Here is a 144,179-nt window from a genome sequence, read left to right as displayed (position 1 = left end):
TAAAAATCCCAGTGGTATTTTTTGCAAAGATAGAAAAAAATCCATCCTGCAATTCATATGGGATTTCAAAGGACCTCAAATACCCAAAACAATCCTGAAAAAGAAGAGCAAAGTCAGAAGTCTTCCACTTCTAATTTCAAAACCTATTACGAGGCTACAGAAATCAATACAATGTGGCACTCGCATAATGACAGACATGAAATACATGGAGAGCCCCTAAACGAACCTTTACATATCTGATCAATAATTTCTGTCAAGAATGCCAAGACTATTCAATGGAGAAAACAATCTTTCAATAAATTGTATTGGACAGAGCAGGGAGGAAGAGCAGGAAGAAAAGATTAACATTAAACAGAGACATGAGATGGGAGGGAAAGGGAGAGAAAAGGGAAATTGCATGGAAATGGAGGGAGACCCTCATTGTTATACAAAATTACATATAAGAGGTTGTGAGGGGAATGTGAAAATAAACAAGGAGCTAAATGAATTACAGTAGATGGGGTAGAGAGAAAAGATGGGAGGGGAGGGGAGGGGGGATAGTAGAGGATAGGAAAGGTAGCAGAATACAACAGTTACTAGTAGGGCATTATGTAAAAATGTGGATGTGTAACCGATGTGATTCTGCAATCTGTATTTGGGGTAAAAATGGGAGTTCATAACCCACTTGAATCTAATGTATGAAATATGATATGTCAAGATCTTTGTAATGTTTTGAACAACCAATAAAAAAATAATAAAAAAAAAATAAATTGTATTGGGAAAACTAAATAGACACATGCAAAAGAATTAAGTTGGATTTTTACCTTGTACCATATTCAAAATGGATCAAAGCGCTAAATGTAAGACCTAAAATTCTTAGAAGAACGCATAGAGGTAAAAGTTCATTATCTTGGACTTGGCAATGATCCTTAAGGTAAGACAAAAAGTAAATAAGAAAAAAAGTAAAAAATAGATAACTGGTGTTAGACCACATCACAAAGAAAAGACCACTGACTCCAACTGAAATCAAATTAAAGCAAGCTTATAATTTTGACCAGCCAGGCTGCCTCTCCCAACAAAAACTGTGGAAACAAAAGACAGCCTCACAGCTCTTTCAGAGCGCAGCTTTATAGCCCAGAAAGTTACACAAAGGAGGGATTGAGAACTTACAGATAACAAAATTTTGACAAGCACAACACAAAGGCAAGAAGTAGATCTCAGCACGGAATTTATGAGGCACCATTAGAGTTTCAGAGAGGGTCCTTATCTGGCCAGAGAAAGCCAGAATTTGGGCCACTAAAGTTTCAGAGGGGGTTGTTATCTGGTCAGGGAAAGCCAGGCATGGGTGAGTTCAAGGCATGGGTAGGCATTCTAAGCAAGTTTAGAAATCACAGTAATTTATAGTAAAGCCGAAATTAGCTTTTCATGCCTTTGTGGCGAGATGGCTCCCAATCTTAAGAGGGAATTAAGCTGGGTTTATCACTGGATTACATAAACATTTAAAAAACTGTCCAAACATATGAAAAGATGCTCAACATTATCAGTCATTAGGGAAAAACAAATCAAAACCATGAGATAACTCACACCCATGCAAAAAAAAAAATAGCAATAATGAATGAGTATGGGGAAATATTGGAACCCTTGTGCAAGGTTGGTACTGGTAGGCAATATGCTACTTATTGAGTGTGTGGGAGACCTTGCCTTTTGGTTTTGTTTCCCCCATCCAGTTTCTCTCCACTGAAGTTAAGTTTCCGTCTCTGGAGAAGAACATCACCTAACCCCGCACTCCTCCCCCTCCTCTCTGAAGGGTGCCAAGCCAAAGGGTGCCAAAGTCAAAAATTTTCTCAACCAATCCCTGCGGGACACAGTGTCCACTCACGCGTTCCTGAGTCACCCTGCCAATCAGCACCTCTTCCTGTGTCACCCTGCCGTGTGGCCAAAGCAACCCTTCTTAAGCTGAAGGTTCCAGGCTCACACTGCTGCTGCTGCTCTCTCTCTCCTTTCTTCCCCTTCAGGCAGCCCCCCAATAAAATCTCTTGGTTGAATTTCAGTCACTCATCTTTTACCACTGAGTTACATTCCCAGCCCTTCTCATATTTTATTTTGAGACCTGATCTCAAAGTTGCCCGGGCTGGCCTTCCACTTGCAATCTTCCTGCCTCAGCCTCCCAAGTTGCCAGTGTTAACAGCCATGCACCATTGTGCCTGGCTAGAATTTCAGTTCTGTAAGATGAAAATTCTAGAGATCTGTTGAACAATAATTTTAAATTTTTGAATATATTTAACACTTTTGAACTGTATACTTAAAAGTGGTTTAGCTGGTAAATGTGTATATTCTTTATTGCTTGTAGAATTTTTTAAATAGTAGTATATTAAGCAAATGATTTTTTATGTAAAACTTGACTGCTTTGCTTAATAAAATAATAGAGGGTACTTAGTTCTCTTTCCCTTTTTGCAAGATGGCGAGTGAAATGGCTGAGAAGAAACCCAAGAAAGGGAAGCCCCACTGCAGCTGAAACCCTGTCCTGGTTGGAGGAATTGGCAGATACTCCTGATCTGCTATTTATTCCCAAAAGGCCATGTACAAAAGAAAGTACTTCACTGCTAAATCCAAGGTTGAGAAGAAGGAGGAGAAGGTCCTTGCTACTGTTACAAAACTAACCCGAGGTGACAAGAACGGTGGTATCAGAGTGGTTAAGTTGTTGAGCCACGACAAACAAACAAACCAATCTTCAGTCGGCATGTGAGAAAACTGCAAGCCAGCATCACTCCTGGACCATCCTGATCATCTTACCAGGCGCTGCACAGGCAAGAAAGTAGTGTTCCTAAAGCGGCTGAGCAGTGGCTTGCTACTTGTGATGGGACATCTTTCTCAATTGAGTTCCTCTGCGTTGAACACAACAGAAATTTGTTATTACCATCTCCACAGAGACTGATAATAGCAACGTGAAAATCCCAAAACATCAACTTCCAGAAGAAGTTGCAGAAGCCCAGACACCAGGAAGGTGACGACAACTTTGACACTGAGAAAGAGAATATGAGATTACAGAGCAGCATAAGGTTGATCAGAACGCTGTAGACTCACAAATTTAACCCCAAATCAAAGGGCTACATGTGATCCATTTGCTCTAACAAATGGAATGTATTCTCACAAATTGGTGTTCTAAATTTCTTTCCAAGAACCTAATTAAATAACCAATATCTTAAAAAAAAAAAAAAAAAAAAGGAAGAAAAAGATAATAGGCACGTACCTGTAATCCCAGAGACTCAAGAGGCTAAGGCAGGAGGAATAATATTCTTGACTTACTATAAATATCATTATTTACAGAACCATTAAAAAAGTGGGAGTATTAAAGTCAGGTTTAAAATCAGTTACTACTCGTAGATAGAACATAAATTACAAAACTTGGAGAGAAACATGTTTTGAAATCATTTCTTAGAGTTCATAGTAAGAATTTCTTAGCTTTGGGGCTGGGTTTGTGTCTAGTGGTAGAGGGCTTGGCACCACATAAAAATAAATAAATTAATTAAAGGTATTGTGTCCATCTGCAACTTAAAAAAATAAATGGAATCATGTGATCTTAAAAAAAATAATTTCTTAGGTTTAATTCTAAAATTAAAAATTATTTAGCTGGGAGAAGTGACAGAGTGTAATCCCAGCAACTCAGGAGGCTGACTCAAGAGGACTGCAAGTTTAAGGCCAGCCTCTGAAAACTCAGTGAGGCCCTAAGCAATTTAGTGAGACCCTGACTCAAAATAAAAAATAAAATGGACCAGAAATACAGCTCAGTGGTAAAGCACTTCTGGGTTCAACCCCCCAGTACCAATAAATAAATACCTATTTTAATAATTAAATTAAGATACTATCTTTCAGTATCTTTCTCTCAAGTGAACAGTGGAATTTTCCACATGCTATGGGATATGGGGTATCACAGTAGATTGAATGCAGAGACATTTATAAAAATTCAGTGGTCTTCTAAGACTGACGTTAAACTGGTAAAATTATAACACAATATCACTCCTTCACAAAATGTTGTTTTATTTTATTTTTTTAATATTTATTTTTTTAGGTGTAGATGGACACAACACAATACCTTTATTTTATGTGGTGCTGAGGATGGAACCTGGGTCCTGCCCATGCTAGGCGAGCGCTCTACCGCTGAGCCATAATCCCAGCTCCCAAATTGTTGTTTTAAAAAGTGACTTTTCTTAAAATATCTTAACTTGTAATAGGTTTAAGAAAAATTTTTAATTTCTTAAAACTTGTAATGGAATAAGAAATTCTTCTTTTTTAAAGTCATATACCACATGTTTCCTTTTTTTTTTTTAAAGTTTTCCATTATTTTAAATGAATAAATATATGGGGGCTGGGGTTGTGGTTCAGTGGTAGAATGTTTGCCTCACATGAGTGAGGCACTGAGTTCCTCAGCACCACATAAATAAATAAAATAAAGGTATTGTGTCCATCTATAACAAAAAATTTTTAAATAATTTTTTTAAAAAATATTTTTCTAATTTCTTAGTTTTTATTTTTTAGACAGTATATATCAATAAGTATAATTTACATAAATCCTTTGCATCATCAATAAGGTTTAGGGATTTTAATTGTTTTTTTTTAATATTTTTAGTTGTAGATAGACACAATACCTTTATTTTATTTATTTATTTATTTATTTATTTGGGTACTGGGGATTGAACTCAGGGGCACTCAACCACTGAGCCACATTTTGTATTTTGTATTTTATTTAGAGACAGGGTCTCACTAAGTTGCTAAGCTCCTCATCATTGCTGAGGCTCAAGATCCTCAGCAAGATCCTCCTATCTCAACCTCCAGAGTTGCTGGGATAACAGGTATAGGCCACCACACCTGGCTTTATTTTATTTATTAATTTTTATTTGGTGCTAAGGATTGAACCCAGTGCTTCCCATGTGCTAGGCAAGTGTTGTACTGCTGAGCCATAACTCCAATAAATTAATTAAAGGTATTTATGCTTTATTTTTAATGTTCAGAATATTTAGGAGAGTATAACTTTAATTTTGTTTTGCATTGTTTGGGTTTTTGTTTTCGTTACTTTTGGTAGTGGGAATTGAACACAGGTGCACTCTTTTTTATTTTATTTATTTATTTATTTTTAAATATTTTTGTAATTGTAGATGGACATGATACCTTTATTTAATTTATGTATTTTTATGTGGTGCTGAGGATAAAACTCAGGTCTTCACATATGCAAGGCATGTGCTCCACCACTGAGCCACAACCTCAGCCCCCTTTTTTATTTTGAGACAGATCTCAAAGGCATAGGGCTTCACTGAGTTGCAGAGGCTGGCCTCAAACTTGCAATCCTCCTACCTCAGCCTCCTGAGTTACTGGGATTATAGGCCTGTGCCACCATTCCCAGCTAACCAGCTAACTAATTTTTAATGTTAGAGTTAGTTATGAGATAGTAAGAAAAAGAGCATGGTATTGACACCAAAACAGATATGAAGACTAATGGTACAGAATAGAAGACACAGAGACAAACACACATAAATACAGTTATCTCATGCTAGACAAAGGTGCCAAAAACATTCACTGGAGAAAAGATAGCCTATTCAACAAATGGTGCTGGGAAAATTGGAAATCCACATGTTACAAAATGAAATTAAACCCCTATGTCTCACCCTGCACAAAAATCAACTCAAAGTGGATTTAAAAACTTAGGCACTAGAACAGAGATCCTGAGCCTAATAGTAGAAAATGCAGGCCCAAATCTTTACCATGTTGGCATAGGAACTGACTTCCTTTTAGGCAACTATTAGCAATTTTCTGATACTTCCCCTTTTTCTCTCATTTTTTTTTTTTTTTAAATTCTTTATCCTTTGCAGTTCTTCCTGGGAGAGTGGATCTTCTGGATATGGCTTTCTATGCACAGGACACAGCCCCCTTTCATCAGCATAAATCTGATGCCCCAGGACTGGCCAATCTGGTTTCAAAAAGCTGCCTCCCTGCGTTAAGACACCCTGAACAAGAGTTGGGAAAACTCCTCATCCAACCTGAAGGCTTCCAGGAGGAAGCTATTTGTAGTCTGAGAGAGACTATCTTATCAGTTAGTTGGAGCCTTTGATCAGTCATTTTTTAAGATATAAGGAGTAGTCAGATCCACAGGCACACGCCGGAAATCCCAGTGATTTAGGAGACTGAGGCAGGAAGATCTTAAATTGGTGGGCAACTTGGTAAGACTCTCTCTTAAATTAAGAATCAGAAGGGCTGGTGATGTAGCTCAGTGATAGTGGGTCCCTGGATTCAATCCCTAGTACCATAAATAAATAGTTCCAAAACAAAAACTTTGAAAACCCCCTCAGTTGAAGGTTTGTGGTTTGAAAGAGTGTCCTGACACATTTGGTCTAGTGGGAAGGAGAGATGCAATTTGCCAATAGTCCATGGGGGTTTTTGTAGTTGTAATTGTTCTTCAAATATGAAAGTCATAGGCTGGGGATATAGCTCAGTTAGTTGGTAGAGTGCTTGCCTTGCATGCACAAGGCCCTGGGTTCAATCCCCAGCGCCACACCACACACACACACAAAAATACATGAAGTCATGGTCTGGCTTGGTCAGGTTGACTTCATTTCCCGAGAAACCAGTCATACCTTTTGCGTTCTGGCTTCCACCTCATGAGGTAATTGTTGTTCCCCTCATACATGACACTATCCCTGCCTCCTCCTGTGAGGATTTGCATTCTGTTTTTCCCCAATAAAAGCTCCAGCCCCCCTCTTATCAAAGACTTCCCCAACCAGTTCTTCTGACTCCGTCCCTACATATTTACTTAAAAGGAATAGTCATATTTGAAGCAAAACCATGGTCTTCCTGTAATCTTAAAAATAATTCTTTCTTCAAAGTTCTAAATTCTAAATCTGGAAGCTAAGTACTGCAAATTTCAAGTTTAATGAAAGTAAATAATTATGACCAATAGAATGTAACTGAATTAAATAATTCTATCTGCTTTATATACAAACACTTCTATCAATTTATGTAAATAATCCCTATGAATTTTGCAAACATTCAGGCTTCAATTTCAAGCATTCAATATGTGCAAAATAATGTTCAATACATTCATCAAATATCTTGCTGTTCAATATTTTTTTGTTAATTTAACATAGGTTCCCCTAATGGTTCAAACACAAGAGGTAGCCATGGTATTCAAGGTTATTTACTGTTTTGTTATGTTTTGGTTAGGGAAGAGGGGCAGCTCATTATGCAAATTTGACAGAACACAATAGAAATTTGCAAAATATGTCTTGTTTCTAAGTGGCCATGTGGGTTCAACAGTACTCTCCTGGACAACACAGATGAAAACAAATAACTAAAAGAAAATGTTGCAGTCTGCAGGTAGCTTGATAAAGAATGGCTACCTTGGGCAAGGGCTGTAACTCAGTGGCAGAGTGCTTGCCTAGCACATGTGTGGCATTGGGTTCGATCCTTAGTACCACATAGAACAACTAAATAAAACAAAGGCATTCTATTCATCTGCAACAACAAAAACAAATTTAAAAATTAAAAAAAAAAAAAGAATGCCTACCTTCCTTTTGGTGGAAATGATATGCCAAGAAATTTTGTAGACCCTTGGAATGAGCACAAATCTCACTTGCAAAAGCAAATCACCAGCTCCCTCTGCTGTTTGTTAGTTCTGTTTGAACTTGGAGAAACAACAGTAGTACTTTCTGAGCTAAAACATTGTGTATAATTCATCATATATTATTTACCAGATTAGACACAGGCTAGCAGTTGATGTCAGCATGTTCTTTTTAATGTATGTATATATGCATGTATTATGTATTTTTTGGTGGTATTAGGGATTGAAATCATGGACTCTCTACCAGACAGACTTTCTGAGCTAAACATTGCGTACAATTCAGCATATATTATCTACTAGATTACACAGACAGGGTCTCACTAAATTGCTAAGGCTGTCCTAGAACATCCTTCCACTTCAGCCTCCCCAATCATGGGGATCACAGGCATGTGACACTACACCCAACTAATGTCTGCATATTCTATTTGTATATTCCAAATTGAAGAAAATCAAACCACCAAATGCATTTGCATAAAGTAGTTCCACCTTTAGTATCTGTTTGTGTTTCAGATATGATCATGTAACCTGTTATGAGAAAGAAAGAATGCTAGAAAATTTTATCTATTTACATTTATTTAGTACAATCTTCAAAGGCTCAGAAGAGAAGCATGCAAAAAAATCCACTAAAGACTCTCAGATAATCATTGGAAACGAAATGTATTGAAGATCAGGAACCAAACCCCATTTAGAGAGTTCTAAAGACTTTGTGAATCCCCACTTATAGAAACAATAGCCTGAATAGAAAGTTCTGCTCTGATCACACAGCCACCTGTCAAGATGGTGCTACAGAAAGATAAGAAGCCTAAGAGAACAACTTGGAAGTTGAATTTGGACCTTTTTCATCCTGTAGAAGATGGGATTTTTTTTGATTCTGGAAAGTTTGAACAGTTTCTGAGGAAGAAGGTTAAAGTCAGCGGGAAAACTGGAAATCTCAGAAATGTTGTTTACATTGAATGCTTCAAGAATAAAATCAGTTGTTTCTGAGAAACATTCTCTAAAAGGTATTTGAAATATCGTACCAAGAAATACATTAAGAAGAATAATCTTCATGATTGGCTTTGTTTGGTTGTATGTGACAACGAGACTTAAGAATTTCGATATTTCCAGATTAGTCCAGATGAAGAAGGATCAGAGTCTGAGGACTAACTGGTCTCCCATTTTAGGGCTTTGCTTTTTAATAAAACAAATGAAGTATTCATGAGAAAGAAACATCTAAAAAAGGGACTACCAGTAAATAAAAAAATTGTTCTCAAAAGAAAAAGAAAATTTCCCAGCTGTCCACGGAGATCAACACCATGAGGCTTCCTCTAAGTTTAATTAAAAGTCTTATCAATTCTTGAAGTTCAAAATTCTGAAACACACACACACACACACACACACACACACAATTTAATTAGGGAGAAAATCTGAAGTCATATTCTAGGTAACACATTTATTTTATTTCTCTAGTCTGAGAGTATTTCTTATCCCACATATTAAAGCCTTCTTGACTCTGGAGTGTAGATTCTAACTTATTTCTCCTTAGTAAAAATAAATAATTTAAAAATTACCCATAGATCTAGCTATAAAGCACATTATTATTAGTTTATAGATGGTTCTTTTGCTAAAATTTATATACCCTAGTATATCATAATACTTTTTTTCTTTTTTCTTACTAGTACACAAAGACACAGACTTAATTTGAAAAACTTTTATTTGGAAAAAGAAATCCATTATATTTTTATAAAATAATTTTTGGATAAAGGAACGAGACAGAGCTTATCTACGAAAAAGCATTCTCAATGGAAAAATCTTTCTTGAAAGTCTAGACTACAGTTAATATGAGGTTGTTAGGGCTATAGTTTAGTTATCTGTACTAATCAGTAATATAATAAAGGAAGCTATTACTTGAAAAATTTACATTCTTTTGACATCTTAAAAATATGATTTTTGCAAGTTTAAACCAGCCTCAGCAATTTAGCGAGGTTCTAAGCAACTTAGTGAGATGCTGTCTCAAAATAAAAAAATAAAAAAGGGCTGGGGATGTGGCTCAATGGTTCAATCCCCAGTACTAAAACAAACAAACAAGTAAGGTTTTGAGGAGGATATTTTATTTTTATCTTTAGATCTCAATTCCTCACATAAACAGGAGCTGTTGAGTTCATTTGCTCACTTTTTCAACTCAGATGGGTTGAGACTTACTGAATCTACTTAATTTATGCCTTTCAAATTCACCTGAGATCTTGAATAAGATCTCCACATAGAGGAATAAAGAACAGTCAGAAAAGACAAATTGTAAACATCACTAAGACTTAGATAAGAAAATGTCATACAACATTGGTTTCTTCCTGATACTTTGAAAAAAAATCATTTATTATTAAAAAAATGCATTCAGTGATTTCTGAAGCACTTGCAGACTTTGTCAAATGACTAAACCTTTTGAGGTTTCTCTAATGAGGTAGGACAATTCTTCTCTTTTTATCTTTCTCAAATAATCATTTTTATCCAGAAGTGATGAGGAAGAAGCTTGATTTTCTGTCTCTGAAAATTAGACTTATAATTTTTTTAAATGGAAAATTTGAAATTTAGAGAAGACACAAGTTAGCACAAAATTTAGCCTTTCTCTGATTTCATACTTCAAAAGCATTAATTCATTAATTTTTAAAGAAACTTTAGAAAATATTGACAATTAAAAATCCTTTAAAATGTTCACATTGGGGCTGGGATTGTGGCTCAGCGATAGAGCGCTCGCTTCGCACGGGTGGGACCCGTGTTCGATCCTCAGCACCACATAAAAATAAAGGCATTGTGTTGGGTCCATCTACACCTAAAAAATAAATATTTTTTAAAAATGTTCACATTGAAGGAAAGTGATGGAAGAATAAATAACAGATTAATAAATGTAAAAAATTCTTGATTTCACTAATATGCAAACAACTGATTTTTTTTTCTATTAAATTGAAATGTTGGAGCTGGATTGTGGCTCAGTGGTAGAGTGCTCACTTAGCATGCACAAGGCACAGGATTTGATCCTCAGCACCACATAAATGTAAAATAAAGATATTGTGTCCACCTAAAACTTAAGAATAAATATTTTTTAAAAATTAAAATGTTTTTACAAAATATTTTTTAGTTGTCAATGGACCTTTTTTTATTTTATTTATTATATGTGGTGCTGAGAATTGAACCCAGTACCTTGTGCATGCTAGGCAAGTGTAAGCTCTTCCACTGAGCTGCAACCCCAGCCCAAATTGAAATGTTTTTAAAGATAATATCCAAACTCTGCACAAAGGTAATATAGAGCAGGTTGAAAAACTCAGATTCTGTGAATTTATACTTAAATATACAATATAAGGTTCTTAACATTTTTTGACCAGAGTTTTGGGTTTCAGCTGCAATTCTGAAAAATAAAAAGAAAGAAAACCTGCATGAAACATTTTGTCATATATGTTTATTCAGAATATAGAAACGAAATATCTAATACAGAAAAAGATTAGTGTGCAAGGATGTGTATTGTGATGCTATTTATAAGGAATATTTATATATCCAATTACTTAAAATAGGAAATAATCCACATTTTCAATATTAAGTAAACAGGGAAATTGTGTTCTATCATTATAATTGGAATATTACAGAACCATTCAAAGCCATAGTTTTATTGAGTTTTAGTGACTGAGAAAACAATTACCATAGGTGCCTCTTCATTGTGATTTCAAAGGGTTCTAAGTTTTTTCCAGTGAATTTTTTTTCTTGCTGCTGGAGATCAAATGCAGGGCCTTGCACATGCTAAACACACGTCTTACCACTAAGCTATACTCCACCCCTTATAGTGAAAATTTCTATTGCTAGTTTCAATACTAGGCGCAAGTAGGAAATAATAGGGCCTTCGCAACAGTGGTTGATAGGCGAGGGCAGGTGAGCCTGATTCTGTCATGGAGCAGCACTGAGACAGTCTAAAAAAAGTGTAAAAGCACTTTGGAGGAATATCAACAAACTGTGTTGTTCTGAGTGCTTGCTCAGGCTAACAAATGAAGCTAATATAATAGTTCTCAAAATTTTTGATCTCAAGATCCTTTATATTCTTCAAGGTTATTGAGGACCACAGAGAATTTTGAGTGTGTATATGAAGGGTGGAAAATGGGATTATATAGTCACTTCTCTGCATCTGAGGCTTCTACACCCTTGGTTTCAACCAACCACAGGAGGAAATTAACTGGGAAAAAAATTGTCTGTACTGAACATATGCAGACTGTTTTCATGTCATTATTCCTTAAACAATACATTACATGACATTTATATTGTATTAAGGTTTTTTCCTTTCTTTCTTTTTTTTCCCTGGTACTGGGAATTGAACTCAAAGTTACTTTACCATGGAGCAACAACCCCTTCCCCCTTTATTTTTTATTTTGAGACAGAATTTTGCTAAGTTACCCAGACTGTCCTCAAACTTGTGATCCTTCTGCCTCAGCTTCCTGAGTAGCTGTGGTTACAGGTGCAAACTATTGCACCCTGCTCTGTATTGGGCATTTTAAATCATCTGATTTAAAGTATATGGGAAGGGGGCTGGAGGTGTGGCTCAATGGTAGAGCACTTGCCTCATGTGTGTGAGACACTGGGTTTGATTCTAAGCACCACATATAAATAAATGAATAAAATAAAGGTCCATCAACATCTAAAAAATATTTTTTAAAATACTTAAAAAATAAATAAATAAAGTATATGGGAGGATGTGGGTAGCTTCTATGTAATACTATGTCATTAATATAAAGTATTTGAATATCAGAGGATGTTGGTATCTGTAGGAGAGCCCTAGATTCAATCCCTGGCTGATACTAAGGGATGACTGCATTTATCAATGTTCTTCATACTAGAAATTAAAACTGAGAAATTTAGAGAATATGCATTAATTGAAAAATAGCAATTATAAAGCCATTAGATGTTAACACAAGTAATGGTTATTGGCAGCCAAGCAAGTGAATTGCCTAGAACCTGGCTGGCAGAATTCAGTCATTTTAGCACATAAGAAACAAGCAAATGATGGGCTGGGGTTGTAGCTCAGTGGCAGAGTGCTTACCTAGCACGTGTGAGGCACTGGGTTTGATCCTTAGCATCACATAAAATAAACAAATAAAATAAGAACATATAGTTTTTTAAATTGTTTATTCTAATTTGTTATATATAACAGCAGAATACATTACAATTCATATTATACACATAGAGCACAATTTTTCATATTTCTGGTGGTATACAAAGTATATTCACACCATTCATGTCTTCATACATGTACTTAGGGTAATGATGTCCATCTCATTCTATCATCTTTTTTATACCCCTTACCCCCTCTCTTCCCCTCCCTCCCCTTTGCCCTATCTAGAGTTCATCTATTCCTCCCATGCCGCACCCCCTCCCAACCCCACTATGAATCAGCCTCCTTATCTCAAAGAAAACATTCGGCATTTGGTTTTTTGGGATTGGCTAACTTCACTTAGCATTATATTCTCCAACTCCATCCATTTACCTGCAAATGCCATGATTTTATTCTCTTTTATTGCTGAGTAATATTCCATTGTGTATATATACCACATTTTCTTTATCCATTCATCTACTGAAGGGCATCTAGGTTGGTTCCACAGTTTAGCTATTATGAATTGTGCTGCAATAAAGATTGATGTGGCTGTGTCCCTAGAGTATGCTGTTTTTAAGCCCTTAAAAAGACCAAGGAGTGGAATAGGTGGGTCAAATGGTGGTTCCATTCCAAGTTTTCCAAGGAATCTCCATACTGCTTTCCATATTGGCCGCACCATTTTGCAGTCCCCCAGCAATGTATGAGTGTGTTTTTTTCTCTACATCCTTGACAACACTTATTGTTTGTATTCTTAATAGCTGCCATTATGACTGGAATGAGATAAAATCTTAAAATAGTTTTGACTTACATTTCTCTAATACCTAGATATATTTGTTGATTGTATAACACCTTCTGAGAAATGTCTGTTCAGTTCCTTGGCCCATTTATTGTTTGGGTTATTTGTTTTTTTGGTGTTTAGCTTTTTTAGTTCTTTATATATCCTAGAAATTAGTGCTCTATCTGATGTGCAAGTGGTAAAAATTTGCTCCCAAGCTGTAGGCTCTCTGTTCACTTCATTGATTGTTTCTTTTGCTGATAAGAAGTTTTTTAGTTTGAATTCATTCAATTTATTAATTCTTATGCTATAGGAGTCTTATTAAGAAAGTAGGGGGCCTAATCCGATATGGTGGAGATTTGGGCCTACTTTTTTATATGAATCTATACTAGAAGACCCCAAAAATTCCACCAGTAAACTTCTAGAACTAGTGAATGAATGCAGCAAAGTAGTAGGATACAAAATCAACACCCATAAATCAAACACATTTCTGTATATCAGTGACAAATCCTCTGAAGAGGAAATGAGGAAAACTACCCCATTTACAATAGCCTCAGGAAAAAAATAGAATACTTGGAAATCAACCTAACAAAAGAGGTGAAAGACCTTTACAATGAGGTGAAAGACCTTTACAACTATAGAACACAAAAGAAAGAAATTAAAGAAGACCTTAGAAGATGGAAAGATCTCCCTTGTTCTTGGATAGGCAGAATTAATTTTGTCAAAATGACCATATTACCAAAAGCATTATACAGATTTAATGCAATTCCAAGCAAAATCCCAATGACATTCCTCATAGAAATAGAAAAAGCAGTCATGAAATTCATCTAGAAAAATAAAAGATCCAGATAGCTAAAGCAATCCTTAGTAAGAAAAGTGAAGCAGGTGGGCTGAGGCTGTAGCTCAGTGGTACAGTGCCTGCCTTGCACAGGTGAAGCACCACATACAAATAAATAAATAAGGATGTTGTGTCCATCTACATCTAAAAAAAAAAAAAAAAAAAAGTGAAGCAGCTGACATTGCTATACCAGAACTTAAACTACACTACAGAACAATAGTAACAAAAACAACATGGTATTGGCACCAAAATAGACTGCTAGATCAATGGTACAGAATAGAGGACATAGAGACTAACCCACATAATTACTGTTATCATATATTAGACAAAGGTACCAAAAACATACATTGGAGAAAAGATAGCCTCTTCAACAAATGGTAGGAAAAATGAAAATCCATATGCAACAAAATGAAATTAAACCCCTATCTCTCACCATGCACAAAACTCAACTCAAAGTGATCAAGGAACTAGGAATTAAACCAGAGACCCTGTGTCTAATAGAAGAAAAAGTAGTCAGGAAGCAGAGAGAGGGCAAGGAGCCATATAAATCCCAAGGTATACCCCAGTGACCTAAATCCTCCAGCCACAGACACACCCCACTTGCCTACAGTTACCACCCAGTAATCCATTCAGTTTTTAATCCATAAAGTGAATTAACCCATTGATTAGGTTTCAGCTCTCATAATCTATTCATTTCACCTCTGAACATTCCTGCATTGAATATGAGATTTTGAATGGACAACTTATATCCAAATCATAACAAAAATAACCATCTTTTCCACAACAAAACAAAACTTGTGGGAATAGTGGCATTATAAAAATTTTTGCAAAGCTCTTGAATATCTATTTGGTTTAATGGCAGACAGTGGGATTCTTACTTTTGCTTCTGCATGCATTCTCTTGTGATGTATTGTTTTGGTTGAAGCAATAGAGAAAGTCCAGCCTCCCTCAGGTATGTAGATAGAAAACAGAAGCTGGTGGATATCCTGAACTCCACAGACCACACTTTGAGACTTGTTACTCTAGTTTTAAATTACAAGTTTTGCAATCATATAAACAATTCTGTAGCAGAAACTAGTATGGTAAGCTCTTAACAGAGACCAGAACTAAATCTGTTTGGAAAAGGGTTTCTCACAAGTCATTGTAAATCACATGACTCTTTTTTTTGGTACTGGGGATTGAATCCAGTGGGGCTTAACCACTGAGCCACATCCCCAGCCCCTTTTTATATTTTATTTAGAGACAGGGTCTCACTAAATTGCTTAGGGCATCGCTAAATTGCTGAGGCTGGCTTTGAACTCGTGATCCTCCTGCCACAGCCTCCAGGCGTGTGCCAACATTTTTTTTTATTACTTTGAAAATGACTGGGGAGATTAGTCAAATGGTGGTTCTAAGCACCACATATAAATAAATGAATAAAATAAAGAAAGAAAGACAGTAGAAATGAATTGGACATAACTTTCTTATGTTCATATATGAATACATGACCAGTATAACCCCACATCATGTACAACCACAAAAATGAAAGTTATGCTCCATGTATATATGATATGTCAAAATACACTCTACTGTCATGTATATCTAAAAAGAACAAATTAAAATAAAAGAAGAAGAAAAAAGAAAAGAAAATTACTTCAGCTCTGTAGCCGGTTGGTTCCTTTTTCAAACCACCTAGAGGTTTTTTGCCTCATTGTACAGCTATAGTCTGTGCAGCTCTGGCCACCAGGGGGCTCCCACTAACAACTTTTTCTGGAAGAATCCAATTCAGATAATTTGTCCTTTGAAAAATTGGCTGCCCAAGTCACCAGGGCTAAATTTCTTTGATTGGTTCAACTTGAAATCAGTCAGTTAAATAAATGGAGAATTAAGTCAAGTAAAAGAGAAGTTAAAAAAAAAAAAGAGAGAGAACAGCTGTTTTTTTAAGGTGGAAGGCTGTTTTTAAAAATCTCTTCTAAACAATTTAATGACACCCTGTCTTAAAATAAAAAATAAAAAAGGCTGGGATGTAGCTCAGTGGTAAAGCACACCTGGATTCAATCTTCAGTTAAAAAAAAAAAATCCCCAAAGGGTCATTCTGGATATTAGAAGAAGTACTATTTGGCACAAAACTATTTTACCAGCTAGTGCGACTTTCTCTTATATTTAACTGGCATGCTTAAATTGGGTATACTATCTCCACTAACATGATTCTCTCCCAAAGCAAGACATCATACTTGGAAACCACATGGGATAAGAAGAGAAGTAGTAAGGAATGAGCCATTCTACCCTGAAAGATGAGAGACCTGTTTTTCATTCTAGCACATTCTCATCTGACACTGGAGAGTGACTTAATCTCAGAGCCATTCCACCTAAAAACTTAGGGCTAATAATACCTCATCTGTTTAGAAGCTTCATTCTCAGTCTGATTGTTTCTCGAGTTCCTCCCTAGATTTGAGATGTATAAATCTATGATTCAATTTGAACCTGGTAGAGTTCTTCAGTTGCATGGACAGAAACCAACTTTGGCTAATGTGTCCCAATTTGTTTAGTAAGACTTGAAAAATGTTCTTATGACCTGAACCCTATATCTCTCCCAGGTGATCCAGTTGCATTTTCTACTTCTCTATCATACTTGCTACTTGCTTTTTTTTTGTACCAGGGATCGAACCCAGGAGTGCTTAACCACTGAGCCACATTTCTAGCTGTTTTTTTGTTTTTCATTTATTTATTTTTATGTGGTGCTGAGGATTGAACCCAGGTCTCACACGTGCAAGGCGATTGCTCTACCACAGAGCCACAACCCCAGCCCTTGTTTTTTTGTTTTTAGATAGGATTGCTTAGGGCCTTGCTAAGTTGTTGAAGCTGTCTTTGAACTTGTGATCCTTCTGCCTCAGCCTCCTGTGCCCAGCCTCCCTCATAGTTTTGACACTACTACATTATAATTTCCTCAGTGTTTTTCCCAACACATAGTGCAGTATCTGGCACATAGTAAGTACATAAAAAAATATTGGTTGATGGAGGAAGAAGAGAAGACATCTCTCTTTAGATAGTGTCAATCATATAGTAAGGGTTCATTAAACATTTGTAAAACTGAACTGAGAACACTGACACCCTTAACAGGATAGTTAATACTCAATAAAAAAGGTACAGATACTAGTAGGATTTTGATACAGGGGTGATTGATATAGGGATTTGCCTATATCACAGAACTAATAAATGACAGACCTGAGCTCTGATTCACAATTTTGATATCTCTCATAATAATTTTGTTTAGAAAGGGGAAATGCTTTCTTCCTTCTTTCCCTAGGCACTAACCAGCATAAGGAGACTCTCATGACACACAGCTAAGCACATATTGCTACCTTGAGTTTAATGCTCCAGAGATGTAGAGACACTTGGAAAGACTGAAAAAGGATGCCTAATAAGTGTATTCTAACAAGATCAGAGAAACCAAGGAGAGGAGACATATGCTAGCACAGTGAACAGATGCTGCCTGATTTGAAGAGACAAGAACATAAACACATAGAAGCATTCTTTGCATGACTGTACAGCACGCATGCCTTGGGAGAGTGTACCCCACCCTCATACATCTCCTGCAGGGACTCTATGGTCTGCAGCTCTGAATGGGACCTGGGCATATACCTGGCAACTAAGACCATCAAAACCCTCTTCTGTTAGAGGTCAGCAGAAATGGTGACAGGGATGCAGAGATAGCTGAACTCCCTCTGCCAAAGGCTTCTGATGACAACTTCCCAGAAGCCAGTGACCTGGACCACACTCCTACACAGTGCCAGGCTGCCCAGGCCTGCATTCTCAGGCTCAGGAACCCTCATTCCTTCCTTCCTTCCTTCCTTCTTTCCTTCTTTCCTTCCTTCCTTCTTCCTTCCCTCACTTCCTTTCTTGATTTCTTTCTTCTCTGCATAACATAAACTTCACCATCTTAACTGTGGAGAGCAGTGACTTCAATCATGGTTCTTTGACTGCCTGATGGCTGTGTTGCACTGGGAATTTCCTGTGCAAGGATGCAGGTCAAGATGACCAGTTGCTATGGTGACACCCAGCCTGAGGAGGCTCTATGCAAAGACGCAGAGCTGTATCAGTCTGCATCTTGAGCTCAGGCACCAACTCCCAGGATAGAGAATTCTGAGCATAACAAGATAACCCTAATATCTTGCCAGTCCTGCGTCCTTCAGATTGCTTGCTTTGCTGAAACTTTCCCACAAATAATGTTTTGATAACGAAACCTAGGTAATAAATGTACTGTACCAAATATGAGTCATCATTATTCCTCCATCAGAGGGTAATGTCCCATCTAGCCCCAGCTTTCTCCTCTCTCTCTCTCTCTCTGTTTATCTTTTCTCAATCCCCCATCACCCCCCTCACCAGTTTTTCTGAATTAATGGTTGTGGCTGAGAGATGGGGCCACAGCACTTAACAATTCCTTATTTTTAAGGCTGAATAATATGTGATTGTATGGATAGAGCACATATTCTTTATCCATTCATCTGCTGATGGACACTTTGGGTTATTTCCACCTTTTGGCTATTCTGAACAAAGCTTCTGTGAACAAAAGGTTATTTATTGTGAAGAAGAATGTATTCTCTTTTCAGAACAAAAATTTTGACTGGCACACAGGACTCTGAAGATTTGAGTTCAGAGCACAAGGTGACATGTTTTAGTTTTGGGAGGCAAGTCTCCCAGTCTTTAGTTTCCTCAACTGTAAAATGAAATGCTGATATTTACTAGCTTTTAAATCTTTAGTAAATATTACATAATATCATGGATATAAAAGTATTTTAAGCTGAAAAGCCTCATCCAGTCCACATGGTTATGGATTTTGTGACCAGCCATTGTGATCAATGGAAAGTGTGATCTGTGATGGTCATTCATGGTAAAGGCAGATGTAGAGATGTTTTGTGCAACAAAAACTGATCAACAGTTATTATCAGATTAATAGCTGAAAGTAGTTTTTTTTAACGTAGTTGAGATCTATTTTAAATATTTTTTTTTTAAAAATTTTTATTGTTGGTTGTTCAAAACATTACGTAGTTCTTGATATATTATATTTCATACTTTGATTCAAGTGGGTTATGAACTCCCATTTTTACCCCGTATACAGATTGCAGAATCACATCAGTTACACATCCATTGATTTACATATTGTCATACTACTGTCTGTTGTATTCTGCTGCCTTTCCTATCCTCTACTATCCCCCCTCCCCTCCCCTCCCCTCTTCTCTCTCTACCCCCTCTACTGTAATTCATTTCTCCCCCTTGTATTTTTTTTTCCCTTTCCCCTCACTTCCTCTTGTATGTAATTTTGTATAACCCTGAGGGTCTCCTTCCATTTCCATGCAATTTCCCTTCTCTCTCCCTTTCCCTCCCACCTCTCATCCCTGTTTAATGTTAATCATCTTCTCATGCTCTTTGTCCCTACTTAGTCACTCTCCTTATATCAAAGAAGACATTTGGCATTTGTTTTTTAGGGATTGGCTAGCTTCACTTAGCATAATCTGCTCTAATGCCATCCATTTCCCTGCAAATTCTATGATTTTGTCATTTTTTAATGCAGAGTAATACTCCATTGTGTATAAATGCCACATTTTTTTTTATCCATTCATCTATTGAAGGGCATCTAGGTTGGTTCCACAGTCTTGCTATTGTGAATTGTGCTGCTATTGAAAGTAGTTTTTATGCTTTCTTTCTTTTTCTCAGTTTTTCTGTTTTCTGTAGACATGTAAGGTAATTTTGTAATAGTGGTTATTTTATGCCCTATTTTATATTTATAGCCCTTGCTGTTCTGCCACTGCAATTTATTTTTTAAAGAACACGTTTCTTTCTCTTCCTCTCTCCCTGTGCCTCTCTCACCTCTCCCCCTCTTTAATCTCAGGGGAAACAGGATTACCTTTCTTCTCCATTCTAGTCAGAGTTATCTGTCCTCAAGCACTCACCCACCATAGGAATGAAGTCATTCTGACTTTGGGGATGGCACCAGAAGATCTCAGGAATAAGTGATCTCCAGATTAACAAGTGAATTACTACTCCAACGGAGAATATGTGGAATGTAGACTTTGAACTACCTCTTTAAAAAACCTGTGTTTCAGAGGTTGGGGATACAGCTCAGTTGGTAGAGTGCTTGCCTTGTACCCACAAGGCCTTGGGTTCAATCCCTAGCAATAAACAAACAAACAAACCTCTGTTCCTAAAAAGCAGAATCATAGCCTTTTAGGAGTCCCCTGTGTTTCTCTTTTGGTAGCAAAGCAATAAAACTTCTTTTTCCTTTTTCTCAAGAGTATGTCCTTGTTATTGGATTGGCAATGGGGACAATGACCAAGCTTTTGCTAACACTTTATTAAATAATTAAAAAAAAAATCACTTCTCTAGGCCAGGCGCAGTGATGCATGTAATCCCAGAGGCTCAGGAGGCTGAGGCAGGAGGATAGCAAGTTCAAAGCCAGCCTCAGCAATTTAGTGGGCACTAAGCAACTCAATGAAATACTCTCTCTAAATAAAATAGAAAAATAAAATAAAATAAAAATTACTTCTCAGATATATTCCAATGAAACTGCTTTAGACCTTATCTCATGTTCTCATGTCTTGAATTGTAGCTCTCATATATGCCCTTCCTAAATTGTATGCATGTGTTAAACATCAGTTTAAAATGGAGTTATGGAATCTTTTTGTTTTCTTATGGTAGAAAGCATATAAAAGTTTCCATCTTAACCATTATTAAGTGAACAATTCAGTCACGTTAATTATATTCACACTGTTGTGTGACAGTCCACCAGAGGGGTTCCCAGAGAGGGGGACCTTGACTTGTTATGAGCAGAGGTGTGGGGGTTGTGTTTTATTTCTCAGCTCTGTGTTTTGTTTTGTTAGTGCCAGGGATTGAACCCAGGACCTCTTAACCACTGAACCACATCCCCAGCCCTTCTTAGTTAATATTTTGAGACAGGGTTTTGCTAAGTTGCTGAAGCTGACCTTGAACTTGTTATCCTCCTGCCTCAACCTCCCCAGCTGCTTGGATTACAGGCATGCACCACTGTGCCCAGATAGCTCTGTGTTCTTGCAGGAGAAAATCCAGACAAGACATAAAAGGTTGTAAAAGTATAGCAAACAAAGCACTCGCAAGAGGGAGAGAGTAGATCGGGCCTCTAAGAGGAGAGAGAGCTAGCATCCTCTTGTTCCAGTTTTATTGGGGGTCTTAGGAAAATTTCTAGAAAGTTATTTATTCAATAGATCTTTTATTTTATTTATTTATATGCAGTGCTGAGGATCGAGCCCAGGGCCTCATACAATCAGCCTCATACATACCACTGAGCCACAACTCCAACCCCACTTCTCAACTTTTGACTGACAGTAAACTGCATCAGATTTTTAAAGTCCCTACCATGCATGATTTTACCCACCTGTTCCCAAGTGGGAGGGAAAAACTTTATTAATATAATATTAAAGTGATATATAAAGATATAAAGACAACTCTTGGCCCCTAATGACCAGCTTAAATTAAAACTTTATTTTTTTTTTTTTTTTTTTTATAGATTTATGATCCTGGGCTTTGATAAAGGTCATGAATGTTCCCCCTTAAGGGGCAACTTTGTGTTCTTATCAGCAGGGAGGAGTCTTACTATCAAGAGCCTCAAGCAAGAAAATTCTACAGATAACAAGTTGTTTGACTAGGAATGTTACATATTCTATTGACTAAAGGCAGAGTAGGGCCAGAGTGGCCTGAGGTAAGTTGATTTTTAAAAGAAAGCACATGGTAGAGCAGCTCCTAGGCGCAGGCTATAGGATCATCCCCTTAACTCAGGTTCCTACCTCTCATATCTATCTGCTACCTATCAGATGCAGAACAAATGAGGTCCTTGGTATATGTATCACAAAAGATCTTAGCACACACCAGATACACATTTAGGAAAGCAGATACACATTCAAGGGAGAATGCTGGCTCTCTTGAGAGTGATCAGCTTTTGGGGTAGAGCAAGGAATATACATTTAAGGGAGAATATGAGCCATCTCCAGAGGGAAAAACAGACCCCTTGGTATGGCACGGTAATCTTTACAGAAGGATAGGGGCTGAACCAGAGGTGGAGTCAGAGAGGAGTTACACAATTTTGTGACACTTCTTCTAGTATTGCACATTGTCTTGCATCATGTTACTTTTTGCAGGCAAGGATGTGGGCCAAGGGCTCAGGTCAAGGACATGGGCTAAAAACATGGGCTGGGTTGCTCTGGAATTGCTTGTTTTGCATTTCAAAGGTTTCAGCTCTTGGGCTCCTGTTTTTGAGATTCAGTGTATCTTTCTTTTTTTATATCCCCAAATTCCTATCTCACAACCAATTGTTAGAAGGCTTTTCATTTTACAAAACTGAAACTCTGTATCCATTAAACAATTCCCCTTTCTCCCCTAGTCCCAGCTCCCAGTAGACAGTCTGAAACCAATATGTTTCTTTGTTTTGAAAGAAGGCTATCTACTACTTTCTGTCTCTAATTCTGTCTTTGATTCTGACTACTCTAAATACCTCATATAAATGGTATTTGCGCCTGAGCACAGTGGGCTCTCCTCTTGGTAAGTGCAAACCAACAACCACACCAGGAAATAAAACAGTGAAGAAAAGAGACTATTGGGGATAATGTCCAAAGTATTCTCTTCCTGAACACAGGAAGCAAGGGAGTTCTAGTAGGGAGATTGAAGCATATTCACACTGTAGAGACCTGTCATTGCATATAGAGGCAGCTATATGCCTAAGCATGTGCATGTTGAGATCAGGTTTCTTCATATATCACAGATCACATGCTTTTTTGTTTTTTGTTACTGGGGATTGAACCCAGGGGTATGTAACCACTGACCCACATCCCCAGCCCTTTTTTATATTTTATTTAGAGACAGGACCCCGCTGAGTTGCTTAGGGCCTCACTAAGTTGCTGAGCCTGGCTTTGAACTCCCAATCCTCCTGCCTCAGCCTCCCCAGCCACAGGGATTACAGGCGTGTACCACTACACCAGGCTATCATGTTTTATAATGGTGGACAGAACCACTCCTGAAGTGGAGGATTTAGCATTATAATGAAATTATAATGAACAAAGTTAACTCTGTGAAACCCAGAAGAGGAACTGGATGGCTTTAGCTGATTTAAACCTGTTCCTTGTGGCCTTTTTTGGAGAGCCTTGTCTAAAACAACAACAGCAACAAAGCAGCTTGAATGGATATTAACAGTTGTCAGGGGAGGCGGCAGCTTCTTCCCCAGCAAGCACATGTGCTTGACCCTAAAAGTTCCTGCCTAACAGCTAACAGTATTTGTCTTTTTTGGGGGGTGGGGGGGGGTGGGGACTGGCTTATTTTCACTTTACCTCCATGCTAGTATGAGGTAAAGTTTAAAAAGAAGGTTTTTTCCCAAGGAAAACAAAGGAATGGTCTTAGCTTATAAACAAAACTATCTTTAAAATTCAGACAGACCTGCAAACCAAAGGCCAGCAATGAGCTTCTCTAGCGTGTGAAACCCCAGGAAGACAGGACCAGAGGCTGGCCAGGAGGCCTATTTGGGTCCATTTCCCATGGCTCTCAGTTGCTGTAGTGAGTTCAGAGGCTCTTCTCTCCATCTGTAGGAAGTGCCTGGAAGGTCTTGAGTCCTGGGACAAAGAGAGCCTGGCCTTTGTTCCTAGGTACAAGGAAGAAACACAATTATGACCTTTGTACTGAGATTCTTTGGGCACCTCTTCATTAAGGGTTATTATTATGTATAGCATTGTGTTAGGCATTGGATGGTAGGAAAAGCACAGAGAAACAAAGAAATCTGTAACACACAGGCCCACATCCAATGGAGCTTATGGAAGAATACATTTATTTATTTATTTATTTAAAATTACAAGAGCCCATTCTGTGCTAGGTACTGGGGCATCTATGGGGAGTGAGACACATTCACTTTAACAAAAGTTACTAAACAGAAAATTTAGTTTGACACGGATCTTGGATCTAATATAGCTAAAAAGCTTCTAGAAGAAAACATGAGAATTTCTTCAAGATCTTGGAGTGGGAAAGGATTCCTTAAATAGAATACAAAAAGAACTAACCACAAAAGATAAAATAAATTGGATTTCATTAAAATTAAAACCTCTGTTCTTTAAAAAAGACATCATTAAGAAAATTGGGGCAGGGACTGTGGCTCAGTCCTAGTGTACTTGTCTAGGATGTGTGAGCTCCAGTATCACAAAAGGAAGTAAGGAAGGAAGGAAGGAAGGAAGGAAGGAATGAATGAATGAATTGGATGAACACAATCACATGTTTATAAATGTAGCACCGCAAGTTCTTCATCTTAGACATGAACTCATTAATTCCCATTATAGAAGGCGAGAGTGTAACTCTTTTTAAACCCTCTGCTCTCACTACTCCTGCTTGATCCTGCATCCTAATACAGTATTGTCATAATTTTAATGAAATCAATATTCCAATATTTCATTATTATGACTATGTAGATATCATTCCCAAATGAACCAAATCGTAGTAAATGATAATTCCTTTTACTTTTCTACACAGTGGTGATGGTTTCAATATCAGGTACCCCCAAAAGGTCATATGTGAGACAATGCAAGAAAGTTTAGAGGTGAAATGAAAGTTTAGAGGTGTTATGAAAGCCAAAACTCAATCAGTGAATTAATCGCCTGACAGGTATTAACTGAGTGGTAACCATAGAGAAGTAGGGTATGGCTGGAGGAAGTGGGTGGTTGGAGCCATGCCTTTGGGGTTTATATTTTATCCCTGGTGAGTGGAGTCTTTGTCTCTCTCCTGCTTTCTGATCTTCGTATCCTGAGTTGTTTTCCTCTGCTACATACTTCAGCTATGATGTTCTGCCTCACCTTGAGCCCTGAGGAATAGAGTCCACTATCTATGGACTGAGACCTCTATAACTATAAGCTCCCAAATAAACCTTTTCTCCTAAAATTGTTCTTGTCAGGTCCTTTGGGCACATAAGTGAAAAAGCTGACTAAAAAGCAGCCTTTAGTGTTCTCTAGAATTCATAATTGTCTTGTGTTTTCCATTTGCCTAATTTTCAATGTACTTATCCCAAATCCACTCCAACATCTTCTTTGATCATCTCTCCTAGCGCTTCTGATACATCCCATGCAAATGGCTTGCTCTCTACAAGAAGTGTATGGCTGTCATCCCAGATGGCTTTAACATCCTTTCTTTTGTTGACTATAATTTCTCAGACCCCATTTCTTCTTCTAGGTTGGTTTAAGGTCTGGCTTTGTGGAGCACATCTTCCAATAGCATTCTGAAAAAGAACATATAGAAGAAAATGTTTTTAATTGTTGGATGTCTGAAAATGTCCTTCATACTTAATTAAGAACTTTTCTGTGTATATACAGAAACAATTATCCTTACACAATTTGCAGGTTTTGTTCCATTGTTTTCTAGTGTCTAGAACTATGTTTAAGTACAAAGCCGTTCTGAAGCTGGGTGCAGTGACCCATGCTTGTAATCCCAGCCATTTGGAGGCTGAGGCAGGAAGATCTCAAGTTCAAAGCCAGCCTCAGTGACTTGGTGAGTTCCTAAGCAACTTAGCAAAACCCTGTCTCAAAATTAAAAATTAAAAAAAAAAAAAAGACTGGGGATGTGGTTCAGTAGTTAAGGGGACTTTGGTTCAATCCCTGGTATTTAGAAAAAAGTCATTCTAATCCTTGATTCTTTGTATGTCAACTGTTTTGTCTTTCTGGAAACATGTAGGATTTTCTTTTTTTTAATTTAAGATATTCTGAAATTTTGTGATGATGTGCATTTGTATGTGTTTCTTTTTAGCCAGTATACTGAGGCATTTTAGGCCCCTTTTAGTTTAGAAACATGCCCGTTAACTTTGGGATATTTTCCTGAATTATTGAATTTATGATTTTCTTAATTCCACTTGAATTTTTTTTGCTTTTTATGAAACTTCTCCAGTGCAGACAGTAGACATGGACTTATCTTCTGATTTTCCCTTTCTTCATTTTTGGTACATTTGTGTGTATATGTGTGTGTATGTGTGTGTGTGTGTATAAGAGTTCCTTAATTTTATTTTCTAAATTTCTATTAATTTTTTCATTTTTATGTTATCATTGTTTATTTAATTTCAAAAGGTTCTCTTGTTCTCTGAATATTATTATTATATTATCATTATTATTAATATAATAATATTATTTAAAAATATTATTATTATATTATATTAAAGATATAACAATATCTTTATTTTTTAATTTTTATGTGGTGCTGAGGATGGAACCCAGTGCCTCATGCATGCCAGATGAGTGTTCTACCTCTGAGCCACAACACCAGCTCTTTGAATATTATTTTTAAAAATAGTATCCTGCTTTTGTTTTGAGGTTGTAACATCTACTGTTTTTTATTTACATTTTTATAAAATAATTTTAATGTATATAAATCTGGGTATAGTATAGCTTTGGACAGTATTCTATAATCTCAATTTTTCAACAGTTGACTCTGTGCAACTATAACAAACAAAAAGAGATCACTTGTCTCTTGATAATAACTAAAATGAGATTTTAAACATAATAGAAGAGTGATAATTCATACCTCAACATTACTATTTAGACTAGCTGTAGATACTCTACAATGCATTATAACACTTAAGCACTATTTATTAGGCAAAAAGGAAAAAAAATTACAGTGAAACCTAAAATGTTTCCTCGTTGTTTAGTTTCCAACCCAAGTAAATTTTTAAAAAAATCATTATGAATGAGAAAGATAATGAAATAAAACAAGATCATTTGCCAAATGTTAAACAGTTGCACCTTTTTTTTTTTACTCACTTATTTTTTATGTGGTGCTGAGGATCGAAACCAGGGTCCCGTGCATGCGGGGGCGAGCACTCTACTGCTGAGCCACAACCCCAGCCCAGGTGGGCCCTTTTCAATACTACAGTTAAGTCAGGGCAAATGTCATTCTTAGGTAATTATCTTGAAGTCATATTTTCAGTATACTTCAGGAATACTATTAAATATTTTATCACAAGAAAAATTATGAGCCCATTACCTTGAGAAGGGAATTTAACAGGTGTGATATGATAAGAAGCAATGATGAATTATGAGATTCTTATTTTTGAGCTACTGGGAACTGAGTCCATAAGTGCTTTACCACTGAGCTATATCTCCCCTCTCCTTTTGTTGAGACAGAGTCTTGCTAAGTTGCCCAGGCTGACCTCAAACTTGTGATCCTCCTGCCTCAGACTTCTGAATAAGATAATTTTTTTATGTGAAATAACTGATATTGTAAATGTGCAGATTTACTGTGTAACAACTACTCTTGTCATTTTGAAAATATCATTGATAATTTGTTGAAGCTTTCTTCTCCTTCCATAGTCTCCTTCATTCAGGGTGCATTTTTTTAAAAATATTGTTTTTAGTTGTAGTTGGACACAATACCTTTATTTTATTTATTTATTTTTATGTGGTGCTGAGGATTGAACCCAGGGCCTCGCACATGCTAGGCGAGTGCTCTACTGCTGAGCCACAACCTCAACCCCTGGGGTGTATTTTTTATTTGTTTGTCTCTCTGTGGCTTTTTTTTGTCAGCATAATTCATATTAGAAGCTTCCTTTAGGTTCATATTAGTTCTCAGAGATTTATATCTTAGTTCATTTCTGTTATTGTAACTGAATACCAAAAACTGGATAATTTTTAAGGAAAAAGATGTTTATTTGATGTGTGATTTTGAAGGCTGGGAAGTTCAAGATCAGGCAGCATCTGATGAGGTCCTCCTCTGGAGTCCTGAGGTGACATGTAACATCATATAGAAAGAGTATCTTAGCTTAGGTGTCTCCTAATCTTAGAAAGCCACAGTGTCATTAGATTATAAAGCTGAGCTAATTTCTATCATCAAAGTATCCAATAAGACCAACTTAGAGGAAGAAAAGTTTATTTTGGCTCATAGTTTCAGAGATTGAGTCCATGGTCAGCTGACTCCATCGCTCTGGTCCTGAGGTAAGGTAGAACATCATGGTACCAGGGCAAAGCAGAGTAGCACTGCCCTGCTCATGGCAGCCAGCAAGCAGAGAGAGCAAAGGAAGAGGCTGCAGGGAAGATGTGTCCTTTCAGGGCCCATCCTCAGTAACCCACCTCCTCCATTTATGGTCTACCTGCCTACAGTTACCACCTAGTTAATCCATTCAAACTAGTATGGACTGATTCAGATATAGCTCTCATAATCTGACCATTTCACCTCTGAATATTCCTGCATTAATTCAGAGCTTTTGGGGAATACCTGCTATCATAACCATATCAAAAGCCATTAGATTCTAAAGATACAATGCCATGAGATTAGAGTCCTACCCTTATGACTTCATTTAATCTTCATTACTTACCAAAGTTTTCCCCCCAAATACCATAGTCAATTAAGTTCTTACCCTCTTAATATCTCACAATAGAGATTGAATTTTCTTTCTTTTTTTCTTTTTTTTTTTTTTTTTTCAGAGTGGAAAGTAGAAGTTTATTAAAGGACAGCAGAAAAGACTTTTCCCGGAGGAAGAAGGGGACCCAAGAGATGGAATCCTAGAGATTGAATTTTCATGAGTTTGTTTGGGTGAGGACATTCAAACCATAGCATTTTTCTTCTGAGAGCTGGATATTCAATGCCACCTGGATGTTCCAATGTGTGGCTGAAGCTTCAGCGTAAGGCAATCTTGCAGGGCCCTATGGTTGAAGGATCTTGATATCAATATTTTCAAGTCTTTCCTTATAGGAACATCTGGAATCATAGGCTACAGAGAAGACCATTGATCTTCTGCCCAGAGGATGAAGGTCTTGTTGCTAGGAGCTAGGTTGGGGGAGAGGGGTATGAATTGAATATGCATATATCCACTTGATTCCATTCTGGACAGTCCTGTAGTTCTGCCTAAACCTCTGGGTAGTAACTGCAGCTGTGTGTAGTAACCCTCCAGTTCATCATCGTCAGACAATACCTTTCCTTTCATTTTTCCCACTGGAGGCAGTAACTTGTTTGACAAAAGCTGGGAGATGACCTGGGTATCAGACTTGTTTTAGTCAGCTTTTTCAGCTGTTTCTCTGTTGTAACTAAAAGACCTTACAATTTTAGGGGAGAAAAAGTTTATTTGGGGGTTCACAATTTCAGATGTTTCGGCAGGCTCCATTCCTTGGGGTTCAAGGTGAGGCAGGACATCAGTGGCCTAAAAGTCTGGTAAGGGAAGCAGCTCACATGATGGTCAGGTAGTATAGAGATCTCCACTTGCCAGATACAAATATACCCAAGGCCACGCTCCCAGTGCCCCACCTCCTCCAGCCACAATCCACCTGCCTTCAGTTACTGCTCCATCCCATCAGGTGATTAATTCCCTGATTGGGTTAAGGCTCTTGTAACCCAATCATTTCTTTTCTAAAACTTCTTGCATCGTGTTTTGGGGACACCTCATATCTAAACCATAACTAGACTGTTAGCTAATCCTCCTCATTGTAGCAATCTTTTCACTTATGCCAGGTACTAGGTACTGCCATTTTCTGAGCCTTTCAAGGATTTTATGGAATAAACTGGGATGGTTCTTAACTTTTTTTGATGTCTGCTTAGGACTCATAATTCTTGAGTTCAACCATCTATGTTCAAACTCCTATAATTGTGTTGCTTTTGGGGCTGGGGCTGGGGCTCAGTGGTAGTGCACTTGCCTGGCATGTGTGAGGCACTGGGTGTTTCTCAGCACCACATATAAATAAATAAATAAATAATAAGATCTATCAACAACTAAAAAAAAAAAAGTTTCTCTTTAAGAAAAAATGGTGTTGCTGGCTAGGGTTGTGGCTCACTGATAGAGCGCTCACCTAGCACATGCGAGGCCCTGGGTTTGATTCTCAGCAACTATAAAAATAAATTTTAAAAAAATAAAGGTATTGTGTCCAACTATAACTAAAAAATAAAATATTAAAAGAAAAATTGTGTTGCTATTGTCTTTTCTCCAATTCTGTGTTTATATCATTTTTTTAAAATCTCTTTTCAGAAATCCCTGTTTTTGGTTCAGTATATAGGAGCTAAACAGTCACCACTCCATTCTAATAACAAGTAAAAAACTGGACAAAATTAAAAAATTAACAAGTCTTTTTAGGTTTAGAATAGTAGTGAGGTCACTGGGTGTAGTGGTATACACTTGTAATCCCAATGGCTCAGGAGACTGAGACAGAAGGATTGCAAGTTCAAAGCCAGCCTCAGCAACTTAGTGAGGCTATAAGCAACTTGGAGAGACCCTGTCTCAAAATAAAAAATAAAAGGGGCAGTGTTGGGGCTGTGGTTCAGTGGTAGAGCGCTTGCCTAGCATGTGTGAGGCACTGGGTTTGAACCTTACACTACATAAATAAATAAAATGAAGGTATTGTGTACATCTACAACTAAAAAATAATGTATTTTAAATTTTTTTTAAATGTTTAAAAAATAAATAAAAGAGGCTTGGAATGTGGCTCAGTGGGTAACCACCCCTGGGTTCAAACCCTGTACAAAAAAAAAAAGTGAGGTTACTTCCCAGGAAAGGAAATAGTGCTGGGCTGTAACTTTAAAAAAATGATGTATGCAAACATGAAAAAATGTTCAACATCTCTAGCAATTAGAGAAATGCAAATCAAAACTACTCTAAGATTTCATCTCACTCCAGTCAGAATGGCAACTATTAAGAATACAAACAACATAAGTGTTGGAGAGGATGTGGGAAAAAAGGCACATTCATACATTGCCCTCAATATGGAAAGCAGTATGGAGATCCTTGGAAAACTTGGAATGGAACCACCATTTGACCCAGCTATCTCACTTCTCGGTTTATACCCAAAGGACTTAAAAACAACATACTACAGGGACACAGCCATATTAATATTTATAGCAGCACAATTCACAATAGCTAAATTGTTGAACCAACTTAGATGTCCTTCAATATATGAATGCATAGGGAAACTTTGGTATGTATACACAATCGGACATTACTCAGCATTAAAAGAGAATAAAATCATGACATTTGCAGGTAAATGGATGGAGTTAGAGAAGATAATGCTAAGGGAAGTAAGCCAATTCCAAAAAACCAAAGGCCATGTTTTCTTTGATATAAGGATGCTGACTCAAAATGGTGATGGGGCAGGGGGAGCATGGGAGGAATGGAGGAACTTTAGATAGGGAGGGGAAGGGAGAGGTCAAGGGGGTAGAAATGATAGTGGAATGAGATGGACATCATTACCCTAAGTACATGTATGAAGACAAGAATGGTATAAAAATACTTTGTGTACAATCAGTGACTTGAAAAATTGTGCTCTATATGTGTAATATGAAATGAATTGCATTCTGCCATTGTGTATAACCAATTAGAATAAATAAACAATTTAATAAAAAATGGTGTACACTTACTATATTTATAAAATGAAGAATTTTAAACACAAAAGATAGTATCCCCAGCACCACCATCAAAAAAAAAAAAAAAAAAAAAGATAGTACCAATCACTTAAGCAGTGATCTTTAAACTTGTTATGCTAGCAGAATGTCTTTTTTTTTTTTTAACCTAACAAAAAGTAGAAAAAATAAGAACAGGTGCTCTGATACTACAGGTGAGTCTCACCTCACCCACTGCTGAGACACTTCTTGGAAAACAGCTCTATACTCAGAGACTAGTGTAAAACCACCAATTCAGACTCCCTCTGCCCCATTAGAACTAATATACCTGGCATAAATTCTAACTTAACCAAAGTTACAGAAGTTAGACTTAGAATCAAGGCCCAGGACTCAGAATTTAAAGAGTACAGAGGCATAAATGTAAAACAAAGAACAAGACAAAGTTGATCTCATTGGTGCTGGGGTCAGGGGAAAGTGAAAATGAGTTGAGACTTTGATAGGAACTCAGAGAGATCAGGAGCAAGGGAGGAAGAGGGGACATTAAGAGGTTACTCCAAGAGTGGCAAGTAGATTTTATCTCAGGTGCTTAGTTTGATCAATTAATAAGACCTGCTCTGAGAGCTGAGCTGGATTTTGAGGCTAACTCTGGGTTTGGCCAAGTGTGCCTTGATTGATGGGTGCTGTCTTTAGGAGAGGGTGGGCATACCATATGTATGTTATTTTTATTATATATGGTTAAGCTATCATGATTTATGCTAAAGTTTGGATGTTTGTTCCCTCTTTTTTTGATAGGCTGCCTAGTCTGGTCTTGAATTTCCAGGTTCAAGTCCTCCCACCTCGGCCTTCTGAATGCTAGGCCTAGAGGCTTATGCTACCATGCCCAGTTCTGAAGGTTAATTGACATTGTAACAATATTAAGAAATGGGCCTTTGAGAGGTGATTAGTCTATGAGAGCCCTGCCCATGTTGGTGGGATTAATGTACTTATTAAAAGGTGAGTCTGGCCGCTTTTTCCTGTTTTCTACCTTCTACAACATGATAATGCAGCAAGAAGGTCCTCATTATATGCTGGCACCTTGATCTTGGCTGTCCCAGACTCCAGAACTGTGAGAAAATAAATTTCATTTAAAATTACCCAGCATATGGTATTTTGTTATAGCAACACAAACCAGAAAACACTTTTAGATACATTAGTTGCCAGCTCAAAGAGTCATCAGAAAATTGGTGATTGTTGGAGGTACCAAGTAGTTCGAGCAACAAAACAGAAAAGGAATAAAGCACAGATGCAACTGAGCCTGACAGTGTTGAATGCACCCTACATCTTCAGACCACCCTGCTCCCTGGGGAATAGTGTGTACTATTGCCCAGGTGTCACAATCCTTGCTTGCACTAGTCTCCAGATTCAGCAAGATGTTTGTCAATGCAAAGATCGATCCTCTCAAAATGGTAGCCATCAACTGTATGTAGCTTCTGCACTATGAAATGTGGCTGGTATGACTAAGAATTTTAATTAAAGTTAAAATTGAAGTCAAAACCCAATTTTACTTCCAGGAAGATGGGGTAGATGTAATTTTCCTTATTCCTTCCACTAAGAACAACTAAAATTCATATAAACACAAGACACTAAGAAGTGGGGAGAAGAAGGCAAACCAGCTAGGAACTTCTGTACCTGAGGAATGACACGGGGATGAGTTTTCTGTTTGCCTTTTTATACCAGGCTTGGATGTGAAGAAGTTAGCAACCCAGAAATGCCAACAGCATAGACAAAGAGTCCCAACAAAAGTCTTCTCCCTCTAGTCAAAGGACAAGGAAAGGGAGAGAGATAATAGCTACACTATTCCAGTCAACCCGTGCTTGCAAAGACTGAATGGGAAGCCTTCAATTCCTTGAAGGCCCCGACATTCCTGCCAGAGTGATGTCAGAGCATTCCAAAGTAGGAAGCTGGGATTTACAACCTCATTGACTATTAATGCTTTACCTCTGGAAGGTCTAAGTAGAAAATAATGTGAGGAGCCTGGATTTTGATATCTGTCCAGCAGTAATGGGGTGTTGCTCTCATTTCCTGCTAGGCCAGTGTCAGAGGAGGCCAAGTGGAGAGTCCAGACTTTGCTTACCATTGTCAAGTGGTGATTAGGACATGCCCCTGTGGTGGACACAACATGGATTCCAGGCACTCCCATCCCTGTTCAGTAGTAACAAGAGGCCTTTCTGAGGACCCTAACTGTCAAAGAGAATGAGTCATCTCCTTCTCCTTCTCCTCCTCCTCCTCCTCCTCCTCCTCCTCCTCCTCTTCCTTCTTCTTCTTCTTTTTCTGAGTGGAATCTTCCACCTTCTCAGGCAATATTGAGGTCACCTGCCTACCTTTTCCTTACAAAGCAATGTCACTGCAAGCCAGCTAAAACAGAAGATCCTTGCCAGGTGTGGTGGCTCATACCCATAATCCTAGCTACTGGAGCAGGGGGATGAAGCCAGAGGATTGCAAGTTTAAGGCCAGTCTGGACAACTTAGTAAGAGTCTGTCTCAAAATAAAATGTAAAAAGAGCTGATGTAGCTCAGTGGCAGAGCACTTGCCTAGCATGTGCAAGACCCTGGGTTCAAACCCTAGTACCGCAAAAGACAAAACAAAAACAGAAGATCGAAAGTCTCAAAATACAAAAATGTATTAATTTCCATCAATAATCAGTCATCATACCAGGAAGAGCTCAAAACTGAGTGGAAAATATCAGTGGATGACCACACTAAGATGACAGAGATGTTAGAATTACATAGATTTTAACAGTGGTCATCATAACAAGGCTTCAGAGCACAATACAAATACTCTAGGAACAAAGGGAAACAGAAAACCTCAGCAAAGAAACAGACACTGTAAAGAAAAAAAATAAAATTTCTAAATGGAAATTTTAGAATTAAAAACCATAGTAACTAAAATGAAAAGCTCAATGGATAGGCTCAAGAAAGTGAGAGCAAAGAATCAGTGAACTAGGGGCTGGGGTTGTGGCTCAGCGGTACAGTGCTTGCCTCGCACGTGTGAGGCCCTAGGTTCAAACCTCAGCACCACATTAAAAAAAATAAATAAAAAAGTGAAATAAAGGTGTTGTGTCCAACTACAACTAAAAAAAAAAAAAAAAGAATCAGTGAATTGTAAAATAGAACAATAGAAATTTGGGGCTGGGGATATAGCTCAGACAGTAGAGTACTTGCTTCGCATGCACACACAAGGCCCTGGGTTCAATCCCCAGCACCACCAAAAAAAAAAAAAAAAACAAAACAAAGCAAAACAAAACAAAAAACCCAGAAATTTCTCAAATTGGAAAAGAGAAAGAAAGGAAAAAGAACTGAATCTCAAGTATTATAACAGAAGCTCTATATTGTGCTATTGGAGTTCTAAGATGAAAGTGGAAAGGCAGGGGTCATGGGGATAAAAATGCTATGAATAAAATAATAGTTGAAAACTTTTCAAATTGGGCAAGAGAATGAACCTACAGATTCAAGAAGCTGAGCTGAGTGAACCACACATGGGATAAATACAAAGAAGTCCAAAGTACACAATCAAATTTCTGAAAAGTAATCCAAGAAAAAAAAATCATGAAAACTGCCAGAGAAAAGCAATACTTTATCTATCTTTAGAGGAAAAATAATTAGAACAATAGATTCTCTTCCAAAGACAAAATGAAGTGGCTTGATATTTTTCAAGTGCTGAAACAGAGAGGAAAGAAAGAAAAAAAAGAAAAAAAGAAGAAAGAAACCTTAACCTAGAATCCTATAGCCAGTGGAAATACTTTTCAGGAAGGGAGAGAAAATGAACTCATTCTTGGATGAAGGAAAACAAAATTTGTCAACAGTAGACCTAACTTAAAACAATGATTAAAGGACATTCTCTAAAAATGAAAGAAAAGGAGAAATGAAAAACCATCACCACAACAAAGACCCCTAGAACATCAGGAAGAGAGAATACAGTAAGCAAAAATATTAATAAAAGCAATAGACTTTTCTTGTTCCTAAAGTATGTCGAATGGTTGAAACAAACATATAATGCCATTTGATGTGAATTGGAAACAGAACCATGTTGCCATTCAGGGTAGTTTTCTATCTTAAGTAATAGGCCATGAGTATTTCACCCCAATTGCAATAGATTTTTATTTCTAAGGTGAATAGATTTATTTCCCCCAGTATCTTTGGCTTCTAGTTTTGGAAATGGAAAATTTTACTAAGGAAAATATTCATTTTTTTCCTTCCTTCTTTCCTTCCTTCTAATGGGGACAGAACCAAGGAGTACACTACCATTGAACTACATCCCTAGTCCATTATTTATTGTTTCTTTTCAAGACAAGTTTTCCCTAAGTTGTTGATGCTGGCCCTGAACTTGCAACCCTTTAGTCTTAGCCTCCCTAGTAACTGGGATTATAGTCATGCACTACTATGACCCATGACAAAAGCTTCTTTACTGATGAAACAACATACAGTAGTTAATACTAGCACAGTACTACTTATAAATATGCACTTAATAGGAAAAAAAAAAAAAAAAAAAACACTTTTGGGACAGGTTTCACTATGTAGTGTTGCCCAGGCTGACTTCCAACTGGTGATCCTATCTTTTGTCTCCCTAGTAGACATGCACCACTGTGCCTGGCTAATCGTTTTTATTATGCTGAATTTTGCTAGTAGAAATAATTGTTAGTTGATGAGACTATATTATATAATGCACGTGTTAACAGCTAGTCATTCCTCAATGTATATGTACTTCAAAATATTATATAGCAACTGGTAAATATATACAATTCTTTGTGTGAATGTAAAAAAAAAGTACTGAGGCTTTAAATTGGGTTTACAAATCATAGCTGGAAAAAGTAAAAATATGCAACTTGAGTTGGGGGTGTAGCTGAGTGGTACAGCACTTGCCTAGCATGCACAAGGTCCCCTGGGTTCCATCCCCAGCACCTGCAGAGCAGGAGAAGCAAAATGATTTAGATCACAGAAGATTTGGAGGAAGCTTACCATACTGGCTAATGTTTTTGACTTTACAACTTGCATTTAGATTTGACAAGAAACACATAGCATGAAAGTGTGAAGGAAACTGAAAGGAATGCAATAAGCTATTTCTTCTCTCCATGGACTCCAGTCACACCCAAGCATGACCACAAATATGCAGAAGCCAAACCTGGCTATGCCTCTGTGCTGCCATGAGCAGAAGCTTCCTTTCCTATGGAATCTGGCAGAAATGCTGCAGGTCTGTCTCTGTAATTTATTATCTGGCTGTGAGCCCAATTAGTTCACTTTAATCGAAAGAGAAGATGAAGAGGATGGAAATCTTTTTTTTTTTTTTTTTTTTTTTTTATACTGGGGATCGAATCCAGGGGCACTTAACCACTGATCATATTCTATGTTCCCCATCCCTGCACTTTTTTTTTTTTTTTTGAGACAGGGTCTTATTTTTTTTTTTTTTATTTTAATTTTTTATTGTTGGCTGTTCAAAACATTACATAGTTCTTGATATATCATATTTCACAATTTGATTCAAGTGGGTTATGAGCTCCCATTTTTACCCCATATACAGATTGCAGAATCACATCAGTTACACATCCATTGATTTACATATTGCCATACTAGTGTCTGTTGTATTCTGCTGTCTTTCCTATCCTCTACTATCCCCCCTCCCCTCCCCTCCCCTCCCCTCCCCTCTTCTCTCTCTGCCCCCTTTACTGACATTCGTTTGTCCCCCTTGTATTATTTTTCCCCTTCCCCTCACTTCCTCTTGTATGTACTTTTGTATACCTCTGAGGGTCTCCTTCCATTTCCATGCATTTTCCCTTCTCTCTCCCTTTCCCTCCCACCTCTCATCCCTGTTTAATGTTAATCTTCTTCTCATGCTCTTCGACCCTACTCTGTTCTTAGCTACTCTCCTTATATCAAAGAAGACATTTGACATTTGTTTTTTAGGGATTGGCTAGCTTCACTTAGCATAATCTGCTCTAATGCCATCCATTTCCCTGTAAATTCTATGATTTTGTCATTTTTTAATGCAGAGTAATACTCCATTGTGTATAAATGCCACATTTTTTTTATCCATTCATCCATTGAAGGGCATCTAGGTTGGTTCCACAGTCTAGCTATTGTGAATTGTGCTGCTATGAACATTGATGTAGCAGTGTCCCTGTAGCATGCTCTTTTTAGGTCTTTAGGGAATAGACCGAGAAGGGGAATAGCTGGGTCAAATGGTGGCTCCATTCCCAGCTTTCCAAGAAATCTCCATACTGCTTTCCAAATTGGCTGCACCAATTTGCAGTCCCACCAGCAATGTACAAGTGTACCCTTTTCCCCACATCCTCGCCAGCACTTGTTGTTGTTTGACTTCATAATGGCTGCCAATCTAACTGGAGTGAGATGGTATCTTAGGGTGGTTTTGATTTGCATTTCTCTGACTGCTAGAGATGGTGAGCATTTTTTCATGTACTTGTTGATTGACTGTATGTCCTCCTCTGAGAAGTGTCTGTTCAGGTCCTTGGCCCATTTGTTGATTGGGTTGTTTGTTCTCTTATTGTCTAATTTTTTGAGCTCTTTGTATACTCTGGATATTAGGGCTCTATCTGAGGTGTGAGGAGTAAAGATTTGTTCCCAGGATGTAGGCTCTCTATTTACCTCTCTTATTGTATCTTTTGCTGAGAAAAAACTTTTTAGTTTGAGTAAGTCCCATTTGTTGATTCTAGTTATTAACTTTTGTGCTATGGGTGTCCTATTGAGGAATTTGGAGCCCGACCCCACTGACTGTAGATCGTAGCCAACTTTTTCTTCTATCAGACGGCGCGTCTCTGATTTGATATCAAGCTCCTTGATCCATTTTGAATTCACTTTTGTGCATGGCGAGAGAAAGGGATTCAGTTTCATTTTGTTGCATATGGATTTCCAGTTTTCCCAGCACCATTTGTTGAAGATGCTATCCTTCCTCCATTGCATGCTTTTAGACCCTTTATCAAATATAAGATAGTTGTAGTTTTGTGGATTGGTTTCTGTGTCCTCTATTCTGTACCATTGGTCCACCCGCCTGTTTTGGTACCAGTACCATGCTGTTTTTGTTACTATTGCTCTGTAATATAGTTTGAAGTCTGGTATCGCTATACCGCCTGATTCACACTTCCTGCTTAGCATTGTTTTTGCTATTCTGGGTCTTTTATTTTTCCATATGAATTTCATGATTGCTTTCTCTATTTCTACAAGAAATGCCGTTGGGATTTTGATTGGCATTGCATTAAACCTATAGAGAACTTTTGGTAATATCGCCATTTTGATGATGTTAGTTCTGCCTATCCATGAACAGGGTATATTTTTCCATCTTCTAAGATCTTCTTCTATTTCTCTCTTTAGGGTTCTGTAGTTTTCATTGTATAAGTCTTTCACCTCTTTTGTTAGGTTGATTCCCAAGTATTTTATTTTTTTTTGAAGATATTGTGAATGGAGTGGTTGTCCTCATTTCCATTTCAGAGGATTTGTCGCTGATATACAGGAATGCCTTTGATTTATGCGTGTTGATTTTATATCCTGCCACTTTGCTGAATTCATTTATTAGCTCTAATAGTTTCTTTGTAGACCCTTTTGGGTCTGCTAGGTATAGAATCATGTCATCTGCAAATAGTGATAATTTAAGTTCTTCTTTTCCTATTTTGATGCCTTTAATTTCTTTCGTCTGTCTAATTGCTCTGGCCAGTGTTTCGAGAACTATGTTGAACAGAAGTGGTGAGAGAGGGCATCCCTGTCTTGTTCCAGATTTTAGAGGGAATGCCTTCAATTTTTCTCCATTCAGAATGATGCTAGCCTGAGGCTTAGCATAGATTGCTTTTACAATATTGAGGTATGTTCCTGTTATCCCTAGTTTTTCTAGAGTTTTGAACATAAAGGGATGCTGTACTTTGTCGAATGCTTTTTCCGCATCTATCGAGATGATCATATGGTTCTTATTTTTAAGTCTATTGATGTGGTGAATAACATTTATTGATTTCCTTATATTGAACCAGCCTTGCATCCCAGGGATGAATCCTACTTGATCATGGTGCACAATTTTTTTGATGTGCCTTTGTATCCGAGTGGCCAGAATTTTATTGAGGATTTTTGCATCTAGGTTCATTAGAGATATTGGTCTGTAGTTTTCTTTCTTTGAAGTGTCTTTGTCTGGTTTAGGTATCAGGGTGATGTTGGCCTCGTAGAATGAATTTGGGAGTTCTCCCTCTTTTTCTATTTCCCGAAGTAGCTTGAAAAGTATTGGTATTAGTTCCTCTTTAAAGGTTTTGTAAAACTCTGCTGTATACCCATCCGGTCCTGGGCTTTTCTTAGTTGGTAGTCTTTTGATAGTTTCTTCTATTTCCTCAATTGATATTGGTCTGTTTAGGTTGTCTATATCCTCCTGACTCAATCTGGGCAGATCATATGACTTAAGAAATTTATCTATGCCTTCACTATCTTCTAATTTATTGGAGTATAAGGATTCAAAATAATTTTTGATTATCTTCTGTATTTCTGAAGTGTCTGTTGTGATATTGCCTCTTTCATCCCGTATGTTAGTGATTTGAGTTCTCTCTCTTCTTCTCTTCGCTAGCATGGCTAAGGGTCTGTCGATTTTGTTTATTTTTTCAAAGAACCAACTTTTAGTTTTGTCAATTTTTTCAATTGTTTCTTTTGTTTCGATTTCATTGATTTCAGCTCTGATTTTAATTATTTCTTGCCTTCTACTTCTTTTGCTGTTGTTTTGCTCTTCTTTTTCTAGGATTTTGAGATGAAGTATGAGATCATTTATTTGTTGGTTTTTTCTTTTTTTAAGGAATGAACTCCAAGCAATGAATTTTCCTCTTAGAACTGCTTTCAATGTGTCCCATAGATTCCGATATGTTGTGTCTGTGTTTTCATTAATCTCTAAGAATTTTTTAATTTCCTCCTTGATGTCTTCTATAACCCATTGATCATTCAGTAACCTATTGTTCATTCTCCAAGTGATATATTCTTTTTCCTTCCTTCTTTTATCGTTGATTTTCAGTTCCATTCCATTATGATCAGATAGGATGCATGGTATTATCTCTACTCCTTTGTATTGTCTAAGAGTTTCCCTGTGACATAATATATGATCTATTTTTGAGAAGGATCCATGTGCTGCTGAGAAAAAAGTGTAACTGTTTGATGTTGGGTGGTATATTCTATATATGTCAATTAAATCTAGGTTATTAATTGTGTTATTGAGTTCTATAGTTTCCTTATTCAACTTTTGTTTGGAAGATCTGTCCAGTGGTGAGAGAGGTGTGTTGAAGTCTCCCATGATTATTGTATGGTGGTCTATTAGACTCTTGAACTTGAGAAGAGTTTGTTTGATGAACATAGCTGCACCATTGTTTGGGGCATATATATTTATGATTGTTATGTCTTGTTGGTGTATGGTTCCCTTGAGCAGTATGTAGTGTCCCTCTTTATCCCTTTTGATTAACTTTGGCTTAAAATCTATTTTATTTGATATGAGTATGGATACTCCTGCTTGTTTCCGAAGTCCATATGAGTGATATGATTTTTCCCAACCTTTCACCTTCAGCCTATGTATGTCTTTTCCTATCAAATGCGTCTCCTGTAGGCAGCATATTGTTGGGTCTTGTTTTGTGATCCATTCTACTAGCCTGTGTCTCTTAATTGGTGAGTTTAAGCCATTAACATTTAGGGTTATTATTGAGATATGGGTTGTTCTTCCAGCCATATTTGTTTATTTATGTTACTAAACATGGTTTGTTTTCCACTTTGATTATTTTCCCCCCTTTAGTGTCCTACCTCCCACTGTTGGTTTTCATTGTTATTTTCCATTTCCTCTTCCTGTAATGTTTTGCCAAGGATGTTTTGAAGAGATGGTTTTCTAGCTGCAAATTCTTTTAACTTTTGTTTATCGTGGAAGGTTTTAATTTCATCTTCCATCCTGAAGCTTAATTTCGCTGGAAACACAATTCTTGGTTGGAACCCATTTTCTTTCAGTGTTTGAAATATGTTATTCCAGGATCTTCTAGCTTTCATAGTCTGTGTTGAAAGATCAGCTGTTATCCTGATTGGCTTACCCCTAAATGTGATCTGCTTCCTTTCTCTTGTAGCTTTTAAAATTCTCTCCTTGTTCTGTATGTTGGGCATCTTCATTATAATGTGTCTAGGTGTGGGTCTCTTATGATTTTGCACATTCGGCGTCCTGTAGGCTTCTAGGATTTGGGGTTCTGTCTCATTCTTCAAATCTGGGAAGTTTTCTCGAATTATTTCATTGAATAGATTGCTCATTCCTTTGGTTTGAAACTCTGTTCCTTCCTGTATCCCAATGACTCTTAAATTTGGTCTCTTGATGTTATCCCATATTTCTTGGATGTTCTGCTCATGGTTTCTTAACAGTCTTGCTGAGCTGTCTATGTTCTTTTCAAGTTGATATACTTTATCTTCATTGTCTGATGTTCTGTCTTCTAAGTGTTCTACTCTGCTGGTAGTATTCTCAATTGAGTTTTTAAGTTGGCTTATTGCTTCCTGCATTTCTAGGATTTCTGTTTGTTTGTTTTTTATAACCTCTATTTCCCTGTATAGTTGATCTTTTGCTTCTTGGATTTGTTTATGTAATTCATTGTTGAAGTGATCTTTCATTGTCTGATTTTGCTGTCTGATGTCTTCCTTGAGACTCCAGATCATCTGAAGCATGTATATCCTGAATTCTTTATCTGACATTCCATCAGCTGCAGCTATTACCTCTTCTAAAGTTGAGTTGACCTGCAATGCTTGTGGTCCTTTCTTTCCTTGTCTCTTCATACTGTTCGCGTTCCTTTCTTCTTGGTGAAACTGTTGTGCTATTGAATTTTCCCCCTATATATTTATATTGGTCTTGTATAGTTGCAAAGTCTCCCTCGCAGGCACGGGCGGCGGCTCTGCCCCTCCGCCAATTGGGGCAATGTGCCTACCACGCCGGCAGGCCGCTGGGCCTGCTCTGCCAGTCGGTAGCAGGTCCGCCGTCCTTGCAGGCGCGGGCGGCGGCTCTGTCCCTCTGCGGGCCGCTAGGCTTGTTCTGTCGGTGGTCGCAGTTCTGCCTACTTAGCAGGCGCAGGCAGCGGCACTGCCCCTCTGCAGGCCTCTGGGGCTGTACTGCCAGTGGGTCGCAGGTCCGCCTACTTTGCAGGCGTGGGGGGGGGGCGCGGCTCTACCCTTCCTCAGGCCACTGGGCCTGTTCTGTCTCTCGGTTGCAGGTCTGACCTGTTCTGATGGTGGTCTCAGTTCCGACTACCTTGCAGGCGCGGGGGGGAGGGGGCGGCTCTGCCTCCCAGCAGGCCGCTGCTCCTCTTCTGCCGGTGGGTCGCAGGCCCGCCTACCTTGCAGGAGTGATTGGAAGCTCTGTCCCGCCGCGGGCCACTGGGCCTTTTCTGTCGGTGGTCACCCTTCCCCTACCTGGCAGGCGAGGGGGGTGGGGGGCGGCTCTGCCCCTCAGCAGGCCGCTGGGCCTGCTCTGTGTTTGGTCCCAGTTCCCTCTACTATGCCGGCGCAGGGGGAGGGGGCGGCTCAGCCTCTCAGCAGGCGGCTGCTCCTCTTCTGCCGGTGGGTCGCAGGCCCGCCTACCTTGCAGGAGTGATTGGAAGCTCTGTCCCGCCGCGGGCCACTGGGCCTTTTCTGTCTGTGGTCACCCTTCCCGTACCTGGCAGGCGAGGGGGGTGGGGGGCGGCTCTGCCCCTCAGCAGGCCGCTGGGCCTGCTCTGTGTTTGGTCCCAGTTCCCTCTACTATGCCGGCGCAGGGGGAGGGGGTGGCTCAGCCTCTCAGCAGGCGGCTGCTCCTCTTCTGCCAGTGGGTCGCAGGCCCGCCTACCTTGCAGGAGTGATTGGAAGCTCTGTCCCGCCCTGGGCCACTGGGCCTTTTCTGTCGGTGGTCACCCTTCCCCTACCTGGCAGGCGAGGGGGGTGGGGGGCGGCTCTGCCCCTCAGCAGGCCGCTGGGCCTGCTCTGTCTTTGGTCCCAGTTCCCTCTACTATGCCGGCGCAGGGGGAGGGGGCGGCTCAACCTCTCAGCAGGCGACTGCTCCTCTTCTGCTGGTGGGTCGCAGGCCCGCCTACCTTGCAGGAGTGATTGGAAGCTCTGTCCCGCCCTGGGCCACTGGGCCTTTTCTGTCGGTGGTCACCCTTCCCCTACCTGGCAGGCGAGGGGGGTGGGGGGCGGCTCTGCCCCTCAGCAGGCCGCTGGGCCTGCTCTCGAGACAGGGTCTTATTAAGTTGCTTAGGGCCTCATTAAGTTGTTGAGGCTGGCCTTGAGCTTGTGATCCTCCTGTTGCACCCCCTGAGTCCCTGGGATTGCAGGCAGCGTGCCACCAAGCCTGGCAGGGAATAGAAATCTTTTGGGATTCTCCAAAGTAAGCATTGAACATCAACACTCAAATCATAAAATTAGGATTATTACTTTTAGGGATATTTAGATGGACGTTAAGCATATAGAAAGACGCTCATGTTTTTTTCCAAATAAGAGAAACATCAAGTAAAATTACACCAAGATTTTTTTTTTTTAAAAAAAGTCAATGGGTAAAGATCAAAAAGGTTGATACTACATTGTGTGGTTGGTAAACTGTAGGCAAATGATCCCAAGTATTTAATTCTATTGGGAGTATACATTGGCACAATACCTATTGTCAGGTCTGAGATTTTATTTTTACTCTTAATTCTTCCATAGATGCTGGGATAAGATAAGAGACTCCTGGATCAGAGACAAAGCACTTTCTCATAGCACAGCAGGTAGCATGAACATTCACATGTTTGTCAGTTCCTCTTGCCCTCAAATGGACAAGACCCACTGTGTTAGACCCAGATGGATCCAAACTTCTTTGTCCTGAAGAACACCTTCTTCTTTCAAGCTGCTCACTGCAAACTAAACCATGATAAATGGCCCAGGTAGAAGACCAGGTCCTGCTTTCTTGGCTTATGCAATTAGGTGTGCAGAAGGCTATAGAGTATTTTCTCCCAATATCAGTGTGGGACAGTTTGGCAATAAAAATTGCAAATAAACCTAATTTTTGACCTAGCACTTCCACTTCTAGGTGGACACATAAGTTTATTTTATTTTTATGTAGTGCTAAGGATCGAACCCAGTACCTCACGCATGTTAGGTGAGTACTCTTCCTCTGAGCCACAACCCCAGCCCTTACAATTCCACATCTAGGAGTCTGTCCTATATATTTACTTTCCCATATATAAAATGACAATAAGGGCTGCGATTGTGGCTCATTGGTAGAGTGCTTGCCTAGCATGCATGAGGTACATAGGGTTTGATCACGTAAAATAAAAACTCAACAAACAAAATAAAGGTATTGTGTCCATCTACAACTAAAAATATTTAAAAAAAATAAAATGACAATAAGAGGTTATTTATTCTAACACTGCAATAGATCAGAAGTGACTGAATGCTTACCAATATGAGACTGCTTTGATTACAACAGCATCTCAATGGAATACTATGCAGGAATAATAAAAAATGAAGAGGGCTGGGATGTAGCTCCGCGGGACTGTTTGCCCTGAGTCAGTAACACTGCAAAAAAAGTTTCCATGCTGAAATAGTTGCCAAGACACATTGTACATTGTCAAGTGAAAAAAGTTGCAAAAAAAAAAAAAAAAAGTATAACAGTTTCATATTTCTGTAGGTAGCAATAAAGAACACATACACTTTTTCTTATACTGTGTACTATGTAAGATTTCATTTCTCTCAGAATGCACAACAAACTACTATCATTTGTTGTAAGAAGATGAATGACAGCAAATTTTTCTGTACATTCATTTAGATATTTTTGATACCGGGGATTGAATGCAGGGGTGCTTTACCATTTAGCTATTCCCAGTCCCTTTTATTTATTTTATTTTTTTTGAGGCAGGGTCTTGCTAAGTTGCTGTGGCTGGCTTCAAATTTGCAATCCTCCTTATTCAGCCTCCCGAGTTGCTGGGATTACAAGTGAGGGCATATATCTTGATTTTTAAACCATGACTATACCCATTTGAAAGGCTAGCACAAACAAATCAATCTTTTCCAAATTTTTTCATACTATAGTTCATACTATTTTTTCATACTATTGTCAGGTCTGAGATTTTACACTCATCCTTAGTTTAATTGTATCATGATGCAGAGGAATTAGCTCCTATTCATGATTTATTTTATCATCTACAAAAATATATATTTGATATTCCACTTATGCCACTCAAAACCCTAAAAAGAGGTACATTTTACCCCCATTTTATAGAACAGAACGTGGTCACAGATCCAGGATCATAGATCCTGGTTTGGTCTTTGTGTCTGACTGAAAATCCATTTTTTTTCCATATTCCAGGCCCTTTCTGAGACAGAGCCTTGTCTGGGAGACAGCTTTCCATATTCTCTCATGACAGTGACTCTATCAGTAGTTTTTAAACCTGGCTGTATGGGAATCACAAGTGTGTGTATATGTTTTGTGGGGAGTTATAAAACGCTGATAAAGACAAGATCTTACAAATTCCAATAAAATTTGACACCAACTAAGGCATTTGGACTCAAAATTTTAATAATAAATTGTGCCAGTAGAAGCTTTTCAAAGGCAAATGATATATCAATAAATAATAGTTAAATTGAGTTCCTGAGAAAGAACCTACCACATGAAAGTATGTCAGAGCGCTGTAAATAACAACATGGCATTACTATAAAATAGAGAAAATACTGTAAGTCATGATACAAGCACAGCAGACTTCAGAATATGCCATTCATACAAATGTAAACCAGTACACAGGAATCGTTTTTTTTAGACATTGATAAACTTATATAAGTGTTGTTGCTAGATATATACTAAATAATGGATACATTACACTAAGAACTTCAAGGAAAAAATATGTGGAATAATATAATGAAAAATATGATGCATCAGTTCTTTTAAAAAGCAAAAAAGAATTGAACTTTTTACTCAAATATAAATCACTTTAAATAGGAACCATACTAATTTGAAATAAGGAATATTTTGTGTTTATCTATATAGTTATATATACACCTATACATCTAAGAAAATATGTATGGCTTAATTGTTTTTTTATTCCAATGTTACTTTGAAGAATTTTTGTTTTTTTACAAAAGAATACATTTAGAAAAATGTTTAAATGATTTAAACAATACATTTGTGTAAATAAACTGTTTAAACCAAGCTTTGATACTTCAAAGCACACTAAAAAAAATGTGGAAAGAACCATAAGATTGTTCAATTTCATCTCAGCTGTCTAAAAACAGGAGGACTAATGTTCATTTAAGCTTTCAGTGTGGGCTGTTGGTGAAAAAGTTAAGTTGTAGGGTAGCTACTGGATTCCACATGCCAGCTATACCAAGAATGAAAAGAGCAAGAAATAGACACAGATCTATGATTAACTTAAAATGTTTTGGTATAGCTGAATTAATCCCTTTTGATGTATATAAGTTTAGTACATGACAAATGTTTATGTTTACTCCCCAAAGAATCCAATCATACCCAAGACAACACACAAACAAAAATCACTTCTCAGTTACACATCTGCATTTCTTTAACAAAACAATAAGGGATACAATCATAAGGAAGAATTCACCCACACAATACATTATCAGCACATTGTCTAAAATACCTCATTTAAAAACACTCAGTAAAAACATATTCACAGGACCTGCTGTGAATGGCAAGATACGGTAATTTTATAATAGAAAAACCCTGCTCATGCAGTACTTTCCACACGCCAGACACCTGAAATCACACCCATATCACTTTGCTCACACTTTCTATTATACTATAATATGCAAAAAGCAAAAAAAATTATAATAAAAGCAGCTTTTAACATTATATCACAATTTTGAAATGTGGGAAAAAATACAAAACAAAAACCATTATGTGGATAAAACAGTCTCCGTGACATCTGAGCAGAGCTTTATCTTTTTTTTTTTTTTCAAACATTATTGCACAGAGATTTCTTATCACATGTTCTTCAGTTTTTTATGTCTTTTCCTAAATGTGAATAAGTGCTATGGATAAAATACAAATGTAGAAAATAACAGCAGCATGATTTGTCGAAGTTAATCCCTATAATTTAGTAAGAAAAATTGGATATCAACAAAATAAGTGCTCTTTCTAAACTGTACTAAACTGTTAAAAATCTTATTTTAATGCAGTGAAGGCCCTCAAAGCCAATCCCAAGACCTGTTGAACCTTCCTGACACCCATCAAACAGAATCTAGAAACGAAGATCTGCTAGACTTCAGTCTCTCTCTCTCTCTTTTTTTTTTTTTTTCAGTTTCTTGTTGGTTTGGGGTTTTCTTGGTGAAGACCAGAATTTCAAGTGATTAATCAATAGACTTATTGCAAACAAAGTCACCCTGCACTTCCCATCTGCCTGTTCAGGAACCTGCTGTGGCTCCCGGGCTCTGAAGACACGAGCTGTGGGCACCTGGTCACAGCCTACACATACACTGGCTGGCAGCTTTCGCTCTGGTCCACCAGATCAGAAGTTTCTAAATCTGCATTCTCAGACTTCGAAGCTTCTGCTCCTGAAGGCTTTGGGCATCTAAAGGGGTAGCCATTGTCATCAAAGAACCTCCGGAAGGTGAATTCGTAAAACGCATGCTCAGGGTGCTTGTTATTGGGGGAGGTGAGAGTGTCCCAGGTCTTGGTGCTGCCTTCACTATTCTCATTCCAAGGGCTTTCTTCATCTACGGGATCAAAATTTGAGGTGTCCATGGGGTGGCTGATGGTGGGAACGTAGGGGGCGGGCTGCTTCCGGATGTCATTGGAGAAGTCGATTGAGCTGAAGAAAGGGTGGGCCTTCAGGTCATCTGCCCCATCCCGCCCCAGGCGGCAGTCAGCAGAGCAGCAGAGTTTGGTGATGAGGTCCCTTGCCTCTGGGCTCAGCTTGACCTGGGATGGAATGTGCAGCGTGTTCTCCCAATTTATCACCTAAAGAGACAATAGCACCAAAGTTTTAGTTTCCCCTTTTGACTCAAGGCCCAGCTAGGGCAGTTCCCCTGACAGTACTCGATGATGTGGCTGTTAAACCATTCCAGTTTCATAAGGCGAGGCAGTTAAAACAGACAACAGAGGATGCAGTGTTCATCTGGGCAGCTGGAAGGCAGTGTGGTTTGGGAGGTGGCTCACAGGCCAAGGCTTGGGATGAAGTGAATATAGACAGAAAGATACTTATTTTCTTTTATCAGAAATACTGTGTAGCCAAAGAATTTTGTGCTTTCCATAAAGATGAAGCGACTGATGTATGAGTTGCTTCTATAGCTACACAAATGGATTTCTGCTGGGCTATCACAGAAATCACTAAAACTCACTATCACTGAGAGATGGTTGGTTGGTTGGTTGATTTTTCTGGTACTGGAGATAGAACTCAGGGCCTTGAGCACTTTAGGCAAGTCCACTGAGCTACATCCCCAGCCCTAGGAAATGGTTGATGAGTATTTTGTATGGGCGAGGAGGGGAGAAAGGATCCTTGGCCTTAGCCTCATGTTCATCATGCTCAACCACGGTACACAGCCATCAGGAAACTGATTAAATACATTTGTCAAAGAGGTGTGTCTACTGTGAACAGAGACTATAAGGGATTTCTGTATTGTGTTTTACTCTAGGTGAGACAAGGCCAATATAACTGGCTACCACCTGGGGTGACAGGACAGTGGGTGAGGCATAGAAGGAGGTGGGCATTTGTTTTGAGAGGGCTGCTTTAAATCTTAGGAGTCTTTTTTTTAGTAAAACTATGAAACTTAGAAGAAAACACAGGGTAAATCTTCCTGATACTGGATTTGGTAGTGATTCTTGGAAATGATACCAAAACACAGGCAACAAAAGAAAAACTAACCTGGATTTCATGGAAACCAACAACTTTTATTATGCATCAAAGGACATTGTTGACAGAATGAAAAACTAATCTATAGAACAGAAGAATATATTTGCAAAGTATGTATTTGAAAAGGAGTTAATGCCTAGAATATATAAAGAACTATAACATAACAACAAATCATCTAATTTCAAAAAGGTGACAGAGGTCTTAAAAAAGCTATATGTCTGAAAATATACAAATGGCCAATAACTACATGAAAATCTGCTAAATATCACCAATCATTAGGGAAATAAAGTACACTGAGCATTTTAAAACAACAATGAAATACCACCTCACATCCACTAGGATGGCTACTATTTAGGGAAATGTTGGGTATAGGGAGGGTGATAAGCACTGGCAAGGATGTGAATAAACTGAAACCAATAAACCCTGGTGGGAAAGTAAAATAGCACTTTAAGGAGGAAGGAAATTAATCTTGAGGATGTTAAGCTAAATGAAATAAGGTACTCACAAAAAGACAAATAATATATGATTCCACATATGTGAGGTACCTAAATTTGGCATTCTTCACAATTTGGCAGTTCCCTAAAAGTTAAACGTAGAATGATCATATGATCCAGAAATTCCACTTGTGGGTATATATCCAAAATAATAGAAAGTGGGGACTAAAAAAGATATGTGTACACCTATGTCCCTTCACAAAAGCCAAGAGGGGAAAACAACCTAGATGTCCATCAATTGAAGAATGGATAAATGAAGTATGGTACATACACACAAGGATTATAAATTCAGCTTTAAAGAGGAAGGAAATCCTGACACATGCTACATCATGGATGGAACCTTAAGGATGTTATGCTAAGTGAAATAAGGTAGTCACAAAAAGACAAGGAACATACAATGCCACATATGTGAAGTACCTATATTTGGCAAATTCAGAGCAGAAAGGACAGAGGTTAGAAGAGGCTGAAGGGGGCAAAGGGGGAAAAGGTTGTTGTTATTTCATGGGTGAAATTTCTGTCTGGGGGAATGTTGAAAATATTTGGAAATAGAGAGTGGAGATGGACACACAATATTGTGAATATACTTAATGACACTAAATTGTATATTTCAAAATGGTTAAAATGGTAAATTTTATGTTACATATATTTTACCACAATTCAAAAATAATCTGGGTTATTATGCAGTCAAATTAGTGAGTTTCAGCATTCAATAAATATGAAGAAAAGGCCAAACTGCAAATGTATTATTCTTAGAGTGAAACTAAGCCTTAATTTAAGGTTTTCCTAGACTACACTTGGGCTCTATCATGGACTGGAGGGCATATGAAAACTTCCTAAATTGTGCATCAGTGGCTAAATCCACTGAAGATTTCAGATGCTCAATTCAACCCCTAACTAATAATTTTTTTCAGAAACAAATGGTTGTCATTTCTAAAATTATTTAGTATTAAATGATCAGTTGGCAGATTTAATGATTTCAAATGAGTATTAAGAATACACACAACTAGCCTAACCACCTAGCTGATAATTTGCAAATAGCAGTGTTAACATCCAAATAAACACACTGATTTCATTAGCTTTAAGTTACAAAGTTCGGCTTGTTCTTTGCAAAGTAGGCACAAATGGTGGCGAGACGTGATTTGCCTTGGGCTCTTACTGCTTCTCACTGTGTAGTTCTGGCCTGGGAATAACAAGATGCCATACCAACAATGGATTAAAAATTTCAGATACACAAAAATGTGGGACTCAGGTCTAATTTTGTGGCTTTACTGTACCCTGCTTCAAATAAAAAATGAAAAGGACTGGGGAGGTAGCTCAGTGGTAGAGTGCTTGCCTAGCATGTACAAGGCCTTGGGTCCAATCCCCAGTACTGGAAAAAAGAAAAAGAAAAAAGATAATAATTTTTTTTTTTTTTTTTTAAAGAGAGAGAGAGAGAGAGAGAGAGAGAATTTTAATATTTATTTTTTAGTTTTTGGCGGACACAACATCTTTGTTTGTATGTGGTGCTGAGGATCGAACCGGGGCTGCATGCACGCCAGGCAAGCGCGCTACCGCTTGAGCCACATCCCCAGCCCAAGATAATAATTTTAAAAGACAATATTACTTTAAAATACCCTCAGTATATAGAACTGCAATTTCCATCCTACTCAGAATAGTAAGAGGTCAAACACCAACCAAGGATCCATGGATGAATCAGAAAAGTCTGGTGCTCTGCGAAAAGCAGGTGTAAGTTCCTTTCTGCTTACCTTTAGCTGGGTTTCTGTGGGAGTAGGAGCCAAAAATGGCGGCTGTCCCACCAGCATCTCAAAGAGAATCACACCAACACTCCACCAGTCACAGAGCTGAGTGTACCCTGAAAGACAAAAGTCACTCACTCAATTCCTGCACTGGCAGATTCTTCTCAAAGGTAAGTTCTATAAGATCCTGCACATACAGATTTACTGTGAAGAGAGAAAACAAGCTAACGTAGTATTGTAATAGAAGAAGAAGAGACACACCTACATAAATGCCTGGTCTTGCACAGGAGGACTGAGAATGGTGGGCTGGAAGGGGTTGGGATCAGGGTGCTATAGTCATCATGGGGGGAGGCCACAGTCACTTATTTTCTATTATTAGCCTGTAATAAATACAGAATACTTTTATAGTAAGAAAAGACTTTTTTTACTTAAAAAGATTATTGGTATTATTAGCAATAATACAAGATGTTAATCAGAATTTTAAATTCTTGCCAGGTGCAGTGGCACACACCTATAATCCTGGCTACTCAGAAAGCTGAGGCAGGAAGATCCAAAGTTCTAGGTCAGCCTCAGCAACTTTATGAGACCCTATCTCAAAATAAAAAGGGCTGGAGATGTAGCTCAGTGGCAAAGCACCCCTGAGTTCAATCCCCAGTTTTTTTTAAAGGAATTTTAAGCTCTTAAAGATCACATAAAATAAACACTCACAAAACAAAGTGCCATGACTGGGATATGGGCAGGTAAGGACACGGAGAGGGTTTCCTGGGGAGGCTTCCAAGTCAGTTTTGGAACAAGGTGAAGAACGTAAAGATGAGGAGGATGAGAGTAGGCTATTTTGGCAAAGGGGACAATTGGAAAGTATTCACTATAATCCATATAATTTACTATGAGACCCTGTTGGAGCCAGGCATTTCTCCCAGAGTCCCCATCTAGGGTAATCAAGGACAGCCTCAAGGATTCTGTGAAGTGAGTTTATTTATCTTTGATTTTCTCCCACTTTTCTTTCAGAGCTCCAGGTTCCAATCAAGCCAGGATAGGCTTCATGTCACCTAATCCTTCCTAAGTGGGAAACACATGTGAGGTCAGCAGGACCCCTGCGCACTCCCACCATCTCATCTCGTCCTGCCCCAGGTGGCACTGGAGGCTACAGAATAACCCTGACCACTGGCTCCTCTGGAATGGTTCACATGGCAGGAGACCTGAGGCCTTTTCTGGGCACCAGGATTAATATTCACATGCTTTTGAGGAGTTAACTGCCACATTCGTAATGCTGAGTGGTACAGTAATCTGCCTTGGATTACCACAGCCAACAAAGAAACTTCGACTTGAACTGGTCTTGCTGGCTGCAAACACTTCAAACAAAATGTGTGTGAAGGAAAAGGCAGCCTAAGTCTAGATTTATTATACGGAATCAGATCATCAGCATAATGTCACTACAGGTTACGCAGGATCACTGAAGGACCCTCCTGGTCTGAACCAGATATTGTATTTGAAGGAATGAAACCTCCATCTAGGAGACAAATTTTATGAGTACTGGTGATTTTATGCCCACTATTGTCTGCAAATCTTATCTCCTATGAGGTTTTGGGCTGGCAGGGAGATTAGGTGGAAAACAATATTTGTGTGTTGAATATGGTATAACTTGGTTGAGAACTTGGACAAGGGAGAGTTAAAAGAGAGCCTACAAATGATGGTTTAGGCAGACTGAGTAGTGTCCTGTGGCCCCAGAGTTGTTTCCATCATTTGACTCCGTAGAAACCAATTCTAAAGCCATTCCCTGGGTCCTAGGTAGAAAGCCTACACCCCACACATCCCAGCTGGAGGAAAAGGCAAGCAGACATTGGCCTAATGGTGTGTGAAGCAAGGGTATTTTCAGAACAGAGATGAGAAGCAGGAGGCTTGTTTATTAGGGATAGTTTAGTCTTGGAAAGCTAGAGCTGGAGAGAATTCTTAGAGGTCACCTGGCTCCATAGAGATGCAGGTAAGGATGGCCTTCAGCCAGAAGCTGGCTGTGGGGTGGGAGGAAGTAGCCCAATGGCATACCTTTGCGCAAGAGCACCTCTGGTGCGATGTAATTTGGGGTTCCAACCAGGGAGTGTGCCAGGCACCTCTGGTGCTGCTTCCGTGCTCTCTGCTCCAGGGTCTTCAGTCTGTCCCCACATCGACAGTTAGACACATCATCCCAGAGGTCACTGGGCTCCATGCTATCCTGTCTGATGTGGTTCCCTTTGCCCAGGAATCATGGGTAGTAAGAGAAAAGAACAAAAAATAAAATGAATGTTCACTACTGAACAATGAAACGAAATTCATAGCTTAGCCGAAAAGTAATTCCAATCAGCTGCTGACATGTTAGGACAAAGGATCCTCTCCAACTGCTCCACAGGGACAACTGTTGTTCCAGGGCTCTGAGAAACAAGTTGTAAGGTAACATCAGTGCCAAGGCAGAAATGATGGCTGGAGCACTAACAGCCAACTACACTGTGCTGAGCTGGCAATGAGACAATGTGAATAAGAATACAGGCTGGAAGAACTTTGGGGCATCAATTTCAGGTTAATATCAAAAGGCTAACACCTGCTGGGCGCAGTGGCACACACCTATAATCCCAGCCACTGAGAAGGCCGAGGCGGAGGATTGCCAGTTCAAAGCTAGCCTCAGTAAAAGCAAGGAGCTAAGCAAGTCAGTGAGACCCTGTCTCTAAATAAAATACAAAATAGAGCTGGGGATGCGGCTCAGTTTTGAGTGCCCTTGAGTTCAATCCCTAGTCGCCCCCCCCCACGCCAAAAGCTAACACCTGTCTAGCAAGACATTTTGTGATAAGCATGGAAAAATTAAAGAGAATTTAAAAAGTATGAACAAAAGTAACAAATTCCAGAAAAAGTGAACGAGTCAGGTTCATTTTGAGTTTTTAAAGTCTGAGTTATGGGATGAAAACAGCTATTTCAAGCATCCCAGCCATTAGAAAGAGAGTGACCAACTGTTTTTGACTTTTCCAAATAGCAAACCTAGAAATGGAGTTGAACTATATATTAGATCCAGGTTAGCTATGAAAGAGCTAGCCTTGGGAGGCTGTGAGACTTTTATTTTGAGATGGGATGTTGTTATATTACCTAGACAGGCGGCCAACTCTTGGGTTCAAGCAATCGTCCTGGCCTAGCCTCCTGAGTAGCTGGGACTACAGACACGTACCACTGTATCCAGCTCTAAAACTTTCACTTTTTAAGGCTTGTTTAAATAGGCAGAGGGATGGTTCTTCACAAAAGCCCCATGACAACATATCTACAATGTAGTAAAACTTAAATCCACTAACAACAAATTTTGTCCCATCAGCCCAGATATGGAACACCTATATAAACTTAAATATAGTATATAATATATAAAATATATAGAAACTTAATTGATATAATATTAATATAATAACAATATATGCTCTAGAGTATGATTTCCAATTTACTTTAATGTACTTGTGTCAATTTTTTTGAAGTATTTATAGTTGAAATGTGGGACTTAATGGGTTAAGAAAAAAATCTCACACATATCAGATCCTTCCTTTAGGGAGGGAAGGCTATCACACCGAGTTATACAATAATAATAATTTGTTATACAATAATGGATAATTTCAAAGTGATTAGGAGCCACTGGGATGGGAAGATACATCAAGATGTAGAAACTGGACAGAGCACGCCTAAGATAATACCTTTCTGGTAGTATTTGGAATTGTGAGTCCACCTGAATCCAGTGCAGAGGCCAAAATCTGTCAGTTTGATGTGACCATCCAGATCTATCAAAATGTTGTCAGGCTTAATGTCTCGGTGGATGAAGCCCATCTTGTGGACACTCTCGATGGCCAAAGTCAACTCTGCAATGTAGAACCGGGCCAGGTGCTCAGGGAAGACCTCCATACGGATCAGCAGGCTCATCATGTCCCCTCCAGGGATGTAGTCCATCACAAAGTACAGGCTGTCTTTGTCTTGGAAGGAGTAGTAGAGTTTGACCACCCACTCATTGTCTGCCTCAGCCAGGATGTCCCTCTCTGCCTTGACATGGGCCACCTGATTCCGGTTCAGGACGTCTTTCTTCCTCAGGGTCTTCATGGCATACAGGGCATGAGTGTCCACCTTACAAGCAAGGCATACTTCTCCAAAGGCACCGATCCCCAGGGTTTTGATTTTCACAAACATGGATTTGTCCATCTTGGCCCTCTTTAGTCTGTTATAATTTGACTCCTTCTGGTAAAGGATCTTCCTCATCTGTTCCTGCTCAGCCTCACAGAGTCCAGCCTGCACACAAGGAAAATGAGAAGAAGTCACCTTAGAGGGATTCTATAGTAGCAAGTGATGGGAGCAAGGGAGGCCCTGGAATTGAGTGGGTTCTACAGAAAGGAAAAAACAGAAGAATGGGTCTAATCTACTACAAGCAAAATAATCATCAGTTTGTTCCTTATGTTCAAATGTAGATACGAACCTGGAATCCAGAGTATGACAGAACAGAGTTCTTTCTTTAGGTGACTTTAGGCTCTAAAAACTAAGGAAAACCTCTATTAATGAAAGTTGGTGGGAAAAGGGACCACAACATTCCAGGAACTCCAAGAACAATCTAATACTTAGCTCAGAAGAGATGGGAAAACAAAAACAAGTCAAATACATTTGATTTTTAGAATTTGGTGTGATTTAAATTTAGTGTTACACTTTAATTTGAATAACTTTATTAAAAATCATCTTTTCTAGCACTTGAGTGTCAATTAAAGTATGTTTAAAATATTCTTTATTAGTTAAAAACTTAAAGGATGGCCAACTGGATTATTACTAGATATATTTTTATTTATGAATCCTAATTTTAATTTTTAGAACTTCAGACTTTATTTCTACTCTTCTAAAATGTTACATTAATAAATAAGCCTTGATGAAATTTGTGTAAAGACACACCATAAAAATCAATTTGCTAATTTGCCTTTTAGCAACATTATGGACAGCTATCACAGTCTCCTGAAGTCAGAGGGAAGAGGAAATAGAGAAAGGGAAGTATTCACATTTGTGAGTATTCTAAACTGCTGGTCCCATAACCAGATTATGACCTGTGATACAGGGTTTATGATAAAGGTATATAAATTAGGAATAGTACTTCTCTGTTGTGATTCCTATTACCAGTAGAGAGGAGCCAGGGGCAAACAGTGAGAATAAAATGAGAAATTACTTTGGCCATTTCTTGTTCAAGCTGCAACCTCCGGTTGACCTTCTGCTGGTAGGTTTTTATGACATTTTCCACGTGTTGTTCCATGAAGAACTTAAAGGCATAGGGGGAGTAGCTCTTGATGCGGGATTCCCTCTTCTCTTCATCTCTGCTATTTTTGCGGACTGGTACTGGAGAAGTCTGGATCTGCTTTTTATCCTTGCCACCTTTGTCCCCCTTGGCACTCTTGTGGCTCTTGTCGCTCCTCTCCGTAGGCTCTGCAGTTGGGCCCGCACGGAGGCTCTGCTCCACACCGGCACATAGGCTGTCCAGGTCGTATTGCTCGGACTTGCTGTGCAGCAGCAGGTGTTTGGGGTAGGGTGGAGGTGGGCATCTGCGGTCTGGGCCACTGTACTCCACATCCAGTGGGTAGACAGCAGTGGCTCCCAGGCCCAGGGCGTGCTCATCCTTCGAGTCCAGGCCTTCAGAGGCTGGGGCAGGTGCGGGCACCCAGGCAGGGTGGGAGGGCCCCACGGCTGTCTGTGGTTCAGGTCTCAGTACCCGCACGCTCTTAACTGGGTGCAAGATGTGCGCGGCAGTCACGGCTGTGACAGTGTTTGGGGCAGGCAGGGAAGGCTCGGCCTGGCCTGGTGCACCAGCCCGCGGCTGCTGACTGTTGAAGGAGTTGGTCCTGCTGGGTCCTGGGCCGTCAGGCCGGAAGGCCACGTGCTGGCGTGGAGCCTCCAGGCCTGGCTTCTGTAACGAGTCGCGGCGGGCCAGTGTGGTTGCTGGCCACTGTTGCACAGGGGGGCCGCCCAGCTCATACAGATCCACATTGAGGCTGTTTCTTGAGGGGACCAGCAAGCTTTGTGGTGGGCTGTCGCCAGTGAACACCTGGCCCCGGGAACCCATCACATGCAGCTGGTGGGCTGCGGGGCCAGCCTGCTTATGGTGCGCATGCGGGCCATACAGTCCAGCAGTGGGCGTGGGGAAGGCGATGCCCGCGCCTGGCGGGGCCCCCTGGCCCTTGGCAGTCAGGCCGGCATAGCCCCCCGACTCGGGCGGCGTCTTGTTCTGAAAGGAGGGGCTGCGCTGCACACCGTAGCCCAGAGGCTCCCCGGGTACTAGGAGGTGCGTGCGGCCATAGTGTGCACCTGGAAGTGGCAGGGACGGACCGGTGGGGCAGGTGGCCGGGAAATGTGCTCCCGCTGCCTCCATGCTGGCACCATAGGCTTTGGGGGGGTGCTGGTGGCCAGGCAGGCTGTGGGGACCAACTCCTGGGAAGAGGAAGTCCATATACTGCCGTGGCACCTCCTCCAGTCCCGCGGGGCCATCTGTGCCAAAGCCTGGGCCCTCGTAGGCTGCACCTCCCAGCTGGTGGTAGGATGAGAACGCTTCGCCTGTGCCTTCGAAGCTGGGCCTCCTTGTTACTGGGGTGGACACAATGCCCTTTCCTGCAGTGGAAAGAATGGGAAGGTAGCATGAGGAGTGTGGTCAGCCAGTTCTGGCACTTTCAGATTGATCCCTACACTGGCAATGTCCTAGAGGCTGAGTGGCTGCACAAGGTCTTCAACTGAGGACTCCCCTTAATATAGCATGAGGGTGTGGGGAACTTCAGGAGTTCAGGAGGGTTACTGGCCATAGGAAGGACAGTTTCCCAGTCCTGCTGGGGTGTTTCCCTCACACCTTGGAGGACATAGCACCCAGGATCACCATCCTGCCATGCTAGGGAACCAACTGAACAGCCAGCTCTGTTTTCTCCATGATATGCCCAGGTTGTTTGGGACAGCAAGTTTACTGCCACATGATTCCCAGTCTCCTTTTCTCTAACAGTAGAATCATAGCCATTGTCCAAATGTCTACTTTATTTTCATCTATTTTTCAAATTAAAGATTTTCTGGGATTTTTGTTTTTATTAAAACCAAACAAAACAACATATATGCAACAACAATAAAAACCACACAGAATCCCCCTACAAATACCCAGATGGATTTCTGCTGTTGCTTCCTTATTCCTGATTTTTCCATTCTGAAAATCTCTCTTCATTTAAAACAGACGCTTGGAAGGAAGGACAAAGGCTCCTTTCAGTTTCGTACAATGACTGCTTGATTTGGCAGAGGGTGCTATAGTCCAAAGGCTGTGTCCCCTTCACCCTCCCTGGACTACCTGGCAGGGTGAAGGCCTCAGTAGCCTGGGCACTGAGTAGAAGTCAGAGCCCAGTGATGATGGCTCTGTGTTGCCAGGGCTAAAAAGATGCATCAGTGAGCACATCACACCAAAGGCAATTAGGAAGGAAATCATAATGGGGCGGTTGTGTGTGTGTGTTTCCCTTTGGTATCATGCTTAAGGTCACAGAACAAGAATCATAACATAGATGGCCAGCTGGAGGCTAAGGAAATTCCTTCTCTCAAGAAGAAAACAGAAATGTATGTTCTCCTTAACAACAGAGACAGAACTTACAAAACCTGTAAGATTTTCTCATTCATTCCATAAAGTGAGCTTCACACCAGGTCTTCCACAGATAGGGAAAATTCCTTTTGGAAATTATCATGAATCCTTTATTATACCCCAGGGACTTCAAATACCAAAAATAGGGTTCATCTATTCCATCCTCAGAGAGGAACATCCCTTGATAGTCACTGAAACAGAGCAGATGCCTTCAGCTGTTCCCAGGGGACACTAGGGGGAAGCCCAGCATACTGCTCACAGCTCTGGCCCGGAGAGGTGCCCTCCACTGGACAGCTGCTTTCAAAGGCTATGATGTGAGAAAAGGTTTTTTTTTTTTTGGATAAGCCTCCCTTTTCAAAGACTTCTCCAGGCCCAATAGCAAGTAAAAACAACATTTTTACTCACTTTAATTTTTCAATCTTTCATAAAACAAAACAAGCAAACTCTCCAGATTGGGAGCACCACAGGTTATTTCAGATTGGGGTGGGGTGAGCACCCAGGAAAGTCCCATGATCTACTACTTGTGGTAGGTCCCTCCAGGTCCTTACTGCTGGGGCAGAGCAGGCTCAGCTTACCTGTTAAATGCATAAGACAATGTGCTAAGAGACTATCTATTGACCAAGGGCAGGCTGGACATTTTCCTGCTAACTGTTCTGTGTTTTCAAATCACAAATCTTCTTCATACACCATGCTACTGGTTTGGGCTCACCTGGGGAGGTCTGCTTAATGACGCGTACGATCTGCTCATTCCTGGGGTCCAGGTAACCCATTTTACTGATGTACTCTAGGGCGGCTTCAATACTCCTGCTGCCGGTCTGCTTGAGCGCTCTGCCTGCCATCTCCTGGGAGGGAAGCATGAAGATGTAAGAGTGTGTCATTATCATTATAAAACAAAACCACAGGTGACTTCTCTCCTTACTCTGTGCCTGACTGTGCTATGATACTTTGCCTCTCTGTGACTGCTAGAGCCTGCAAGGTGCTACAGATGACTCAGAATGTGCATGTCCTACAGATGCCAAAAGTCAAGCTCATATCACACCCCAGACGATGTAACCTATTATCAAGAACAAATGTGGATTTGAAAGAAACTTAAGTTCTTCTCTTTAGTGCTCTACCACCGAGCTATAACCCCAGCCCCCTATGAAATGTTGATCTTAAAAAATGTTTTTTATTAGAGCATTATAATTATACATATTAATGGGATTCATTTTGACATTTTCATAAATACATATAACTTGCTCCATTTCAATCCCTAGTACTTTTCCTTTCCTTCCCTTCCTCCCTCCTACTGAATCCCTTCCTCTCCTCTACTGGTCTTCCTTCTATTTATTTATTTATTGTTTTTTAATTGGTGCATTATAGTTATATATAAAAGTGGAATTCACTACAATATATTCATACATGCACATAGCATAATTTGGTCCATCTCATGCCTGTCTTTTCCATCTTCCCCTCCCATTCCCTTCCTTTACTCCACTGTTCTCCCTTATATTTCCATGAGAATGAAATGCTTATTAAATGCCTACTGTTTACAATGACCATTGTTGGCTATAGCAGTAAAGATTTACCCTTAGTGATATGACTAGAAAGAAAAAAGAAGTAGGAGCCCTGGAGCCTAGTAGGTACAGGACAGGTTTCTTAAAGTTGTTTGTGGGATAAACAGAAGACAGAAACTGGTGCTCACTGCAGGAGAGGTACAGGTGGGGTGAAAGAGGGTCAGAGGAGAGGGCTCCTTTCCACCCAAGAGAGGGGGTCGGACAGCTGCCTTTTCAAAGACTCATGGTCTTTGGGCAGGTGAAAAGTCCAGGTAGAGGATAGGTATTCTTAGCAGAGGGACTGGTCAGAGCAGAGGAGGCAGGAGGAGTGGGCTGAATGGCAGCAGCACTCAGAGACATGAGACAGGGGACACAGAGCCACAGACCAAGGTCAGACTACCCTGGGTTTTTCCCCGTTTGCAAAATCATGGGAGATTTCAAACAGAGACATGTGCAGTATGATCTGAGGACAGCTGCAGGGTGCCCAGAGCTCGAGGCAATCTGAGGCAGGGAGGTGAAAGGGGCAGGAGGGGACTAAGAAACATGGCTGCAGGGTGACAAGGAGGGCAAGGAGAGGGAAAGAACCCATGGAGGGTCACTTCTGCACTAGGATGAAGCAGGCAGAGGCTACAAAAGAGGCTTCTATAGATGGAAATGCTGAGCAATGTGAGGGCAAGGAGGAGGAGACTGAAAAGACCCTGTCATTCAGGAGGGAATAAAGAGGACACAGGACAATGATCTCAGTGGAGGCTGCACAGGGCCACTTGGTGGCAGCCAGTCACCGTGGGAGTACAGAACCATTTTGTGGAGAGACAGCACTGTCCCCACTGCCCCTGGATAGGCCTGTGGTACTTCTGACTTTTATCCCGCTCAGCTGTCTGACTGCTCCATTAGGACCAGGAGAAACTGCCAGGCTCTTAAATACCATATTACTCATGGTTATATCCGCCTACCTCACACAGTACCCAGAACAAATTAAGTGTTTAATATCCAATGATCATCTAACATTAAACCAAGTTTTCTCTTCCTGGTAGTATCCTAGCTGAGTGGTAGGACAAAAACATTGAATGGACTTGGCTACAGAGTCAGTAATGTGGGTGTGGGGTCCTGCAAGGTGGCAGAGCAAGAGAGGGGATCAGGGAAGAGTGAGATGGGAGGCCTGAGGAGGTGCCACCAACATACAGGTGGCATCAGAGGGAAGAAACAGAAGTGACAGCTTAAGAGGCAGATTGGGAAGTGGTAATAAGAAGAGGGCTATTCTGTAAGGCAGCACTTGGGCTGACAGGAAGGGCACATTGTATACCATCTGGAAGAGCCACGGGGAGAAAGCACCAGAGTTCTGGCCTGAAGTACTCCTTCTTCACCCAGAGACAGGTGATGACACTTCACCTTCCCTACTTCACAGCTGTGCTATTTGATGAGATCATGTCTGCAAGACTCTCAAGGGCTTAGAAGAAAGCATGCTTAAGACCACATCTTAGCAGGATAGCCCTGGAGCGTTTGGTGCCCATTGAAAAACATGCCAGTCAGAGTCAACACTAACCGCAAACCTTTCAATCAGCACTGACCGTTCAGCTTCCTGTGAAACATGACCACTGACCTGTCTCCTTCAGAGGGAACTGCCAGCCCATGCTCATTACTTAAGCACCTGATAACAGTCAAGGAGGTGACAACTTCATGAAAGGCCACGACACTTACATACAATTCAAAACTCTCCCACTACTTTAAGATCTGTGCTTCAAATCTAGGAACTTAACCAAGATAAAACAGAAGGAGACCACAAGTGAAGACTTGTGCTCATAGGGGTGTTTCAAGTTGTAAAACAACCACATTCATGAGCCAGCTTGTTTATAAATAAAAACTTCAATAGTCTAAGTCAGTCGAGGCTTGCTTTTGTTATCTGTGCATAACCCTTCATGGAGCAAATATGTAGTTTCTTTTTTAAAAAAACATTTAAAATGTAGATGGACACAACACAATGCCTTTATTTTTATGTGGTGCTGAGGATCGAACCCGGGTCCCGCCCATGCTAGGCGAGCGCTCTACCGCTGAGCCACAATCCCAGCCCCAAATATGTAGTTTCTATACATTACCTCTCAGAAGATGCTACTACACATATCTATAAAGCTATTGTGTTCTGTTTTTTGTGGTGACAGTGATTGAATTCTGGGCCTTGCATATGCTAGTGGAGCAATCTACTATGAGCTACGCTCCCTCCCTCTATAACATCTATGTTTTAAGAGCTGAAGGAAATCCAGAATACATTTCAAATCCGTCAGGAACACAAGTCTTAGGTTGACAGAGAGTATGGGCAGAGGCACAGCAGGGAGCAGCAGGGAGTGGCAGGGCTCTCCTGAGGAGGCGGCATAACAGAGAGGTGAGCCTGAAGTCCAGCTGAGGAGCCTGGCCTTTCACCTTCCTTTCTCAACAATGTTTGGAGATCACTGTTGAGAGTCCTGATCTAGAATTGTACGAAGCCATTCGGAAAATAGCAGAATAGTGCTGAGCCTAGATAGACACCAGACACCCGATTTCATGTATCCCCTCTGCTGTCTAGCAGCTGTTCAGTCTTTAGCAAACTCTTTACTTACTTTGAGCTTCTATTCCTCATCTGTGAAATGAGGTTAACCGAGTTGCTGTAGGGATTAAAGGGGATAAAGGCACATTTAAACACTATTTCAGGGTTAGCTGTTGTAGTTCACAGAAGGATCTTAGGTGCCTCTGGCATAAAATGAAGAGCTGGCCCAAAGACACTCTAATTCCAGCAACCTGGCAAGCTGAGGCAGGAAGATGGCAAGTTCGAGTCCAGCCTTAGCAATTTAGTAAGACCCTAACTCAAGATAAAAAATAAGAGCTGGGGTGACTGTAAGAGGGTAAGTTCCCCCCACTGCTAGGATGCCCAAGAGGAAGGTCACCTGGGCCAAAGGAGATGTGAAGGAGGAGGTGAGCTCTGCTTCTCTCTGGGAGGTAGGGTGGTGGGTGGATGGTCTATGAACTCCTCTGCCTCAATGACAAGTGCCTTTTCTCTCTCAAAGCCCAAGAAGAGACAGGTGAGGTGTCAGCTAAACCTGTCCCTGCAAAAGTGGAAATGAAACCCCAAAAGGTAGCAGGAAAGGATAAATGTTTGTATGAAAAAGTGCAAACCAAAGCGAAAAGGGGAGAAAACGGAAAACAGACTGAAGCAGCTAATAGAGAAACTGAAGATTTACCTGCAGAAAACAGAGAAACTGAAAATCAGGAAAGCCCAGCCTCCAGTGAAGCAGAAAGAAGCAGAAAACACACACACACACACACACACACACACACACACACTGTGTCTTATCAGTGGTCTCTGACTCCCTTCTTGTATAATCCAGAGGATATTTTTAAACACAATTGTTTTAGTAGTCTAGAAACAATTTTAGAAAGGAGAAAATCTCACCTCATCCCATTTTTTTAAGAGCAAATGATCTTCTTTTTCTTCTTATTATTATTTTAGAAGTGAAATCATTTGCTGGTTGTTTATTTATTTATTTTTTTGGCACAGCTATTCAAGTAGTTTTCTTTAGGAAAAAACAAACATGTGAATGGAAGTAATTTAAATATTCAAGACATTAAATGCGGATCTGTGACTCCAAATTGCCATTTAATATGCTTTGCATTATAGAATATAAAACTACCCCAGCCTACCTATAGATTGTCAAGCTGACAGCCAAGACTATTGAAGCTATTCAATGGGCTATTCAATTATGGGAAGCTTCAATAGTGAAGCCCTGCCCTGCCAGCCTTGCCGCCCACATGACAGGAAGCTGACAACCAGTGGGGAAGATCCTGTCATGAAGAACACACGGGCCACCTCTGTTCTCCTGACATCACCCTTTCTCCTCTGTGTGCTTCCCTAACACACACAAGTCCTGCAGGAATGGCTGGGGTACCCAGATCTGCTTCTACAATCTCACTCCGCTCAAAGAAGGCAAGAGCTGGGACCACAGTTTCTATGCAGAGAAACATTTTTTACCGGCATCACTACGTGACTGAGAGTAATTTAAATTCAGTGACAAATTATTATGTATGAAGGAAGGAATTTCCTATGGAGATCCTCCCTCACCCCCTCCTGGTGAAGAAGCATTTTTCAAACATTAGCAAAGTCATATCCCAATGTTTTAACATTCCAACTATGAGGTTTGGCTAAAAAACTGGAAATGAGCACTCTGGACTTGCTGGGTCTCCCAGGGGCTCTCGTTGTCTGTGTCTGCCTATCTTGCCTCTCTTAAGTAGCTTGTGATTTCAGCTGGGAGGTGTGGACTAAAGGAGTTCAGCCCCCAGGCCCTGCTGTTATGAGACCCAAAGGACTCAATTTCTTGATGAGAACTGAGGAGGAAAAGAAAGAAGAAGCCCAGTGTTTCTAAAAGGTACTGCTCCCCAGCTGGGGCAGGGTGAAGCAAAGTGAGGTTTGTTTGGCAAAGGCCTCCTGCTCAGGCCCCAAGCTGCCCTTCCAGAGCTGGCCGCTGTGCTTCATTCCCTGAGCAAAGTGCTTCCAGGAGCCCTTTTGGAAACACTGTGTTCCACTTTGTTTCCAAGCATCCTGCTGCCAGTTGTCAGGCCTTAATCAGAAACACAGCCTCAGGCAGAGTGTGTGAATCACGGGGCGCCCACCCTTCTTTGCATTCTATGTACTTCCTGAAGAGAACTGAGAGAGTTCAACATGGGCTCTCACAAGCTGTGTGTGTATGTGTGTGTGTGTGTGTGTGTATATATATATGTGTGTGTATGTGTGTGTTCAAGCTGTGCCTGAAAAAACAAAGTGAAGGAAAAATGGAAGTAATCTTTGAATTTTCAATGAATGTACATGAAAGGAAAATGTACACCAGTGCAACAAACAGAAATTTCAGCCTCTGACAGTGGCCTCTTAGTGCCTGCTGGGGAAGCCACAGCCCTTTCATCTTAATGTATTCTTCAGGCAGTGCACAGAAGAGGATAAATGCTTAACACTTCTGAGGGGAAAAAAAAATATATTTTTAAAAATAACTTACAGGCAGGGAATGAAGAAATATGGCCTAAAACTAAACCAACATGAAAAATTGTCTCCGTTGCCAATATCAGATCAAAGAAACACCAATAAAATAAAATAGCATTTTACAACTATTGTTAGGACCAAAATTGGTGATTATAAAATAAATGGGCTGGTGAAATGCTTTACAGCTATATACTTTTGGTGGCAGTGTAAACCCTAAAACCTTTTTCGGGTAAATATTTGTTAACTATAAAAAATTTTTAAATTTTTTGGTATCCTAAATTAAATAATTTCGCTTTTGAAAATTTATCTTCAGGCTAATTTAAAAGAATTCTATTTTAAAAATCAATTTCCTTAATAAGATATCTGTCAGAGTTAGGTGTAATATATTAGCCTCTCAAATACGATTGTGAGGTGGGAGTTAGAGCCTGACTACCCAGTAATGGCAAAAGTTAGCTGTAATTAATATATTTCTTAGGATCTATTTAACACAGTTATAGAAATACTTCTTATAACTGCAATTATTTTACTTGGCAAATTTTTGCTGAGTCTCCACTATTGTTCTGGATACGGAGCACGCAGCACTGAATAAAACCCAAAACTTCCAGCCGTGTAAATAACATGGAAAAACGTCACTCAGTATCTTAACAAAATACATATCACTGTGTCTATGAAGAAGGAGCCAATTTAGAACATGAGGAAAATAAAAATTTGACTTTACCTTTCTTATGCTGAAATAGCAATGATTTCTTTTTGTTAGACAAGAATACTTCCACATATGTCAAATTCCATTATAATAAAAACTGCCTATACTATGTAGTTAGCTACATAATTACAGGCAGATCACAAAAATTTTCCAGGTCACAGTTGAGTCCAATGAGAGGATAAGATAAAATTTCACATGTTAATTGCAAAGTTCCTTTAACTCCAGAACTCCACAATCAAGAGATACTTGTTAAAATAAGATTTAACATTTTCCACCATTGATAGAGGAGAATAGAGTGATGGGGCACATTCCATGGAAACTTAATATGCCCCAATTCCCTACTAGTTTTGACATACCCACAGTTTCTATTTTGTGTTAATATTTAGAAAGAAGCACCAGCAATTCCTCCCATATCCATATATGCAGGTTGCAGCTCTGTGATTTGCCCTGACCAGTCGAATGACAGGAAGTGACACTGTCAGTTCTAAGCCCAGCCCTCAAGAAGCCTGGCTGCTTCCACTTTTACCCATTAAATACCAGTGACTGGAAAGACTTGGCAAGGTCCAGCTGTTCTAGCCAGCCCTGCTGTGGTTCTGACCCATGAGTGAAGAATCCTGTGTGTCCAGCCCCAGCTGAGCCCTCAGGGGGATAAGCTATACAAATCCTAGCAGACACCACACGGAGCAGAACTGCCCAGCCGAGTCCAACCGACCACAGGGTCATAAGAAATAATAAATTAGCATTGTTTTTAAGACACACAGAATGTTACACAACAAATAATTGATAATTGATCCTACTTCTTTCTCTGCTGTGTATAATCTGGATAATAACTCTATTTATCTTACATTAAATTTTTAATGGTTTGGTCTCCCCTAAGTTTTTGCCCAAATAAACTCAATTTACTGCTAGATCAGAAAGTTTTCTGAAAAAGTTAAGTTTACATGATTATTAACACAGAGATTAAACAAAATGCTAAGAAATAATATTTCACCAGAAAGTAAGATAATTACCCAATACTGATGGCTGGTGTGAGCAGTGAATTTTGAAACCCTAAATAAATGTTTTTTTTTTTTTTTTTTTATTCCAGTATATTAGGTTATTCTAGTTTTCCTGTAACGACCCTAATAATAAAACAACTACTTTAATTTATTTATTATAATTTGGCTGTGTAGTCAGCAGTAAGGAGTGCCTTTTTACATGGTCTTGTCTCTAAAATAAACATTTGGTTGAATTAATATGTTACTACAAAATTATTACTACTGTATCTTTAAATGCTTTTGTTCTTAAAGATATGCTAAACTCTTAGGTATGGATGCTATTATTACATCCAATCTCTTTTTGAGAAAAATATACTCCAAAAATTTTTTAAAAATAATAAAAACCAACAGAACATGACCTACAAAAGCACTTTTCAAAAATGTTTCAGGAGCCAGGCGCAAAGGCACATACCTGTAATCCCAGAGGCTCAGGAGGCTGAGGCAGGAGAATCCAGAGTTCAAAGTCAGCCTCAGCAATGGAGAGGCGCTAAGAGACTCAATAAGACCCTGTCTCTAAATAAAATACAAAAGAGAGCTGGGGATGTGGCTCAGTGGTTAAGTGCCCCTGAGTTCAATCCCCGGTCCCTACCCCTGCAAAAAAATGTTTCAGGAAAGGATAAGAATCAACCTTTAATAGTATATGTTCCACTCAGCTCCAGTGTTTTGTATAAAAACATAACTGGGCACAGAGACCAGTAAGAATGTGTGGGTACATAAGTGTAAGCTTGAACTTGTGCACACAGCCAGCCTGTCATTCAGGGCTTAGGAAACTGGCTCCTGCCCTAGGCTCCAACCTGGAAGGACCCCTCTGCTTTAACAGCACCAGTGAGAACCAGGTCCACCTGGGATTGTACAGGGGCTTCGCCAGGCAGGATTCTGTCTCCTTCCAGAACTGGTCCCCACCAAGAAATCCCTGTTTTTATTAGGAGGACATCCATCAGGTACTTTACAATCTGGCTTGTAGAATTCACCAAAAAATAGTACGCAAAATCCACAGGGGGGATGATCATGTGCCTCATTTTCACTGGAAACAACCTCTATTTTCCAAGAAAACAAAGAAGGAAATTTAGATCAGTGCAGGCCAGGATCATCATTCCAGGGAGAGAGACCAGCCTGGTATTCCGAGTGCTTATGGAAAGCCAGGAAGCCTTCTGCAGACAGCACAGAAGCAATGCATTCTAGGTGGAGGAACTGTGGTTCCACAGAGGATGGAGTTCTAAGGAAAATTCTAGGAGCCATCTCCAAAGTAGGAAGAGCTCCATGTTTTCCCAACACAAGAGAAAACCTAATACTAAGCTAGGGAGGCAGCAATTGCAAAAGAAGCTATCAGATGGAGGGTGGGGGCTGGGTGGCTTTCAGAAGGTGACTCCATACATGTCTGAGGGAGAGGAAAGGATTGCATGTAGAGAGCAAATAGAAAACCACTTGACCTGGATAGTGTGTGGGGTCTGTAGCAGAGAGATGCTGAGACTAAGAGCCAGCCTCCTGGCCCCTTTGCTGGCTCATACTCAGGCTGGCCAGGGCTGCATGACCCCAGGCTGAAGGGATCTTTCTCTCCCTTCCCAGGTAGGTTCAGGCTGGGAGTCAGAAGGGCTTGCCCAGCTGAGAGAATTCATCTGTAAACTTTGTTCTGGACTTACAATGTTGTCCCTGACATGGGTAGAAAAAAAGATCAGGTAAGACAAAGGCCACCTGACCACTTGTCTGCCAGGGCTCATACACAGTGGTAAGGGTCAGAATTAAGAAGGAAATTAACCATCTGGAGGTGTAGTTCAGTGGTATAATGCTTGCCTAGCATGTGTCAAACACTAGGTTTGATCCTCAGCACCACATAAAAATAAAAAAAAATAAGATAAAAGTATTGTGTCTATCTACAACTAAAAGAAAATAAATTTAACAAGGAAATTAATGAAGGTTTTGATTCACACTCTTCAGAGGAAAAAGGTCTACATAAAGGAAAAGATTTCATTTCTACCCATCAGGCTGCAGGGAGAAAAATCATAGCAAGAAAGGTGATAGGGGAGTGGTCTATGAGAAGGCAGGGAAATCTGTCATTGGTGAGTGAAGGAAGAAAACTGTGCCTGAGACATGCGCACAGTTCTCAAAGGCAGCCATTATCTGTCCCTTGTGCCCCTGGTGCGCCTGGTATCCAGCACCCACCATCCATGTCTTGGAAAAGGAGAAGAGGATATAGCATGTTCACCTCTACAGGTGGACTGTTTTGCCACCTAAGTTCCATGTTGTGATGAGACTGAGTTTAGAAAGGACTAACTTGTGCCATAACCAAGCACTGAGAGAGTCAAAAAAACAAGCCACAGAGTCATCAGAGCCAAAGCACGAACAGTTTCAACGTGACTCTGGAAGAACAGATTTTCTCCTATTTGGGCTACAGGCCAATGCTGGCTCTTGAAATTAAGTCGGCTGAGTATGTGGGAAGACTGGCTGGTGTGCACATCTATACAAATGACATACTGCCTGCAAGATGCTACCATCATCTCTATTAGCAAGATCCTCTTACTGAAAACAGCACAGAGGCCTATCTCATCCAGACACAACTTTGGCCCTGACTTGAAGGATTTTTAGAAACCTGCTACCTACTTCTTCACTTTCTAAAGAATTTTTTTCCCCCACTTAGGGCGAGGCCTTGCTATATTGCCCAGGCTGATCTTGAACCCCTGGGCTCAGGTGATTCTCCCATCACAACCTCCCTGGGAGTTTTATTTTTTATTCACATTTCCAAAGGCCCAGAATCTATACAACAGCTTCGGTTTTCCATCATTTTGTTTAAGATCTAGCTGTGACTTGCCCGCTGGAATCTCAGGACACATATCACTGAATTAGTGACTCTGGGCATCTGAAGAGCTTTCAGAGCCTTCTGCAATGGCATGTCTACCAGGGGCAAACACAAGCCAGGCCACCTTAGCCTCCTGTCCTTCCAACCTAATCGTCTCACAAAACTTTTCATAACTGGAGAGAAAGGATTATACCCAGTCAGGGAGAGAGAACTGGCATGATGGTGTGAGAGAGGTAGAGAGACACACAGAGAGATGGATAGGTGAGTTTTTGAAACAATGGACCTGAAATAGATATAATTCTACATTTGGGGACAAGGCTAAAAAGTGCCTTTGAAAATTACAAAAAGGACCCCAGGTGCCATGGTGCATGCCTGTAATCCCAGCAGCTTGAGAGGCTAAGACAAGAGGACTGTGAGTTCAAAGCCAACCTCTGCTAAAAGCAAGTGAGATCCTGTCTCTAAATAAAATACAAAATAGGGCTGGAGATGTGGCTCAGTGATTGAGTGCCCCTGAGTTCAATCCCTGGTACAAAAACAAAACAAAACAAAAAACAAACCTCTATCAATGTACCTCCATTAGAACAGCCAAAATCCAAAACACTGATAACACCAACTGCTGGTGAGGACCTGTAGCAACAGGAACTCTTGTTCATTGTTGGAAATGCAAAATGGTACAGCCTCTTTGAAAGACAGTTTGGTGTTTTCTTATAAATTAAACACTTCTACTAGATGACCCAGCAATCATGTTCCTTGGTATTTACCCAAAGGAGTTGAAAACATGTCCACATAAAAACCTACAGAAATATATGTATAACAGCTTTATTCAAAACTTGGAAGCAACCTAGATGCCAGCAGCAATGGCAAGTCACTAAGCAACTCAGTGAGACCCTGTCTCTAAATAAAATACAAAAGAGGGCTGGGGATGTGGTTCTGTGGTTAAGTTCAGTCCCTGGTACCAAAAAGAAAGAAAGGAAATTACAGAAAGGATTACACACATGTGGCTCTATCTCCAGCATTCTCCATGCCAGTAACTGCCACTAGCAAACTTTAGGGGCCTCCCATACTTCTGACCTTAACGTCTCACAAAACTTTTCATAACTGGAGAGAAAGGATTGTTAGCAATGAGGACACACAATTTAACAGTGGTGGGAACATCTCTGAATGTTAACGCTGTTGTCATCCTTGTTTGGTGGGATCAGGTATTGATTTCAAGTCCTTCTTTGCAGTTTTCCTACATCTTCTATGATGAGTTTGATTATGTATGTATTTAGGAAATAAAGCCTTCCATCAGCTTACTGAAAGCCCACTACTCTGTCATTCCTTCAAGATATACATCTCCTATGGGTGGATGTTCAAGGCACTATCCTAAGCCCTGGGGAGACAGCAGTGAATAAAACTGAGGAGCATGTATCTTAGTAGGGCTAATAACGAAAACAGAGTAAACAGGATGTTAGATGGTGACAAGTGCTGAGTTTTGGAGGGGGATTACTATTCTATTTATTTATTTATTTATTTATTTATTTGTTTGTTTGTTTGTTGTAGCTGGACACAATACCCTTATTTTATTTATTTGTTTATTTTTATGAGGTGCTGAGGATCGAACCCAGCGCCTCGCACATGCTAGGCAAGCGCTTTACCGCTAAGCCACAACCCCAGACACGGATTACTATTTTATAAAAGGATGTCTAAAGAAAGCATTTATTTTTTTAATTAAAAAAATTTAAATTAGTTATACAAGACAGTAGAATGCATTTATGCACTATGATATATCATACACATAGATGGGATATAATTTCTCATTTTTCTGAGTGTACATGTTTTGTAGAATCATATTGGCCATGCAGTCAAAATAATGTTTGTTTCATTCTACTATCTTTCCTATCCTCACATCCCATCCCATCCCCTCCCCTCCCATTACTTCCATCTACCTAATCTAAGGTAACCCTATTCTTCCCTAGTGCCCCACCCCCGCACCTTATTGTGTATTAGCATCCGCATATTAGAGAAAACATTCAGCCTTTGGTTTGTGGGATTGGCTTATTTTGCTTAGCATGATATTCTCCAACTCCAACCATTTACTGGCAAATGCCATAACATTACTCTTCTTTAAAGCTGAATAATATTACATTGAGTATATATACCACGTTTTCTTTATCCATTCATCTATTGAGGGACACCTAAGGTTGGTTCCATGGTCCAGCTACGATGAATTGAGCTGCTTATAAACATCGATGTGGCTGCGTCACTATAGTATGCTGATTTTAAGTCCTTTGGATGAACCAAGGAGTGTGATAGCTGGGTCAAATGATGGTTCCATTCCCAGTTTTCTGAGGAATCTCCATACTGCTTTCCATAGTGGTACACCAATTTGCAGTCCCACCACCAATGTATATCTTTTTCATCACATCCTTGCCAACATTTATTGTTGCCTATATTCTTGATGATTGCCATTCTGAAAGGAATGAGATGAAATCTTTGTGTAGTTTTGATTGGCATTTCTCTAATTGCTAGAGATGTTGAACACTTTCTCATATATTTGTTGATCAAATGTTTTTCTTCTTCTGTGAAGTGTCTGTTCAGTTCCTTAGCCAATTTATTGACTGGGTTATTTTTTGTTGTTGTTGTTGTTAAGTTTTTTGAGTTCTTTATATATCCTACAGATTAATGCTTTATTGGAGGGGCATGTGATAAAGACTTTCTCCAAATCTATAGGCTCTCTCATCACCTTATTGTTTCCTTTGCTGAGAAAAAGCTTTATAATTTGAAACCATCACATTTATTAATTCTTGATTTTACTTCTTGAGCTTTAGGAGTCGTGTTAAGGAAGTCAGATCCTAGGCTGACGTGGTGAAGATTTGGGCCTATTTTTCCTTCTATTAGGCACAGAGTCTCTGTTCTGTGCCAGGTGAGAACTAGAGGTTTAATTTCATTTTGCTACATATGGATTTCCAGTTTGCCAGCACCATTTATTGAATAGGCTATCTTTTCTCCAGTGAATGTTTTTGGCACCTTTGTCTAATATGACATAAACATTTTTATGTGGGTTTGTCTCTGTGTCCTCTGTTTTGTACCAATAGTCTACAGGTCTATTTTGGTGCCAATACCATGCTGTTTTGTTACTATAGCTCTGTAGTATAGTTTAAGGTCTGGCATTATGATGCCTTCTGTTTCACTTTTCTTGCTAAGGATTGCTTTAGCTATTCTGGGTCTCTTATTTTTCCAAATAAATTTCATGATTGCTTTTTTTCCCCCCCTAATTCTATGAAGAATGTCATTGGGATTTTAATAGCAATTGCTTTAAATCTGTATAACGCTTTTGGTAGTATGGTCATTTTGACAATATTGACTCTGCCTATCCGAGCATGGGCGCTCTTTCCATTTTCTGGGGTTTTCTTCCATTTATTTATTTAGTGTTCTGTAGTTTTCATTGTAGAGGTCTTTCACCTCTTTGGTTAGATTGATTTCCAGGTATTTTATTATTATTATTTTTTTTTTTTTGAGGCTATTGTAAATGGAGTAGTTTTTGAAGAAAGCATTTCTAAGATGGGAACATTTGAGCAGAAACCTGGAGGTTTCTGGAAGTAGGAACAGCAACTGCAAAGGCCCAAGTGTGTTCAAGGAGAAGCACAAAGTTCAATCTGGATGAAACAGTAGTAGGTGCCACAGCTACTGTATGACTTCAGGAAAAAAATTATTTTGCATGAAAACTCAGTACATGTGCACATAACTGAATCAGCACTAGCAACATGGTGCAAATTTTTACTCAACTCTACCTTACGTGTCCAAAATGCTGGCCACAACCCTTTAAATTGATTTTGTGATTCACTAATGGGGGACAGACCTTAGTTTGAAAACTTGTCATATAAGCCACAATATGGACTTTGGTTTACACCAAATGAGACAGGGGAGCCATGAGAGGGTTTTGAACTCAAGACCTGGCTTCTATTTTAAAAGGACCACTTGGGCTGCTCTGTGGAGAATAAGGTATGAGGTGGAAAGAGGCAGGCAATGTGGATTAACATGCTAGTGCAACACCACAGGCATGTATGTGGTGACACTAGCTGCTGCATCCCTAGCCACCGTGGGCTCACCAAGCTGTCCCCTGTGGCACAATGTCCACATGGCTCTCCAGGACTTCTGCTGGGATTCTTGGGAGAGCTCTACCAGCTCCAAATGGACCTCTTCGACTGGCTTCTGCTGCTCCAGACAATTGTCTTTGGGGGTTTCCTCCAAAGGGAGAGGGAGCACCCCTCATGGTAGTGCTGGTAGAAAGACTCATGACTGAGACAAAATCAGAGCCAGGACTGTGTTCTCTGGGTATGATCTCTAATTCTCATAGCAACTCTACTGTATGGGTATTCATGTTTCATCAAAATCAGGAGAGTGAGGCTCAGAATCAGTAGTCGTTTTCCAATTTTACACAATTTTAAACACTCAGTGGTAAACTCTGAATTCAAAATTCAAATAGTTAAAAGATGTCTAACATCGTTAGTAATACAGAACTTCATTAAAAAAAAAAAAAAAAAAACATGTGACACTGCACACTAATTAGATTTACAAATATTTAAAATGTCTGATACCAGCAAGTGTTAGCAAGGATAGAGACCTGCACTGATAACCTAAAGAAAGAAGTAGGAGTTGGTACAGCCATATAAGGTAATACTTTGATGGTCTAGTAAAGTTAAAGGTGCTCCACTCCTACAACTCTGAAATTCCTCTTCCATCCTCTGGTGAAGTTCCCCTCATAAGCAGGAAGAGACATATAGAAGAAATGTCTCTGCACTTCTGTTTGCAACGAAATATTGGGAACCTAAATGTCCATCAAGAGGATAATGAGAAGATAAGCAAAGACAGGCACAGTGATGCATGCCTATAATCCCAGCAGCTTGGGAGGCTAAGGCAGGAGGATCTTGAGTTCATAGCCAGCCTCTAGCAACAGCGAGGTGCTAAGCAACTCAGTGAGACCCTGTCTCTAAATAAAATACAAAAGAAGGTTAAGTACCCCTGAGTTCAATCCTCAGTACCCTCCCCCCCCCCCAATATAAGCAGAATAAATATACAACACAACACAGTTCACCAATTTAAATGAATTAGGGACTCATCTATCAACATGCATAAATTGTAAAAACATAATGAATGAAAAAAAACAAGTTGCAAAATCATGGTGTACCAAGTTTTTAAAAAAACTTGCAAAACAATACTACTGCTCAGCTACAATGTGCTACTGGAGTAAAAGGGTAAAACATGATTAGGAAACTCAATGGATGATAGCAGTTACCTAGAGTGGAAGGGCAGGTGCAGGCTGTGGCAGAGCAGAGGCTCCATGCCATGTGCCACAGTGCGTTTCTTTTAAAAGTTCTTCAAACAAATGTGGAGAAGTGCTATTCTCTCTGCTTTCACAAATGTTTGAAATATTATACATCATCAATTGGTCAGGAAACATATCCAACGATGAAATCAAGGTCTGGGTTGTTTATCCCATGACCCACTCTTTCTTCACAGTGCTGTTTCCTTGCCTTGTCTGTTATTTGAGCCAGAAAATGAATTTGTGGCCACTGTACTGGGCAAGTAGGAACTCAGTCACATGTGGCAAAGAAAGAATGAATGAACTAAGAGATGTACCCAAGCCTAACTCTTCCATACCTGGCTCCTCAACCTCCCGGTCAGCCCCTGGGAAGCAGGTACAAGCACAACTCCCATCCAGTTCAGAACCTTAGAGGAGTTTGCTCAGTGCTCAACAACTAACCTCTAACTTGCTCCACCACCTCCCTTTAACTTGCTCCTGTCACCCTCTCCTCTCAAGACCTATGCAGAAATCACTCTCGTAAACTGGTTTCAATTATGGTTGGACAACTAGTCTCAAATGGTACCTACTTCTTTCAGCTCTAGAGGTCATGTCTAAGAATTTATGCTTATCCTAGGTGTAAACTTGTTAATTGAGAAGATTTCTGACATTTGCTATGTCCCCAAAGAAGCAAAGTTCTCCTTTTCTTTCAGTGGAATATAATACTGTTATTTTTCAATGTCTCAAAGAGTAACATTTAGTAACATGGGTGATATGTTTACAATATGACGTTAAGTAAACAACATCAACAAAATGGGTACAAAACACAGATGGGACTTCTGGTAACACATGGCGCAGTAACCACACCAAATCACTACCTCATTATTCTGCTTAAATTCTCATCATAGTTCTCATGTAACAATCACACACATGCAAAAATGCTGATACCTGATAAAAGAGAGACATTGGATGTAGGAATGGCAACTTTCTCCACCTAGCAAAGGATGATACACAAGCACAAGCTATAAGCCACAGGGCAATGAGGTTGGGGTGAAGGTGGAAAGGGAGGCTCCCTAGAGGACTATATGTAGAGTGCCTGGGTCCCTGGATCTTCCCCTCCTCCTTTTCATAGACATTGAACCAGAGATTGTTGCATAGGGAGGGTAGACAATATGCACTGGAATAAAACATAATTGACGGTGAACATATTAAATCAACTATGGGTCTTTCAACTCTCTTCTCCTTCTAAGTCCCTCAAGCCCCATAGATTTGAGGATCTCCTCTGGAAAAACCCAAGGGCAGCAGAGCATATCAGACATGAACATTTGTGGGTCCCCAGTGAAGAGTCTGGCTGCCTACCCAATTACCTGACATAAAGCTCCTCAATGCACAGGCCCACCCCACAGTTCTTCCAATTGGTCTTTAGTGCATCACTCCCAAACATGAACAGCTGAGAGCCAATGGATATTTGAGAAAGTTTCCAACACGAAGCCCAAACAAACTAAACAATGCACACTAAATGATCTTAGTTTTATAAAATAAAAATTATAGCATTAAAAAATACTGACAAAGACTCACATGAAACCAGGCGCAAGCAATGGTCCATGCCTGTAATCCCAGCAGCTCAGGAGGCTGAGGCAAGAGAATCCCAAATTCAATCCAGCCTCAGCAACTTAGTGAGGCCCTGAGCAACTTAGTGAGACCCCGTCTCAAAATAAAAAATAAAAAGGGCTGGGGGTGTGGTTAAGCTCAGTGATTAAGCTCCCCTGGGTTCAGTCCCCAGTACCCCCACCCCCCCAAAAAAAGACACATCAACATGGTAATGGTGGCCACCTCATGGTGGTGTGATGATTTCTACAGAAATGCATGTCAATTAAACACCAATCATCTCAGATCAGGACTTATGGCACACTTCCTTTCCTCTCACCTCTTTCTTGGCAATTATTTTGAAATATCTGGTCTTCTTTACTCGGCCCTTATCAAAGACTGACATTGGCTTTTAAGGAAGGTGAATATGTGTCTACAGATCCTCTTCCTCTTTCCAGGGATCCTAGATATTCATGAAATCTGTACTCTGATACTTTGCTACAGGCAATCTGGCTGGAGGTACACTTCTCCTGGCGGAAAACTAGTGTTTTTAAACTGGCCACATGTACTCACAAGAGAGCCAGTGAACTAAAGATCAGAAAGCATACAAACAACTCCTTTGGATCTGGTGGCATTTTCTTTGAGGAAATGGCTCTTCTGCATGGCTGAGTGACATGTGCTGGGTGACTGCAAGGGGGTTCTCAATCTATCTACTGCTAAGAGACTTTGCCTAGCCCTAGGAATTTTAAAAATTCTACTGTGCTTCTTTCCTGACTCTGGAAAATCTGGAACAAAATATTGGCTGGCTCAAAAAACCAAGACAAAACAACAAAACCAGAACGCTGCATTTATTATTAGCCACCAAATGTTTCAACCCTTCAACTAGGAAATTTTCTGGTTAAATTTTTTATGTAGTGGTAGTTTCTACCTTAGTATTATTTTCTTAGAAAATGCTCAAGAGGGCTTTGTTGGATAGTTGACAAAGGGTCTAAGCTCTCGGTAGATTTTGAAAGGAAATGGGCAGAATGAGAAGGTGATGGAACAACCAGTGCCAATGAAGAGCCAGGGGCTGTGACAGGCTCTTTACCTGTCAACCCCAGCAGCATCCTAGGAAATAAGCATCACCAGCCATATTTTTAAAATGACTCTTTCAACTTTTTATTTAGATATGATGGGGACTGAAACCAGGACCTTGTTCATACTAGACAAGAGTTCTAGCTAGCACTAGGCTACATCTCTAGCACCAGCTGTGTCTTGAGGATGGGAAAACTGAGACTAAAGTACATTACTAATTTACCAAAGTTACAAAGATAACATAGATGGGGGGCAGTGGAAAAGGAGATGTTCAAAGTGCTTGTTTCTATTGTAAAGCAACTTTACAATAAAGAAGAGACACCTTTTACAAATGAGTGACCTCATGGTCTCGACTATAATATTTAATTCATTCAAAACTGTTATTAGCTATGTGTGGTGGCATATCCCAGTGACTTTGAAGTGGCATCCCCTTTCTCCACAGAAAAGCCCTCTTCACCATGGCTGATTTTAGGACTGTCAGCAAAAGAGTCTCTGCAAAAGAGTTCAATGTAGATAAACTTCCTATTTTCGTGTCACCCTGTTTACTTGGCCACTGGCCGAGAAGATACCAGCACTCCAGGTGCTGGACACCCCCTTACTAGTTTTCACAAACGTATCCAGTATAGTACTTTGAAGAAATGTGCAAACAAGGCCTCTGGCCTTGAGCTGAGGCTTCACAGAGATGTCTACATTTTCAAGATAAGTTACAAATGGGCTCCATGGTAACAGCTGGCAGGAAGAGGAAAGAAAGGGGAGATGGAGCGCTCCCCTTCTCAGGTGTTGTCCTTGAAGAGTTAACTTGCCCAGAACAGTGAAATAAAAAGCTGTTTTTATGTGAACTTCTGAGCCCCTCCCCTTACATGCTAGGTATAAAATTCTGAAACTCCCTGAACTTGGGATTCAGGGGATTGATTGATTACAGCAAAAGCTGTGCCCTCTGAACCTGGCTGCAGCCAAATAAAACTGTTTTCTGCTATCTTCGGTGTCTTGCCTTCTTTGTCCCTACAATATTTTTGGTGACCCGGATGGGACAGAGGAGGTAAGGAAGGCTATTCTGCCTCTCTTGTCTCTGGGGACCGGCTTCCCTGGGGCGATGAGGGACAGCAGTCCCCTTGGCGCCCAGGCCACTCTTGGCCTGAAGGATGATCGACTCACCCAGCGTCCTGGGGCTGCCACCCCGGAGCACAATGGAACCCACAGGCAGCAGGAACCAGAATTACGGTTTTGGAGCACTGCCCAGCTAAACAGGTAGGACCCCGGTCCATTTGGTTTTATAGCCCACCTGACTTCCCCTTCGAGGCCTAAGCGGGTGGAAGAGAGGCTTGATCACCTTCTGTTGGGTCCCGAGTACCCTCAAAAGTTGTTGGAGCTGAAATGGACCCAAGGAGTCGCCCGAGTAGTCTCTGTTCGGGGCCAGCGAGCAGAGGGGAACCATGACTCCCTTTTTGTTTGGTTTGGAATTGTTGGAATTTGGGCGGTATAGAAATCCTGTCCGCCATGTCTGTGTGAAAGTGTGTGAATGAGACAGACAAAGGGAAGGGTTCCGACCCAACCCCAGGGCCGAAGCGAGTGCAGAGTCCTGATGTGCGGTTCCGTGGCACCTCATACATTCTATGGCGAAATTTCACCAAATCAATATCTAGGGGAAAGCTCCAGGTCGGGGGTTGATACCAACTCACAAGGCTAAGAGGGTCCGAAGTGCCTGCGAGGGGAGCGGCCGGAGATGGACAAAGCGAGTCTTGTCCTAAAGTCTGTTTTGTTCTAAGTGTGCGACACCAATGCAGGATGGAACATGGGAGGCACACTAAGGAAACTGAGCCTTCTGAAATGTGTTAGAAACCTTTAGGAAGGTTTTCCTGGTGACTGTAGAGTGAGACTCCACAAAGGTTGCATACTCTGTGAATTAGAATGGCCCATCCAAGATGTGGGCTGGCCACCAGAAGGATCTTTAGATGAGAGAGTCATTGCTGAGGTCCTTTTGATTGTTATTGCAACCCTTGAACCAATTCTTTTATATTGATTGCTGGCAAGAGATAGTACAAGAGATAGCCCCTTTGGTTGAGAGCCTGTCTAGATATACAGTCCAAGCTGATGTTAGCTAGGAGCATAGTGGTCTCTAAGATCCAATGGAAAGCAGCCAAATAAAACTGTTTCCTGCTATCTTCGGTGCCTTGCCTTGTTTGTCCCTGCAACAACTTGGGAGGCTGAGGCAGGAAGATCACAAGTCCAAAGCCAGCCTCAGCAACTTAGTGAGACCCTGTCTCAAAATAAAAAATAAAAGGGGCTGGGGATGTGGATCGGTGGTTTAAGCATCACTGTGTTCAATTCCTGGTGCCGGAAAAAAAGTTATTTAAGAACCAAACTGTGAGGCTTTCTCTGTTCTGGGTGCTGGGGATGCAGCAATGCAGGCAGCATTCCATTCTAGTGGAAGGGTATGTTCTTATATTTGAAGGTTCTTGTTTGCCTGCTCAGTCGAGTATGACCAGTCATCTGTAGGGACAAAAGAGCAGGGCTGCTTTCTGGGGTGATTAATAGGATCAGGATTATGGAATTGTGTTGTGTTGGTCCCAACTGATCTGAACAGTTGTCCTGGCTAGAAGCCTAAAATCATTCCCATTTCTTTAATTATGACTAATGTGCTTAAGGGAATACTAATTATTGTATCTAATAAAAGTAAAAACTAGTGTTTGCTAATTGTAAAGTCCATGGAAAGAGTCCAGTTTTCTGTAGACAAGATCCAAAACAGACAGGAAGGGTAAAAACAGGGTTACCTGGAGGGCTACCCCCCAAAAGCTGTACTGGTATGAAGTCCTGGCCTTTTATAAAATCTCCACTTTCTTAATGTCCCTTTCATGTTTATGTTGGAAAGATCTCTTTATTCTCTGAAATGTCTTTAAAAACAAAATAAGTGGGATGAAAATTCCAAATAATTTAGGGAAAACGGATAAAAGAAAATTATTCTAAAAAGCAGGAACAGGGCAACATTAGGTCAAGGGTAGGGGAAGAGGGGCCCAGGCTGCTCCCAGGTCACCCACTGGAAGGGAAGGAGAGGCACTTCCAAATCCAGTGGCTTTCCTTCTTGTTTTCTCACAAATGAAAGTGAACAAGAGGGCATTTAGCAAGGCAGTTGGCTATTCTCTCTGGCCACATGATCCATTCCAACCAAATTCCAATACTGAAACACACTAGCCAAAGAAAGCAGTAACTCAGCTAGATTAAACAAACGCCAAATGCCACCCTTCGCTGCCATCACGGTTTGGCTGAGCTGAATACTGCAGTGTGAATAAAGCACAAGCTTTGCTACAGAACTGCTGTGAAGGAAGTGTTTTTGAAGAAATATATATATATATATTTGCTAGGAAGGTTTTACCATAACACTGAGGTAGTATATGGAATGCTAACACTATGTGTGCAAGCAGCAGTCCTGCCTAGCCACTATGTCACAATGGTCCAAACTGTCAGCCCAGCCCCTAAACACACTCAGCTGACTTCAATGAACTGGGAAGAAATCTGATTCTGTAGCCAGCACTGCTGCCATCGGCCTCAAAGTCCAATTTGAATGATGAAAACAAATATCACAGGGCCAAGGAAAGGAGGAACAGGATGCTTAAAAAAAAAGAAAAAAAAAAAAGTTTGTTGAGTGGCTTAAGTTTACACAATTAATTAAATGAAAATTCCTTTCTTAGGAGTTCACAAATAACATATAACATTTTTTTTTTTTTTCCTAGCTAGGATGATCTAAACTATTCTAACAGCTTGTCTGTTTTAGGACAATTCATTTAGTTTTGGAAAGAGGTATTGACAACGTAATTGTTGCCTGGATGAAAGCCTCACTGTATCCCTAGGACCTAACACAGTACCTGGCACACAGAGGACACCTGCAAGACGTGCAGAATCAGTGACTAATGCTGACAAACAATTCCTTTTGAGGCTTGAAGTATAGCTCAGTGGTAGGGCGCTTGCCTAGCATGTGTAAAGGCCTGGGTTCCATCTCTAATACCACCACCACCAACAACAATAAATCCTGTTGAATTTCAAATGTATGAATGATGTTCTAGGTAAAAACCACATAACTCTCTGGGATCTTTGTACATAGAGTTGGCCTTCTGTATTTGCAGGTTCTGCACCCATGGATTCAATAGACCCTGGTTGGAAAATATTCAAAAGAACAATTATGTCTGTACTGAACATACAAAGACTTTTTTTTTTTTTTGGTAATTATTCCCTAAACAATATGGTACAATGACTGTTTACAAAGAATTTACATTATATTTGGTATAGGTCATCTAGACATAATTTAAGCATATGGGAGGACACATATATAGGTTTTATGCAAAGACTATGTCATTTTGTAAGAGACTTGAGCATCTGCAGATTTTGGTATTGGGTGGGGATGGGGTGTCCTAGAACCAACCTCCTGAGTTACGGAGGTATAACTGTGCCACTGATGTGAACCAGATGGCATTTTGCCAAGAAGGAGTAGAAATACATTTCTTGACTCTTCTTCCACCATCAAATCCCTTGTCTGAAGGGTTCTGACATCACCTGCTGGCAGTCAGAGTTCAAATCAGCTGTAGAGATGGAAATGGAGCCAGCTGGAGTATGGCTAGGGCAGGCTGAGCTACCTTCTGTGCCAGGTAGAGTCTGTGCTGCTTTTTTGTTACCCTCAGGAGCCTGCTCAAGATGATGCCACATGTTTCAAATAACGGCTGGACCAGGACTCTGGTAGGTGGCAGACACCTGGCTTACTGTTGCACAGTTTCTGAGATGGGATGAAGGAAATACCCATGTTAAAAACAGCTAACACAGGGCTGGAGTTATAGTTCAGTTGGTAGAGCACTTGCCTAGCACCACATGTGAGGCACCAGGTTCAATCCTCAGCATCACATAAAAATAAAATACAGGTATTGTGTCCATCTACTATTAAAAAAAAAAAAACACAGCCAAAGGTAGAGTAAGCCACAGCACACACGTGAATTCAACAAAAACCCCAAATCACTCATAAACATCTATCATAACGACAAGCAAAGTAAATTTGGCTTTACTAATATTCAACTTTTAAAATTTTTCCTCGGTAGATGTTACAATTAATATTCAGGGGACTTTTAAAACTTAAGTCGGTTTCTATAACTTGCAGTTTGCAAAAAGCTCCATTTCCCCTTTGTATCAGTTCTTAAAAATGGCCAGAAAGTTTTCTGAGGTACCTGAAATGAAATTTCTTTGCATTTCACCCCTATCCAACACTCAGGAAATAGCAGAGCCCTGCTGCAGATGCTGAGGTGCCCAGAGCAGCCTCTCTTGCGGCCTACAGTAAAAGCCAGCTGCTACTCTAAGTTAACCCTGGTTTGTTTACATCACAGTGAGAAATCTGCAGGAAAAACTCTCATTGACAACGTTCACAGAATACCCTGCTTCCCGCTTCCCATCATTAATCCAGTCTTCTGAAAATCAAGACAACTAAGACAAAGAATGCCTTGAAGGATGTATGGCCATGCATTTGGACTAAGACATTAGAGTAATTATGGCACCAAATTACTTACGAGAAAAAAACATGCACACCAATTCCTACAGAGGAGACTATTGCAAAACTGGTAATAAATTTGTCTTTATTATAAATGCTTCCCTTTCAGATTTCTAAGAATTTGAAGCATCAAAGCAGTTATAGGAGGTGATAAATCATTAGCCAAGCCCCATGCAAAGTGCCTGGCACTTCGACAGCAGCTGGCATGATGAAGGAAGACATGGAGAACAGTCACATCATCCTCCCAGGTAGAGGAAACTAGCATTCTATCAGGAGCTGATGTTTGGATGGTTGGTTATGTTTTCATGAAATAAAAACCAAAAACACACTTTTTTACTCTTTTACAGGTGGTGCTATTTTTCACACTGTTACTCAAGACTCAATCTATTCTGGTCAACCAGGTTGAAAGTATTTAAAAAATTTTTTTTTTAAATGGCAGACTCTTTTTCTTGGAATTATTTCCTAACTAATACTGTATAACAATTATTCACGTACCAATTACATTGATTTGGTATTGTAAGCCGTCTATGACTTGTATGGGAGGATGTACTATTTGGATCCTGGTATACACAGGGGTCCTGAAATCAATTTCTAGGAAAATCTAGGGATGACTATACTTAATGCTTGACCAGCTCAAAGATGTTACTCTGCAGTCTGAAAAGTAGGGAACACTAAAGGATGCTTGGAGACAATCAGCAACTGACACCTTCTATTACAAAGATGACAGTGGTCAGCGGGTCTTAATTCTGAAGAGATTTTTTAGAGCTGGGCATGGTGGTGCACACCTGTAATCCTAGCAATCTGGGGGGCTGAGACAAGAGCATCTCAAGTTCGAAACTAGCTTCAGCAATTTAGCGAGGCCTGAAACAACTTACGGAGATCTTGTCTCAAAATAAAAAGGGCTGGGGATATAGCTCAATAGTTAAGCACTTTGAGGTTCAATCCCTGGTAGGGGGAAGAAAAAAAAAAAAAAATCAACAGACCAAAAAGCTCTCTGTAACTTAAGACATTTTCTTAGGCATGTGAAAAATACTTAGAATTCAATTAGAAAGTAAACATTTACTTTAAAAAACACTCTTTATGGAAATAAATAAAAGCAAGTTGCTTTCTGATTTGGGACAGAGGATCCTATCCACAGCATCTGTCTAGTGTGGGTACTAGGCTAGGTTTGTAACAAAACTGAAGGCATTTAGTACTATCCGGTGGGCCAGATAAGGAGACAAGGTTTTTTTTAAAACATTTATTTTTTAGTATTAGGTGGACACAATACCTTTATTTTATTTTCATGTAGTGCTGAGGATGGAACCCAGTGCCTCACGCATGCTAGGCAAGCGCTCTTCCTCTGAGCCACAACCCACAACAATGAAAAGCAAAACTATGCCACAGCGCTGATGAAAGTAATGTATGAGGAACAAGAGTTCAGAATAGGGAGGGATGGTTCCAGCCAGGGCCATCTGGACTTGATGGAGAGAGCAGGAGTTCCCCAGGCACCTCCTATCACCCTGCTTTGGCAGTGGGGCCAAGAAGGCAGGGGTCACTTATTCTGACATCCTTCATCCAGAGGAATGAAGTGCATGCCACTCTGCCCGGTACTCTTTGACCCTTCTGAGTCCCCTCTATTCGGCCAATTTTCCTTCTGAGTCTTCCTTGGCCCCTTCTTCATGCACCTGTCCTGTAAGTGGCCCTGGGTAAAGCCTGGGGAGCCATACAAGCTGAGTCTGAATCATAGGTCAGCCACCTCTCCCTGGGTGATGAAAGGGAAGTTTCTTCATCCTTGTGTCTGTTTCCTCCTCTGTGAAGTAGATTTAATAGCCATACCGACTCCTTCACACATCTCAGGCGCTGAAGACAGTGTCTGGTGTAGAGTGGGTTTCAGTAAACACAATCTGAGTTACAACAGACAACTGAAAGCTTCTACAACGACCTGTGCCCATGAAATTATTTCATATCTATCTATCTATCTCTCAAAAAGGAAAAAAAAAAAAAAACGAACAATTTGTTTTTTTCATTAGCACATTTTCTTTTTTGAGATGGGATCTTACTATGTTGTCCAGGTTGGCCTTGAACTCCTGAGCTCAGGGGGTCCTCCCACTTCAGCCTCTGCACCCAGCCTCACTGGCACATTTTTCTAGAGAACAGGGAACATGGGCTAATATGTTAATAGCTTTCTACTCTACAAAAGTGGTTGGAGGTGGGCGTACATCTTTTCCTTCCTAGACAATCTCTAAAGCCAACCAGTCTACATAAAATATACCTCCATGCACAATACAAATTCCACTGGGAAACACTGGAATGAAAAGCAGCCAGGAGCTTCTGGTATAGGCAAGTCTAGTTCTCCAACATGGCAGTCAAAGAAGGACTTGAAAGCAGCTGCCTCGTTTCAGAGCCACCAATGACAGGTCTATGAGCAGAAAGAAAACCAAAATGCTCTCTCTTCATGTCTCTGTGCACAGGACGATTCACCCAGGAAGTACCAAAGAAAAGGTATGACATAAAGCCAATCTCCAGAAATAAAACAGCATTCTTACAAGACCTTGTTTTTACTTACTAAGGAATTTTAAAGGGCAAAAACCCCATCATTTATTTCTCTCAAACGCATCCAGGTGGCTACAAATGAGTTGCTTAAAGCACAGGCTTTAAGGCTGTGTGTTGTCAATCAGTCACCAGTGGTCAGCATGGCCTCAGGGCCATCTAAGTTGAGCTTCTCTGCAGCTGGGGAACTCTGACTGCCTTGAGAGGTGGAGAAAGAATGAGGATGGTTCCCCGTCATGGGAATACTGTTTCCACAGAACACAGTGTTTCTACCATGCTATTGGGACAGAAGTCAACTCTGCTCCATGTGGAGCAGAGTTCTATCATTAGAACAAAATCTTCCAAGATATGGCACACTGTTTTCAGGCAATCCAGATTAACATAAAGCCACTGTGTCACACCACAGTGTGGCCACGATACATGGACCAAGGAAGCATTTTTCAGCACTGTCACTTCACCTTCTGTTCTGAACTCATCGTACTATCTTTAAAGCACACAACAGTGGTAGAGAAGGTGACCTTGATTCTTCAAAATTAAAAGGCATTTCTTTTAAGATTTATTTTAAGAGAGTTTGGGAGGACAGGGGAGGGAGGAGCATAGAACAAGGCAGGCCATGCATGGGTCACTGTTGAAGCTGGGCAGTGGGTATAAAAGAGTTCATTATTTCATTCTGTCTGCTAATTCAACTTTTTGAAAGGGCACTTCTGATATGCACATTTAAGTTTCCAGAAGAAACAAAACCCTTTTTTAAGTCCTTATTCCAATCCTTTTTAAAGCTCTTATTAATGTGTTCAGATGCTTAGGTTTCTCTGCATCATTAGTAGAAACTGCTGAAAACTCTACTCTGGAGTCAGCACTGATCTCGTGACACGTGGTTGGCCTGACAGAGCTCCAGATGCCTTACACAGGGCCACAGAAACCGGCTCTGTCACAGAGCAGCAGAAGCCAAGAGCTCCTCAATCTGCTCAGTTCCACACAGCATTCCAAGAGAGGAAACCAGAACAGAGCTTGGACTATTTGTTTCTATGCTTTCTTCCTGGGAGGAGCTAGTCTTATAACACTAAAGTGAAAGGTGATGTACGACGATGAAATTGGTGGAAAGACAGAATATTGAATCATAGGTCAGCCACCTCTGATTCAATGGTGGTTCCTCATATCTGATGAAGAGCTTTAGAAAAATACCAATGCCCAGAACACACTCAAGGCCAATAAAATCAGAACCGAGGAGCTGGTATCTTGAGGTATATGTGCATGTGAGGGGTATGCACACTTGCAAGTATGTGAGTGTATGAGTATGTAAATGTGTGTGTACATATAAGTGTGTGCATACATGTAGCTGTACACACATATGCATGTGTTTTCACCCTGAGTCTAATGGGCAGCTACAGTTTAGAATTGTTGCTTGAGGCCATACACCTAAGATGTCCTAGAACTCTACAAACACAACCCCTTTTCTCTCCCACTGGCCCTAGAATCCTAAAATTCCTACCATGATAGATCTTGCTCCCACTGGCCCTTGTTAAAACTGTACAAAATGCATCTTGTTAGTCTTCCCAAACATTTAAAGAGATGAAATAGGCTGTGCCAAAGTCAGAAGAAGGATTCTCATTCGTTGTCAAGGTGCTTTTAGGAATCCTATGCTTAACAACTGAGAGAAACTGAACACTCAAGCAGGCAGGGGAATGGAGACAAGGGATCCTATAGAAGCACACACAGACATCAAGACAGAGGCAGAGTACAAGAAAAATGCCACTGGAGGACAAGACAGGGAGATGAGTCATCCCACCACTGAGGACTTATCACCCACGATAACTCCTGCCATAAGTTTGGTATTCCAAAACAACCAATGGGGGTAAGGTGGACAGTATTTTAATTAGGCTTTATAAAGTAACCAACGGGGGGGGGGGAATTGGAAAATATTCTAATCAGGTACCATAAAAAATAGAAACAAAGGGGTAAGATCCTCAATCAGGTCATATAGGGAAGAGATCATCTCAGAGCTCAGCATATAAAACACTATTTCCAGACCGAGGATTGTAGTCAGGGGCACTCAACCACTGAGCCACATCCCCAGCCCTCTTTTGTATTTTATTTAGAGACAGGGTCTTATTGAGTCTCTTAGCGCCTCTCCATTGCTGAGGCTGGCTTTGAACTTTCGATCCTCTTACTTCTGCCTCCTGAGCTGCTGGGATTACAGGTGTGTGCCACCATGCCTGGCAAATAAAAGATTCTTATGATGTTTACTAAGTGGTTTCTAAGATACTCTTTGGGGAAAAAGTCACGATATCCTGCTTTAAAAGACATAAACACTTCTTTGGAACTTATTGATGATCTTGATGATATAAAGTAATAAAATTTCCGCTTTTTACTTCAGCTGGATGCTTGGCAATGGCACTTTGGACTTTTCTTTCATTAGCTAGGGAAGGTCATGAGGTGTAGGTTTGTACCACGATAGTTCAGGGAGGTAGGGGTGTTTCTGAGCCCCTCCAGCCAGCTACAATCCTGAGCTGTAACCCTCCTCCCAATGTCTGCTCACTAAGTCTCACAGGTAGCAAAGCTAATGCAGGGCTGGTGTCTAAATCCCATCAGAGAACACTTTCCCAGCATCAACCCTGAACCAAAGTTGTAACAGACGGCTGTAGAGTCCCCCAGGGCCCAGGAACCTCCTACATGGGAGGGACTCGTCAGGAACTAGGCATGGTGGTGCACACCTGCACACCTGTATGTAATTCCAGCAACACAGCAGCTGAGGCAGGAAGATGGCAATTTCAAGGCCTGCCTGGGCAATTAGCCAGATCTCTCTGGGTTCAATCTCCAGTAGCCAAAAAAAAAAAAAAAAAAAGTATATACCTATATAAATATTTTAAAAATATATTAGATGGATAGGTAGATATGATAAAAGTTACCCTTAAGTTGACTGAACTTTTAGTGAGGGAGGTTCTGGGCAGGGCATGTCTAATGGCTTATTAGGACAACCTGCTGGGAGTTTACCTAGACCATCACCTACAATTAGTGTGGTTCAATTCAGCTGAAATGGCCTCATACTTATTAAGCCAGTGCTACACCACTGATTTGCTCCCTAGCCAGAGATATTTTACATTCACTTTTAAGCATTTCATCTTCCAAACTGAATGCTTACCACATCCTCAATAAGGAGAAGTGACAGCTCCACAGCCACATGTGGCTTAGGGTTGTCCCAGCAGCATAGGCCTCAAGCTCAGCCAGGTCCAAGAGTCCTCCACACTGACACAGAATCCAGGAGACAAGGCTCCCATCTAATTTATTGTACTGTTTTTTGATTCACTGCTTTTTATTTAATAATTATTAACTATAATCAATATTCCTTTGTGTCTAACCTACTATTTATTATTCTCAATGAGTTAAATGTCTTTGTAAAATACCTTGTGGATGAGGTATTTTTATGGTCATTGGAGAGGAGTTTCTAGGGGTCAGGCATGGGGAAGGGGCCATCTGCAGGAAGACACCCGAAGAGAATGTCTTAAAAGAAATGCATAAAGTTTCATAGAATGAGCTTATTCAATAATTCTGCCTTTTGGTGTCTTCTTCCATGTAGGATTATTTCGGTGTTCATCTCTATTCATGATACCTGAGGTAGAATATCATGAAACTCTGACTTGATTTCTTTCTTTTCTTTTTTTTTTTTTTTTAAAGAACATTTTCTCTTTCTTTTTAGAGAGAGAGGAAGAGAGAGAGAGAATTTCAAAATTTATTTTTTAGTTTTCGGCGGACACACCATCTTTGTTTGTATGTGGTGCTGAGGATCGAACCCAGGCCGCACGCATGTCAGGCGAGCGTGCTACCACTTGAGCCACATCCCCAGCCCCCTGACTTGATTTCATTAGGTCTGGACTCAAAATTATTAACCCAGATAGACTCAGGTCTTGACTTTAACAAGACACTATTAGTTAACAGTGTTCATATCATCTAGAATGGTAATGAATCTATGGGTCAGCTCATACAGAGGGTGGGGTCTCTCACAATCAGTACAGAGGAAAAAGTGAGATTATTACTGCAACCCTTCATTTAATGGTCCAGGCTAGGGGGAGGCAGAGCTGTGCAAATAAGCTACTGTTGGCCAAGCAGCCCTGTAGGTCTGGACTGGTTTATTTATCAGCCTCTGCTGTATGAACTGGACTGAAATAGAGGTTCCAGTCACAAGGGTTTTTAGAGTATAGCTTGTTTTTGACCATGATTTTGCCCAATGTTTTTGAAGAGACTCTCCACCTTACTCCCCTTGCCCAAGAATTGGCACAATCCTTCTTAAGCCACTTTGAAAATACTAGCCATAAAGAGGATTACCCATGAGATCAATACTAATCTCTGGAACTTTCACTTGATGCCCCACCCTTCTTTAGTGTGTAGTAAGTGGGAGATGGAAATAAACTATCTGCATCCATTATAGTTGGATACCCCTTCCCTATGCAATCAATGATCCACTCTCAGTCACTATGAGTTAACTTACAATTTCTAAAGCATTATATAAATGAAACCTTACTATATATACTCAGATGTGTTTAGCATTTTCATGCAGCATGATTTTGAAATCCATACATGCTGTTATGTGTGTGTAGGCAGTTCCATAGTTTGGTAGATAATATTTCATGGTATAGATGTAACACAAAATTTATTTATCCATTCAACTATTGATAAACATTTACAATTTAACGTTTATGCACAAGTCTTCTATATACATTTACATTTCTTTTGAATAAATACCTGGGAGAAGAATGACTGAGACATATGGCAGTTATATGTTTAACTTGAGTTATAATAAAATTCCAGTCACTGCACATGATCATCAACACTTGGTATTATCAGACTTTCAAATTTTAGCCTTTTAATGAGTATGGAGTGAAGTTTCATTGTGGTTTTAATTTGCATTTTCTCTGATGAAAACTGATGTTGATTATCATTTCATGTGCTTACTGGCCATTCCTATATATTCCTTTCTGAAGTGTGTGCTCAAATCTTTTGCCCATTTTTAAAGGTTTTGTCTTTTTACTATTGAATTGTAAGAAGCTTTTTATATATTCCAGATGCAAATCTACTGTGTTGGAAATATTTTTCTCACTCTATAGACTGACTTTTTGTCTTAATGATGTCTTTTAAAGAGCAATGATTTTTAACTTTGGAAAAAGTCTAGTTCAATTTTAAAAGTTATAAGAGGGCTGGGGATATAGCTCAGTTGGAAGAGTGCTTGCCTTGAATGCACGAGGTACTGGGTTCAATCCCCAGCACCACACACATACCCACAATAAAAGGTTTTAAGAAAAACTTTGCCTTTCTCAGCATTGCAAAGATTTTTTTCTTACGCTTTTTTCCTGAAAGTTTTATAGTTATACATTTTACACTTAAGGCTATTATCCATTTTGACTTAAATCTTGTGAATGGTGTAAGAGTAGTTAATTTTTATCCATTAGGGTATCTAATTGTCTCAGCATCATTTATTGAAAAAGCAAAAAATAAAACAAAATAAAAATCCCTTTTTTCCTTATTAAAATTTCTTGGTTTCGTTGAAAATCAATTAAAATAGTAGACATGTGCCTATTTCTGGATTCTATTCCATTGATCTATCTATATGTCTTCTGCTTCTGCCAATCCCATGCTATCTTGACTACTGAAACTTTAATCTTCTCCACTAAAGTCTAGTTCAAACTCGTCTGACTAGTGTAAGTCTTGAGGTTAGGCAACTTTTATATTCTAGGTTCTTTGCAATGCTACATAAAAATACTGAGTCTTCTGATCCATGAACATGGTATATCTCCCCATTTGTTTACATTTTATTTATTTATTTACTTGTGTATTTAATTTTTGCAGTACTGGGGACTAAACTCAGGGGTAGTATACCTCTGATCTATATCCCTGGCCTGCCTTTTACTTTGAGACAGGATCTTGCTAAGTTGTTCAGGCTGGCCTCAAACTTGCCATCCTCCTGCCTCAACCTTCCAATTGCTGGGATTACAGGCAGGCACCATTATGTTTGGATTAGATCTTTAATTTGCTCAACAATGTTTTTTAGTTTTAAGTACACATATTTTGTTAAATTTATCAAGTTGTTCTTTTATTTTATTTTATTTGTTTTTTTACTTTTTTGTAGTGCTGAGGATGAAACCCAGGGCCTCATGCATGCCAAGCAAGGTGCTCTACTACTAAGCTTTATATCCCCAGTCCCAATCCTTAAGTATTTTATACTACTGAATGCTACTGTAAATGAAATCACATTTAAAATTTCAATTTCCAAGTGTTCGTTGTTAGCATGCAGGAAAAAAGTTGATTTTTTGTTTGTTTGTTTTTGTATTCTGACATTACATCCTGTGTCTTTGCTAAATTATTATAGGACACTATTAATTCTGGTAAAACTTTGTTACAGATTCATTAGAATTTTCTATAAAAGGGGTCATGTCCAATGCAAATAAAGACAGTTTTTTTCCCCAATCTGTATACTTTTATTTTCTCTCTGGTTATCACATTAGCTAGGACCTTCAGTAGAAATTGGAGCCAGGTGTGGTGGTTCATGCCTGTAATCCCAGTGGCCTGGGAGGCTGAGGCAGGAGAATCACAAGTTCAAAGCAAGTTTCATCAAAAGCAAGGTGCTGAGCAACTCAGTGAGACCCTGTCTCTAAATAAAATACAAAATAGGGCTAGGGATGTGGCTCAGTGGTCAAGTGCCCCTGAGTTCAATCCTCAAAACCAAGAAGAAAAAAAAAATGAAAATGAAAATGGACATACACGCCTTATTTAGAGGCAAGGTAGTTGTTGTTGTTTACGTTAAATGTTGACGTTACTGTACACAGAGGCTCTTTAGCAAATTCAGAAAGTTTCTTTTTATTCCTAGTTTGGTGATTTCTTTTTCCTTTTTTTTTTTTTTTTGGTTACAAATGGCTGTTAGAGATTTTTTTGAAATGTCTACCCTTTATCCATTGAGATGATAAAATAGTTTTACTTTTTATTTTGTTGATCTGGTAGATCACACTGATTCTCTAATGTTAAACTAAACACGTATGTTTATAATATCTTACTTGGTCTTGACAAATTATCTTTTTACTAAATGTCACTGGCAATATTTTGGCAAGAATATTTGTATTTATATTAGATAACTGGAACACTGGCCTGTAGTTTTTCTTAGTGTCTTTTGTCAAGTCTTGTTATCAGAATAATACTGGGCTTGGGGCTGGGGATGTGGCTCAAGAGGTAGCGCGCTCGCATGGCATGTGTGCGGCCCGGGTTCGATCCTCAGCACCACATACAAACAAAGATGTTGTGTCTGCCGAAAACTAATAAAATAAAATAAAATATTAAAAAAAAAAAAAAGAATAATACTGGGCTGGGGATGTGGCTCAAGCAGTAGCGTGCTCACCTGGCATGCGCGTGCGGCGCTGGGTTCGATCCTCAGCACCACATACAAATAAAAAATAAATAAAGATGTTGTGTCTGCCGAAAAGTAAAAAATAAATGTTAAAAAATTCTCTCTCTCTCTCTCTTAAAAAAAAAAAAAAGAATAATACTGATCTCATAAAATAAGTTGGGACTATTCCTTTTTTTTTAATTTTCTGAGAGCCTAGCTAGGATTACTATGATTTCTTCCTTAATTGTTTGATAGAATTCACCAGTGAAGTCATGTGAGTCCATAGTTTTCTTTGTAGGAGGACTTGAATCATGAATTTTATTTATTTATTTGTGTGTGTGTTTAGAATAGAATTTATTTTGTGCTTTGGATGTGGGTATGAAGTACAGGACACCAGTTGCTTTGAAGTCTTACAGAATTATGTAGCTAAACATACTTACTAGTTTTTTGTCTTGTTTTATTGGTGCATTATAGTTGTACATAATGATGAAATTTGTTGTTACATATTTGTATATGCACATAATGTAACAACATAATTGTGCCTTATCACTCCCCAACTCTCCTCCACCTCCTTGCCCTCCTCCCCTCCCTTTGTCCCTTTCCTCTATTGAGCTCCCTGTTAATTTTCATGAGAGCCACCCTGCCCCCTTCTATTCCTTTTCTGGCTCTAACTTCCGCAAATGAGAGAAAACATAGGACCCTTGCTTGACCTTCTGAACTCGGCTTATTTTGCTTAACCTAAGGTCTCAAGTTCCACCTGTTTTCCTGCAAATGACATAATTTATGTCTCTTGAATTTCATTTAATAGAAATTAAGCCATTTAGGCTTTTCTATTTCTTTTTGTGTCAGTTTTGGTAGTCTTTGTCTTTTATTTGGAGACAGGGTCTCACTGAGTTGATCACATGCCTGTAATCCCAGCAATTTGGGAGGCTGAGACAGAAGGATAGCAAGTTTGAGGACAACCTCTGCAATTTAGTGAGACCCTGTCTCAAATTAAAAAAATAAAAAGACTGAGGATGTGGCTGAGTGGTTAAGCACCCTAAGTTCAATCCTTAAACCAACAACAACAACAACATCCGACAGACATAAGAAACAAGAAAGTGTACTGATAACTGTTTAAAGTAAGGTGATGCATGGCATTTCACTATGCTGTTTTACTTTCTAAAATTCTCCAGAACAAAAAACTAACCAAATCCAAAAAAGAAGTATGTACATAACTAAATAACAGTAACTGCCTTCTGGGCAATGGATTAATGGATGAAATTTCCTATGTGAGAATGTTACATTTTTAAAATAGATTTTAGCTGTTGATGGGCTTTTATTTTATTTATTTGTATGTGGTGCTGAGAATCAAACCCAGTGCCCCGGGCATGCTAGGCAAGCGTGCTACCATGGAGCCACAACCCCAGCCCCATGAGAATGTCATATTTTAATATATCAGGAGAACTGTCTCTCTTTCAAGTCCTGTGAATGCAACCAGGAAGCTTCTAGCTGAAACTCAGATGCTCATTTGCTCTGCAGTAATTCTGACCACATTATCTTTTTAATAGTAGAAAGACTGGGTTGGAGTAGTAAATCTCTTAAGATCCCATGTAGACACACCAGGATTTCCAGAATGGTACAGACACAAACAGAAATTTGGAAAAGTGAGACCTCAGCCTGAGCTGGACTGAATGGCTGGAGAGGATGGTGGAAGCAGGACTTCATAGGAAGGGGAGCTATGGCTGGCTGGGGGGTGGGGGGGTACGCTCATGTGGGGTGACAGCATGAATAAAGACAATGCAGGAGAAAGTCACACAGCTTGGTGGCAGGTAAAAGGCAGACCCAAATGAAGCAGGAGGTCTGGACCAGTAACAGGAGAAATAATGAAGTTTGATTACTAAGTAGAGATCAGATCACAGAAGGAAGAGTGTGGTGGTTACCAAGGAGTGGTTGATAGCTGCATTTGGAAAAAGGTTATTGAAGAATTATTGGATTGTGGACTATTTAGAAGAATCCAGGCATAGAGAAGGGTTCTTGCAGCAAGAAGACAGATTTGAAAATCACTTGGAAAAAAACAGTAGGTATTAGAGAAAGTACCATCAATACAATGACTGAAGTGAAGACTGGAACCAAAGGCAAGTCCAAGATAAAGGCCTCAGCCTCTCTGTTAGGAATTTCTTGTGCCAGAGAAAGGGTGAGGGAGAGAGTAAGAGGTGGGGTGAGAGAGAAGCCCAGACAGAGAGAGAGAGAGAAGGCACATCTTCCTGTCTAGAAAGAATTATGAAACTACCAAGGAAATTCTGAAAGCTATCTGCTGCCCTAGTAGGGAATCTCAAACAGGTACAGATGCAAATATGTCAGATTGGAAGCAATCACAGCAAGATTCCAGGATACAAGGTGAGGCCTCTTGCTCAAATATTTCTAGCCTAAAACACCTGAAAAAAATGGACACACCAAAACAGCAGAGTTCAATGAAGCCATTTGGCACGGAGACAGAAAGGAAAGGTGACAGAGCCACATGCAGTGTCCCTGAGGTCTCCTCTAATTTACTCTGAGGCTGACAGCTGGCACAGAGTCCAATTTGTTCCACTCTGCTCAGCCACATTCTTGGGCCTCCTAGATGCCAATGCCACCAGTTTTACTATGGCTCTCTTACCGAATAAAAGCTTTTATAAATCAAATGAAGTTGCTTCAAGTTTACATTGACTGTTTACTTGTTGGCTAGGGAAAATTTTCACTGTTAATCATTTACTTTTGTACAAAACAACCTTTATTTCTATCACATGATTAATAATTCTTCTAATGTCATAACCCCAAATACATATCAAAGCCACAAGGACACACACATTCCCCGAATTTAAGCATATTTTCTTCATGTGACTTCTGTAGGAAAGGGAACCAGTAGCTGCGAGGCTGGTAAGAGAACAATAATCTTATTATTTATTAAAATATGCCATAGTGCCCCAAACCCAGCTCTTAGACTACTTCACTGATGACACAGGGCTGGGGTTTGGCTGCCATCTCTGTGTACCAACTATATACATAAGCCACCATAGAAATATTCTTTTGGGTTTGCAGGACAACTCATGAGGCAGGAATAATCATTACCCCAATAATCTCAAGAATCAGAAAGAAGGTCATTTGCCCTGGTGCCACATGGTTGATGACACACAGTTCTTCCATGGTTTCTAACAAGAGCCATCTTCCCTTTCTTCCTCCTTACCCAGTTTTGTTAGGAATGGCCATGTGCCCAATCAAAGTATCCATTTACAAGGTTGTTTTAGACTCCCAGATCCTGGCCAGTTAGGTGTGGCAGAAGCTCCCTGACAAAAAGCGAGGGCTCCAGTGGTGGTTTGCTGCCCTTCCCCTGCCTCTTGTCTGGAATGTTGACTGAAGAGATGCCACCCGGTGCACATGAACACGGAAGCCACCTGCCTGCTCACCTCCAGCTATCCTCCCTGTTTTACCTATGGGTAGTATGCCTGTTGGCAGCTCAGTTCAGTTCTCAAGAGACATGGCAAGCTGGGGGGGGGATATAGCTCAGCTGGTAGAGGGCTTTCCTAGTATGCACAAGGCCCTGGGTTCAATCCCCAGTACCACCAAAAAAAAAAAAAAAAAGAGAGAGAGAGAGAAAGAGACAGACAGAGACATGGCAAGCAAGTTCAGTCAGGATTTCAACATAGGGTCAGCTTGCCTCTAACACCTGGAGCACCTCTGAGTACCAGGGCCAGATTACCCACTGCTCATACAGGGCCAGATTTTAAAAGCTGTGGTAGCCTGAAGGACAGGGGAATGGTAAAGTGGGAAGAGAAATTTCCCATCATTTCCCACACTACAGTAAGACATCAAGAACACATAAAAATTCAAATTGTTCCACTAATAAAATAAGTCAATTATAGAAAATTTAAGATTAGAAAAATATAATTATTAAAAAAAACTCCTCTCTTTCAAATATGCCACTAACAAAATAAAGAAATCAAAGATTGGTAAAACCTAATATATAAAAATTTCATAGTGGATGCATTATGCTTCCAGTCACTTGATTTTAATATCCATATAAAGAGAAGCTGGCTAGTGACTGTGATTAACTGATGTGGCTTTTTTTTGAAGTCTGAAACGCATAATGACTCTTTTAAAATTGTTCTAAAAGAGATTACTGTTAGACAACATTTAAAAATTCAATTTCCTTGTTGGTTTCTTTTTTTGATTATTTATTTATTTATTGAAATTGTCGATAGACCTTTGTTTATTCACTTTATTTATATGTGGTGCTGAGAATCGAACCCAGTGCCTCACATGCTAGGCAAGCGCTCTACCACTAAACCACAATCCTAGCCTTCCTTGTTAGTTTCTTCCTCTGCTCTGTAAATCCACAAATGGTTTGGCTCTGAAAGAAACAGTTTAAAAAGAAGTCCCCAAATAGACTGCATGCAAACCCAAGACTTAAAACCCAGAACCCCTCATCTAACACCCTACCCCTTGCATCAAGCTGAGGTTCCAGGTCATGGTGATTTTTAACCTTGTCTGTACAACTTGGACCTTACAACCACATGACAGCAAATAATATTCTTAACAGGAAACTGTTGGGTGTGACCTAACAGGTGTTAAACAAACCATATCTGTGATTTTCAACATTTTTCACATAATGGCACACACAGAGAATGCTAATATCTATACTGCATGCATGGATAATGGGAGAAGCTTGTAGAGTCCAGGAATTCATCTCTCTAAGGGCAGCAGAAAACAACACCTCAGAAGACTGGTAGCCAGTTGTTCCCAAACCAGCCAAGAAACTGCAGCAAATTGAGCTGGGGGCGCCAGAAAGCACTGCTCCCAGGTACCTGCACAGCTTGTCCATCTCCCCAGGGAGTAGGTTTTGTCCATTTGCCTGAATGCCCAGCTCTTTCTTGCAAATCCACCAAAACTGCAGATTCCATTGTTAACCTAGGACTTGCACCACTTACAAATGTTAATAACTCAGGGAGGAGAGAAAAGACACAATCCTCAAAAATCCATTGTAACAAAGAAAGTGGGTCTAGCCGGGACACTTAGTAAGAATCTCTCTCATAATATGCCATTTGCCTACTACACAAAATCGGAGAATCATTTCTGCTTTTTTTTTTTTTTTTGGTACAGGAGGCACTTAACTACTGAGCCATCCCCAGCTCTTTTTCTTTTTTATTGTGAGACAGGCTCATGCTAAGTTGTTTAGGGTCTTGCTAAATTGCTGAGGCTGGCTTTGAACTTGTAATCCTCCAGTCTCAGCCTCCTAAACCCTGGGATTATAGGCAAATTGATGAGGATTACAGGTATGCACCACCACACCCGGCTATCATGTTTTTGAGAGCTTGTGAATCTGGGTCCTAGAGCATACTGACCAGAACAAAGCTGCCACCACATAGACTTAAAGACTATAGGGAGGTGGATATTCAACAAATGCACCATTACTTAGCAACAAGTTCTGATAAAAAGTATTATGGGGAAATTAAGGTATAATGAGAGAGCGCAGGGGTCTAATTTATACTGGAAGATCAAAAGGCTTTTCTGAATCACTGACATGAAGACAGCCATCAAGAGGAAATGGGCATTGGGGTAGGGGTGGGGGTGGGCAGTGCTGGGAACCAGACAAAGTCACAGGGCAGGACGGCAGGGATGGGTGTGGCTTGAGGCCACAGGCTCCAGAGCACCATCCCAAGGGCAGTGAGAAGTTTCCAAAAGGGAAGTGACAGAATCTTCCCTTTCCAGAATGCACTCTCCTTGGAGGAGGGTGCTGAGCAGGAAAGGCCTGATTGAAGGGCAGGAGAGATGGCAGAAGACACTGCAATCTCAGGAGTGAAGGCAGAGACCTGGACCCCAAAGAGCAGAGGGGCTTTGGGAGGGAACTGACAGAGAAGAGTGCTCAAGGGTGACAGGGGAGAAAGCAGGTCACAAACAACATGCTCAATGTAACCGCATTCTGTTATGAAAAATAGATGTGTACATTACATATAGACCTTGTTTTATAATATATAACACTGTACACGTTTTTACTAGAAAAAAGGTGGCCACTTTTATACCCAAAACGTTAAGAGTGATCATATCTGGGGTGAAGAATTACAGGCAGGCAGTCTTTTCTTCTTATCCTGTTCCATATTTTCCAAACCTACATGAGGAACACATTTTAGTAGCTAGTAAAGACTGTAGAGTGGGAGTAGGACACAGAAAGGTATAATCTGCTTGTATATTGTCAAAGTAATTTAATTTTTTTAAAAAGTATGTATTTATTTACATTTTTTTTTTTTTTTGCAGTGCTAGGGATGGAACCCAGGGGCCTTAGACAGGCTAGACAAGCACTGCACCACAGAGCTGTACCCCCCCCAGCCCTAAGGTAATTTTAAATCCTACTTTAAAAGATAGTTTACCTTTTGTAGGGTCAAATTTGATTTGAAAGGCATTAAAAAAAAAAAAGAGTGGGGAAAAGGCAAGGAACTGCTACACCCAAAAGCCATTGTGATATGACTTCCTGTTAAATTACTGACATTCCTAAACCTAAGTGTTTCTTTCTTCCTTCTATTAGTATTTCAGGGCAGTGTGATTATTCACACCAAAAAAAGTGGTTCCCTTTCCAGAGGAAGGAGGAAGAGGAAATGTATATGTTATCTAAATCTTTTTTCATTAGCAAAAACCTTTATTTCAGTGAAACAATCCTGGGGTGGGATTCTGCCTGTCAGCCAAGACAAAGAAAACAACAGTTTAGTGCTAATGTTTCTCTAGGTCTTTCTCAATAATGCATATTGTTTTTTAATTTTTAGTTGTAGATGGACACAATTATGTGGTGCTGAGGCTTGAACCCAGTGCCTCACACATACTAGGCAAACACTCTATCACTGAGACAAAACCCCAGCCCTCAATAATGCATATTGTTAGAACTAAACAGAATAAATATAAGAATTGTCTTTCACTAAAACATCTATTCCAAGTCTGACACTAGAGGGGAGGGCTTTCACCTGGATTAGTTAAGGATCATCTCTGCTTCAGTAATTTATTTTTCTGCTGGGATTCAATCCAGGGCTTTGTGTACGCTAGGCAAGCACTCTACCACTGAGTCACATTCCCAGCCCTGCTTCAGTAAATATTAACTGAACACATGCCCCGGAGAAGCAGCTGGAAGGCCTTCAGGATACACAGGAATAAACCTCCAGGATCCAGTCCTCAAGCAGGGGGAAAGTGAGACAAGAAAGAGCACAACAACTTGCCAACACAAGGCCTGTGTATCCACTGCCTATGAGTGAGGTTGCTATGAAGTCTAAATAGGAACAGCTCATCTCCCAGTGAAGCATAAGGAAGATCCAGTGGTTAAAAAAATAATAATAATAAATGGAGCCTTAAGATACTAGAACCCAAATAGGAGGAAGATGGGAGGGGACCTAACTAGCCAACAAAACTGATACGTGGAAAAAAAATCCCTGTTATGGTTTGAATATTGAAGCCAGAATTAGACAGGCAGTCAGTATAGATAGGTAAATTGAGTCAGGTCGGATCAAGGAGGCCAATTTTGAGTGAGTCCTGCAAGTTGGAAGACTGTCCCCTGAGGGATTGAAATGTTAATTCCTTCAGAGCCCTTCCTCCACCCTTATCAAGAACCTACCCCTGCTCCAACCTATTGCTAGCAGGTAACCTGTCTCAAGAATTGCCCCTCCCTACAGGGAGCTATAAAGTTAATGAATGTGTTCTGGGCTGCTCCATACTGCCCTTCTCCCTTCAGCCCACCTGTTTCCCACCTTTTTGGCCATCCCACTGAGCAATCCTGGGCCTAGTCAGTAGCAGGAGGGAGAAAGACAAGGGAAGAAGGCAAGAGAACAAAGGAAGCCTAGGACATATAAAAAGGGCAGAACACTTTGCTTCTGGGGATACCAGGATACCAGCTGTGGCCCCCTTCTCCCTCCTGGGAGAATAAACCCTGCTCTATAAGCTTGCCTCGGCGTGCTTCTCTAATGTTCAAACTTCAACATGTGAGGAAGCAGAACTCGTCACCTATAATGGGCAGTATCAATATGAGGTGTCCCCAAAAACCTCACGTGTAAGATAATGCCTTAACCGAATCAGTGAATTAATCACCTGATGGGATTAATTGGTGACTGAAGGCAGGTGGGATGTGGCTGGGGGTGGCATCAGGGGCATGGCTTTGGGGTATATGGTATCTGGCAAGTGGAGTGTGCTGAACATGAGCCCAGAGGAATGAAGCCTGTGGTGTATGGATTGAGACCTCTGAAACTGTGAGCCCCCAAATAAACTTTTAATCCTCTAAGATTGTTCTGGTTACGTCCTTCAGTCATAGCAGCGAAAAAGCTGACTAAAACAGTCATTTGGGAATCAATAAGTAGAAAGGGGTAGCTGGGAGAAGGCCCACTGCACATCCTTATCAGAGAGAGCTCATTGGTATTGGGAAATTAGTGAGTATGTGCTGTGGACTAGAATCTGCAGCTGGAGCAAGACAGGGCATCGAGAGCCAGCAAGTTCTGTGCATGGGTCCAGCGAAATGAGAGAGGAGATAAATGACAACAGGATGCCCCAATGAACATGAGTGAAAGGGGGAGAAGTCATAGCAAATGGAAACACAGAACCTGAAAAAGAAGCAGCCATCCAGCAACAAGGGCAATGGTGAACACAGGATACATCACAGCCAGATCTCTGAAAGACCACCCTCAGAGAGTAGTACACTGACTCCTTCCTCTCAGTGACACTGTCACTTGTTTTGTACGAGTAATAAGCAAGTGTAACAAGCACTCTGCACACAGGTCAGTTCACAAGCACTCAGGTGGGACAGGATGCTGCACCATCTCAAATGACTGCTGTGCAGTTCTGAAGAAATAATATCTGGCAAGTGCTTAGGATGGTGCCTGGCACACAGGCACCTGCAAACCCCAGGGCAGTTCCCATGCGAGACCCTCCTGCCCCTGAGGCTCAGGCCACAACCCCTTGCAGTGCTGTCAGAAGAAGAACTTGTATAGTGTGTGGAGAAACTTGTTTTTTTTTTTTTTTTTCTCTCTGCCCTTTTGGCTTAAAAATGCATTTTTTACTTCCTTTGCTTATTAACCAGATCCATCCCAGATTCCCTGGGTGCAGTGGTCATTGTTTTCAGGAAGGCTGCCTCTGAATGTACATCTCAATTACTGGCTATTTTCCTTCTGCCAAATTTGGTTTTAAAAAAACACTTTGTGGGGCTGGGGATGTGGCTCAAGCGGTAGCGCGCTCGCCTGGCATGCGTGCGGCCCGGGTTTGATCCTCAGCACCAAATACAAACAAAGATGTTGTGTCTGCTGATAACTAAAAAATAAATATTAAAATTCTCTCTCTCTGTTTCTCTCTCTTTCTTAAAAAAACAAACAAAAAAACCCACTTTGTTTATATGTTCCCTATCCTCATTCCATTAAAGATTTAATTTAAACACATACAATAAAGTGGAAGAGAAGTGGACTAAATCAGGATTAGGAAAATCACAGCTGACACAAAAATTCAGGAATATATGGATGCTGAGCCACAAATTGGGCACCTCTCAGCAGACAAGAGGGAGACTCCACTAAGGTCAGAAAGCAGGTTGTCAAGAGAAGAAAAAGCATGCTGATTTCTCAAGGGAAGCAAGAACATGTGGGAAGTATTTACATCTGGAAGAGATTTCTCACCCAAGTCCTCCTTTAGGGGACACAACCTGACAAACTGCATTGCTATTCCAAGGGATTCCAGAGCCATGGGCCTGACCTGGAAGCTATTGCTTTGGGTCCTCATTCTCCCAAGACCTATACTCCTACACTCCTAAGTACAGTAAGCTCAGCAACACCTCTGCAGCGTGGCATGGAGGTGCTCCACCTGTTAACCCACTTGGAAAACACAAGCCACTGCTTCTGTGTAACAGAGAAACATTACATACATTAACATCACTGCAAATCAATTCAGTGCTTTTAAAAACCCTGAAGAGGAAAACCTGGAAATATGATTATTCGAAACCATGAAGATTAAAAGAAGAAAGAGAACTGAATGTTATAAGGCAGTAAAGTAAAAGCTAAATTTAAGTGATTACTTATGCCAATAGCAAGTATTCAATGATACAAAATATGAAATTTGTAATCAAAAACTTAACATTCCAATTCCTCAAAGCTATATTTAAAGAGCAGCTCTTTCCCTTAAGGAACATTAACCTACTAGCCTAGTTTCCTTTTACCTATAGGAATTTCTACAAGTCTTTAATAATTTATGTGCAAAAGATTATGAATATCATATTATTTGATATATATATTATATCATCACATAAAAAATTAAGTCTTTTGCGTTTTCCAGAAATTTTCACTTTTAGACATTTTCATTTAAAATAAACCCATACATGCTAGTTACATGGATACGCTTAATATGAAAATTCACCTAGCTGTAAGCTTACAAATTATACATTTATTTATTTATTTATTTATTTATTTATTTATTTATTTAGTGGTGCTTAGGGTCAAACACAGTGCCTCACACATGCTAGGCAAGCAGTCTACATCTGAGGCACAACCCCAGCCCAAATTATACATTTTTTAAATGTAAATTTTACTTTAATAAAAAGTTAAAAAGAAAGCATTCATTCACAACCAGTCAAGGGAATGTTTTCAATAAGCCTTAGTCCAGATAAAATGGAAAGATGTCTAGATGCACATAAGTAAATAAGATACTGCATGTGAAAGCAGGTGTCACCACTAGCACCTGCAAGACCTTGGGAAAACAAGGCACTTACTGCCCTCTGATGAATAGAGATTTAAAGTTAGCACTTAAAATTAAAATACAGGAGAACAAAACTGCCTCTGAAGTAAAACTGCATCTAATACAATAGGAGACAAAGGGGGAAAGGTACAAAGGTAGGAATTTTCTTTACCTATTGTACTGGAATTCAAATAATCTGATTTATCCGACAGATGCACACAGCTTCAGAGGCACCACTGATCTTTTCCTCACATTATTCGGGCTCACATAATGAAATTCCTACTAAAAATTTTTGAAAGCAAATACACCCTTGTCTGAGTTGGAAGGTATGGGTGGAGGTGCATCTAGACACCGAACTGACTGAATAATTTCAGGAGCATTAAAGATGGCAATGGAGCCCCTTCTACTAACAATTAACATAAATTAAATGTTGATGGGAACACTTCATTGGTATCATGATCCTTAATTTTCCTGTACTTGTATTTTACCACATTAAAAAACAGTATTACTTCATTATTTCTTGCACTGTAATTATCATTAATGGATTTTACCCTAAGATCCCACCTGTACTTTGGATTATTTGCTTGACTTGTTTCTTTTTCTCATTGCTGAAATACAACTGAAAAGAACACCGGGGCTCTGGTTGCCTCTTTTGTTTGCAATTGATTTACAGGAGAAGATTTTAGGCTTTACTGTTGGCCTGAAAGCCCCTCTGCAATGTTATTGCAATGTTTCCCTAGGACTGCTCCTTTCCTATTTTCAAACCACTGCTTTTTGTTTGTTGGGAATACACTTGGCAGCATATTTAACTTCATACTTTTACCATGAGCAAGGTCATGCCTTTGCTGTCAGCTTCCACTGCTAAAACACTCCACACCACATTACTCATGATCCTGTGCTTTACAAACGCAACTCAACCTAACAATGCTAGCTAGACACAAGTTAATCCCAGTATATCCCCAAGTGTCAGGGAAGCCCCCTACAAAATAGCAGGATTTGTTTCACAAACATCATCTGAGAAGTGTCAGTTTTCTCCGTTAAGTTCTACACAAGAGGTTTGAGATTGTCTTTGAAAACAAAGATGACACTTTTAGCCTTTTCCTACAACTGTGATGCCAGGGGTAGATAATTAGGTTATTTCTAGGAAACTAAAAGTGCTCACGCCATCCTGGCTCTGAGCTAATTTTGCAAGGCAGCATAACTACAGAGTTTATTTCTATTTTGTAAAATTGTGATTTTTAAAATGACAGATGAATTATAAAGCGCTGGCTTTCATAAGTCATTTTATAATACAATCATAGTTTTGCTAGTTACATTCTAACTAATTACATTTATACTTGGTTTGATACTAGTTTCATTTTATATTGTCCTGATTCTCAACTTGTATTTTATTCAGGTATGTACACTGTTAAGAAAGCATAAGAATACGGCTATAAGTTGTGTATTTATGTCTAATTGATGCCATCTTCGTTAATGAAGGTGCAACTGAGAAGGTAAAGCATACCATTCACCACATTTTGATGATTTTTTAAGCCTTTTCTGATTTTTCTTATTTTCTGCATATACTTACATCTCCCATAACAGTGTAAACAACTGTTTTTTAAAATAGGAGCAAACAGAGAAGAGCCAATGTATGTTAACCAATACTCCTAAACAGAGTTTAAAAATACATGAACCAAAAACAAAAAAAAAAAAAGGAAAGCTAATCCCTTCCCCACGATAGCTCAGAATAACCCTCAATAAACCCCAGAAAAAAAGGTGAGGTAGGAAAGCCCTTCTCATCATCTTAAGAACAGAACTGGGCTGGAGATATAGCTCAGTAGTGAAGCACATGCTTAGCATGCTTAGGCTCTGTGTTCAATCCCAAGCGGGACAATTTAGGGAGAGTTCAGAAACTTCTGGATCTTACCTGAGAAGAAAAGCACCTAAGGACTGTTTTGGAGACAAAGTAGAGAACTGTTCAATGATACACAAAAGAGCCCTTGATTTTTAACCTCAAGACACTTCAGTGAGAGGTAACCAATTCATAGCCTTCGAGTAGCTGCCGAAGGATTCTAGCTGCCCCCAACATCCTTGAAGTGGCTCCTCACTGTAACCACCCCCAGGGGAAGCCAGAGGAGGTCTGTGCCTACCTGGTCACATCCTGCATTCACCAATTCCTGCAGCATTTGCCGGTTTACTTCTGCAGCCGCGGAAGTGCCTGATTCATTGGCAAAAGGCAACAGGGAATATCTGATTTCCCTGAGTGCTTTCTGATAAGGTCCAAACTTCGGGGTGGTTCTCATCTGCTGCTGCCTGGTGGCATCCTTGCTCCCCAGGACTTTGGAATCCAGGGAAGTGTCACTGTTTGGTCCCACGGGCAGCCCCTGAGCCGAAGACTTGGATGGCTGCTTTAACCCTTCACGGATCTCTTGTAGTCTCTGTCGGCTATTCCCAGAATAAGTTGTGGCAGGAAAAGTCTTTGGCCTCATTGTTAGTCCAGTTTCCTTTTACCATAAATATAATCTTCTCAAAGTATTTTATTATTTAAAAAAATAGTCAATAGAATCAGTTAGTTGTAAACATACTTTTCAAAACAATTTCCTTTTGAAAATTTTCTTTCCTTCAATTTTTGTAATTCCTATAGAGAACTTAAAATTCTCCAGAGTCTTCATTTTGAAGACCATCACTCTCTGAAAAAGAAAATAAATGGGGGAAAAAAAATGTTTACTTATGGTTTTTCATATAATGTTAATGCTACTTTGTAGAAATGGATAATGATCTTTGAAATATTCCACCTGGGAAGATAAGAAAGAACAGCATTGCCTTTCATATATGACCAAAATACTCTTTAGCTCTGATCAAAACACATGACGTCTGGGGATGTCCCAAGGTGTTTCCTATAACATGTAGTCTGCAACCAAGTAAATCTCCATAAATATCTAACTCAGAGCAAGAACAGTAGACTCAACAATTGATAACACATTTTAAGTATTTCATTATGATGTAATTTCATTTTAAAATCCATGACTTGAGTATTTAGGGCTAAATTTTCTCCATGGATTTCTGGTTTGCCCTTAACAATCATTCAAGTCCTGGTCCACATCCCTCACCCTGTGGCTTTACCCACCTCTCTACCTACCTGGGGCTATTGTCCTTCCATATCTTTGGAAACTTTTACTCATGAAACTTTCCAACTTTCCTGTGACAACACAAATCTTGTCACATTACAGATGTCCTGTATTGCAGTAGAAAGAAGTTTCCATACGATGCATTATGGGACTGAAGGTAATGACCTCCTTGAATTTTACAAGGTGTGCACTTAATATTTTGACACAAATAGCAAAATTAAAATATCTTTCTTGCATAAATTGATACCTACATGGAAAGGAACTGGGCGATTTCATTCTCAGAGTATACCATGCCCACATTAACAACAAGTGGCTGCATCATATAAGTTATTGGTGTAGACTAGTTACCACTCCAGCAGAGAAATGGTCTCTTTATACAGAGCTACACATTACAAAGACACTTTTCCATGGTGAAGTGCATTTACCCCAGGCCTAATTCATCTACTACTCTGCTGTTCTTTCATTCAGAAAACAAAATACAGCCTAATTCCCTGACAGTACCCTTAGCAGCCAACTCTGGTCATTTATCAGCCATGCCAAATTGGATGAGCTGGTCAACCTACCTTACTCAGCACTCTGGGATATGCATCGAGACCAGACTTGGAGCAGTATGGTACTGAGTAAGATGATACATGTGATCCAATCTGCAGTACTGTCAAGTCTCAGGGTGGTTGGGCTTAAAAATTTTTTACTTTATGATAATGCAAAAGCGATATGTATTTAGTAGAAACCATACTTGGGATTTTGAATTTGGATCTTTCCCCAAGCTAGCAATATGCAGTATGGTCCTCTCTTGATGCTAGGCAATGGCAGTGATCCTATTATTCCCAGTCAGCCTGCTGTCTTGAGGGGAAACCATTGATGTTCTATGGTGTGCTGGCTAGGATGTGCAGGAGATGAGGTGGATCAAATGCATTTTCTACTTAGAGTACTTCCAACTTATGATGGGCTTACTGGAACATAACCCTAGGAGTCTCTAGCCCTGAAACAAATACTTAACTGTGCAATTACTTCATAACCAGCTGTCCTAACTAGCAGGAATGGCTATGGTATGGCATATGCCCCTAAGATAATGCAGAAGCCTAGCGGCCTATTCCCCTTCTTCATCTTCGTCTTGCTCTCACCTCACCAATCCCCTTACTTCACAGAACTAAGTGAGCAAACTTTGGGGAAAATCACTTTTGAGTTTTAATGAACAAAGAAAAACTGATCCAAAAAAGAGTGTCTTTTAAGAGAGGAGAGGGAAGGGGCTCTGAACTTTTAGTTTCAGTTAGGAACTTTATAACTGTAAAATGGGACTCTGCTTCACAGACAATTTCATGTGGGAAAAAGTTAATATGTGTAGCTAATGTTTATCCAGTACTTACCATATGCCAGGCACTGTCTAAGGGATTTCATATGAAATGATTTACATGGATCTATTACATAACCATCTACAATACAAAACACTAAGAAATGACATTAAAATTACTATTGCTTTTTTGATGGGGACAGTGGTCTTAAAAGTTTTACTGTTCACTTTCAATGTAACTGAGAGAAGACTCTATTTAGGTAAGAACCAGACTCTTTCACAACATGAAATTCTAATTTTTTTTAGTTGTCAATGAACCTTTATTTATTTATTTATATGCGATGCTGAGAATCGAACCTAGCCACACATGCCACAAACAAGCACTCTACCACTAAGCCACAACCCTAGACCCTAAAGTCCTTTTTTTAACACACAACTTCTAAGTATTTTGAAGTCATTGAGATGACTGTGTAAGGCTATGCAGATAGTGAGCTATTAGACTCAGGGATAGCTGAGGTTCCCCTGGGCCTGGGGTTGGCTGTGGCCTAGAAGCCCAGAGCTCTGCTTAATTGGTGTAAAATGGGGCATATTGCAACCACGTTCATTTCCAGTGACTTCGTGGTCTGAGCATCTGTTTAGAAAGACCTAACTTTCCAAAACCATAAGCTCACATTCCAACAAAAACGGAGGGATTCTCAAGAGCCTGCCAAGCACATAGGGAGGATCCTAGCAGTGACTCGGATGCCTGGGAATACACAGAAGAGTTCTTTCTTTTCCAGCAGGAATTCACACTAATCACTTGGTTTCCAATCTTTCGTCAGGAAGCCAAGCTCCCTTCATGACAACACTAGTGCAAAGGAGGAGCCTGACATACGCAGGAAGGGTGTCCTCCTTGTCAAAATGTCTTAATTCCCCCACCACCCACTCCTCTATCCCACCCCCATCCCCACCTACCTTGCAAATGTGTATTAAATGCCTACTAAGTGCCAGGCACCAACAAAATAAGTAAACAATCTCATTTTCTGCAAATTTTACAGTTGAGAGGTGAAGGTGAGGCAGGTAAATAAATGAAGTTTTAAAAAAGATGCCCAAAATGAAGGGGGAAAGCATATAAAGGAAGGAAGAGTGAAGGAGAAAGTCAGAAGAAGCTGTAAAATAGAGATAATTGAATCTAAGCACTGAGAAGAATGGAACTCCAGCTGGAGGGTAAGGCAGACACAGAGAGGACTGTGATGCCTACAGGCTCCTGCCCACACTCAGCTCCGTGAGGAAGGGGCTCTCCTAGGCTGAAACCACAGGGAGATGCAGGGGCTCGGTCTGGAAGGTCTTCATGGCATGTCAAGATGGGGACTCAGAGCAGAAGCTAGGGAGCCACTGTCTGTGGTTAAGCTTTGGAGGGACCTGGCCAGAACTGTCCTTCAAAGAGTTGAGTCTAGAACCTGACTGGATGGTGGACTCCAGGCAGAGGACAGATGCTAGGATGTGGAGCAGCAACCCCAGGGAGGGAGTGGGGGCTCCAGGATCTCATCACACCATGGCCAGAGAGGCATAGATGGGGAGCCATGAGCATCCAGGACATTTACGTAGTCAGTGGCCTGTCTGCTCGCTGATAAGATGGAGCCATCAGCAGGTGTTCCTTATGGGAGTGACATTTTACTCCCAAGTGATACCAGCAGATTGCAGAGAAGAGCAAGCTGCTTGTCATTCAGCTACGAAACAGCAAGAGCCACAAGAGACAGTTCACAATGAAGAAAAAGAGCAATGAGGAAGTTCCACATTAAAAGCCAGGAGGAGGAATGTCCTCTGCTCAGTCATATCAGCAGAGGGAGGGGACTCAGGAGCAGCTGAAGGAGGCCTTGTGGATTCTGAGGTTCCTAAGCTCTCTCTGGAATTTGCTCTAAAAAAGGGAAGCTGTTGAAAGCTGAGAGGAGCAGAGAGGTTTGGGCAGGGAGAGGTAAAAGTGGGGACAATATTTTACTTAAGTTTAACACATATGTTTTAAAATACATAAATCATAAGGACATAGATCCACTAAGAGATCACACTCTTATGAAATAAAACAGCAACTGCGGCAAGAGGTTTATCATTCATTGCTGTAACTGCAAAAGCTCACAGCCCCTCCCAGACCCACACCTTAAGGGAAAACACCTTAGTGACTTCTAACACCAAGGATTCCTTTGACTAGTTTTGTACTTTATATCCACGGAATTAAATTTCATTTCATACATTTTGTTTGCTTACTCGTACCCATAAAGTATAGCAGCAGCTGTCAAACTTCATCGCTGAGTACTATTCCAGGTAGGAATCTACCATCACCTATTGGTACATTCTGCTCCTGGTGGACACGGAGGCTGTTTCCATTCTGGGGCTGTTACACATGGTGCCTGACACCTTTAAGGCTGCCATGGTGTGAGGCCCTGAGCTGTGAGGTATTGAGAATTGACTGTCTCTTCCAAGACTTTGCTTCCCCACCGTGTCAAAAATTTTCTGTATAGTTACTGGCAGAGCGCATGGTGGCTGGTTTGGCACATTTGTGAGATGAGAAGAAGGCACCCCTTTCTCACATAAACCTGCATGTTACTCTATTACTGTACAACACAAACAACTCTTGCCCGGGAAGCTCTCCACATAAACCGAATATTCCGACAAATAGATGCAAATAGGGCCCTTGAGCAATGCACAAACTGTACTCATACAAGATGGCCCTCTTAGAAGGTCCTGGGCATGGGGAAAAGAATGACCAACCTCTGATTTCAAGGTGTTTGAAGATGGGGAGGTAGATAAGAAAATCAGTTACTAAAATACAGTAAAATATGTGTGACAACCAGTTTGCCTAAAGAAATTATAGATACCTGTAACAGACTGACTGGAAGATAGACAGTAGTGATTGCATTTAAGAACAAGGGGCAGAACCCTTCGGAGTTGGTGATGATCACGGACAGGACTGATTTGAAAGGTGGAGAAGGGGTTTCAGGTTTGGAAAACAGTCAATGGTGGTGCCCTTCTCTGAGCCATGTGGACAGTGGGGAACACCAGGAGAGCAGTTTCTGCTGTGGAGAAGGGGCCATCTCCAAAGATGAGGACAGGGTTGGGGAGGCTTGTTAAGAGGATGGGTGTTTAATACCAAATAGCAGCAGTTAAAGGTAGGAGGCCTGGGCCGGTCCCCAGCTCATGCACTGGGCTCTAGATGGCCTAGATGTGCCGCCTGTTCTCCTAAGTTTTAGCTTCCTGCTTGGTCTAAAACCTCGCTTTGTCTGACCTGAGGTTCACCCATGGTGCTGCCTATGAACTCACTCTTGATCTGTAATGCATGATAGATGGCCAATTATAAGCATTACTAATTGCTACAGTTTGGATCTAGAATGTCCTATGAAGGCCATGTGTTAAAGGTTTGGTACTGAGCTTGGTGCTACTGGGAGATGGAGGATCATTGAAGAGGTGGGTTCCAGTGGGAGGTCTTAGGTCACTGGGGGTGTATCATTGAAGGGGACAGTAGGATCTCAGACTCTTCCTCTTTCTCTTTGCTTCCTGGATACCATAAGATGAATAGCTCCTTCTGCAAAGCACTCTTGCCATGATATGCTACCTTGCCATAGGCCCAAAAGCAATGGAGCTAACCAATCATCAAGTAAGACCTCCAAAACATTGAGCTGAAATAAAACTGTTCTCCTTTAAGCCAATTATCCTCAAATATTTGGTTACAGTAATGCAAAGTTAACATGCTAATTAAATTAAAAATTCAGATTGGGTTAGGCAAAAAGGCTAGAGAGAAGGTCAGGAGATAAGGCCAGGGCAAAATTAAGATTGGCTTAATGGAAAAGGTACCAAACTGAATGCAGAAACAGGAATTTCATGCTCACCCCAAGTGACTCCTCTTTAAATCAGTATTTGAGAATAGTGCTGAGAAAGTTAAAGTTGATACCTTTGTACTTTAAAGAGAGAAAAGCACAGAGAAGAGGATTGGGCTCCAGTTGTTAGGCTGACTAAAACATATATGTGCAATCAGGTGCCAAGTTGCTCAGGTCTGAGCAGTATCTGAACCTAAGGAACTGACAGTAGCCCATCACCAGGTCTGGTGTGATTCTGTAACTGTGCTGTGCCAGTTCAAAGGACCAGGTCCTTCCTTACCTCAGGAACTCAGCAGGACCCTTCTCTCTGCTAGGCATAAATAACCCCACCACCATTATTAGCCTGATTCACTCCTACTCCTAGATTCTCAGCTTAAAACTCCTGCCGTAGAACACTCTTGAACACCTGTCCTAAGAGATCTGCTGTTCACTCAGTCCTTTCTAAAACAACACAGTCACTGCAAATAAGGCTGATGGTCACAATTCCTCTTGACTGACTTGAGCTGTAAGATGGAGAGAGCAGGAGCATTCTGTTTGGTTGCCCCATCTGCTGCCTGGCGTAGAGGCACAGGCCTGCGATGCATCTGCTGAATGGCAGACACATGACCATACTGGGGCTGCAGCCTGCCACCCTGCAGTCCAAGGAGGTGCTACAGGAGAGTGTGAAACACAGTGCCATGCTTCAATAGAGGAGCTCTTTCTCTGAGGTTTATCTGGTCTAAATGAAATGAGCAGGAGAAAAGGACATACAGAACTGTTATAAAAAGTCACATGCCCATGGCATATTATCTAGCCATCAAAAAGAAGCTCTTTCATCCGTTACAACATGGATGGACTTCAAGGGCCTGGTGCTAAGTGGAGAAACAGCCACAATGACAAGTATTGTATGAGACTACTTAATGTGCATTACCAAGAGTAAGCTGATTCAGAGACAGGAGAATAGCAGTTACCAGGAGAGAGGGGAATAAGGATTAATGGGTTGATGAAAAAGTTTTAGGGATAGACAGAGGTAATATCTACAGCAATGACATGAATGTTTAATGCCACTAGACTAAATTGCATACCTATGAATGATTAATAAATGATTAAAGAATGTACAGCTCCATTTAAGTAAAAATGGAAAAAAGAAGTTACCTAACTATTCATGTTTAGCTAACTCATGTTTGAGTAATGGTTCCCTTTCTACACAGCTTCACAAATAAAAAGACTGGCAAAGTCCCTACCCAAAGTGACATCTAAACTCTGGGGTGCTATATACATTGCACCCCAACTCTACTGTTACCCTCTACCAGAGCCATGCTCCTGGAGTACCCACGTGCCTGCAAACATTCTGATCATAAAACCCAAGGCAGGAGAGCCCTGTGTTGGTGTCTGTATTTATGCATGAGCTAAGAAATACCAGGTGCTATGCCTTTATACAGCAGTGGGGTCAGGACTCGTGGTTTTTCTTTCTTTCCTCCCTTCCCCCAACATTCTTATGAAAAATTTCAAACATACAGAAAGGTTGAGAGGATTAGTCAATGACACCCCATAAACCTACCACCTGGTTTTCTTCACTGTGCTGGGAGGAGGAGGACACCATTCCCTGTTCTGATTTTCTTTCCAACTCCTACCACGGCCTTCTGGGAACCCCAAGACCAGTTCTAGGAACACCCCAGGATTTGTTCCTGTTTTCTTAAGAGAGTATTTAAAAAGGCTATGATAAACTGTTCTTACCAAAATAATCTAGAAAGGATAAAACTTCCTTTCAGTTTCATAAATGGTGAAAGTACTTTCTCAGCTTGAGAACTTGTGTTTTAAACTTTAGCTTGATGGCATCTGATTTCCTAGCCAAATTATGAACTTCTAAAAGAACTTTTCACGAAAATACTCATCAGTCAAATTAAGACTGCTGGCTGGAGATGAGGACTGTAACATACTCCTTTACCATTTTACTAAGATTTGACCTACTGGAAATTTTCTTTCATCAAGAATTTTATAAATATGACTCTCAGGAATGTGGACTTTCAAAAATGGGGATATTAACCAAAGTAAGTCTAATTTTTGAAATTTCTTTAGCATCATCAATTGATTTAAAAATGATTTAAAAGAAACTAAAAGATTTTGGTATTTTAAAGCTGTAAAAACTTATAAAACAAAAACACCTCATTGTCAAATCTGGAGCTGACTAGCTGAGCATAGGTGGCTTATGTAACCAATGTGAGAGCAATATTTTAAGCATCCCTTTAATTTGGTCCTACCAAACCCATTTCCAATCCTCAATCCAATCCTGAAAAATGCTATCAGATGTTCAAGAATTTTTATTCTAATTCTCTTAGTGCTTCAAATCCTCATGAGCCAAACACACATCAAGCACCAACCAGGGAACCAATCTAACCCATGTCCTGGGGGACCCATGCTAATGAGACACATCAGCATTTTTTTTTAAAGTATTTCTTGGACCTAAAATTCAAGTTATTATTTAAATCATATCCCTACTATAATTAACTAGCAAAGCTGAAACTAAATCAGGCAGATGGGCCAGGCCTCAAGCCAGATGCTAAATGTCAGAATCATGAACCACCATGCGGATGTCCCACTCTAGCTTGGTCCAGGCCAGGAAGCCACAGGCTAAGGGCTACCCCCAATAATGAGGGTCTTTGAGGAAAGCAGTGACTGCATTCCTCTGGGGATTTAGGAGAACCCTCTAGAATTCCCACTCTCCCATAAATAGTGTCATCACAAAGCCTGGGGGAAGGGGGAGGTTAGCAGTGTTGGAGGACATTATGAGCTTTCACAGGGAAAACAGGGATTTGCCTCTAAATAAGCTTACAGTCTTGGGGGGGAGGGGGATCACCATATTCTCTGTTAGACACCTTTGTATATGGTATTTGTATGATACAAATTATGCAAGAATCAATGGCATTTTAAATAAATGGAGCTGGAGACCTTTGTACTCAAGATATCTCAAGTGAGTGACCAGGTTGAAGATAAATTTATTATTAGTTCTTTGCAGCATTCTTAACAGCAAGCAAGTAAGTGAACAGGATGGGTCTCCTTAGAGTCAAGGCTATCCCAGCAGGTTCTCTATCTTTGAGAAAGCCCTGCCCTCTCTGCTCCACCCCTCCAAGTTTCAGAAATGCTCCAACTCCCTAGTTTGAAAATTGCTGCCATGGACATAGATATAAATACTGTGACTGCCCAAGAACCCCTTCACACATGGTTATGGAAGAGCACTGTTCCTTCTCTGGAGGAGCCCTGTTCAGGAAGGTGTTGAGATTATTTGGAGAAAGCCTTCTAGAGAAAGGATGTTGCACCAAAATTGGAAAGGCTGAAGGGCTATGATTTGATGGAGGAAGTGTGAAGCTATTCTTGGAGTCTGGAACTTCCTGTAAAAAGGCTCAAACATACAAAAGAAAAATGAACAGGCAGACAATTGTTGGGGTGGGGGCAAGTGCTGTCTAGGGATATTTAATGAAAAAAACAGGAGTGAGACTTAGGAGGTAAGATGGAGTTAATTAGTAATGGAAAGTTCTGGCCCTTAGCATTCCCACTCAAGATAACGCCTGGGGGCAACAAAGCTTGCTATTCCAAACTGAGACCTGCTCCATTCAAAATCCAACTTACACTCAACTATTTTAAGACCTTACCATCCTGATTTAGGTCCTATAGGATCTGCCACAATATCGTAACAATCAGTGTGAACAACAAACACAAATCAACGCTTTGAAATACAAGATTTTCCATTCATCCACCAGAAAAAAAAAATCCTATTAATGTCAAATACTGGCACAACAACAAAAACTATTTAACTTAAAAGAAACCACTTGTCACAATTAAGTTGACACGGTCTAGACCATAACCAACATAAAGTCTTTGCAGTGAAGGGCAAACATTAAGCAATGCCAAACTTCTACCCTAATTTTAGCATCACTATCAATTATTTTTATTTACAACATTATTTTGTTTTATTGATAGTTTCTAATTGAAACAATAAATCAAATAACATTGGCCTTAAAAGTACAGGAAAAAGGAGAGGCTGCCTTCAAACTCCAGGAGCCCTTCATAGAGGGGGGCACCGACCTAGCATACAATGGGATCAATGCCCAGAACTTGTGCAATTTGGAGGCGTAGTCTGTCCAGAGAAATTACTAGGCAATAGGCTTTTTTTTTTTTTTTTTTTTGTACTGGGGATTGAACCAAGGGGTACTTAACCACTCAGCCACATCCCCAATCCTTTATAATATTTTATTTAGAAGACAGGGTCTCAGGCCCGATTCTTTCGTTCTGTGGGTCAGGATTTTTTACCCCTTTTAGAACAAATTTTCAGTCAAGACAAAAATGCATTGATTATTTTTTGCATTTCTTCAAGTTCCCTATTTTTAAAAGGCCAGTAAGGAATATTGCTTACAAGTTTCAGGTTATTAAAACCATGAAATGAATACAAAAGCAGCTTTTCAAAAGTTGTATTGATCTGGTTTTTTCAATACAAAGCAGAACACCACCCCCCACTCCAAATCCTTCCTATGTGTTTAGAATGAATTGATCAGCTTCAGCCCCCATTCCATCCTCCTATGGGTTTTAGGAGCCCAGGGCTGGCTATTTACAACATAGCATTTAAAATAACAAGGCATCATATTGTAAAAGCATTCCCCTCCCACCAAAGGAAAATCCCTCCCAACAACTAGATGATTTGCTAAGGAAAAAAATATGTACAGTTCCAATTTACATTTATCAAACTATTTCAAACTAGATCGAGAAGCTAGAAAAATCACTTCCAGTTCTACAAATGATTCTAGTAATTTGTCTTAATATTTTTTGCATGATGGCCTCTGTTCAGATACCATTTTAAATTGCTTGATATTTTGAAATTTATTAAGCTCAAAGGAATGCTGGTAGATTCATTCGGCAGTGTTTTCTACACTTACTTAATGAGACAAAATTTTTGAGAGGCTGAATAACAGAATGCCTTGTTTATTACAGTTAAACAGACTTTCTGAACAGTCTCTGCATTCTTACGTTGGAATATTTTTGTTACTACCTTATTACAACAGTTGCTAAAGAAAAAAACAAAAAGCAGCTGTCTCTTGATTTAGCACTCAAAAATGGTGGGCATCATTCAAATTTAAGCTGGTATTAAACTAAAATATAGAACAAGATCTTTTCATACAAATTTCCTAATAATAAACAGCCACTCGTTGCTTTTTCCATGATTACCAAAAGGCCCCTAATCTGCTAGGGTAAAATTTTAAGCAGAACACCTGTGTAGGATCACACACATTTTTTGCCGTCTTCCACCTAAATTTCAGTAAATTTAAGTTTTTTTAAATAAATGCGGGCAAACTTTCCTTTAAAAATGTACATATTTGCTGAATTGTTTGTGAAGACAGCTGTTGGGCTATGAATTTGAATTTTTTACCTGCCAATGTAATACTCTCAAGCTAATAGTAAGGCTAGAATTTTAAAGCCTACATTATTACCTTAAGGACACTAAAGTCCATGATAGAGAAAGATGAAAATGTGAAAACTTCTCACCAATAAAAAATCTAGAAATCACAGTGATGCTTGTACTTTCATCTGAGGACCTCAGAACACGCTGCCCGCAGCCCAGGTCACCCAGGACCCTGGCCTTTTTGGAGTGCTACTACTATCCCTGGCAGTGGAGCCTTGGGCTCCACAAACGAAAGATTTGCTCTAGGCCGGCCGCCCTGCCGGACTTCATCTCCAAGAAGATCCTCCTGGGTGCCTGAGTTAGGTAGGCTGCAGGAAAAGCGACCGGCAAGAGGCGGATTCTGTCAAGACCCGCATGTCCGGAGGCCGGCAAAAGAAACTAACTGCAGGTGAGGTTGCATCAGAAGTGAAAGACAAGTCCCAGAAAAGTCAGCTGAACTAGGACGCAGGAAAGGCGTGTTATGCAACGGCCCCGCTCTCACAGCCACGAAAGCAAGCGCTCCTGAAGCTCTGGCCGAGTCCCGCCAAGACCCGGGAAACTCGCTAGGGTCGCGCGAGCGGACGCCGGGCAGGGCCTGGCTCCCCGCCGGCTCGCCCCGTGGTCTGTGCGGGTCCGGGGAGCCGGAGCACAGCTTGTCCGGGTAACAGCGGCGCAGCCTCGGCGGGACGTATGGGCCCGCGAGGTGGACGGCGCGGCCAGTAGGGCACCCGATGGAGGCACAGAGAAGCTGAAGAGGGCAGGAGCGGGCGCAGCTTGCAGGGATCCCGACGACAGCGTGCCCGTGGGCGAGTGGGGAGTGGACTGGGCGGGGAGAGAGCACCCAGGGGAGAAGGCGCGCGCCCGCGGTGGCCGGGTGCGGAACTGGTTGGCCCCCGATACGGCGGCACGGCCAGAGGGGACCGCCTCAGCTCTGTGGGACCGAGGCGCAGCAAGACGCGCGGTCTTGGTGCTGCCATGGGCGCCGGACCGGGCATTTGGGTAAAAGCCGAGCCGCCATCCCACCGGACGGTGGAGGTGGAGACGTGCCCTGCGCTGCCTGCCTCTCGGGTCCAGAGCGTCACAGACGCCGCCCCCGGCCCGCGGCCGCCCCTGCCCAGCCAGGAGCCTGGAGCCCAGCCGCTGCACAACAAAGCGGTGCAGCCCCGCCGGCCCCCGCCCGACGCGCTCTCCGCAGGCCCGGCGTTCTGTCCCAACTTCTCCGGCTCCTAGGAACTAGCCCGGCAGGATCCCCACTGCCCGCGACAACCCGCGGCAGGGCGGAGGCGGCCCCTGGGCCGGGCCGAGCCGGGGCCGTGGGGGCAGGGCGCAGCTCCCGTCTGGACAAACTTCCTTGGCCGCCCGCTCCCTGCTCCTGCACCCAGCCTCCCCGCCGAGCAGGGACGTCCTTCCCTGAGCCGTGGTCTGCAGCGGCACGAGGGTGGGCGCCTAGAGCCTGCCGGTCCCCGGAAAGTTTCGTCCGCCCGGCCGCCGCCCGCCGCCCGCTGCCCCACGCCTCCCGGTCCCGGCCCCGGCCCCCTCACCTCTTGGGGCGCGGTCTACAGCCTCGGGGGCGTCCTGGCCCGCGGCTCCTGGGCCTCGAGCGCCGGGAGACCAGGCGCCGGTGGCTGGAGCTGCTGTTGGCTCCGCAGGGACGGGGGAGCCCCAGGCGGCGGCGGTGGCGCGGGCGGCGGCTGCTCCATCTTCCCGGGGCACTCACGCCGCGGTTCCAACGCGCAGACCCAAGTGGGACATTCGCTACATTGTTGGCATTCCACGGGCGTCACGTGACCCCGCCTCCCGCGTCACTCTCGGCCGCATACCAGCCCGGGCGGGGCGCCTGCGGCCCTTGCTCCTCAGCAGCCGGCCGCTCCGCCCCGTCCAGCCCGGCCCAGCAGCCGCTGCGGGCCTCAGCCACCGACGCCACCTGCCCGCGGCCTCTCAGCTGGCCTGCGGGAGCCGGGCGGGCCCCGCGGACCCTGAGGCGCTCTTGTCATTCTCCTTCCACTGTACTTGTATTGACCCCTCCACTACTTGTATTCAAAGTTGGTAACTGTCGTTAAAGCCACATCTCATACCATTCTTGGTGAAAAAAGTAAGTTAGCGGGCCCGAGGAAGCTGCAAGTTGCCAACGAGGTGCCAGTCACTGAAAGTAGGAACAGCTATTGGGAACATGACTCAAGTAATAAAAAAAGCTATCTAACATATATAAAAGTTAACCAGGTATGATTTAATCAACTATCTCCCCCATATACATTTTATGAAACATGTTTTGCTTGTAAAGAACAAAACAGTAATGTATGTATCAACAAGTGAGACGGTGGTTTTTGTACTTCAGCCACTCCATTATATTTGTATTTGAGGATTTGGCTCAAGGACATAAGCAGGCATTGTGCAAAGATGCAGAGTAGAAATAATAGAAGGGATGCCAAATTTTTAAATCTACTTTTGGCTCTCCTTTTAACATCATACTTCCTACCACCTATAGCCTGTGACATTGACAGTGAGGACTAATGCAGTTTTTCCTCAATCTAATTTCCTCTTTAATTAATTAACTTGTGACATTTTAAGTTTTAATTTCAGAAGAAACAATACTGAAGATCATTTAGTCTCAGCTTTTTTTTTTTGCTTTTTGATGCTGGGATTGAATCCAGGGCTGCACATGTGTAATCATAGACTTTTTAAGCACTGAGCTGCACCCCTTGCCATCTCAGGACTATTTTAATCACCTCACCAGCCTTCAGTCCCTGTTCCACTTGCTTCCCCTCCTTCATCCTTTAAATTCTTAGCTCTTCCAAGGAACCTTCTCAGATGTCTCTCCTGATTTCTGTTTTTTGTTTTTTGGTGGTTTTTGTTGTTGTTGTTGTTGTTTTTTTTTTTGTGTGTGTGTGTGTGTGTTGTTTTGTTGTGTTTTGTTTTTTGCAATAATTAAACATTGTTAAGCAGCTTCGAATGCAGTTTCGTTTTTCAATCTTATCCTGTTTGTTATCCAGATATTTTGGACAGTATTGGGAGCAGAATAAGTCTCCAATATTCTATAAAATCTGAGCCCCACTTGCATTAACCTGTGTATCTTTTCACTCTTACACTCACCTTACTTTCTCCAACCTAGCCTCAAGCCACATGCCTGACTGCCAGAAGATTTACATGTGTGTTTTTAGGTCCTTCCCTGTGCTGTCTTCAAAGGCATAAACTTACTTGCAGCGGGTGGGGGGGGGGGGGGGGGGGCTTTAGTCAAAGGAAGAATATTATGAAATAAAAGGGACTAACTATATTTGCCAGAGGATAAATGATTGTAGACAGAAATTAAAACCAATGTGAGTCTTTTTTTTTTTTTTTAAGGAAAAGAAAGTTGCTGGGCAATGCTTGTAATCCCAGTGGTTTGGGAGGCTGAGGCAGGAGGATAGTGAGTTCAAAACCAGCCTCAGCAACTTAGGCCCTAAGCAATTCAGTGAGACCCTGTCTCTAAATAAAATACAAAATAGGGCTGGAGATGTGGCTCAGTGGTCGAGTGCCCCTGAGTTCAATCCCCGGTCCCTCCCCCAAAAAAGCAAGTTGTAGAAATATATATATATATATTATACCATATTTATAAATAAGCAAAATCCACAGAACCTGTACCAATCACATACTTTGTATATAAGTATAGACACAGACTACTAAGTACACACCAAACATGACAGCTGTTGCCTGTATAGAAGGAAGGAGGAAATTGGACAAGAGAAAAAAATTAGGACTTCTACTATATCTACAATGCTTGTTTTTTTTGAAAAACAGAATCAAACTGTCAAAATTTTAAAAGTTGTTGATTCTGGGTGATAGAGTTCCATAATGTATGCTACTTATTCTTTGTGCCTATTTCAAAAACATTTAAAAATGTTTTCATCTTTAAGAATAGAGGGGCTGGGGTTGTAGCTCAATGGTAGAGTGCTTGCCTTGAGGCAGTGGGTTCGATTCTCAGCACCACATATAAACAAATAAAATAAAGATTCATTGATAACTAAAAAACTTTTTAAAAAATTCATAGAAGAGATAAATTTTTTAAAAAGAGTAAATAGGGCAAATTGAAAACAAACAAGTTTCCAAGATTGGGCTTGGTTGGAGAAAACTATGACATACTCATATGGGAGAATGTTATGATTAGTGATTTTGTGGATACATATTTATTGACAAAAGTCATTCATTCCTACTGTCTTTTTAGTTGTTATTGCTTGTCTTTTAAGTATTTACTATGAGCCATGTACTAAACCAGGCACTAGGGTTATCATGGTATGCAAATGGTTAGATTTATCCCTAATGGAGTTTGCATTCTGATAGAATTTGTATAGTTCTCATTTCATAATTTGTTTACTCATAATTTTTAAAGTTCAAAACATAGTATACAGCCCAATATTAAAAGTGGTAGTCTATGGATATGGTGATTCTAGGTAATTTTTATCTTATACTTTCTGATATATATCTATAGTAGGATAGTTAATGACAAAAATTTTAACAAATTAAATCATCAGGCACATAATGTATGCAGCTAAGATAACAAAATGCCAATTGAGCACAAAGCTTACTATAGTAGTAAAACCACAGTGTAAAAATTGATTAACAGATATACCTGTATATATATATGTTAATCATATGTATATACTGCATGTATGCTTCTCTATACCTGGTATTGCTCTAAGGTTGTGCATTCTCTCATTTAATCCACAAAATGACCATATTATCAATCCCTTTTTATATAATAGCACCCTAAAGCATAGAGAACCCAAGTAAATTACCCAAGATCAAAGTACTGGGATTTGAATCTTGATAGATCTAACTGCAGAGCTTAGAACCACTGAATTATTAGGCTTTCTCCAGGTAAACTCAAGATGTTATGATTAAAGTGTGTAAAAGTTTAAAATATTACCCATTTCTGGGGCTGGGGTTGTGTCTCAGTGGTAGAGCACTTGCCTAGCATGTGTGAAGCACTGGGTTTTGATTCTCAGCACCACATATAAATAAATAAAATAAAGTTCCATTGAAAACTAAAAAATTTTTTTTTAAAATATGTTACCCATTTCTGTGGGTCAGCCAGGGTGATCTCCTAATCTATTGTTATTTGAAGATTTTGGTTTTTCAAACTTCCAGAACTTCAGCTGAGAGTTACTAGTCAAGAACTCTGTTTCAATGATAAACTTGAACCCTTTTATTAAACTTTTTTATTATGATAAAATATGTGTATTGCAAAATTTACCATTTAACCATTTTAAACACACAGTTCAGTAGTATTAAGTACATTCACAATGTTGTATGACCATCACCCTATCCATTTCAAGAAAAATTTTCCACTAATTAAGTAATAACTCTTCATATCCTGCCATTATTGTCTGTTTTTTGAAAGAATGTACACACACTTGCTCCCAGAGAGAACTCCTAATGCCTTTGGAGACTTGAAAAAATATTTTGTTTAATCTTTAGTCTTAGTCTGAGTGCAGTAGCACATGCCTATAATCTCAGTGACTCAGAAGGATCCCAAATTGGAGACCAGCCTCAACAACTTAGTGAGATTCTGTCTTTTTTTTTTTTTTAATATTTATTTTTTTTTTAGTTTTCGGCGGACACAACGTCTTTGTTTGTATGTGGTGCTGAGGATGGAACCCGGGCCGCACGCATGCCAGGCGAGCACACTACCGCTTGACCCACATCCCAAGCCTGAGATTCTGTCTTAATTTTTTTTTTTTTTTTTTAATAAAAAGGCTGAGGGTATAGCTCAGTGGTAGAGCATCCTGAGTTCAATCCCAAGTATCACACGCATGCACACGCACACACATACATAAACAATACTTGTTTTTTGTCTCTAGTTCCTGACTCAGAGCTCCTAAATCCCTTTGAATTTCCTAGGTAATAGAAGTATCTTTTTTTCTAATGAGGTAATTTGGTGGGTTCCTGGATTGGGGCTGGTCAGAGAAAGATTAATCCATGATTAGAGGCTGGAAATTTCAGCCCTCCTGCCTCCAAACATCCACTGAGAGGAATAGAGGGGCTGGAAACTGAGATAATAATCAATCATGCCAACATGATGAAGGCTCCATAAAAATTCCTGAGCTACAGAATTTGGGGAGCTTGTGGACTAAAACACATCTACGTGCTGGGAAAGTAATGCATTCAGGTCCACACCTAGCTTTTCATCTGGGTCCTTTATAATGTCCTTTATTGATGCAATAAATTGGTAAATATAGTGTTTCCCTTAGTTCTCTAAGGTGACTTAGCAAATTCATCAAACCTGAGGAGGGGTAGTGAGAACCCCAATTTGTGGTCAGGTGGTCAGGAGTATAAGTGACAACTAACTTCTTGAGGTTGGCATGCAAAGTGGGGGCACTTTTGTAGGACTGAGCATTCAAGGTGCGGGATCTGTTCTAACTTGAGTTAGGTAGTGTCAGAACTGAACTGAATTTTTATAGGATTCCCAGTTCATGTCTGCTAGAGAATTGCTTGGTGTATGGGGAAAAATCCTCCATATATCTTAACAACCAAAAGTGTGTTGAGGGGCTAGGGTTGTGGCTCAGTGAAAAAGCACTTGCCTAGCACGTGTGAGACATTGGGTTTGATCCTCAGCACCACATAAAAAATAAATAAAAGGTACTATTGTCCATCTGCAACCAAATATATATATATATTAGGCTTTCTCCAGGTAAACTCAAGATGTTATGATTAAAGTGTGTAAAAGTGTAATATATATATATATATATGGTTTTTTTAAGTGTGTTGAGTGTTGAGAATAAATATAGAAGGGAAATTTTCCCACCTTTTGCCTCTATTAGGTAATCAGCTACTTATTTTCTCCGCTACCAAAAGTCCAGCTTTTAGTGATACATTATACTTTACTCATTTTTAGCTAAACTGCTTTTAGCTAAGAAACATTATTGAGCTTATCAAATCTGTATGTAAAGTAAGAGCTAACAGAATTCCTTATCCCTAAAAGCTTTCCCTATTCAAAGAAATATAACTTTTTTTTAATGTTGATGGATCTTTATTTTGTTCCTTTATTTATATGTGGTGCTGAGAATCAAACCCAGTGCCTTGCACATGCTAAGCAAGCACTCTACCACTGAGCCACAACCCCAGCCCAAGAACTAGGACTTTTTAATGGCTATTCAACTATTAAGACTTTCACTCCCCCTCAGTTCCTGGACATTCCCCTAAGATTTACATAATTGGAAGTCAGATTTACAGAAAAGTAAGTATTATTATTTTTAATAGAATTACAGATAAATAGTAAATGAATGACCAGAAATGTTTTACATCTTGTGTTTTTAAAAAAGTTTCACTGGGCTGGGGATGTGGCTCAAGCGGTAGCGTGCTAGCCTGGCATGTGTGCCGCCCGGGTTCGATCCTCAGCACCACATACAAACAAAGATGTTGTGTCCGCCGAAAACTAAAAAATAAATATTAAAATTCTCTCTCTCTCTCTCTCTCTCTCTCTCTTAAAAAAAGTATTTAAAAAAAAGTTTCACTAATTTTCTTTTTAAGTTTTAATTTAATTTTCTAAACTGTGGTAGAATACACATAACCAATTTTAACCATCCTGACCTTTTGTTTTTTTCTTTATTTTCTTTGTTTTTAGTGCTGGGATTGAATCAAGGACCTTGTACACACCAGGCAAGCATTCTACCACTGATCAACATCTTCAGCCCTTAACCACTTTTTAAGTGTTATTTTTTAAATAATGAAAACAATTTGGATAATGGGGGGTAGGGAATGTCCAATATTAAATATTAATTCTTGCATGTATTTTCCAGTATGAAATTCATGAACTCCAGAGAAGTATCCAGTGTATAGTTAAGAGGGAGGCCAGGGTTCAGAGACAGTCTGGGGCAGCCCCCTGACCAGTCCCTGTAGACCTGCCCATCTGGCCATCTCTGAGAATGCCAAGGTAACTTCATTTTCTAAATAGCCACTCTGCTTCTCAGATGAGTAATAAAGTATGTGGTTGCATAAGTTAGTATTGCTCAATAATTTGAGAAGATCCATTCCCAGAAGAGCTCAAAGCAACACTGTGAAGATACAAATCACATTCTGCATTTAGAGAATTCTTATGTTGACACTTTATATTAGTAAGTGAATTGCTGCAACAGATTTTCCTCCTTACCACATCCCTTGTTAACTTACTCCTTATGCTGAGTGAGCTATGACAGCAACACCAGCTATTCATGTATTCCTCATCACATTTATAGTTGGCAGCAACTTCTATTTCATATGCAAATAAATATGAGCAGAATGCTGTTGTGTCTATAACTGAAATAAAAATCCCTCCAAAAGGTGGAGTTCTACTTCTATATGCTCCAAAACCTTCCATTCAGATGTTTATTATTGTTGCTGTTGAGCTGGGGTCTCACTCTGTTGCCCAGGCTGGCCCTATACCTGTGGGCTGAAGTGATCCTCCTGCTGAGAACTCCTGAGTAGCCAGGACTACAGGTGTGCACCACCACACCTGGCTTGTTCACTTTTTTAATCTAACCTTTTGAAGTCGATATTGGTACAACTTGCTTTAGGGGGGGAAAAAAAGTCTAAGGCCCAATCTCTTATCTCAACAAAATCAATTTCTATAACAAAATGAACATTTTGATGAGATTATGATAAGGGGATTTCACATGCAGAAGCAGAAGCAAACCAGTAACAAAGAGATTGCCAAATTTCAGAGAGCAAATGGAAATCTGTACAAACCAGGCAGCAGTCATTGCAGCTGGTATTTCATAATGGATAACCCTAGGCTAAGAAGAGTTTCTAGGTTTAGAGTTGGAACTTGAAAAATGGCCTAGAGCTAATACCCTTCAGAAAGACAGGTGGGAGGAAGAACCAATACATCAGGTAAAGATAGTTAGAAGAGGGGAAGGATAGAAATGAAGTCAGGAGAAAGCCTGGTATTTGAGGCATGTAGAGAATGGACTTGCAAGAGAGTAGGGAGGATGTTAGAGAAACAGGGACATAAAGTAAACAGAGAAGTGGAATAGCTCTGTGATTATGTATTGGCAAATGAAAAACCTGGTGCAGTGGTGTGCACCTGTAGTCCCTGATACTTGAGTGGCTGAGGCAGAAGGAGCACTTGAGCCCAGGAGTTCAAGGTCAGCCTGAGCAACATAGAAAGACCCTGTCTTAAGAAAACAAACAAAACAGGGGTAGGGTATAACTCAGTGGTGGAGCACTTGCCTAGTAAGTGTGAGGCCCTGGGTTCGATGCCCATCTCCACAAAAAAAAAACCAAAACCAATAACACCCCTAACACTTTAGGAAAGGAAGAGTTGAAATAAATACTTGGGAGACACTCTCAGAGGAGAAAGAATATTAACTGGAGCTCAAATAAACAAGTAGAGAGATGAGACTCAAGGACTGCACTACAGTGGACAGCAATAGTACCCAGCGTTCATAAATGTTCAGAGTCCAGGACACACCTGCATGGAAAGGTGACTCCAAAGACATACAAGATCTTAAATTTGCTTTGATCAACCGACCACTTTTCCATGATATTTTGCATCAACAAGATTTTTCTGTATCTTCATGGACAATAAGAGTTATAATCTGTATTACTAAGTCCCATATTTTTATTTCCACACTTTCAACCACTTGCTAGACATTTCCACCTGGAAGTCTTGACAACCTTTCAAACTCAAAATGGTCTAAAATGGAACACACATATTCACTCGATAAATATTTATTGAGCACTTATAATATGCCAGGTTTGTTGACCTCTCTACTGGGACCTCATTTGTTCAACACAGGTTTATCAGGCACCAACGATAAAATAATAAACATAGACATTATCATAGAGCTTACAAGTCTACTGGGAAAGGTAAATAATAATCAGATAGTGCTACAAATGAATGGAAATTTGGGATTGTGATTAATACTACAGAGGAAAGACACATTTTCCTGTGAGAACTTACAATAACAGGGCTATAACCTGGTCTAAGAAATCAGGGAACACTTCAGCTGTGAAATATGAGAAAAAAAAGAGCAACATAAAGAACAGAGAAAGTACAATTGTCCTCTCCTACTGAGGTTTTGCTTTCAGCAGTTTCAGTTACCTGAGGTCAACTGAGGTCTGAAACTATTAAATGGAAAACTCCAGAGATAAACAATTCATAAGTTTTCAACTGTGCACCTTTCTGAGAAGTATAATGGAATCTCACTCTGTCCTACCCAAATGTGATTCACCTTTGTCTAGACATTCCCACCTGGATGTCTAGTGTATCTGCATGATATATATTACCCAATCATTAGCCATTTAGTAACCATTGGGTTATCAGATAGACTATTGTGGTATCACAGTGCTTGTATTCATATAGCCCTTATTTTACTCAATATTGGCCTGAAAGCACAAGAATAGTGATACTGGCAATTCATATATGACAAAGGGAAGCTGTTCAATGCTCCCTTTAAATGAAAAGGTGAAAGTTCTTCACTTACAAAAGAAAGAAAAAACTTGTATGCTGAGTTTGCTAAGATCTACAGTAAGAACACATCTTTATGAAATTGTGAAGATGGAAAAAAAACTAGTGTAAATTTTGCAATTGCATCTAAAAACGCAAAAGTTATGGCCACAGTGCATGATATGTACTTAGCTGAGGCAGAAAAGGCATTAAATTATAGAGTACAGTACTATCTGTGGTTAGCATTGAACAGCATCAGCTAAAGGCTCTTATGATGTATCACCCATGGATAAGGAGGGACCACTGTAGTCCATGGGGAAAGGTCCTTTCAGGGAAGGAACATGATATAGCATTTCAAACACTCAAGGGACCACTGTGATAAGCAGAAGGAGGGGTGATAGCCAAGAGGCAAAGGTGGGGAGATATTCAGGGGCCACAATACTCAGGGCCTCATGGGTTACTTTAGGGATTTCAGTCTTCATATGCAGAGCAATAAAGAAGTCATAAAAGAGTCTTAAACAGAAAAGTGACATGATCTGATGCATTTCACAAAATCACTCTGGCTGCTGTGCCAGAGAATGGGTGGAAACCAAGAAGAAGGAGAAAAACTGACCAGAAAACTGCAATAGTTGAGAGTGACTGTACACATGGAGGGAAGGGGATGAACTGGAGAAGCAACAGTGGTGAAACTTCCAGATCCCAGGGGTGGGATTGGCTCGGTGGTCAAGGAAGCAGGTAATCATTTCTGGGTTTCTAATTTGTAGGAGTGGTGGGTGATAGTGTTTTTGGAGTTATCTTTAAAATGGTCTGGAGTGAAGGGAAATGCAATAAAGGCAGTAATAAGCACTGAGTCTTCTGTATATCCCATGGGTGGTCACTGAGCTAAAGCTGTGGCTGACTTTGCCTCTGTGAACAGTAGAGAGGGAGATGGAGAGAGAACCTAAATTTTGAGGAAATGCAACATTTAATGGCAACGTAGAGGGAAAGTGAACCTGCACAGGAAACAGATGAGCTGTCAGGCAGCTGGAGAAAGCTATGGCTTCACAGAAACAAAGGGAAGGATGTTTGAAGGAGGGAGGAAGCAAAGAACATGGGCTGGGGTTGTGGCTCAGTGGTAGAGTGCTTGACTAGCATGGGTGAGGCCCTGGGTTCAATTCTCAGCACCACAGTAAGAACACATCTTTATGAAATTGTGAAGATGGAATATAAATAAATAAAATAAAGGTCCATTGACAGCTAAATATATATATAATATCCACTGAATTTAAAGATGGAGTAAGTTCTCTGATGGTAGACTGACAAGAGTAGAAGCTGAATGGATGGGAGAGAGCTATCATGAGTTAAGGAGCAAAGAGTAAACAAAATTCCACTGGGAGCCTGGTGTGGTGATGCACGCCTGTATCCCAGCAACTCAGGAGGCTGAGGCAGGAGGATTACAAGTTCCAGGTCAGCCTCAGCAACTTAGCAAGACCCGTCTCAAACCAAAACTGAAAAGGACTACTGGGAATGGGCCGGGCATATATCTCAGTTGGTAGAATGCTTGCCTTACATGCACAAAGCCCTGGGTTTTTTTTTTAAAAAAAAAAAAAAAAAAAGGACTGGGGATGATGCTCAGTGTACAGGGCTTGCCTAGCACACCTGAGGCCTTGGAATCAGGACCTAGTACCACACACATGCACACAAAACAGCACACGCACACAAAACAGCACACACACACACAAACTCTTATTAGTAATTTAAGGTGCAAAGGTCAGAAAAGTGATAACAAGAAGAATGAGGGATCAAGGGATGATTTTTCTTTTTAATGGGAGAATCATATATATTAATATCAATACTATTCTGTTGCTGCCATAAAACAGTTTCATAAAATCAATCACTTAGCATCCTGTAGATCTGCAGAGACTACCTACAGCACAGGTGAAAAACTGGAGTTGATTAGGAGACCACAACATTACCATACCCTCTCTCTTAATTTTTTAATTAAAAAAGGTTTTTGTGGTGCCAGGGATCGAACCCAAGACCTTGCGCATGCTAGATAAGCACTTCACCACTGAACTTGTATCCCTTTCATTTTTAGATTAATGCAGTGGCCTAAGTGGGCTTCCCTCGTTTTAGTTTTTCCTTTATCCCACCCATTCTAAGCCAAAATAGTTTTCCTAATGCACATCCTGCTCAGAAACCCTCAGGAGCTCCTCACTGCCTACTGATGTTCACCATGATACAATGAAAACTATTTTTTTGGCATCCTCTGCCCTCTTTCCTGTGTGTGCACTTTGTGTCCAGGTGCAGGGATACGCTTGAGGCACCCAGTCCAGAAAAACAGCTGTTTCTGGCATAGGATCTATCTCCACACCCTGGTCACGCCCTTCGAGGCCGGGTGTCCTCTCCTCAATTTTTTTCCTGCTTGAAATCCTTCCCATTTATAGTAGGCAGAATAAGAGCCCCCTAAAGATGTCTATACCTTAATGCATGGAATCTGTGAATGTGTTACCTGAAGTGGCAAAAGAGCCCTTGCCGATGTGGTTAAGGGTACAGACCCTGATGAGGAGACCATCTTGGATTATTCACATAGTAATCAAATGATTCCTTGAAAGCAGAAGGCAGAAAGGTAAGGCAGAGAGATGTAACAGCATGAGAAGGACTTGCTCATTACTAACTTTGAAGATGGAGGAAGGGGCCACAAACCAAGGAATGCCATGGCCTCCCAAAACTGGAACAGCTGTCAGTTTACAACCAGCAAGAAAACAGGATATCACTCCTACAACCACACACACACACACAAAACAAACAAACAAAAAAAAAAAAAAAAAAAAAAAAAAAAAAAACCTGAATCTTGCCACAACCTGAAAGAGCAGGAAACTGTCCCCTCAAACCTCCAGAAAGGACTACAGCTGTGCTGCTACCTTGGTTTGAACCTGTGAGATCCAGGTTGGACTTCTGGCCTCCTGGGCTATAAGATCATAAATTTATGTTGCTTTAAGCCATTTAGTTTGTGGCCTTTAAAAAAAAAAAATTAATACCGGGGATTGAAGTCAAGGGTACTTAACCACTGAGCCACATCCCCAGACCTTTTAATTTTTTTATTTTTGAGACAGGGTCTCCCTCTAAGTTGCTGAGGCTGGCTTTGAACTTGCAATCCTCCTGCTTCAGCCTCCCAAGCTGCTGGAATTGCAGGCATGAGCCACCACAACCAGCAGTTTGTGGCATGTTTTTCAGCAACATCCTTCACCACCTGTTCTTCAGTGTTTCCAAGAAGCTGTTCATGAAGGTCTCAGCCAGAAATTAACAGTTTGCTTTTATCTGAACTCTGAGGCCCTGGGGACTTTCCTCCCCCTGAGAAATGGTCTGATGTCATGGTTTGGGTATCCTTGTTCTAATTAGTTCCTTTAGGTTAGGGTTAGGATTTAGGTGGGCATGGTAGCTGCCACAATATCTAACTTTGCCTTGTACATTGTAGCCACTCAACACCCCCCCACCCCGCCACCCCCGGAATTCTCTTTTACATAATCAGTGGAACAAATGGAAATTCCATAAATCTTTAAGGCAGAAACAAAATAACAGTAGTAAGTGCACCCTTTCTTTCCTCTTTTCCTTGAAGTTAGCTATTATTACCTTAATTCTGAAATTAGAGGTCATATATTTACCGTCTATAATCTGTAGCACTAAACCCATCAAGGATTTTGATACTTACTGTTAGTAGGAAATATTATTTTTGACACATAATTGATTTTAATTAACTACATTTCATAACTTTCCAAAGAACAGGGCCTTAGAACTTTAAGAAAATAACAATTAATAAGAATGGATAAAGAGATACTTTTACCTGTAAATGGCTACTGACAACAAAGTATTATTTTTATTAATACTGATGATAATACAAATTAAATCATCACCAAATAGGATTCGATTTACTTATGAAAGCCTAAATCTGCATTTTAATGTTTTTCTTCCAGGTCAGAATATGAGCAAGTGAAGCATATAATGGTGAATATAAGGTGAATGTAAGTTGCATTTAAATTTAGAGAAAACTAGGTTTATAAAAAAGACTTCCTCTAGATCCCAGAGCATGTTCATATCCATCTATACTGAAAATATGCCATGATGATAATAAAATGGACAGTATAGTTATATGCTATTGAAAATCTGCAGATTTGAAGCTACATTGTTCAAAAAATGTGAAAATATAAAGCAAGCTTCAAACAACAATTATAATTTCTTCTTTGGAAATGGAAGCATGTTACTATAGTGATACACTCACATCGATGTTTATAGTAGCTTACTTCATTGTAGCTAAGCTATGGAACCAACCTAGTTGCCCTTCAACAGATGAATGATAAAGAAAATGTGGTACATATATACAATGGAATATTATTCAGCCATAAAGAAGAATTAAAATTATGGCATTTGTCAATAAACCATGGAACTGGAGACTATCATGCTAAGTGAAATAAGCCAATCCCCCCAAAACCAAAGGCTAAATGTACTCTCTTATATTTGGATGCTAACTCACAATAAGCAGGGGCTGGGGAGGGGGTGGGAAGAATAGAAATTCACTGAATTAGACAAAGGGGAATGAAGGGAAGGGAGAGGGGATGGAAATAAGAAACACAGTAGAATGAATCAGACATAACTTTCCTCTGTTCATATATGAAACTCCACATCATGTACACCCACAAGAATGGGAAATTTTACTCCATATATGTATGTCAAAATATAGTTACTGTCATGATAACTAAAAATAACAAGTAAAAAATTAAGAAGATGGAAGTATGAATCTCACAGATCCCAGAACTTCAAGAAGACAAAAGGAAAATATATTTTTAAAAAACATTTTGTTTTAGTTGTAGTTGGACACAGTACCTTTATTTTATTTTGATGTGGTGCTGAGGATTGAACCCAGCTCCCCGCATGTACTAGGTGAGAGCTCTACTGCTGAGCCACAACCCCAGCCCCAAAAGGAAAATATTTTTAAAAATTGAAATCACATTAAAAAATCACAACTCGAGGTTAAACTATAGATTCATTTTATATGGACAGATCAGACATAATACCAAGCTCTGGCTGGTTTCTAAGCTTCCATGTTACCTCTTCCTACTTTGCATTTCAGCAAAAAAATGTACCCTTTATTTTTCAAAACCAACGTGAGTTGAAGTTCTCTGTAATGAGGGTGCAACTATTCAAATGTTGAATGCATATTAGTTACAGAAATCTTGAAAATTTTTAGATAAAATTCTGGCTAGGAAGGGAAGAAGTAGCAGGAACACAGGGCGAAGCCAGGATATACACTTGGAGCAGAAGCTCAGAGAGTCCAGGGTTAGAATAGAATGAATTCCCAGCAGCGATAAAATCCAAAGAACACTGGGGATCCTGTTGGGTTGTAGCACCTACCATATTACTGTAGAACTGGTTTGGGAAGTTAATTTCTCAATTTCCTTCTCCAGTTTGATTTTTTTCTTTTCTTTCTTTCTTTTTTTTTTTTTCCAGTGCTGGAGGTGGAACCCAGGGCCTCACTAGGCAAGTGCTCTACCACTGAGCTACATCCTCAGCCCTGAATCTTAAAGAAAACCCCAGGAGATATAAAGCCTTTGAGATCCAAAGGAATGAATCTGTTTAGGTGGAATTTCAGGAATTATAAGTATTTCATTCATTCATTCATTCATCCATTCATTCATTCACTGTGTACTGAATTCTAGGCACTGCCCACAGGTGACTATATCAATCAGGATCACTCCAGGTGAATTTGGGCTGACTAAATTAAAGACACAAACACAGAAAGTACTTTTTTCTTTCGGTTCAGTGACCTCTCCTCAGCCACAGCTCCCACAAAGGGGGCAAAGAGGAGGAGCACGCCTCAAACCTGGGTTTTATTAATGGGGGGAGTTGATTCATGGAACAGTCTATCCAAAAAAGAGCAAAAGGGTAGGATTACAACAAACAGGTGGGTGTAATTCAACCCCATGGGGTAATGCCTATTCCTTAAGCTGCTGTATTGCAATTGGAGCAATATCAGTCCAGTATCTCTTTACTCAGAACTTAAAGGTGTGTACATAGCTCCTGTTCAGGGTGGCTCCCAACACAGGCACAGTGCTAAGCATTGAGACATCATGGTGGACAGATGCAGACATAGAACTTACAGTTTAGAGAGGAGATGGACTTAATCAAATAATCATAAAAACCAATATGTGGTGAGAAACGGTATTAAGTGTCACATAGTCTATTTCCTCAACAAAGAGACTGACCTACCTAGTGGTTATCGAGAGACTGTGAGGGCTGGCCCTCTCAAGGGAATGTCAGGGCCACATCCAAGAGTGGCAGGGCCCAGCAGGAGGGAGCAGCACTTCAGAAAGGAGTGATTGCAGAATTTCTAGAGAGGTAGGGAGTGTGGGTGGAAGCCTGTGCCAATTTGCACAAGCACCTTGTCAACATTTGCACAAGTATACTCATTCCCAATGGCCCCAAGAGTTTTTCACCAAACCAGTTCCCTCTTGGTGGCACTGACAGGAGATTAAAGGTCTCAATCTCGTTGATTGAGGTGTGGGGACTTATCTACTCTTGTGGAGCCAGCAGCACTGTTTCCACCCGGGTTCTGTGTTTACCTGGAGCAGCTGCAGGACATATTCATGACCCACATCCCCCTCATTTTCTCAGGTTTGGTCACAGAGGACCTTGTTCCTGATAAGACAGATTTCTCCTGTCAGACTCACCATTGGGCAGAGGAACTGCCAAGGTTGGCTTTCCCATTAGGCCCAGTCCCCAGAGCACAAAATGCTTTTAGGGATCCATGAAAATATTTTACTTTTAATTTATTTTAAAGTCAGAACAAAAAAGTGAATGTAACAACAAAGAATATATATGGCTTACCTATGGATTCAGTTATCCATAGTGAACCATGATCCATGTATTAAAATGGAAAATTCTAGAAATAAACAAGTCATAAGTTTTCAATTGAGTATCATGATGAAATCTTTTGCTGACCTACTTTCTTCTGCCTGGGACCATGAATCATTCCTTTTTCCAGTATATCCACACTGTATATGCCACTGGCCTGTCGATTTCTTAGTAGCCAACTTCCTTATCAGGTCAACTAGCATGGTATCGTGGTGTTTGTGTCCAAGTAACTGTCATGCCATCGCCTAAAGCTATGTCACAATGCCTACATCATTCACCTCTCTTCATCTCATCATATAACTATTGAGACATCTCAATTTATCACAGGAAGGGTGAGTACAACACAGTAAGATATTTTGTGAGAGACCATATTCATATAAATTTTATTACAGAATACTGTATAATGTTTCTTTTTTATCATTAGTTATTGTTGTTAACCTTTTGCTGTGCCTAATTTATACATTGAATTTTATCATAGGTGTGTATGTATAGGGAAAACAGTATATATGGACTTCTGTACTACCCATAATTTCAGGCATCCATCACACTATGCTGGTGAAATAAGGCATATCTGGAAACCTCATTTCCATTTTGGAATATGTTACCCAAGGAAAAGGAGGGACTCCTGTATATAAGAAATCCAAACCCAGTCTGCATTACATTTGCCTTTATTCATAGTTTTAAATACCATTTTCATTTTTATGAAGGAAGACACCCCTAGGCAATAGTTAGAATATAGGCCTGAGTACTGTAGGTGGTACTGCAGGAAGAGGCTATTGCGGCTGAGGAATGTGAGAGAGGAGAGAAGGGGAGAGGAAGGAAAGATTAAGGATGTGAGACTTCATCTCCTAAATGCAATGGAAGTCACCGGAAAAGTTTAAACTGGGACAGGGGTGACCTGGTGCTTCAAAGACCACTCTGGTTATTGTGTGGGGAGTGGATGGCGGGGCTGGTTGGAAAGGGGCAGAAGCAGAAGTGGAAAAAGGTCATGCTGTGATGCCGCATGAGGTAAGAGGTGATAGAGCTTCATCAGAGCACAGTGGCGTCATTCAGCAAGGGTTACCTGACAAGGGGCAGATGGTTTACAGTGGTTCAATTTTACAACAGGCAATATGCATTCATTTGCATCCATAATCCCAATTTTGATATTTCTTGGGCTAGTGTTATGTTATATGATATTTTTACATCATTGGGCTGTAGCAGGGACAGCAGCTTCCTCTCAGCTCCATGGTCATGAGGAAAAACAACTAACACTCCATGAGACACTGTATTGCTAAGGTGAGACTATCAGTAGTTTAGGTTATTAAATGCATTTTTTGATTTATGATATTTTCAACTTACAAAATATGGGGATATGACCCATCACAACTTGATTAACATCTGTACCACAAACTGAGTGGCTGAAACAACAGAAATTAACTTCCTCACAATTGTCCAGGCTGGTCCAACAGTGAGGTATGGAGAGGGTTGGTTCCTACTGAAGTTTGGAAGTATTTGTTCCAGGCCTCTTTCCTATGTCCTTCTGTAATAATCTTGGTGATTCTTGCTGTGCTGGTGACCATTCTCTTCCTAGGTTTCTTTATATCATCTCCCTCTGCATGTGTCTGTATCCAAATTTCTGTATTTTATTAGGACACCAGTCATATTGGATTAGGGGCCACCCTAATGACCTCATTTCAACATGATTACCTCTGCAAAGACCCTATCTTTAAATGAGGTCATTTTTTGAGGTACTGAGGGTTGAAACTACAGCACAGGAATTTTTGAAGAACACAGATCAACCAACTGTGACCCAAGGGCTAAATCTTGTCCACTAAGTATCACTGAACTACATTCCCAGCCCAGAAAATTCATTTTTTAATGAAAATACTATGCTATACAATAGCCAAACTATGGAACCAGCCAAAGTATCTATCAACAGATGAACATATAAAGAAAATGTGCTGGGTTGGGGATGTGGCTCAAGCGGTAGCGGACTCGCCTGGCATGCGTGCGGCCCGGGTTCTGATGCTCAGCACCACATACAAAGAGGTTGTGTCCGCCAAAAACTAAAAAATAAATATTAAAATTCTCTCTCTCTCTTTAAAAAAAAAGAAAAGAAAATGTGCTATATATACACAATGGAGTTTTTTTTTCAGCCATAAAGAAAAATTAAATAATGTCATTTTCAGGAAAAAGGATGAAACTAGAGACCATTATGTTAAGTAAAATAAGCCAAACTCAGAAAGTCAAAGGTTGTATGCTTTCACTCATATGTGGAAGCAAGAGAGGAAAAAGGAAAAGAAAGGCTGTGTGTCTGGAGGATGGGAGAGGATCTCATGAAAATCAAAGGGAGATCCGTAGAGGAGAGGGACCTGGGGAGAGAAGCGGGGCGAAAAAGGGGAAATTCTGGGGAATGATATTGGCCAAATTATACTATTACATTGTTTGCATGTATAAATACATAAAAACAAACCCCACAATTATGTCAACCATTATGCACCAATAAAAAACATGAAAAAGAAAAACTCACCAAAGGTGAACAAAACACATATAATCACAGACTCCGGGTCAGCAGGTAGGTGCCTTTGTCTGTCAATCTTCCTCCAATAAACTCTTTTTTTGTTTTTTACAATATCTTTATTTTTATTTATTTTTATGTGGTGCTGAGGATGGAACCTAGGGTCTCACACATGTGAGGCGAGCGCTCCACCGCTGAGCCACAACCCCAGCCCTCCAATAAACTCTTATCTGACACATCTGGGAACCCCAATTAGTGGGTCACCATTCCAATATGACTAATGAGGCTGATACCTGAGGCCAGTTGGACTTCAAGGGTAAAAGATGGAGTTTCACATCAGTTAACCCCAGAGTCACCCATTGCTATGGTTTAGATGTATTCTCCAAAAGTTTATGTGCTGAATCCTTAACTCCAAAATTTATCTGCTGATGGTATTTGGAGGTGGTTATGATTAGATTAGATCATGAGGGTCTGGCCCCCAACAATCCGTTGCAGGATTTGTGCACAGAGAGACAGGGCACTGGGGCTTTCCACGGGAAGCAGTGTTTATTTTGTGCCAGCACAGACCAGGAAGATTCTTATCCAAAGGCTGAGCCCCAGGGCTTCGCCTTATGTAGCCCCTGCTAGTCCCCTTCTCCCTCAACCCCCATTACATATTAGCCCCTTTGTCTCGCATATATAGAAAAATATATTTTGCATGGGTATTCTATGCTATAATATCATAAGTGTGTTATGGCAGAGCTGCATAGGCACACTGGTGGGGTTCCCAGCAGGTTCACGCATATGCCCAGAGTGTTGATGGAGTAAGGTATTCGCGCTGAGCGTGCCATGTGGTTTTTCTTTTGTCTGGGAAACGCATCATACATGGTTACTGAAGGGCACCAAGTTGTCTGAAAGAGTCAAGCATGTGCGCACAGATACTGGCCTGTATCATGTTGTTTGACAAAGTCATGCTTGCCTGCACACAAACTAGCATGCTGTGCAGTCTTATCTTTGTTTGAAGAGGGCTCCTACCACAGGATTAGTGTTTATAAGAGAGAGAGAGACTTGAGTTTGTACGCTCCTGCTCTCTCACTGTACAATAGTCTCTACCATGTTATTACACAGGAAAAAGGTCCTTACCAGATGCCAGCACCTTGACCTTGGACTTCCTAGTCTCCAGAACTATAAGAAATAATTGTTTTTATTTATAAATACCAAGTCTCAGGTATTCTGTTGTAGAAGCCCAAAATAGATTAAGACATTTGTCCACCTGTCAGTGCTAACCAACACCAGGTCCACCCCAGCTTCCTTTCTGAAGACCTTCAGGATGTTGCCTGGAGTTTTCTTTCACTGTCTTCTCTGAGTTCTTTTGTTCTCAGATGTACCTCTCGCCCTGTCCTCAACCCTGATTCAGCCCTCCTGCACCCTGGCCTAAGTGAAGCTGCATGGAAAGAAGAGTAAGCCAACCTCTACTTGGAGGTGTTCTCTGTCTAGGAAGGGAGACAAAAATGAGAACAGACATGTTCTGCATGAGATGAGCACAGTAGTAAGCCATGCACAAGAAGTGTTCTCTGTCTAGGAATGTGAGGAAGTCCTCGGGCCCAAGGACCAAGCCAACCAGAATCTGAACAAAGGGAACCGACAAATGGAGACACCCATGGTACTTCGGAAACTAGGAAGCTACCCATCTTGTATCAGGTGTGAGACAGATGGACTTCTGGGTGGGAGCTGATGCCAATACCCACCTCTGCTACTCTGGGGGATCTTCTGCTTGGCTAGAATCTGCTCTGAGGCTTTTCTCCAGGTTTTTTTCTTCTAGGGTTCCTGGAGAATGGGGATACATATGAAATAATAAATGAAGGCGGGAAGGAAGGAGAGGGCTTATCTCACTACTATCAACTGCTCTGTGGCAGAGATTATTTATCTTGGTTCATCCTTAGCACCCAGAGCAAGACCTGGCAAGTAGGAGGTGCTCAATAAATGTGATAGAACAATTAAAATGAATTACTTACTAAAGGACCAATCTAACTCCAGGTGCCCAAGATTGCTGTGTATGCGCAGCGTTTCTATTTAATTTCTTTATGGTGTTGATCCGTAATAGTTTCGCCACTCATTTCTCTGAAAGCTTCCATTTATCTGCTCTTAAGATACATCCCCATCCTGCCCCATCCTGCCACCTCCTCCAAGAAGTCTTTCCTGATCTTTGGTCACAAGCATATGCCCTGCAGTCGGGAGGCAGCTGCATGTCTGAAAAGGACCCCCAGCATTGGAGCCGACATATCTGGTCAGTTGTGAGATCTTGACTAAGTTTCTTTTTCTTTTTGTGGGGGGATGGTGGTGGGAATTGAACTCAGGGGCACTCAACCACTGAGCCACACCCCCAGCCCTATTTTGTGTTTTATTTAGAGACAGGGTCTCACTGAATTGCTTAGCACCTTGCTTTTCATAAACTTTTAATCCTCCTATCCAGGCTCCCGATCCACTGGGTTTACAGGTGTGTGCCACAATGCCTGGTTTGACCAAGTTTCTTAAAACCTGTTAGTATTTTGATTTTCTCATTTGTAGAACAGGAATTCCTGTCTCACAGTGTCATGAGGATCAAGTCAGATAATGTATGTAAAGCCCTGGCATAGAGTATGTGATTGTTGAGTAAATAAACCTTTTATCCAAGGAAAAATTCAGAAGAGCTGGAGCTTAGCAAATATCAACACAGTAGAAAGAACATTCTAGAAGGGAGAATAAAGTTAATAGTCTTTTCCTGAATTTTCAGTCTCATGAATCAAATCATTAAAGTCAAATTTGAAGAGGGAAATGAATTTCTACAGAGGGTAATGGCACCACATGCTGCCAATTGTGGATCATAGCTGTGCATTCTTAGGAATCATGAACAGAACAACTAAAAAAGATGGTTTTGATGATTTTTAAGTAAGGCACAGTTGTAACAAACATCCTGTAGCTATTGAATAGTTCTTTTTTTTTAATAAGCTACATTAAATTCTACATGTTGTACATACCAAAAAAAAAAAAAAAAGGCTAAAAGAATTTGGGGACTTTGAATGGAATTTCCCTAACCTTAGGAAGGAACACCACAAGTCAAATATCATAACTGCCAGCTGTGGAATTAATTCTAAGCCATTTTAAGTCCTGACAAGTATTTTGTTTGGCAAGAGTAAAGCAATGTGTTATGGAGGATCTCTGAAATTCAGGGTTCTGGTTCAAGGATAATTCTAGTCTTTCTTTAATGCTATTATGCAAAGAGAAGAAACACTGGATTTATAAGTTAGACTGTAAATACACAGAAGATGACACTGAACTTATTGAGAGCCTGTAGTATTATGTCACTACTTCACTTTTTCCTCCTGTAGCTTTGTTTTACAGTCATCATATAATTAGGTGAACTGATCTAAGTCCTGTGCTTTGTTAAGAAAACACACACACACACACACACACACCCCTCACTCAGTTGGAAAGGAGAGGTGAGAGTCCTTCAGGCAGGTGGCTCCCCTCAGCATGCCATGTGAGGTGACACCCAAACAGAAAGTGTCAATGAAAAACTCTCAGAATGTCAGAAAGTGAGAGTGGGGGTGAAGCAGGATAGTCACATGATTTCAGTTCCTTCCTTGAGAGAAGTAATTCCTCACAGCAGGAGGAATGCTCAGAGAAATTTGTTCTTTCACTTCCAGGAAACACTTCTCCTATCTTACAGGCATTATGCCGAATGCCAAGTGGGCTGAGTGAGGACAAATGCCAGTATGGGGGGCTCAGCCCTGAAAATTCCCTGGCAGCACTGGACGTTAATTTGCAATGAAGTCATGTAGTATGCGAGTTCTACAGAAAGGCAAAACTGAAAAAAGACGGATGTGCAGGCTTTTATTTGTCTAAAAAACAAGCATTTGTCTGCTCAGTTGAAAATGAATTTCATTCTTAAATTTGTGTTCATCGCTCCACTGATAAGTGCTAAACATAAATTTGGGCAATGCATGGATTGCCCAAAACAGCCATTTGGGTGGAAGTTCTATTCGCCTGTTGGAAGCGAAGTTACTATCTTCTTTGCAGTACCCAGAATCCCATAATAGTATAATACTTTGTTTCTGTAAGTGTACTATTTAATAAGATTGGATAGGACTGGATGCCAGCCAATAGCATCTATTGAATTCTTCTGTGTTGAGGGATTGTGAAGAGAATGAACAGAATGGATTGATGGGGGAGCCCCACATAAAAGAGAAATAATGACAGATGCTTTTTATAGAGCAACCTAACAACAAGAAGCTCAAAGTAGCACACCAACAAAGGCTTAAGTGCTCAGAGGGTATCACACAGAAATTCAGGGCTCAGTTGGAACCTGAGGTTCAAATGGGGGCTGCTGCCAAGAAAACACAAACGAGGAACACGGGCTTCCCGCCAGGGGCAGCACTGGGGGTGGGGTGGAGGATGCGGGGTGGTGGATCTTGCGTGGTTTAAACACAGGTTCACTGCCGGAAACGTGATTTTAAAATGGCATCCCCGGATTAGGCTCACAGACCTACAATTTCAACCCCAAAATCTAGAAAGTAAAAACAAAAAACAAAAGACATTTTTTTTTTCTTATATTCTAAAAACTACTTGGGGCTGGGGATGTGGCTCAAGTGGTGGCGCGCTCGCCTGGCATGCGTGCGGCCCGGGTTCCATCCTCAGCACCACATACAAACAAAGATGTTGTGTCCCCCGAAAACTAAAAAATAAAATATTAAAATTCTCTCTCTATCTGTATTTCTCTCCCTCTCTCTTTATAAAAGAAAATAAAAGAAAAAAAAATAAAAACTACTACCTGCTTCTGTTGAACTGCTATTTGGCAGAAACAAAATAATTGGTTAGTGTGTCTCTGCATAGTTAACTGATATTTAATTTGAAGACAACGAACCCTTCAACTTGGATTCAACCATTTTTGCTTGGCTTCACTGCCTTTTTTTTTTTTTTTTTTTTTACTGTCTATTTGGTAAATTCAAGAAATTTAACATTTCCAAGCAACCAAAATATACAATAACACCCTGCTAAATCACAGGTTTTTGTGAAGGTGAAGGGGCATCGTTCATCACTGCATCCTGAATACAGGCCTGGGTTTGCCAAAGCACCAAGAAAAAACCTGGAATGGATCCCGGCTGGGATCAGACAAGCTCAGGAAAGCTCTGTTCTTTTTTAATCCACAGGTGGGGAAAGAAGTCCTCCAACATTAATATCTGCAGGAATAATCTCCAGCCTTAACAATTAACTCATGGCAAACAATTAACTCACAGTCAAAAAAAAGATACCTTAATCATTTGTCCCAGAGATTCTGAGTCCAAAATCTGTGATGGCTTCAGACATGTTCATTTTATTTTTTAAGTTTTTTTTTTTTTTTTTTTTAGGTGTAGATGGACACAACACAATGCCTTTATTTTTATGTGGTGCTGAGGATGGAACTGGGTCCCGCCTGTGCTAGGCGAGCGCTCCACCACTGAGCCACAATCCCAGCCCCTCATTTTATTTTTAATGATTTTTTTACTTCTTCTTTTCTTAATTGGTTCATATTAATCATACAGAATGATGAATTTCATTATGACTAATTCATACATACATAAAAGCATAATTTGGGCCAGGCTCAGTGGCACATACCTGTAATCCCAAGGCTCCGGAGCAGGAAGGTCGAGAGTTCAAAGCCAGCCTCTGCAAAATCGTGGCTCAAAACAACTCAATGAGACCATAAAAATGCAAAATAGGGCTGGGGAAGTGGCTCAGTGGTTGAGTGCTTCTGAGTTCAATCCTTGGTACCAAAAAAAAAAACCCCAAAACATAATTTGATCACTGGGTACGGTGGCACATGCCTATAATTCCAGCGGCTCAAGAGGCTGAGATAGGAGGATCACAAATTGAAGGACAGCCCGAGGTATTTAGCAAGACCCTAAGCAACTTAAAAAAATAAAAAGTGCTGGAGATGTAGTCCAGTGGTAAAGCACCCCTGGGTTAAAATCTCCAGTACCAAACAAAACACCCAAAACAAAACCCAAAAAAACATTATTGGATCAATTTCTCTCCTCAATACCTCCTCCACCCTTCCCTCCTCCCTTCCCCAGTCCCTCCCCTCTCTCTTCTCTAATGGTCTCCTTTCTGTTTCATTGACTCCTTATTCCCCAACCCCGTTTCCCCGCTCTTGCTTCCACATAGAGAAACCACGATATGTTTTTGAGTGTGACTTATTTTGCTAAAAGTTATGTTCCTCCAGTTCCATCCTTTAATGGAAAAAATGTAAACGTTCATAAAAATAGATGGGTATAATGAGCCCCCACATACTCATCTCCAGCCT

The 144,179-nt window shown here is 40.5% G+C and overlaps 1 protein-coding gene and 3 pseudogenes across 4 annotated transcripts; 3 read left to right on the top strand and 1 right to left on the bottom strand.

Moving 5' to 3' along the window:
- The first annotated feature begins 2,437 nt into the window (after nucleotides 1-2,437).
- Nucleotides 2,438-3,145, top strand: LOC114097617 (large ribosomal subunit protein eL6 pseudogene; annotated as a pseudogene).
- Nucleotides 3,146-8,365: 5,220 nt separating this feature from the next.
- Nucleotides 8,366-8,734, top strand: LOC114097572 (ribosomal protein eL22-like pseudogene; annotated as a pseudogene).
- Nucleotides 8,735-46,152: 37,418 nt separating this feature from the next.
- Lats2 (large tumor suppressor kinase 2) lies at nucleotides 46,153-119,878 on the bottom strand. 4 transcript variants are annotated; one of them, XM_071611337.1, is made up of 8 exons: nucleotides 119,633-119,877; nucleotides 106,565-107,104; nucleotides 60,018-60,150; nucleotides 56,885-58,314; nucleotides 55,389-55,971; nucleotides 53,737-53,919; nucleotides 51,703-51,809; nucleotides 46,153-48,571 (listed from the first exon to the last, which is right to left on the bottom strand). In XM_071611337.1, exons 2-8 carry the CDS (start codon nucleotides 106,901-106,903, stop codon nucleotides 48,077-48,079), a joined length of 3,270 nt encoding a protein of 1,089 aa, XP_071467438.1. In that variant the 5' UTR covers nucleotides 106,904-107,104; nucleotides 119,633-119,877; the 3' UTR covers nucleotides 46,153-48,076. The 4 variants fall into 4 exon arrangements, with proteins under 4 accessions (XP_071467438.1, XP_071467439.1, XP_071467440.1 ...); XM_071611338.1 differs by lacking the exon at nucleotides 119,633-119,877 and adding an exon at nucleotides 118,196-118,670; XM_071611339.1 differs by lacking the exons at nucleotides 106,565-107,104; nucleotides 119,633-119,877 and adding an exon at nucleotides 64,265-64,347.
- On the top strand, nucleotides 63,739-65,462 carry LOC139705469 (non-histone chromosomal protein HMG-14-like; annotated as a pseudogene).
- Nucleotides 119,879-144,179: the final 24,301 nt, after the last annotated feature.

Source organism: Marmota flaviventris, chromosome 4 (assembly GCF_047511675.1).
Source record: "Marmota flaviventris isolate mMarFla1 chromosome 4, mMarFla1.hap1, whole genome shotgun sequence".
In the NCBI taxonomy this organism is placed as follows: Eukaryota; Metazoa; Chordata; class Mammalia; order Rodentia; family Sciuridae; genus Marmota; species Marmota flaviventris.
The sequence above is the reverse complement of the archived record's forward strand: the minus strand, read 5'-3'. Positions and strand labels throughout refer to the sequence as shown.

Excerpts from the sequence above, each read along its gene's own strand:
- Lats2 (XM_071611337.1), bottom strand. The coding sequence starts at position 106,903 with ATGAGGCCAAAGACTTTTCCTGCCACAACTTATTCTGGGAATAGCCGA. Across the intron at positions 60,151-106,564 it reads TGAATGCAGGATGTGACCAG|GAGATGGCAGGCAGAGCGCT; the intron begins GTAGGCACAGAC and ends CTTCCCTCCCAG. Across the intron at positions 55,972-56,884 it reads TTGAACAAGAAATGGCCAAA|GCTGGACTCTGTGAGGCTGA; the intron begins GTAATTTCTCAT and ends CCTTGTGTGCAG.